This window comes from Globicephala melas, chromosome 12, assembly GCF_963455315.2.
Source record: "Globicephala melas chromosome 12, mGloMel1.2, whole genome shotgun sequence".
NCBI classification, from domain to species: Eukaryota; Metazoa; Chordata; class Mammalia; order Artiodactyla; family Delphinidae; genus Globicephala; species Globicephala melas.
In genome coordinates, this window is record NC_083325.1 from 13,778,138 (window position 1) to 13,918,626 (window position 140,489).

Below are 140,489 nucleotides of genomic sequence, written 5' to 3' on the forward strand. Positions count from 1 at the left end.
AGCTTTCACGACAATGTAATAATTTCCTGTGAAATTCCTCTGTAGGGCTGACTAGCTCCCTAATCTAACATAACTAAAAGCAACAGTCTTGTGTTGAATGAAAGGAAGGCTAAAATGCATTTCTAACCTGATCAAAAGGGGAAAGCTCCCGAAACAGTCTTGAACGCTAACAAATAACGTGTTTCCTTTTAAGGTACATCTTTGCTTCAGAGGGGAAAGGACACCAAAGACCTTCATTTGAAGGGCAGCACTTGCTCTGTGGTTGAATGCAGTCTTCAAACGGAGTAAAAAGACCAGTCCCGAGCTTCCCTGGTGGCGCAGTGGTTGAGAGTCCGCCTGCCGATGCAGGGGACACGGGTTCGTGCCCCGGTCCGGGAAGATCCCACATGCCGCGGTGCGGCTGGGCCCGTGAGCCATGGCCGCTGAGCCTGCGCGTCCGGAGCCTGTGCTCCGCAACGGGAGAGGCTACGACAGTGAGAGGCCCGCGTACCGCAAAAAAAAAAAAAAAAAAAAGACCAGTCCCAACGGGAGACTGGCATATCATTACACAACCCCCATAGTGTAGGGGACCAGTATAAGTAAGCAGAGTGTGGAGAAGTTAGAAACTCACCTAGAAACTGGGAACAATAGAAAGAAATGGGAATATCTTCTAGAATACCAGAGCAAGGAGTCCCATCGCTTTGAGAGACAAGAACGCTTCAATGCCTCTATATATTACAAAAGATTCTGGAGCACTGTGTGTGACAAAAGCATCACCTTGCTGCATTTTCATCACACTTCTCTCAGATCACCCTCACTGAGAGTAGAGACCAAGTCTGTCTTGTTCACCACTCTCCTCCCGGAACCTAGAGTGCTCAAGAGAAACTCACTCTCAGCTTCATTACCTACTGTACTGGCCTCCCAGGGTCTAAACTCCTCCTCTCCCCAACCACCTTTCAGACCACTGTGGCCAGAGTGGACCTTAAAGACACACAAATCAGGAAATTTCCTGGCGGTCCAGTGGTTAGGACTTCACGCTTTCACTGCCGAGGGCGCGGGTTCGATCCCTGGTTAGGGAACTAAGATTCCCGCAAGCTGCGGGGTGCAGCCAACGCCCCCCCCAACACACACATAAATCATTACATCTCTCCTTTCTCTTCTCTCCCATCATCCTCCAGTAGCTAGGTCACTGGTGGGAATTAACCTCACTACAGGGTCTTTGTACTTTTCTACTTTTCTGCACCTACCAGCAGTCCATAAGCTCCTGGAGGCCCAGGAACTTGCTTCCTCCCAGTGCCTGGCGCTTAAAAAACAAATTCCATGTTGAATGACTGAAGATGTCATTCCATGATATGTTAAATACTTTCTGCATTTAACAGGCACACAACTGCTTAAGTTACTAATGGATTCTATCGCACAAGCCAGTATTTAGCTTGAAGCACTTTGCACTTTTCTAAGCTGGAAGGAAGCATGGCTAAGGAGGTACAAAATTCCCTGACATACATGAGCCCTTGCTTAGGCAGTGCTTCTAATGTTCAGAATTATTACATTTGCTAGCGTGGAAGGCTCATGGGAGCGTAACACCCCGCTGCAAGGAAAAGGTTTTTGGAAAAAGAAAAAATACTTTCTATCATACATACTGACAGGAGATTTCAGTGAAGCTTTGTGACTGGATCATTACACTATCGTCCCTTAATGCAAGGCTGGCTGGCTTGCCTAACCACCCATCCATCTATCCATCCATCCATGCACGCACGCATCCATTCATGCCGGACCTCGCGGCTTCTTGGCCCTCAGGCTTGAAAGCGCAGAATCCTGACCACTGGACCGCCAGGGAATTCCCAATGCAAGGCTTTTTTAAACAGTGGATCCCGACCCCTTAGAGAGTCATGAAATCAATTGTTTTGACGAGCATTAACCAAATAATAAAAAATATCAGAGCGCACCACACATAAGCATTAAATATATAGTTCTGATGAGTCTCTCTCTCTGAGAAAATATACAGAAGCAGCACAAATAGATCCTTGGTCTCTACCACCTTAGTGTGTCACGGTGATGACGAGACCATTCGTCCTCTGTTCCTCCTCGGCAAAGCTGGGTGTTCACGCCCCACTCCACCAGCAGCCTGGGCAGAGCTGTTTCCGGGCCCCTCTTCCCCGTCACACGCTATTCACTCGGTCAGAGGGTCCCAGGCAACCACAGGATGAGTATGAGGGGCAGGAACCTGTAAACATTAACCCGATTCCCCCCTTAGAAACTGGGGACAGTGCCCAGCCTCCTCCTCTTCTCACACTGCCGGTGGCCCAGAAACAGGATGAGATGGTGACAAAGATATCTGCTCAAATTCTTTACACGCAGACCCTCAGCAAATACAGACAGCGATGTTCTCTTACCTCCATACTCCCTCCCTCCTACCTCTGGCACCTGTCACATTTATACAGACTGGTTCCACAAAACACTTTTCAAATGTGCATTTCTTTTTAATTTTTAAAAATATACACAGGAGAAGCCATGTGTTTTACATAGGAATACACACATTAACAAAGCATTTCTTATAGTTTTCCAAAACTCTATTATATCAGTCTGAAATTTATAAATTAAATATATCAGAACTTTTTAAGTTAAAATGATATCCCTGAAACTACTGGATATGCTAGACTTTTCTCAAGATCAAATGAACAGAGAATGTGAATATGGTTTGTGTTAAATAAGGTTTATTGTTAGCTTTATTGCCTATAGTCTATAAGATGCAACTTTATTGTGCCTTTGCAAACAGGATACATTTCTTAAAAAAACTGATCAAAATTTTCCATACATATAGCTCTATATGATAGATTACAGTGCAACACTATTGTTACATAATTATAGAAATACTATAGAACCCAAGAGCACAGGGTAAGCAAAAGAAATACAATCCTGAGCCATCTGAACAAGATGATTTGATGAATCCTTTTAGTATAAGTCTAGAAAACATGGAGGAGGGCAAAAAAATACATGCACACTGCAGTCAGGAGCAAAATACATTAAATACCTGTTCCTTGCTAGACACAGGTGGGGGTAATGGTGAATTTCAGACACATGCACACTCATTCACGCTCCCATTTTCTTCTCTTAGCTTCCCTCCCATCCCCGATACATTCACTCCCACCCCTTCCCCAAAGAAAAGATCAGGCACTAAGTCCTCGTGAGCCCCACATCTGCCTTGCTGGAGAACATTAAAATAAGAGTGTAGGTCATCACCCATAACGTGAAACAAAGCATGTGCTATAAGCCAGTTCCAGCTGCTTCTGCCTCTTTGGAAGTAAGTGAAGCATATGCTCACTACAGTATCAAACTGTAGAGGGAAATGTCTTGAAAACGAAACTGTTTTCTCTCCCTACGTCTTGAAGTAGAATCAACAGCGGAAAAACTCGCCCTAAAACTAATTGCCTCATCTGCTATTAAAATACATTTGTCATTCCATTTTTGGTATCTATTCAATTATCGTTAAGAACAGTTCATGAAGTTTGTACCTGCTTATGGTAAACACCACCGTGCTACATAAAACCTGCCACAGCTGGACAGGCTTACGAAGCACCAAACCTTCTGTTGTGTTCCTTGCTAACATCCCCCCAAGACCAGAGCATTCTAGTGTTACCAAAGACAATGTACGAAGAGTTAAGTAATTAAAGGTATTTGGTTTGTGTCTTCACCTTACACATCCTAGTGTTGAAATTAACCGAACATGCCTCCATGCCTTCCCTGAAAATAACCTGAGTCAGCTGACTAAGTAGACTGGCCAGCCTGACTGTCAATCCACTTAATCAGAGGTTGAGCTGGAAAACCAGAGGGCTAATGTCTACCAGCAGCTTGTCTTGTGCAGATAAACCAAAGTTCCTGGTTTTTGCAGTATCTACTGTCCCAAAGGCTGAAACCACCGAGGTGGAAAATAACTCACAGCGTAAAATATACTGAACTTAAACTGCATAACCTGTGGGACTACCTGGAGAGAAAAAAGGATCCTCGTTCCCCCACAAAATGTGGCGTGGGGTTTAGTGTCTCTGTATACATCAGCTGCTACACAAAAGTCAAAACAAAAGATTTACTTCATAATCTCCTTAGTTTCAATCAAAGGCTCATTCACCCACAAAATACTCACACACCCTATGAATATGAGGTGGCTCTTTTCTTCAAAATTTTAAAAATCAAGAGGCACCAATACCCGTTCATTTATGTATTAGAAGTATCTTATCATCACCACTAAAGCAACAGAAATGGCATTTGTGATGATCACACAAAGGAGAAGAAAAGATCAAAAGACAACCTTAGCCACTGCACTTCAGATGGTACTTGAAAGCACAGATGCTCTACATCAGAATCTAAGAATCTGATAAGGTTTTACTGGTTTAGCATAGTCCCATGGACTCTGTCCATGACTGGTAAATGGAAATGGTTTCCTAAAGAAATTTAAGAAACCACTCTGAAATTCTGTTTTCAATGGACGTAACTAGTCTGACTGTAAAAACCTTGGCTCTTTTTCACGACCTTTTGCAGGAGGAAGCAGAGAGCGACGAAGCGCATCCTCCCGCACTGCTGACTGACGGCCTCAGTAATGACATGGTCCTGACACCATTGGTGAAGGTGTTTCTAGAGCAGAAAGGACAGCACGTTGTATTTCAGCATCTTTGGTTAAGGTCTGGCCTCTTCAAATCCACCTCTCTCCTTCACATTTAGTCACCAGTGAATTTGAAGTCCATGCATTTAATTAAAGAAGGTTAGAAGACATCATTTGCACGTTAAATTGTCAGATCAATAGAGTTTCAAATTTTTGGCCCTAACCCTGCCCAGTGGGACCACAAGGACCTCGCACAGGAAGCTGTAAAATCCAATGCTTCCATTAAAGCATATTCTTTCTAAAGTTTCATGAGCTGCACAGAAAACTGTCAACAGGATTTCCAACACGGGGAGAGGGACAAAGCAGAGCTCTCTCCTGATTTTCTCCTTGAAACTGGCCTGAGCCAGCTGTGTGAAGTGTCTGGCCGCCAATAGACATTTACCACCAGCCTCTGGAGCAATGTCTGTATTGTCCCAACCTTATGTAAAGCCTAAATGTCGTGCAGGTATTTGAGGTGGAAAGGTGAGAGTAAGTTGTAACTAAAACTAAAACTACATCTGGCCTAGTGAGAAAAAGGTAAAAAAAAAAAAAAAAAGACACTCTGGGTTTCATTCAAAGGAAAAAATACATAATAAAGCAATTTTACATCCTCGGCCAGAGTGTCGCCTGGAGTTCTCTACCTTCTCCTGGAGTCCAGGGAGCTTCTCTCTGCTCCCTTCCTTCACTGTGTTAGTGGACAGAGGGTGCCAACAGGAAAGCCATGAGGCTGAGCCGGAGGCTGGGCACAGCGAGCGGCTCGGCAGGCCAATCGATCCCTGGCTAAGCCCCCCAGCACACAGTACCTCCTGCCATCAGCCTGATCACACACAGCAATCAAGCAGTACCCCTTTCCTTTACAAACAAATCCCCGTTCCCTCAGGTGAACGTTTCAGGATAAACCAGCCAGGCTAGGATACACTACAGCAAATGCTGCCCGTTTCCAATTAACTTAGCACCAAATCCGGGATCTCCCTCCCCCGCAAACGAAGTCAATCTGCAGTTTAAAATGTGAAGCGTCACGTTTCTCTTTGCTTCTGTGTTTTCTTCTTTCTTCATTTTCTCATGAAAGTTTTCCTCTATTGGTATTTGGTTCCATGTCAGACGACACAGAGTTGCAAAGTATTTGGTGATTTGACATCCTTCTCAAAATGAAGTAACTTCATGGGTTTAAGTCAGAATTATGTCCACAGAAGTCTTTTCCACGTAGTTCAGCATCCAGAGAAAGACTCTTACGCATGGCTATTTCTGGACAGTGCATTAAATGAAGATACCTCACAAGAGAAAAGATCATTATCTGTATCCATGAGAATAATATACAGATTCACAGTCAGTGAGATGATATGCTTTGCAGAAGAGAGGCATTGAACAGTATACTATTCAAATATAAAAACAGCAATGAACATATTCTGCACTACAGAAAATCTGTTAGCTTCTAAGTTTAAGGGTTGAAAGTGATGAGTCTGGTAACTGCATTTTAGGACCGGAACATGCTTCTTCCCCTCCAGATACACAATGTTTGATGCTGGTGCACATATATATATACACACACACATATATATATATATACATACACGCAACACTGTGCCTGCAATGATATACAAACGCAATATAAACAGCCAAGTCCTGAAAGCAGATTTGACAGAAGAGGGCTACCAAGACCAAGAGAGCAAATATCAACTTAAGAACACTTCTAACGTCACAATTTTGTTTTATTGAACACTCTTTTAAAACAAGCACCTCTTGGCAATAAAAGCAAAGAAACAATAGTACTGCTTCCACTCTGTTCTAGTGGAAGACTGCTCACACCAACCTGCTAATAAACTGGTGATGGAATTTTATAACAGGCAGCCTGCTGGGGCTACAAGCAGACCTCAGATGCAGGTCTGCTGACTACTTGGTGAGAGCTGGAGCAGAGGAAAACATCAAAAAGCAAATTTGGAATCTATCACAGCTCTCTTCCTTAAGCAAAATAACCCCTGCAAATTAGTTTCATAACCACAATTCAGTTTTTCAAACTTTTTCTGAAGAATTTTCATTTAATTATGTACACATAACAGGAAATAAAACTTTTTCACAAACATTCTCAAGGCTTACAGTTATCAGGAGAATGACAAAAGTAAAAGCAGGAGAGATATTAAACACATGGCAGGAAGGTAAATTTCTGTTTCTGCTCTTAAAAAGTAAAAAAATCACCATATAATTAAGTACAAAAACCTGCATTGAATGACAACTGCTGGTGTATTTACTTGATCAGAAATGAAGACCAAGAATATAATAAAGCCCTATGATAATATTCATCTGGAGCACTCCCCTCAGTGTGTACACACTAAAATGTTGGCAAAGTTTCCGGAGCATTAGCTTATATAAACATGGGAGTCCTTGGTTAGCTGCATTAAATGGAACGTTCTCTCGATTCAGTTTCACTTACAAATTGCAAACTAAAGTTATTTCTTCAGAAAAATATCTGTTTGGCATCCCCTGGACTTTGTTCCATTGGACAATATGGACATTTTAATCTAAAGACAAGAAAGAAAACATTAAATCAAGGAACAGGATCAGTACTGAGCATTCAATTTTTATCTAGTTATAGAGTCTTTAACAATTACACACACACACACACACACACACACACACACACACGTACGTCTGTGTTTTCTTTTGAGGATTAACTGTGCTTTCCCTTAATGTAACAGCCAAGCTTTGAAGGGTCACAAAGAAACACCATCCAAGCCAGACGCTAAACTCCAAGGCTCTTCTTCAGTGGAAATCAGTGAAAACTATTTTGAAAACAAAGACAACTGTTCTGAAAATTGCTTTCGGGGTTTCAGAAGTAAATCCAATTTTTCTTCTCCAAGGTTTAGCTCATACCTATCTCAAAATGACTTTCAGAGGTACTGGTGTCACAATCCACTCACATGCAGCAACCCTGATGCCAGCTGCTAAGCCTACAAGGCATGCAGCCTACCCAGAGCCGCCTATGTGCCCTGGCGTGGCACACAATACCCTGCAGTGGCACGTGAAACCAGCATGGTCTGAACCAAGACCAAGCTCTGGCTTCAAGTCACCACCTACCTGCACTCCCAGGGTTTCTGGGAAGAACATGAACTGCTCCAGGGCCTTCTCTTAAAAGAAAGACTTCACCATAATGGGTCTGAAATGAACTCCAATGAGAAATTTTCGAGCTGCCTTAGCTAGAAATAGGGTTTTGAGACTGTATTTTTAAGTTTGGGTTCATTATGTATAGAAATTATAAATGTATATACCTGTTGAATTACAATTCTACAAATTTATAAATCACATATAGATACGGTAATTCACTTTATAGTAACAAAAGTTAAATGTTCATCATCAGGGAGCCGGTTAAATAAATCATCACATTTCCATATGACAGAATAATCTACAGCTTTAAAAAAGAACGAGGGCTCTTTCTACACCAGAAAAAAATCTCCAAGATGTATCACTAAGTGAAAAAAAGCAAAGTTCAGAACAGTGTATAGTATGCTACCATTTGTGTAAAAGGGAGGGGAAGGGCTGGGATGACAATGTACCACCCACCCAAAAAGTTAAGAGTTAAAGATCACGGTTATAAATCTAATCAATAAATTCACGAACAAAGACTAATAAAGCCTGAGAAAAGATACCACCCACTAAACTAAATAAGTAGTTAAGAAATCTATTTCTTTCTAAATTCTAGCTACATTTATTTATCCTTGTTACTTATCTTCCCACTAAGTTCCAAAAGAGTATTTGTTTCTCTTTTGTTTTTTTTTTTTTACTGACACTGAAAAAGTCAGACACTTACTTGCTACCATTAAACATTTTATTCAGGGCATCTCTTGATATAATGTGACCACAGACCAATTTCATGGGTGGATTGTTATCTGTGGTTTGCTGACGAAGAATAGGACAGGCAAATATTGAGTGATACCAGCACTTTTTACCAAGGTCCACTTCAATCTGTTTTTAAAAAAAGGTAAAAGGCTCAAGTTATATTACAGAAAACCATCCACATGTCAGTATGTACTCTGCAGCAAAGAACATTTATCAAACCTACTCATCTGAAGGTAACTTTTTACAGCACTCTTCTAAACTAACCAAAGATGGACAGTCTTTGGGATTCAAAGTATTACCTCACAATTCTAAATTATTTTTAACACTACGTATCAAACCAAATTCTGCTGCCTGAGAGCAAGAGTCAAAGGCAAGGCAACACTCTAGAAGTCAAATGCTCTTGAAAATCCATCAGCAAATATCGAAGAGTAAACCCGCGAGACTCCTGACTGTTTTTACAGCACCCTTAGCTAGGTGATACAATTCAGCGTGATAATTCCTTTAAAGGCAGACTAAACATTGTTTACTGCTGTGTGGGCTTCAGATCCAGATCTTTTCCATGTTTTATGTGTAACTGTCCAGAGAAACTACCTGAAACAAGGGCTTTAAATTAAAGTTCAGCAGGAGAATTCACAACCCATCCATCTGAGCTCACAGCACTTGTATCAGCTCTCTCTCTCTTTGCAGTGAACAAAACAAAAGCTATGAAACCACCTTAGCATAGTGGTTAGCACAGCACAGAGGCTCCACAAACATGAGTTCTTACTGTTTTTTTCCTTTTAAACCTAAAATGGCTGTAGCAACATAATAGTCTATTGCTCAGATTCTTTCAAGAAAGGTGGCAAAGTGTAACAATAATCCTGAGAAAAAATGACCAGATCATCCCCCCCCACCGCCCTCCCCGCAACTGTTTTATCACCCTGACACACAGGCTTTGGGTGAATTCAGATTTCAGTGTGCTTTGCTCTAGTGCGCAAGTGTCAAAGATACTGACAATACACCTGGGAAACTGCCAGGTTCTTGCAGGCACCTGCCTCAGCAAAGCGAGTGAAGACTCAAGTTCGTTTCACTTGCTCAGATGAGCAGCAGCCATGCAGGGTCCTGCTCGTGTCCCGACCACGCTCAGGACTGGCAGTGCACCTGCGCCTTTAATCAGGACAGATCTCTGAGAAGCTGGGGCAACCAACCGACAGTTACCAGCTGGAAGAACAGGGTAATTGCAGATAAACCTGCGCACAGGGGTGGCAGAAAAAAAGCAAAAAGCCAAATGCATATTTTGGCCCTTTAGGATCTGTGACCAAGTCAAGACAGGAATGGTAATTCCCGTCAAAGTTTCAGTGCCTACTGTCAGAGGCCTGATGGAAACATACACACACGATGACCTTTGTTACTGCTCCATGTCATAACTACTACGGCAACAAAACCTGACTACCTACTATGTGTCCTATATTATTCTAAGCATCCCTCTGTTACCTCCAGCCTTTAATAGCCCCATAAAGAGAAGGACGGTCCCCATTTCAGAGACGGACAAACTACTGCTTTGAGAAGTTACAGAGCTGGCAAGTGACTGGAGCAGATATTTAAAACCATGGCCCAGTCCATGACAACGGTGGACACACAGCACGGGAGGGCCACTGATGACCGCAGATGTCACTGCGACGACCTTTAACAGCTATACACTTATTTTAATTGGTATTAGAAAAATATAACCAGCACAAGCCCATGATCTCATAAATATCAATGTTCCAGACAAAACTAAATCAAGTGGACTCCCTGCTTTCATATTTTAAAAAGCTCACAGTACGAGTGATTTAGCACCTGCACTTAGAACATACCACACGCTACAGTATATCCACCCTCCCCACTTCTGATGCTTTCCTTCATTAGCTGTCACTGCCACTCTAAGTCAAAATGGCAAGAAAGATCTTCTAGCGCCTCCAAAATGTACTAGCTCCCCACTTCTACTGTTTAGTCATGTCTACATACACATAAAAGATCCCCTGTCAAAAGGCTACAGTAATGTTCCCTGACTAAAAGGCAAGACAGGCATTTAAAATCCTTAACATCCACGTTCTTCTAATGACACGAGAGGTAATAACTAACAGAAAATGGCACTCACAGGTAATTCATCTTTCTGGTTCCAAACTCCAGTGCACTGCCTCTGTTCGATCACAGCTTTGATATTAATTAAAGCTGGCAGTGCCACACAACCTGCTGAGAAACTGGGAAGGCAGAAGAGGAAATGTTAATGCCAGGCCAGGTGTCAGAAAGCTTGGTCCTAGGAAACGTCAACTCCTCCAGACTCCGTGCTATGTGCAGAGGACCCTGGCCATTGGATTCAAAGCATTACAAAGCCCCCTATTTTGCGTGCGTGCACGCACACACACAGTCCTAGTTTACAAAACCACCAGATTTAATAAGCTCTGCCTACCAGTCATTAATGGCATTCTTTTTTTTTTAAATTATTTTATTTTATTTTATTTTTGGCTGCATTGGGTCTTTGTTGCTGTGCGTGGGCTTTCTCTAGTTGGGGCGAGCAGGGGCTACTCTTCATTGCAGTGGCTGGGCTTCTCACTGCAGTGGCTTCTCTTGTTGCGGAGCACGGGCTCTAGGCACGCAGGCTTCAGTAGTTGTGGCACGTGGGCTTCAGTAGTTGTGGCACGTGGGCTTCAGTAGTTGTGGCTCGCGAGCTCTAGAGTGCAGGCTCAGTAGTTGTGGTGCACAGGCTTAGTTGCTCCGCGGCGTGTGGCATTTTCCTGGACCAGGGCTTGAACCCATGTCCCCTGCGTTGGCAGGCGGATTCTCAACTACTGTGCCACCAGGGAAGTCCATTAATGGCATTCTTAACATTAATGACACTCTGAAACATTTTCTTTCACAGTTCCTTCCAGACCCAGATCACCCCTGTACAGGGCAGAAGCACCTTTCTCATCTAGAAGTTCTGGCGGTCAGCTCTCCACTGAGTCCCCTTCAGGACTGTCCTCATTTGGAGAAAGCGACCTGACCAGGGACACGTTCGATGACTGCTCCACCTGAGGATACAAAAGTTGCACCAATTTGGGACAACTCCACAGGCCACTGCAGCTCCAGAGCTCCGCAGGGGTGGACTGAGGCCTCTGGTGAGACTGGATCACAGTCCAGCTTCTCCCTCTGCCTGACCCTGCTGCTTTCATTCCCCACAGGAGCTGATCCCAGCACACTTCCTGCACGTGAGTCTCCGCTCATTTCAGAGTCTGTCCCAGAGAACCAGACCTGCAGCCCCACCACACCTTACACTTAACTGCACGAGTCTGTCTCCCCCGTTCAGGTGGAGCCCCTGTGGAATGCAGGCTGCGCCTTATTCATCTCTGTGTCCCACACAATGCCTGGCACGTAGCAGGGATTCAAAACACTGGAGGAGCCAAATAAATAGAAGAGCTAAAAAGGTTCTTTTTTTTTTTTTTGGTTGCACAGCAAGGCACATGTAGGATCTTAGCTCCCCGACCAGGGATCGAACCTGCGCCCCCTGCAGTGGAAGCAGAGTCCTAACCACTGGACCGCCAGGGAAGTCTCCAAAAAGTTATTTCTTAAAACTGGTTCTTAAGCCTTTTGGATCTCAGGACCCCTTTACCGGCTTAAACATTAAGGATCTCAAAGAGCATTTAATTTTGTGGGTTATACCTATCATTATTTATTGTATTAGAAATTAAAACTGAGAATTAAAATATTGATTAATTCACTTAAAAATAAAAAACATGTTATAACTAACAGTCTCACAAAAAATAACTGTATTTTCCAAACCAAAAATAAACCTGTGAGAAGAGCAGCATTGTTTTACGTTTTTACAAATCTTTCTAATGTCTGGCTTAACAGAAGACAGCTGGATTCTTACGACTTCCTCTGCATTCAATCTGTTGCAATGTATTCTTTTGGTTGAAGTAAGTGAAAGAAATCTAGCCTCGCACAGATGTGTAGCACTTACACCACCTTTTCAGGTAACCGTGGATAGTCTTCTTTAATGCCACACCAAAATTCAACAAATAGTAGTTTTGTTTTGTTTTGAATTTAGCTGCCCCGGGTCTTTGGTTGCAGCACGCGGGATCTTCAGTTGTAGCATGTGGAATCTTTAGTTGTGGCATGCGGGATCTAGTTCCCTGACCAGGGATTGAACCCAGCCCCCGCTCCCCCCGCTGCATTGGGAGCATGGAGTCTTAACCGCTGGACCACCACGGAAGTCCCAACAAGTACTAGTTTTTTTAAATGTTGGTTGGAAAGTGGAATGTGAATCCTTGCCATTGTACTTTTCGTACCCTGCTCCACTAAAACCCAATGGTCTCAGACTCTGAATGAATCTTTTACTCATGCATGATTTTGTGAGATCTTACTGATCTTCCAAGTGTTAGCACATTTCATTATGTAATATCAAAAAATTCAAATTCATTATTATTACCACCAATCTCATCAGAAATGTCTTTAAGCATTGGGGAACTGTCAAGCTTACAGTGGTCGGTTCAAGTTTTCCCAACTTTCTATTTTAGCTTACAATCTTGAATTTTACCACTGGAGCAAAAGATACCACCAGTTGCTTTCCCTGATGCGACAAGCTTACTTCATTCATCTGAATAAATATCTCCTAAAAACCTGAGTCTGAGTAACTACAGTCTGTCTTCTAAGATGTAAAAGTAAAAACTGTGTTCAAGTGAAAACTGTGTTCCAGGAAAAAAGCAACTAGTTTTTAGCTCATAACTCAAACATTATACAGATGCTTTTTCTTGAGACAATCATCATACTGTCTCATGATTTGGCATGAGCTGAAGTGCTTTATCTGAGCTTCCTATTTGGGCACACAGAATGTTAAAAAGATGTATATTCAAAGGTCGAAATTTAATAAAGTGAGTGACTTTTAACGTTTTGTCAAGAACAGTCTTAAGTAAAATTAAAATATCTGCAAGTGTGTGGTGGATGAGGAATACAGCCAGTCCTTGTGGGGTTTGGGACCACTGCCCCGATCTGTGCTAAGGCTGGAGCAGTTTACCCCACAACGTGAACACAGTGGAAAAGGCTCTCAGAGACCCCCCAAAGGATCACAGACCACACTTAGAACTAGGTCACTGCCAATTGTGACGATCTCTTGAAATACCAACTGTACTCTTCAGAAAGACACATGTTCTCTCAGCTTTAAACGTCAAGAACTAGACAACAAATTAAGCAGAACTAACCAATGCAACGCAGATTTCAGTAACAGGACAATTTCCATACCTGACACTGAGCGGGGACTCCACGGAGAGCCCCAGGAGGGCACAGGCATCCCGTGTAAAGATGTCACAGATGTCAGCCCACTGGTTTGCGTCAAGCAGGTGAACATATGGTGAGTTCTCAATCCCTTGTCTCAGGTACACGAGGCTTCCCATCAAAACCTGAATGTCTAAACAAAAGCAGAAGCAATTTGGAGGTGTGATGATCACACCTGAAACAGAGCTGTCAGGCAATACATTGAAAAAGGCAAGAATTCCCCCAGCTGACATGGCATAAAATAACTTACTGACAATGTCTTTTAAAATTCTGGTACTTAAGCTTGGTTTCTATTAAAGAAACAGCACAGAGAAAAAGAAGAAGAAAAGGGACGCACTAAATACTGAACTTATAATTTATACACAGCATAGTATAATTACCATTATCTACAGAAGTAATAATAATGTCATAAATGGGGTCATCACATATCTTTGGCTGTAAAACTAGTCAGTCCCTCTACACTGACACCTGGGAGTAACTGCTGCTGCCCTGTTGCACCTTCAGACACTCTGTCGTGGCCATAACAGCAGTACGGTGGGGGGATGCAAGGGCATACTTTACGTTTTCTCTGTCTCCTCTTAGGTTAATGTAGAATCCCCCAAAATGCAATGTCTCTCTCTGACTTTTCAACTAAGAGGCTTTAATGCTTTACTTTTGTTCTAGGGCCAGCCAAGAAGCTTTGTTTAGTAAGTGATTTATCATCTACAATTGTTTCAGTTTATTAGCAAATGTGTATTAGATCTAGTTAAGATAAACTTAAATTCCAGTGGCGGCCATGGTCCTGTTCCAACCATTAAAAACAGCTGACGCTAGACTCACCTTTTTGATGATTCAGGGCAAATGGCTGAAAATTTTTCGCATATTGTAATGCCTCTCGTTGATTTGTAGTTCCACCCATTAACAAGCTAATAAAATAGAGCCTGTGCAGCTTAAATTCCAAGGAGCTGTTCTGGGCTATGAGCATTTCTCGGTTTGATACCGCCCATCTAAAGAAAAAGCAAAAAAGATTTTTTTTTTTTCAAAAAAGATTTTTAACAGTAATTAAGAGCACGAGCATGTGTGTTAAAAATGGTTTCAAACACCTAACACCAAAAAATGGGTTTAGTCTGCCATCTCGTGGAAGTCAGTGGTAACATCAAGCCCTAGGCCCAGAGACTTTCGTAAAGAAAGTAAACAAACTATACCTAAAGATGCTTTGCAGCCAGTGAAAGAAAGAAAACATATTAAGTTAGATGACAATTACATATTTAATAAGGTTTAACACCAAGACAAGACTGTCTCTGACATATCTGGAACTGTACCAGGCCACACTATGAAGCAGGTGTCAGCCATGAGATTGACTACTGACTGCCTAGATCCACTACTCTTTTCCTGTTAAACTGGCATGTTATAAATGAAACACAAGATGCTGAAGGGGAACATCTATGTTTAAACTTTCACTGGTGCAAGATCTGGTGCCATACGTGCTTTGAGATTAAAAACAGTAATCATAAGTATTTACCCTCAAGATGCTTTCAGTCTAATCAGGCAGATAAAGCTGTGTAAATAACATACAGTGTCAACACACAGCACCAAAAAGATTTGTACAAACAGTGCTAATGAGGGAAAGAACAACATGCAGTTTTGAATCATCCAAAGTACAGTGACGCAGGCCTCTAGAGTACAAACAGTTGGGGCTTCCCTGGTGGCGCAGTGGTTGAGAGTCCGCCTGCCGATGCAGGGGACACGGGTTCGTGCCCCGGTCTGGGAAGATCCCACATGCCGCGGAGCGGCTGGGCCCGTGAGCCATGGCCGCTGAGCCTGCGCATGAAGAGCCTGTGCTCCGCAACGGGAGAGGCCACAGCAGTGAGAGGCCCGCGTACCGCAAAAAAAAAAAAAAATTAAAAAATAATAATAATAGAGTACAAACAGTTGGAATAACCTTGAGCTGGGACTACCAGTTAAAGGTGAGCACTAAAGCAGAAAAGCATTATCAGACAGCTGTTAAAATCAGATTTGCAAGCAAGTGGTAAGAAACACTGCTTCACTTCTTTAAACATATTAAGATGTAGAAGGTGTCAGTATCATTCTTCTTTAATCTGATCTTTAGTTGGACAAATATTCCCCACCTAACCCGATTCACTAAGGACCCTCAGAATCTGAACTACTGGGTACGAATATAAACACTGAGTTACTCCACAAACTACAAGAGTAAAATGCTTCGAGTTATTCATAATGAATCAGTTGACTGGGATTAGATTTCATGAAGCAGCACTTTCACTGGATCCTGTCCTTCCCAAAAAGGTCTGCACATGCATATGAATATTCGAATCAACTTGTTGATACATCCACGTCTTAGAGTCAAATCATGAAGCTTCTCTGACCTCAAAATCAATGTGATTTTTAAAAATAATAATCACTTGGGCCTTGGAAATATTTGCTTAAATTTATTTAAGTAAGTCTTGGATCCTTACGTGGCACTAAGATTAATGCAGTCTGGCTGCAACACCAAGTCTGGAGACTTGGTGACACCAACCAGGTACCTCCAGCAGCTCTCTTTTATGAATGCCCAACACCAGCCGCCAGTACCAAAAGTACTGTGCATCTGCCCGTCTCCAGTCTGTCAGGTACCTTCCCGACTTCCAGGTCCAAGCAAGCATATTTAAATCAGATCACTTACCAAAGTTTTTCCTACTCCATTCTAACTCATAAAAACATGAGTATGTTTTCCTACTACCAAGTAAAGAAAGGCAGTGAGCCTTTTCTTTTTTCAGTTTCTGATAATGAGGTATATATCCAAGCGTTTGCAAGAGTCAAAGAAGGGAACTAACAGAGAGTAACTACAAACTTTAGTAAACGATGAAGACCAACAGAAAAGGGCAAAGTCCTTAAGTGGGCAACTCACAAAGGAGGAAAAACTCTATTTTTATAGGCAAATGTTCATGATACAGTGTTAAAGGGGAGGAAAAGTTGTGATATATAGGAAAAAAAAAAATTCCACTCGCCAAAATTTTTAACAGGAATGACTCTAGGAAAGTTGGATTCACACATCAACTGCTACAGTGTGGATTATGACTCACTGGAATAGGGCACCAGCTATTAGAGCAGCACCAGGGGGCTAAAAACACCCAGGAGGACACAGCGATGAACAGCAGCTAATAGCAGTCCAGATGACAGTGATTTTTAAGATAGAAGAATTTGGGCTTCCCTGGTGGCGCAGTGGTTGAGAGTCCGCCTGCCGATGCAGAGGACACGGGTTCGTGCCCTGGTCCGGGAAGATCCCATGTGCCGCAGAGCGGCTGGGCCCGTGAGCCATGGCCGCTGAGCCTGCGCTCCGCAACGGGAGAGGCCCGCGTACCGCAAAAAAAAAAGGAGAGTTTTCTATAATGAACATATATTACTTATTTTTATACTTAACTTTTTTTAGCTAATGTAAAACTAAACAAAATTTCTTAACTTTCTTTTTTCATCAAAGAGCTAATGGTGATTGCAAATTACTTTTGTTAAAAGTAATTCAGGCTATGAATTAGAAATTCAAGCTTTTCAAGCTATAGATATATATACCTCATTTTTAAACTTGGAGAGGCATTTAGACAATGTAATTCCTAATTTACACCTTGAATTTATTTTGACACACTTTCAAATATTGCTATAGACAGGGCTACAAAATAATCAGGAAAAACTAGCATTGCTAATTGCTGTCCTCCTACAATATTCTTAGAAAAGTAGATACCGATTACAAAAAAGAGCTGCAGAGAGTGTAGGGAGAATGCAAAACCTAAATTCATAGAATACAAGTTTTCCCGTGTTTCTCAAGGGTCATGTTTCTTGTCATTCTATTCTGAAACACTGTATTATCTTCATTTAACTTCTGAATAGTATATTGAGCTTAAATCTCACAAGGCCAGGGATTAGAATAAACATTTCTAAATTCCTCCCTCTCTGGCAAAATGTCATTTTCTAAGCTAAGGCTGTTCTATCCCATTTTTAGCCCCGCAGACACGTAAAAGCACATTTAAGCGTTAGGGTGAAACGCTTGCTGATGCGGCCTCTCCCTCATCCCCAGGATTGTACCCGGGCCCCCATGTTTGTATTTTCTTGACCCTAATTCCTGGGCCACAGTTAACCAGCCAGGTGAGTATAGGTTTAACACTCTGTGTTGCCTCCTAACGAGAGAGTTCATCTATTTTGATATCCTTCATGATCACTTCGTGGTCCCACATCTCTAGTTGTGTAAGTTCTTGATGGGGTTGTCTCTCTGGACAACCATCGTTAACACCTGCCTTACCTAATCTTTGGAATCTGGGTACGAATTTCACAGCAGCTTTCTTATCCACGCTAGCAGCCTCCCTAGACAGTTTAACGTTAGTCGATTCACGATGATTTCTGAAATGCTGAAACCATCCTTTATTGACAGTAAAGTCCTTCCTCAATCTCCTTTTTAAACTGTTTTCTTTCAATGAGGCAACTAATAACTTAAGCACTTTGGCCTGAAAGTTAGCCAAACTGATGGGAGGTGTTTTGGTTTGTTTCGTTTGTTTGTACAAACAAAGTAGAAGTAAATGCGCCATCATTTAAATCACAAGCAGCTTTCTGTTCCCAGTGCGATTTAAATTAAAAGGTGTTGAAGCGACTTTAACCTTGGTTTTGACATTCATAGGACTTTTCAATATGCAGTGTACCATAGCTTCATGGAGGCCCAGGCCTTGTCCTAGCTTCACTTTGCTGTCATCATTTTCAAATCTTCCTCAAGGCATTCAGTTTCACTTCTAGCAATTCATCTTTGTGGACCAAGTCCCTCTTTCAATGATCCATTTCTGTAATGTGTCATGTGGGCTTATCAGCAGAGGCAAGGAAGCAATACAACCACACCTTTGCTGTCTGAGGGTGAAATGAATTGCACTGTGACCAATCACCAACAGACTGAAAAAGCAGTGAGGTGACCAGTCGTGATCACGATGCACATGTGTTATTATGTATCTGTGGACTGAAGAGCTGGCAGAGAAGTTTTCATTTTATGCAATTACTCACAATACTTCATGGTGACTGAAATCTGAACTCTGTTGTTGGGGAATTGGTGTTATTTAACTAAACTGTGGTAAATGAAATTTGGGCACACTGGAATCGTGCAGAGAGAACTGTCCATCGGTTCAACAGAGAAAAGAAATAGGAGAGGAAAAACATAAGGCTCTCAGAGGCAGGAGGTTACTTTATAAAGGCAAAGACAGCCCAGAGTGATACAATGGAGAAAGAAGCTTGGGAACGGGGCCTGTCATCACCGAGATCTCTGCCCCGCCACTCTTGTTTCTAAGAGGGAAGGCTGGAAAACCAAGAGGTGGATGCCGACAGGCAGCACAGGGAAGGTGAAGAACACGGTGGCTGGCCAACAGGGTAAATTAGAGGCATCTGCCATGTGGTATAAAGAATTAAAGGAGGGAAATAAGAGGCCTCTTCAGAACAGAATGGAGGCAGAGAGAGGTGCAGGCCAAGAAAAACATGCAAACAGATTCAGACAACCTGATGTAGCGATATGCAGCACCATCAACAGTGATGTGTCCAGGTGAATGAAAGCTGGTCCAGGTAGAGGACTTGTTCCTTCTATGAAATTAGAAGCCATGGTCCTATCTCCCAGTGCAGGTGCTAGTTACATTTTTACAATAGTACAATCAAACAAATTGAGTAGCTGAGAACGGAATTGAAAAATTCAAGGCCCAGGCTCAATGACCATATTTTCTACAAGTTCCCTACTCATCTCTCCATCCACAGAACTCGAGAGGTTCTTTATTTGAACCTCTCCCAGCTCTTCACACACAATCTACTTGGTAGGACAGTTTCTGGCCTCTTAAAGCAGGGGCTCTGCCTTGCTCAGCTCGGTGCCCCTTCTACTCTGCATGGGGTACAGTGATACAGGGCACAGGTTAATAGAGCCAAACATGCATGGCCCTTTAAATCCTGGCTCTGTGGGGTGAATCGGGGCAGTCTGTCACTTAATGCTCTCAAGTCTGTTTCCTTACTGTAAAGCGGGGGCAGCTCAGAGGGTTATGGGCATTAAATGAGGGCGCTCGTAGAAGCACTGAGCCGGGAGACTGGCACAGACAATAATAAGCTACTTAACATGAGTTTACTGAGGGGATAGGCTTAACGTTCTCCAAAGTCATTAGTAAGAAAATTACATTTAAAAGAGTTACTTGGGCATTTCCATGTAATACTCACTGCTGCTTTGATTTTTATAGAACCAACTCTGTGGGAATCAGCATGTACCAGTTAATCCCCTTCAAAATTTTTTGAAGTTGTCTTCGCTAGAAGTTCACACTGAATATTGGACTGTGTGATTCACTGAGCAGGAATAAGGGGTAGAACAGACCTTAATTAACCTGATAACAACAAATCCAAAACCAACAAAGCACACGAGACTGCAAAAGCGCAAAACTACAATCGGCACCAAAAACTGCATCCACTCGTCTACAAAGCACTAGAAGACATGTGACGGAAAGACAAAGAACAGTTAATAAGTGAACGGGGTGCTGTGTTCTGGCTAATGGCGTTCCTAGCAGAAAACTTTTGATTTTTAATTTTTAAAAAACGAACGATCACTATACTACAACCAGCAAGCTACATGTAAACATTCAGGTAAATTATTAGCTTTACTGTGGTTTCTAAAATAAATTCTGCTCCCACATCTCCAATGTGTGCCACAAGAGCAACGCCAGCTTTGGAACCATTCCTTGTTTAGAGAAACACCGGAGACCAGAACAATGACACCCAATAAGGTCACCATGTCACAATTCTCTCTGCTCACTGCCACTGCAGTGACTAGTAGAGAGAACTTCTGGGCCTCTTCCATTAAAAGACCCCAAAACAATCCTACTTACTTAGGTGATTAAGTCAGAAGCGACCCGTATCGACGCAATTATCCCACAGAAACATGAAGCATTAATTATCTTCAGCGTCAGGCCTCCGAAAAACTTGGCCCATTGTTAGCTCCATGTTTAGAATTTCCATATTAATCCAAAAATAATTAAAACAAGATTCTACCTTCAGAGCTAGCTGTTCTTTCCCAGAAACCTAACTGACAGCACTGGTCTGTTTATCTCTCCTCTCACCATTCTGCCAGCCTGGGCTGGGATCTGTTTCTGATAATAGTGAATAAAAATGCCTCTCTCCAGTTCCTACGGCACACTCCACTACAACCTTTCACAGCGTTTTAAAAAGGCTTACAAATACCTTCTTCTTCTAGTCTACCTTGGGGCTATCTTCTTGGGGGTACAGGCTGAAGCTCAGGGAAATGAGTGACATGCGTTTACTCCACAGGTGTGGACTGGCTGAATGTTACTGGTGACCGAATCAAGTGCTTAAAAAATCCAGAAACTGGAATTCAGCCAGAAAAGTGAAGAACCCTATCACTTTGCTTTAGGATAGCTAGCATTGGATTTCTGGGATATTTTCAAATGGCAATTCAGATATGAGTTGAGTCCATCGCTGGAACTACTAACGTTTTACTCATCTCAGAGTTGCTGTGGATCTCTGTCCTCCTTCCATGCTGTTTAAGAAACCACACGAACTACCGTGTTTCACGTTTGAATCATACCTTCAACTTTACATGAGGTTCTTAGTAACACAGGGCTTGGCGGCCATACCCAATAGCTACCTCTGACAAGTGGCCACTGCATTGCACAGCACAGTTCTATAGATTAGGGATTTTTTTTTTTTTCGGTGGTACACGGGCCTCTCACTGCTGTGGCCTCTCCTGTTGCGGAGCACAGGCTCCGGACGCGCAGGCTCAGCGGCCATGGCTCACGGGCCCAGGCGCTCCGCGGCATGTGGGATCTTCCCGGACCGGGGCACGAACCCGCGTCCCCCGCATCGGCAGGTGGACCCTCAACCACTGCGCCACCAGGGAAGCCCGTGATTTTTTAATAAAGTACTTAAATATGACTTTGCCTTATTTACTGCTAGTTTCCCACCACAAAACCAAGTTTTTGATAAGCTTAAATTAATAACCGTTCAGCATTTTATAAGAACAAATTCTAGAGTCCCTTTAGTTCCCCCTCCTGGCCTAGTTCAACTCCTTATTCTTTTAAACACTTAATCTCAGTGACAGTTTCTTTCAATTTTCCCTTTTTGTAAAAGAAGATTCTTAACCTCTCTATAGTCGTAGCTTGCCCACTCATCTCCAGTAATGCCCAGGTCCCTAGTGAGGAGGGATCCAGGTAAGAGATGGCCATGTCTCTTCTTCTTCCTGAGGAGTACCTACTGTCTTGGAACCTCATACAGACTTTTGCCAGCAACAAACAGAGAACAGACAACAGAAAATGATGTCCTCACCCCAGATATTTTTTCCCCTTTGGCCTTTATATTCCATTGTGCTTTTTTCTCTTCTGTGTTCTTGCCACTGGGCACCTCTTTCCATTTTCAATTAGCTTCTTTTTAATAGTCGCTCTCTCCACCAGACTTAGTGCATGGTCCCCGTGAATTAAAACAATACCCCTCAACTCAGCTCTTCTGCCCTTTCAGAATTAACAACCCCTGGGACACAACAAAACAAAAAAAGAAACAAGACAAAACAGAACCCCCTCAGACTGGGGGAGGGAAACCCAACTTGTTCAAACCTTGATTCCTCTTCTCCAAAAGTACATCTATCAGAGTCTTCATTCTGTGGTTCTATGTAGCTATTAAAAATGCCTGAATCAGCAAGACTGCCTGCCTACAGGAAGACAAAACTAACAACGAGAAAACAGACACCAGAAACAGCGTAATCCCGGTCACCCTCTTTGCCAGTGGCGGCCAAGGCTCTATGACCAGGCACCTTGGCTTGCTTCCTTCATTTTCACTTTCTAAAACCCTTCTCTGCTTATAAATTGTGTTTTATGCACTGATACCACAATTTCTCTAAGTCCAGCAACCATTTTCTTCTCCTCAGACGCACCGTTCACACACAGCACCAAGAAACCACAATGGCAAGCTCACCTCACATTCCTCTGTGGTTTTTATTTCTAGCCTCACCTAATCGCTAGGCTTAGAGATGGGATTCCTCTCATACTTCAACAGCTTGCCTGATACTGTTCATGGCCTGTCTAATTGAAAACTCTGCAGTGATCTAGACTAATGAAATAGTTTTTCTCTCTTCTTCTGTGAAAAATTCTATAACATCTCTCTCTTATAATCATTCAGTTAGTTTCTGTTCTCTTAATGGCATTCTACTGAGACTTTGCAAATAGAACTGCAAATTCCTCTAAACAAGTGCTATGAGGCCCCTGGGCCTGCTCTGGGTATTGAAAAAAAACAGGTTCCCAAGTCTGCAAGGTTGAGAGTCAGATTCTAGACTGCGGCAAATCCACCAAGGCAGGATTACTCTTTGAAACACCTTTAGGAAGGCAACCAAGCAGCTTCCCCTCGAGACAGCACTTTCAAAACGTCAGTAACTGGCACAGAGTTACAGACAGTTTCTATTTTTCTAATTTTCTCCATCTCCTCAGAGTAAGTTACTGTTATTCTTTTGTTGACACCAGTTATTTTTGGCTTTGCTTCTATCTGCCACATGAAGGAGGAGGTCATGTTTGTTCAAAGTTCTCCTTCAAATTATTCCATCTTTTATTGAGTGCCTGCTAAGAAATAAGCACTATGCTAGATGCCAAGAGGAACTCAAAAAACAGATAAAGTGATCTGGATGAGGAGAAAAATCTGTACACAAACTCAGAAATACAGGGGCAGGAACAAAAGAGTAGGCAGGGTCCTGACTAGATCTGTATATATAATTAGCTGTTCTTCTGCCGCTTCTCTCTGCCATGTCACCATTCCTTACTCACTTCTTTTCCACCGTCTTTTATTAGTTGCGATTAACAGGTAATGCTCACCAGACTTCCCTCTCATCTAGGCCTTCCATGACCTCTATCCACATTAATCTTTTTGGTTGGCCGCTGCCTCAACTGCCTAGGCTGCCTCGAGAACTGCTGCAGGCTTTCACCTTTTGCTTTCTCTCTCGGGTGGTTCCACGGTGGTTTCTGTACCCCCCAGCAGGTACAAAAGAAGATGCCACACATGAAATATGAAAGATTTTCCACTGTGTATCTGAACCAAAATCCCTGAAACTCATGTCCCACATTTTTAAATTTTTGGTACAAGTTGAGTACAGTGAATTGTCCATACCTTGCCCATAAAATATGTTGAATGAGTATTTGCTTTGCATCCACCAATAGGCAAGAATTGGAGAAGTCTGAGTTTCTGTAATGGAGATTTCTGTTAAACTAAGATTTTCCAAACTTATGTTCTACAGATCACCAATTTTGTGAGTTTTAATAGGTGTTAGGAGACAGGGAGTCTGGTTAAATACGCATGGGAAACACTGGGTTTTACAAAGTTAAATGAGTTTCTTTACCGTAGGACTGCTGATGGCCCCTCTAATATGCTAAAGTGAATCTCTCATTTCTCTTAATTAACTTGTACTGGAATATAGTTGCTTTACACTGTTGTGTTAGTATCTACTGTACAGCAAAGTGAACCAGCTCTATGTATAAATGTATCCCCTCTTTTTTGGATTTCCTTCCCATTTAGGTCACCACAGAGCACTGAGTAGAGTTCCCTGTGCTGTACAGCAGGTTCTCATTAGTTATCTATTTTACACATAGTATCAATAGCGTATACACGTCCATCCCAATCTCCCGATTCATCCCACCTCCCCCTTCCCCCCTTGGTGTCCATATGCTTGTTCTCTACATCTGTGTCTCTATTTCTGCTTTGCAACTAAGTTCATCTGTATCGTTTTTCTAGATTCCACATGTAAGCAATATTAATACGCTATTTGTTTTTCTCTTTCTCCCTTACTTCTAAAGTGACTCTCTTACAGGAGAATATTAGGGAATTCCATGTGAAGCTTTCCTCGACTGACCTTTTGACTCCATATCCTTTTTTTCATGGAGCAACTTCCAGGCTCAATTCCCCCTCTGTAAACCCAGTACTTACTTCACGGGGTTATTATGAGGATTGAATAAAATAATACAAATAAAATGCTTAGAACAATGCTAGGCATATAATAAGCACTCCTAAAGAGACAACTATAACTATGACTACATCCCCATATGCAGATATTTAACATGGCAATATTCCCAGAAAAGCGAAAGGAGAAAATTGCTACTGTACAGTTGGCCCTCCGAATCCACAGTTGCGGAACCTGCAGGTATGGAGGGCCTCTGCAGGTTCCGCAGCCGTGGATACGGAGAGGCAAGGCTACCAGACCGGTTTACATAAGGGACTTGAGCATCCATGAATCTTGGTATCCACAGGGGTCCCTAGAACCAATCCCCCACGGATACCGAGGGACTGCTGTACAGTAGTTTCCACTGTTAGTGCCAAGTGGATGGAATGAGTCCTCCCTTTGCCCGAGAGGCACTGCTTGAGGCTACAAATAACAGAAAACATTTACAGAAATCATTGATATATATGCCATAGTTACCAGTCAGAAACTTAGATCTTACAGAAAAAGCCCAAAGTTAAAAGGGTCTTATGAATTTTCTTCATTCCAAAAGGAACAAGCCTTGAGAATTTTGAGGGCTAAGGCAGTCCAAATACTCAGCACAGTCTCTGGTACATAAGCACTCAATAAAAGTTTGATGATGAACCTGAGAAATTAATGGATAAATGACTATTACCTCAAATAACAACTCATATGTTATTTCTAAATCACTATAAGACAACTGTGAAACCCATTACATTTTTATATTTAGGCTCCCTCACTCTCCTTTATAATTGTTTAATCATTTAGGTGGAATATAAAAAGTAGACAGAAGAATGGCTGCCATATTTTGTTTAAGAGGTGTTATTAGAGGTACTTGATTAAATTTAATCTCACAGGGATGTCACAATAAAATCTAAAAAAAATCAAACTATAAAGGTAATATGCATAGTACACAGTGGTGCTGCTTAAGTGACGTTTACATCTTTAAAGAATTAAAATAAATGAGGTGGCGCAGTGGTTAAGAATCCGCCTGCCAACACAGGGGACACGGGTTCGATCCCTGGTCCGGGAAGATCCCACATGCCGCAGAGCAACTAAGCCCATGCGCCACAACTACTGAGCCTGCGCTCTAGAGCCTGCGAGCCACAACTTCTGAGCCCGCATGCCATAACTACTGAAGTCTGTGTGGCCTAGAGCCCGCGGGCCACAGCTACTAAAGCCCATGCGCTCTAGGGCCCGCACTCTAGGGCTGCAACTACTGAGCTCGTGTGCTGCAGCTACTGAAGCCCACGCTCCGCAATGAGAAGCCACTGCACCACAACGAAGAGTAGCCCCTGCTCGCCGCAAATAGAGAAAATCCACATGCAGGAACGAAAATAAAATAAATGAGTCACCTCATAGTTACAATTTATACAGAAATTAGATATTTATAAATTTACACAGGACTCTATCTCTGCCTGTTCACCTAGGCTGGTTTTAGAACTCTGCAAAATTTTCTAAGAACTGAGAAATGATGAGAAACAGAAAACTAACCTATGAAAAATTAAATGGGTTAGTAGAAGGAAAAGGAAGTGTATTTTTTAAAACTCATGAAGGATCTTCCCAACTATTTTTTTTCCTGATAACAACGATATCAAATACTTCCAGTTTTAAAATCCCAGGATTCTAAGGCTATGACCTCAAAATAATATCACTGCTTCTATCACCCAGTTTCTTCCTTTTATTTTATAACTTTCCTTCCTTCCTCCTTCCCTTTCTTTCTTTTTAAAACAAATAACCTGATAATTCTCACATTAAAAAATTCTAGGACAGGGGTCAGCAAACTATGGCCACCGGCCAAACAGGACTTGCTGCCTGTTTTGTATGCCAGATGGTCAAGACAGTTTTTTTACATTGTTAAAGGGTTGTAAAATAAAATAAAGAAAAATATGTAACAGAGACCTTATGTGGCCTGCAAAGCCTAAAATATTTACTACCTGGCCCTTTATGAAAAACTCTGCTGACTCTGTACTAGGATAATATTTATCAGAGCTAACCCAGTAATTTCATATAATTCACATCAATGACCAGTTCACAGTGAATTATTTTATGACGGCAATTAGAGTAAAACTCCATAACAATATTTGTTCTCTTTACGTATACCACTTGGTTCCAATAACCAATTAAACTGCTTTTTTTTTTTTTTTTTTTTTTAGAATGCAAGCAGTGAACCCAGAACATTATGGAAGTTCAAATATCAAACTCAGACCATCTGAACAACAGTCCTTCAGTTATAAAGCTAGTCTAAAGCGGAGGTATAGCCTAGCTAGAGGAAACCCTCTTCTCTCATGGGAATTCAGACCAACTGATAAGTGAAATAAGCCCTAACCATTTTCTCATATTGCATATCCCCCAAACTCACTTCGCTAAAAGAAATAAAATAATTCTCCCTTGATGCCTCTGAAGTCTACCCCAGGTGAGATATATATATAATCTCAAAATCTCTAACGTGTTTTCTGATTCCATTTTCTTACAGAGTTCTCTCAAAGTACTTAAAAGAAAACAAACTCAGTAACTCACTCCAGAGCAGGTCTCAGAACTCGGACTTTTAACGCTTCTAATATTCGGTTTAACTCCACAAATGGTTCTTTCTGGCTCGGGTCTACAGAAAGACCAGATTCCTGAAAAAATTGAAAGAACTTTCATTAGCAGTAATCAGAATAAAGAGATATGGTACAAGCGTATTCTACATTATAAAATGTGAGGCAAATCACTAAAGATAATTTCTTTTTACCATGCATTTCTCTGGCAGAGACTGATGACTGAGCCCCAGCATCATTCTTCCTCCTTTTCTATAATAGTAAAACCCCAAATTTTAGCTGGGCACATAACCATACGGAATAAAGCTGGACATGGCTTTGCAAGATGTAAGTTCTGGCCAGTGAAACATAAGTATATACTCTTTGCCCCTTCCTGTAATACAAAATGTCTAGCTGGGGTTTGGGCTATCCTGGACCATGTGGACAAGGGACACCTTAGAAACAGCAGAGCTACAAGCAGCCGAGGTCCCTAAGAGCTTCACGGCACACGGCTACCACATATGCAGTGGATGGCTTACTACCTCCGATTTCTGTGTGAGAGAAATAAACTTCATTCTTGTTTAAGGCATTGGTATTTTGGGTCTCTGTTACTTGTAAACAAAACTTAATCCTAAATGACACAATTTATTTTAGGAAATTTATATGGACACGTACACAAAATCCCATAACATACAGAGAAAGACTTGAGTTATTGCTTATCTGAATTGTTTAACAGAAAAGGCTTACATTAGAGGTCTGGTTTACAGACTGGCTTTAAATTATTTAATCCTTACGGTCCTTCATTTTTCTAAATGGAAAATACAACAGTACAGAATGCAAGCCACAGAACAGAGTCTGAAGACACACGAATTGGAACTGAATCCAAGTTCCTCCACTAAGAACCTGTATGGCCTTGGGCTGGTTACTTCTCCAGACCTCAGATTCCACCTCTGTAGAATGGGAGCAGTCATTTCTTCCTCAACCATTTCTTCCTCACAGGGTTGCAGTGAGGAATAAGGCAGGGCTTGGAGGGTGGTAAATACTCCATACAGGGCAGCTGCTAATATTATGACTATGTGGTGTTGGTAAACTGTTCTGAGACCCCTAACTTCATGTCTAATGGAATAAAAGACAAATGCTGTTCACTTGAAGTAAATTTTAGCTTGAAATTCATTTGATAAACAAAGTTCTTTAAGCTGGGCTAGATGAGAAAAGCAAATATAAACCTCTTTGTCCTTTTCTCCTCTGCTATACTAACCTTCCCTCTTAAAAGAGATGTTTTATACATACTACTGTATATAGAAGATAACTAATAAGAACCTACTGTATAGCACAGGGAACTCTATTCAGTGCTCTGTAAGGACCTATATGGGAACGGAATCGAGAAGAAAGTGCGTATATGTGTATGTATGGCCGATTCACTTTGCTGTGCAGCAGAAACTATCACAACACTGTAAATCAACTATACTCCAATAAAAAAATTAATTAAAAAAATAAATTAAATGCCCTGGCTTATTCCCAAAAAACAAACAAACAACAACAACAAAAAAAAAACAAAAGAGGAGATGTTTGAAAAAGTAGCATCACTTCTGACCCTTGATTGATGACCTGGGACCAACATTCTGGGGCAGGAATAAGGAAATAATTTGAATAACAAGTTCTAGGACTATAATTTTCACCAACTTTAAAAAAAAAAACAACAAAAAAAACTTCCTAGTAAACTGAAGTCAGCCCAGATGATTAAAATGTAAAAACCTGCCTATGGCTGAGAAGACTTAAAAACTGCAAGGACTTCCCTTGTTTCCGGTTCATGCTCTTACAGGTGGCACACTGTTACCTGGCAGAGCTCCTCAGCTACATCCAGCATTCCTTGTCGAAAGAAGTGCTCCACCATCACCTCATTGAGAAGCCTTTGGCTGTCTGCCTGCCAGCAGCCATCTATTCCCACACTGCTAATGTCAGAATCAAAATTCTGAAAAACAAGAAAGCACGTCATGAATTGACCAGGATACATCACTTGGTATGTTTTCACCCCACCTAACTTAACAGAAACAATGGCCTTTGTTTCACTCTGAGACGCCTCAAATAAGTACCCAATTCCAATTCATCTGTAGCCTATGACAGGAAGTAGCTTTTCCATTGCTCTTTTCTAAAACTTGCCACTCTCACTCATTATCGCTGGGAGGGGTAAACAAGCACATTTTTTGAGGGTATTTTGGGGAAATACATAAATTTAACAATGACTTCTGTGAGTAAATTTAATTCTAGGCATTATACAATAGCAATATTTTCAGGTGTGCAGTGATCCCTGTAAAAGCATGTTCAATGCAGCACTGTCTAACAGAAAAAAAAAAAAAAGAAAACCCATTATGTCCAGCATAGGATTATTCAATAATCCGTGGCACATACCAACAACTGCCGTGCCAAGGTGGAGACTGGGGATAGGAGAACGGCCAGATAGTTCAAAGAACAGGCTCTGGGGCCAATCTACCCGGGTTTGAATCCTGGTTCTATCTTACTAGATGTGTGATCTTGGCCAAAATTACTCAAGGTCTGTGAACCTCAGTTTCCTTATCTTAAGCAGAGAAAAATACTTTTATGGGTTGAACTGCATCCTTTCACAATTCCTGTGTTGAAGTCCTAACTCCCAATACTTTATAAAGTTAAAATGAGGTCATTAAGGAGAGCCCTAATCCAACAGGACTGGTATCCTTATAAAAGGAGGAAATCAGGACACAGACAGGCATAGAGGGAAGACCATGTGTTACAGACCGAACGTCTGTGTCCCTCCCAAATTCCTACATGGAAGCCCCAGCAACCAGTGTGACTGTATCTGGAGACAGAGTCTGGGAGAAAGTGCTAAAGGTTAAATGAAGTCCTAAGGGTGGGGCCCTAATCCGGGAGGCCTGGTGCTCTTGTAAAGACAAGGAACAAACACCAGGGCTTAGCTCGCTTGCTAGCTCGCTCTCCACCACATGAGGACACAGCGAGAAGGTGGCCATCTGCAAGCCAGGAAGGAGGGTGTCTGCCTTCAACAGGCAATGAATTGGCCAGCACCTTGATCTTGGACTTCTCAGTCTCTAGAACTATGAGAAAACACGTTTCTGTTGTTTAAACCACCCAGTCTATGGAATTTTGTTATGGTAGCGCAAGCAGAGGAAGACATCACATGATGAAACAGGAAGAAGATGGCTATCTGCAAGTCAGGGAGAAAGGCCTCAGAAGATACCAACCCTGCCACACCTTGATACGGAACTTCCTGTCTCCAGAACTGTGGGAAAATAGACGTCTGTGTAAGCCACCCAGTCTGTGGTGCTTTGTTATGGCAGTCCTCATAAATTAATATACTTCCTTACTGGTTCAATGACATGGTAACTGCTACTATGCTAGTATTACTATTCATAATTAAAAAGTGAGGTTCATTGCTCTGTATCTACTAACATGGAAAAATGTCCATAACACCTTAAGTGAAAAAAAGCAACTTCTACAAAACTACAAAGTTATGACTCCATTTGTTAAAAAAAAAGAATCCTTAAAAACCCAACCTGTCTCTCCCACTGAATGCAGTTACAAAATCAGGACTGAAACAAAAAAGTGAATAGTAGTAAGTGGACTGGGGAGGAAGGCAAAGAGCTGGCAGTGAGTTTACTACTTTTCTCCCTCCAGTATCTCTTAGCCTGGATGCAATGCAGCCAGAACCCACAACTGGGCACCCGGGATGTAGACAGAGCGCTCCAGGAGAAGCCCTTTGGTGCTGGCATGGGGAACAGGAGTGTATTCTCCTACCACATAGAGAGCGGGGGGAAATCGTATGCTTTTTTCCCTCCCTTTTCTTGTACTGTAGCCAGGCAGTCTGTAGTTAAATCAGTTTCTATTTCTACCCTTCACAGCAGTACCTAGATTATGTTTGACTGAATAACCATGGGACAAGAATCTTGGGAGAACTTTAGAACTCTGTCTACCATAGCAGGAAGCCTAAAACTCTGAGGCACCTTTAGAAAGGGATCCTTCCTCTCCAGTCAGAGAAGCTATGGTCCCAAGAGCGAGGGGCAAAAACCCCTCTTGCATCTTTTCTCTCTGTCCTTCCACCTTGTAGCCCCAGATATAGGCAGAGTTATGGTAAATATACAGGAGAGCATGGTAGGTAAAGCCCCGGATTTCTGGCTGGGTGACTAAAAAGGCAGCCCCAGAGAACCATAAAGTAGCAGGGAGATCACAGAGAGGAAGGAACGCAGGAAAGTGATCCCCCCACCAAGTTGTTTAGGAACTCCTGGGCTCACCCTCAAGTTATACAGGCATGGGTCTGACCCTCAGCAGCATACCACAGACTTTGAAAACTGAACTAAGAGACAGCCCTAGTTTCCAGGTCCCAGGATGGCCACTGGTCGGCACACAAACAGAACATATCTGAATAGCTCTGTAATGGCTTTGGAAACGAAGCTGACATTGAAACTATTTTAAAACTCAGAGAAGACTGAGGAGCCCGAACCCAACCAGGTCAAGTCCGCTAAAACAAAAACATCAATATTCTCCACAGAACTTAAATAAGACCCAGAGGCTCAAAACATAATATTAAAAATGTCCAAAATACAATCCAAAATTATTTGTCATATGAAGACCTAGGAAAACCTAAATTCACATAAGATGTTCAACAGACAACAATGCAAAGATGACAGATGTTGGTATCATCAAAGACGTTAGAACAATTATAAAATTGCTTCAAGAAGGAAGGGCAAACACTTCTGAAAAGACAAAGTCTCAGCAAGAAACAAGACACAGTAATCAAAATTAAAAACTTGTTGCATGGACTCAACAGCAGAACAGAGGTGACAGAGCAAAAGTCAGTGAAGATCAATAGAAATGATCTAATCTGAATAACCAAAGATTGAGAAAAAACGAACAGAGCCTCAGGGCCCTGCATGACAATAACAAAAGATCTAACAGTCATGTCAATGGAGTGCTAGAACAACAGAAGAGGATAGTGTAGAAAAAAATGTTTTTAATATTTCCCAAACCTGGCAAAAGACATAAATCTAGAGATTCAAGAAGCTCAACAGACTCCTAAAAGGATAAATTCAAAGAAATCCACACTTAGACACTTCGTAATCAAACTGTTAAAAACTTAAGACAAAGAAAAAATCTTGAAATAGTTATCAAGAAAAGTGATGCACTACTTATAGGGGAACTATGATTCAAATGACTACAGATTTCTCAATAGAAACCATGGAGACCAGAAGAAAGTGGCACACTTTTCAAGTACTAAAAGAAAAGAACTGTCATCCCCAAATTTTGTACCAAGTGAAAATATCCTTCAGGAATGAAGGTGAAATAAAGACATTCTCAGATGAAGGAAAGCTGAATTTGTTGGCAGAAGACCTGCTCTAAAAGAATCGCTAAAAGTTCTCCTGATTGAAGGGAAATTATACTAGAAGAAGACAACTCGGAACATCAAGAGTGAAGGAAAAACAAAGCTACCTCTGAAAGCTTTCCCTGCTCAATTTTACTTCCACCGCCTTATCTTTCATAGGCAAACCTCTTGCATTTCTTTCTTTCTTTCTTTTTTTTTGAAGCACATGAATTTAATTAGACGAGATCATTTAGATTTACTGAAATTACAATCTCAGTCAATCATTGCTTAAATACAGTCCACACGACACAGGATTATTTTACAGTACATACACGAACAGGTAGTAATAGAACTGCAAACCACCTACCATTTACGATCACTCCAATGCAGGAGAGCTCTCCTCTCCAACAGTAAGCCCATTTTTCTTTAAAGAGCTATCTCTCCTTAGGTGTCAAGTCAGTAGCCTAAAACTAAATGTGCACATTAACATTTGCAATTACTCAGACAAAAACAAAAAGCAAAACTACTCTGAGTCTTCATTTTTCTTCATTTTCTTTTTATAGACCTCTTTCTTGGCCTGGTACTTAATCTAAAGAATGGAAATAATACAGGACATCTAGGTGCTACAGCAATAGTCTCCGTGCCCATACTGAACAGACTATCTAGCACTGAAGAAAAGCCAGAATTGTTTGGATAAGGTTCTCTAATTTCCCATCTGCTTATCAGATTCCGCCTGCTGAGAGAGGACTTCATAACAGTTCATCAATACTTTTAAGCAAATTATTATATCTTTATGCTGTCTATGACAACTAGAACACTAGAAGTGAAGATGGTGCTATGTTGTTCCTCTTCTGGACTAAGGTACAAGCCTAGAAGGGTGACTGATGTACACTCTCCCATATTTTATTTCCCCTGACAAATGGCCATTCAAATGACTAAAGGAATGGGTATCAGATGACAGAATTTATTATGAACTCAGAACTCTGCCTATAACTGTATAACTGTCTGAATGCACCTATAAGCAAGAATCACTGAGACTGATTAAGATTCCTCACTGATCTATCAGCCTCATTCACTCCAAATACAACCTTCAGATTTCTACGTATTCATTTAATGATTACTCCCCAACCGCATCAACCCCCAACAGATTTATCAGGTGTCTATTATTCTGCAGGAAAGAAAGAAAAAACTTTGGAAGACACAATGGTCAGCTCAAAGCACAGACCACATTAAAACAGACAATTCTTTTGGTAGTATATACTTAGTCAGGATTTGAATAGCTACCACCAGACAGTAACTGCTCCAATCAAACAAAACAATTCCTTTAAATCTTTCCTTAATATACATACCAAAGGTAAATGTTCATCTAGAAAACTTGATGACTTTAAAATGAAAGAGTCTAACATTTAAACAAATTTAGATGGTTTTACAATGATGCTCTTCATGTAACTTTATTCCTATAATGTGTACCATGGTCACTACTACACAGGTGGTAAGAAAAATTGAATACCCTTGTACTCAGGATACCTCTACTACATTCAAGTTCTAGAACTTATTTGCTAGTCTTGGAAAATACAACTAAGCATGAATAAGCAATGCATTCGATGAAAATTTCTGAGCTCCCTTCTACCGTTCTGATTTTCCAGTTTAAACCACTGAGGTCGATAAGTAAATTTTTTTCATAGCTTATTTTCTGCTCACATGCAGTAAAAATTAAAGCTAAAATTATATATATAAAAAAAAAGGTTGAGGAAATGCAATATAGTATAAGAACGCCTTTTGTTTTAACTGCACATTCTTACTGTTGCATCAGAGCAAGGATCAGTTCTAGCCCCTGTTGCTAGGTGAACAAACTCATTTGCATGGCTGCCCAGGAAATCAGCAGCACCGCAAACCAGCCAAGAAGTGGCTAGTGACGAGAAACATCTGTCTATTACCACTTCTGTTTCACTATACTTTTTCCTTTTATATTTTTAAAGGAAAAGAAAAAAAAAGTGGAAAGATGTTCTTAAATGTGAAGGCAGGATTCAAAGAAGAATCAAAAGCAGAAAAGCACACATTCAAGGGTGTGTCCGCCTAGAAAAGATATTATGGCTTAAAAAGAGAAATCAGGACACATAAATTCATATATCACCTCATGTACTTTTAGTATCATTCACATTTTTGATGGGTTAAAAGTTTTAAAATCTGGAAGCTAGGCAGAGGAGGAGTAAATGACTTTAACAGACCATCACTATGAAACCATGAAATCTAAAACCATCCTACCTCTCTGCCGTACCATGAACATGCTTACAAATTGGTTAGATTTAAGGACTGGCTTTCATTGCTCACCATCCATTTCTGAAACACATTTTATGAAATTATAATTATTGAGCAGGCAGTGATAACCATACACGATAAAACTCAGCATTTGTTTTAGTTCCTAAGTGCCAACTCTTGAATACTGTTCATTTTTTTTAAACTTCTCCATCTACTTTTGAAGAAAAATTGGCCTGTGACCCTAACTGTGTGCTACTGTTGTACACACCAGGAATCAACTTCCTTTCTAAGCACCCAGTTAATCTGATTTAGCAGTGAGAGGTGAACTGCAAAGCATATTTAAAAGAGAACAAAAAGACCTGGATTCTGGTTCCACGCAGGCTGGGAAAAGCTACCGACTTCACTACAACCCCCAAGAGATTAGTATCCAAAAGAGGTTTTTTTTAAAAAAAATTCCTACCAATCAATAAAAAAGACAACCCAGTAGAAAACAATGGACAAATAACCAAGAAATTCACAAAGGAGAAAATTCACATGGTCAAACATATGAAAAGATGCTCAACTTCAAAGATGATGAAGGAAATGCAAATTAATACAAATGGATACTATTTCACATCCATCTGATTGATTTAAATTTTTTAAAAGTCTGATAGGGCTTCCCTGGTGGCGCAGTGGCTGAGAGTCCGCCTGCCGATGCAGGGGACACGGGTTCGTGCCCCGGTCCGGGAAGATCCCACATGCTGTGGAGTGGCTGGGCCCGTGAGCCATTGGCCGCTGAGCCTGCGCGTCCGGAGCCTGTGCTCTGCAATGGGAGAGGCCACAACAGTGAGAGGGCCGTGTACCGCAAAAAACAAAAACAAAAAACAAAAGTCTGATAATACCAAGTGTAAGTAGGAATTGAGGAAACAGAAACTGTTATATATGTTCAGTAGGACTATAAATTGTTATAAACCCTTTAGGGAAAAATTGCTAAATTTTTACTAGTAAACTTAGTAAAGGTGATGATGAGGTATATGCCCTGTAATAAAATAATCCGTATGTAGGTATACATCAGACAGCAGTGCTTTGCCAACTATGGGTTGGAAAATAAATTTAGTAGTGTCTCATAATGAGCATTTATAAATGTTGCTCCTTTTAGACATTCCAGTCTCTCCTCTGCATGACATTCATACCTCTCCTTTAGTTTTCAAAGTTAAGAGATAGGTAGATTAGCCAGATCAAGAAAGGTGGGGGGGGGGTTAGGGGGTGCACACTGATAAGTTATTTCTTTATAAACAAAGAGGAGTCATGTGGCGTGGCCAGACATGTGTCAAACTACTCTGTTGGGCTTTTAAGATCCTTAAAATGCCCCACAATCTAACCACCTGTCACATTTACATCCCCGTCCTTCACAATTATTTTACATGTTATTTCACATACCTTTCTGCTCTGGTCAATCTGCTTCCCCAACTTCCTCCTTATCTGAACCAACTACAGAAATCTGAGTGACTATTTTACTAATTCTCCCAAAGAAGGCACACACCTCTTACCACTCTAGAAGCACAGGACAGAAATTCATACATACAGTGGGTGCCCTCAGGGCACCAGGAATTAATTCTTTCAAAGAACTCCAGCTGGGAAAGGCTCTTCAAAGTCTTAAAATCTGGGCTTTTATCCCAGCTCTTCCATTTGCTTTCTAGTTCTGTGATCTCAGGCAGGTTACTTAACCAAAGTCTTGGTTTTCACATCTGTGTATGCCGACCACAATCTCTACCTCACAAGGTGTTGCTAACGACTAAATTAAATAATGTACATGAAGATATCTACTATCAGTACCTAGCCCCTGGTAAGCCTTCAATAATACAGATGCTGAATCTGAGGGCCACGCCTTGCCACCAAATCTTCTGATTCTACATTTAAAAGAGCTTCATTTTAGAAAACATAAATAAAAATAAAAACACAAAAGCACTTTAACAGAGGCATTAATAATAAATTCATTAATTTAAAGTCACCTGAATACTATTACAGACTGGATTAGTTGGCACAGCGTAATAGGGATGGGGTCTGTTTCCCCTCTCAACCCAACCTAGCTTGGATGCTAGACCAAGCAAGCTGCTTCCTCTCGACGCAGGCAAAAGTGGGTTTGTGCCCCCTCCAGATCCAGTGGGGCTCTCTGATCCTGTATCCTAATCTGAGACTTGACTGCAAAGGTCCAGGCTTTCCTCTGTGGACTAGACTATAATTCAACAAATAATTATCATTACCAACTAAATAATGTAGTTTCATTCTGCTCAGAGCCTAAAACTAATAACGTAATGGGACACATGGCAGAGAAAGCGGAACTCAACTCCTCTTCTGAGAATGATCTCCAGACTGAAAAGGACAAAACCAATATCGTTTCACGGAAACTGAAGCCCAGTACAAGTGAAGAGACCCAGAGAGCAACTAGCTGCTTAAGTCAGGACTCTTGGTTCCTACAAACAGAAATCTCTTTTGCCCAAGCAAGTAGGATTTAAAAGGAGGCACAGGGGCTTCCCTGGTGGCGCAGTGGCTGGGAGTCTGCCTGCCAATGCAGGGGACACGGGTTCGTGCCCTGGTCCAGGAGGATCCCACATGCCGCGGAGTGGCTGGGCCCGTGAGCCACGGCCACTGAGCCTGCGCGTCCGGAGCCTGTGCTCCGCAACGGGAGAGGCCACAACAGTGAGAGGCCCGCGTACTGCCAAATAAAATAAAAAGAGGCATAGGTAACCAGGGGTAGACAGGAGGATAAACGGGTCTCAAAAGATTTCCCCTCCCTTATTCTCGCGACATGTAGGTTTTGCTTCCCACAAGAGACCAGATTCTTTCAAGGGCTACTAATCACTCCAGGGCTCACATATTTTCAGCCCTTCTTTCCATAAGGGCTCTAATGAGAAAGATCCTAGGGAAGGACGTTGAGGTACCCACCCTGGAGCAAACGAAGGTGGCCAAGCCTGGATGGCTCAGGCCCATCCTCACACCATGCAGCACTGTGGCCAAGGTGGACACGGTATCGAGAACACGGCTGCTCCTATTCAAACCACATAATTTAAAAAGAACAGCTTCCATCCTGACCCCAAAAATATGGGATTTTTATTAAATGCCTTGCTAGTAGTTGGTGGCGGGGGGCGGGGGGGGAAGGCGGTTAGTTTGACATGTTCTATTTTTAGGGAATTTGTTCCTAGCTTCTAATCACTGTTGTCTTTTTATGACTTTGTTCAACATTCCTTTTCAATAATTCTAAAAATTCCACCCAAAACATAAATCAAATTATCTGCCTATATTTCAGAACTCAAAACTTAGCTTTTTCATCTTAGACTAAATTTTCTAGCCTTTTTAATTGCCTTCATTTCCTTCCTTAATCTCCTTCCTTCGTTAACGTCTCTCTACCACAAGGATTTATCCATTACATAGTAAGAACTTTAGAGCCAACCTCACCCACTCAAACCAAATGACTTTTTAAGGCTGAAGCCCCCAAATTTTCTCCTGCCAGTATCTTTTTCTCCTCTCATACCCCAGTCATACCTACATAAAAGGCAGTTCCAAACGGCTCACCCAGAACTATCTTAAAATATTCTCGATTTCACTTTTTACAGCCTTACTCCATTTTTTTTAACAATCACCATGTTGCCTCACCAGTGCAGATGCTCCATCTAGTGGCAGAAGATTTTCCCCCTTAAAACATGACCAGCCCTGCAATGGCCTAACTGATTTCCTAGCACAGCACAGTGTTTAAGAACAAACGCTTGAGTGATACCTCTTCCCAAACATCAATTCACCACTTCCAAGCTGTACACCTGGGGTATGTTACTTAGTATTTCTGAATCTTCGTTTCCTCATATGTGAAATGGGAATAATGCACGTGCATCGTGGGCTATAAATGTACATAAAGCTCTCAGCTCAGTGTCTGGAACACGGTCAACACTCCATTAAGTGAGAGCTGTATTTTCCTACTCCTGACTTCTCCTTAGTCTAATTTCATCCTGTCTAACGAAGACAAGCAAATGCTCAAATGCTTTCATCGTTCCCTCCCTTTCCCCCTCATCTCCTTGGAACAAACCCTGATGCCTTCCATCACTGGCCTGTCCCCAGCCTGATCTTGTCCTAGTCCTGACAAGGGCAGCCACTCCAATCCAGTCAGTCCCTGAGAGTCTTTAACAGGAGTCAAGCATTTTCTCAGCTGTTCAGCTCCTTTCTTGGTGCCACAGAAGAACCACACCTCACTGCTCTGCTGCTCTAAATCTTACCCATTCTTCCAAATCAAATTTAAAATATCAACTCCAGAAACCTTTGATTTTTTTTTGCGGTACACGGGCCCCTCACTGCCGTGGCCTCTCCCGTTGCGGAGCACAGGCTCCAGACGTGCAGGCCCAGCGGCCATGGCTCACGGGACCAGCCGCTCTGCGGCATGTGGGATCCTCCTGGACCGGGGCACGAACCCGTGTCCCCTGCATCGGCAGGCGGACTCCCAACCGCTGCGCCACCAGGGAAGCCCTTCCCTTTCCCTTTTATAGTAAGCAGAGTCCATCCTATGCAAACTTACTTTATGTTGCCTCGGAATCTTTCCAGTTCTTTTACGTGTACAAAAAGCACCCTTACATGAACAAACTAGACCACAATCTTCTAAAGAACTGTACGTTTCATTCACTTTCCACTGTCCCACAGCAAATTTTAGACACTTTAAAATCTTAGCACTATTTCACACACACACACACACACACACACACACACACACGAGTCTAAAGCAATAATTGTTTTTATTGACTTTTCTTAGGAATTAAACTTTAAAAAAATCAAAAGACTAAGTAAAACACTAAAATACACTAAACAGGAGAGAATTCTAGATTTTCTTAAAATAGAGAAGGAATTTAAAAATTATAAAATAAATATTAAAAACACATTTAAAAAATTTTTACCACAAAACCCAATGGTTGTTGTTATCATATATTATAAACTATGATTATACTACAAGCATCTGGAGATAGTCAACACGTTAAAGCACAAATCTTCAATAACTTTTTATGTTGGCAATAATTAAAAGCCAGAAAATGTCTTGGTTAACATCATAAACTTCTCTTCTGTGTACATTTTCAGCGAAGTGATGACTAAAGAGCTTTAAAAGGAGCACTGAAACATTAAAGGAAAAAATAAATCATTTAAGCATGTGAAAAATTTACTGAAGTTCCTCACTCAACAACCAACCTGCTCATAAAGGAGTCACCGGCTTCTTTACTGTCCTCCTCTCAGCAGGGTGGGAACATGTGTCCATAACATGGTACTCACAGGCCGCTGGATGACATTCCAGTTTATTACTCAAGGCTGTCTGTTGTGTAAAGGCTTGAGCCACAATGGCTTCAGCTTCATCCTGTTTGTTTACCAGTCCACACAAGTCCACCCAGCCTTTATAGCAGGCGGCCCCGGAAGCTTGCACAAATTTACCAGGTGCAAACTAGAAGAGCCCGAAGACTTTACAAGGCAAAGGAGTCTTGACAACAACAGCCAACACAGAGTTCCTCATACGCATGGGAAGCTCATGTACAAGGTCTAGGTAGTTCTAGCAGGGTAACAGCTTCGTTTACAGCTGAGGCTAAGTAGATGCCCCCACCCCACCCCAAAAAAGGGGAGAGAATGCACTGGAAAATGTTAGCGAACTGGGCTAAGAGATCCAAGCTTTCTGCTGTGCCCCGGGACTATAATTCAACAAATATCACCACCATCAACTTAATGATCTTATTTCATATGATAGATCAGAAGAATCTAGAAGCCGGGTCACCTAGAACCTAAACTACTTTCACAGGAACATAAAACCTACCAAAAAAAAAAGAAATTACTTGAAAAAGCCCTTATAACTTCCAAGTACCTGAAAAATGTCTTCAAAAGAGAAATGAGTAAATTAAAATATTTAATTAGCAGCATTCACCTCAAACACATCCCCCCTAAAAAAGTCAGAATATAGATTACTCACTATGTATTCCCTTGTTATCCAATATCAAAAAGAGAACTTCCATTTCTAGCACCAAATACATTTAAATGCTTTGCCTCAAAGATTAGTCAGAACATGATAACCCTTGTGAATATCTATAAAGACTTGCCAGGTCGGGAGGAAGACATGTTTAGCAAGTCACCAGTAGCTGGGGGACAAGAGTGAAAGAGGGTTCTGATGATAATTATGACAGGACAAGACATAAGCTAGGAAATGAGGACATATGGTCACCCTACCAGTGGCAGAATGCAAAGCTCCTGAATTATTTGCCCAAATGTTCCAAATCTTGGTGGCCAGTAGTCCGCACACTTGAGGTGCGACTGCTGAGGCCGTTCCTACCTATTCCCAGAATCTGGGCTCTTTTCTCAGACGCTTTCTCTGATGGGCTGCTTTGGAAGCTTCAGCTATTCTCACTGTCATGGCATGTTCTGGTCCTGCTGCCCCCCAACACTGGCATAACTGCAGGCAGCCTGGTGGTCAATGCCTCCAGGAACCTCCTGGGGTCTGAACCATCATTAGAACGCCTTGGTCACTGTCAGCCACCAAAATCCGAAGCTTCCTAAACACCACCAGCAGTTACCTCACCCTAAAGAAACAGAGGGTTCCTCACCCACAGTGATTTAAGACCACCTCTAAAGTGCCCCCGTCACCATTCCAGGAGGTCTTTAAGCAGCACACGCCAACAATCACTTCACGCACCAGCTGACCGCATCCTGCACCACAGCCCCCAGAAGGCTGAGGCTGAAGCCACTTCCAAGCTGTGTTCGCTCCCCTGCAATTAACAAACAGGCATCACAACCTCAAAGCTATTTCGGAGCACACTTGCTGCCTTCCCAGCCCCTGCTGGCAACGGCCATCACTGACCCAAAAATGAGGCTGCTGCCGCCAACACCACTCCTCTGCCTCTGGCTGAGGTGAAGCCCACGGCGCTGTGGGAGTGGTGAGAGCTCTCCAAAGGGCACTAACACTTCCGAAGGCACAGCTACCCAAACAGTCCCCCGAGCCCCACCACTCACAGTCCTGTCACACCGTGCCTACCAGTTAACCACATCTCCTTACAAGCATCTAGTGCTCACTGAGGCTGCCTCGAGCCTAGCTTTTCAACACTGCTGCTCTGTAGGATTATTTCTAACAGACTTACCCACGAGTTACAGCCACTCTCTGGATTCCACGAGTTTCTACGTTACAGCTACTGTTCTCGTGTATACATATGGAGCCGCTCATTAAGACCGGTTTTACTACAAACAGCTCTCCCCAAAAGTTCCTCCTACCCTCCCGGAAGTTTACAATGTGTGAACAAAAATGTCCATAACCAGTCACAAACTCCCCAACGTTTGACTATTTCAAACTCCTCTGAAAGAGTCAGAGGTATCACACAGTAACCTTAGGCCACTTCTCTTAGTCGCCACTAGGACTATGAACTCCAAGGGCAAAATTGGCCCAGTGCTAAAAGTGAAAACTGCTTAAAAGCAAACCACCAAGTTAAAGATTTAAGAGATGTCGCAAGAGCAACTATATTCCAATAAAAATTAAAAAAGAAAAATCGCCCAATACAAGTGACAGGCTTTGCTAGCTAGCAACCAACCCACTCACACAGAAAGCAACACTGGAGAAAAGTGACTAGCATGCTCACAGGAAGACAACAAGAGTTAGAATGATGCAGGGGAGACAGATGCAAGCGTGTTATCCTAATCATCCCATAACAGAGGCAGAGTCATGGCCTGGGAATTACTCAGGAAGTAGGAAAAGTTACTTCTATAAACAAACTCCCTCATAGTAAGTGAAAATTTCTTGGAAATTTACTCATCGTGACACTAGGAGCGGTAATCATTTAAGCAAATGGGTAAAAAACAAGGCTGTAAAAAGGGAAGGTTTTTGGTTTGTTTTCTTTTTGTTTTTTAAATAACAGCAACAGGGAACTTGAATAACACGGTAAAACCAGATGTGCAAAAGTTTATGAAAAGCAAGGATAAAAGAAACAACATAAAATAATCTGAGACAGCTAATGTTATTGAAGCAGTGACAGGAGATGAAGGATGACGCTAAAGCACGCCAGACACTCCCCTCAACGCCATACCTTATCAATGGCTTTTCCAACCCGAGAAACACTGCTGTGGATGTCTTTGTGGTCTGAGGCCAATTTTTGAACAGTATCCTTTATTCTCTTACAGCACTGTGTCAAAACAAGTGAAAGCGTCCCTGATAATTCAGCATCTTGACCTATAAAAAAAGAAAGAAAGGAAGAAGACTGGTTATTCACAAAAGCAAATCCAAAGATGGCAAGTTACACATTGGCCCTTTGGAACATGAAAGATGGAAGTAAAGTGAAGAAAAATCAGTGTCTGCTTTGAACAGATGGTCACATTCATAGATAATATTTTTCAAGTGAATTCTAAGAAAGCTATCTTAATTTTTTATTGTTTGGAATAAATTTTAAAATTTTACCATGAAATAAATCACTTTTGTAATTACTAAAATCAGGAGACAATACTACTGTGAAGGCATTTTTCAGAAAATATGCCTACATGAATAAACTCACTTCTTCAATCCACTGAAACTGTCCAAGGCATTCCCACATTTTGATTATTACTAAATTTCCTAAAGAGAGGTAAATCTAAATGCTTTATGTTCTACATAAAGAAGAAAAAACAAACTTCTTTGGATACCATGATGAAAACAGTGAAAAGAGAAACAGGGCAGAAAAGAGTTAACATACCCCCACCTGTAAGCAAGAGTGAGCCACTCTGAACCAGTTAGGGGGTAGGAACCCTCCTGAAATCCAAGTTCCCAGATGCCAGCCGAGGGTCAACCTTGCAAGCAGGCCTGGAACCGGAGGGCTCCTACCACCCTAACTGGTTAAGAATGGCTCACTGTGCCTAAACTGTTTGTATAGTGTGGTTTGTGCTGAGCTACTTTTCTTCTTGGCATCCCTGGACTTTCGGTATCTGCTAGACAGAGGGGGCCTGTATGACTAGTACCCAGTAAACACCTGAATACGTGTCTCTAAATGAGCTTCCCTGGTAGGTAACACTTCACACTCGTTAGGATTTGATGTTAGAGGAATTAAGCGTGTCCTGTGTGACTCCACTGGGAGAGGACTCTTGGAAGCTTTCTTCTGGTTTCCTCTGGACTATGTCTCATGTCACTTTTCCCTTGGCTGATTTTTGCCTTGTGTCTTTTTGCTGTAATAAATGTTAGCCCAAAGTATGGGTGTGACTACCTGCTGAGTCCAGTGCATCCTCCTGGTAATCGCTAGAACCTAAAGGTAGTCTTGGGGACCCTGACACACACAACTAATCAACTGGAAGTTACTACCGTTTATATCCTCTTTCCCTGTGTTACTTCCTCAGGAAATAGGGAGGAGGAAGACAAAGAGAAGAACCAAGAGAGGACAAATTCAGTTATACTTGTCAATTACCTCATAGATCTACACATCCATACCTGTAAGCAACAGACCTGGCTCCTGAAATCCTGCTCATACCGGTGGTTCTTAAACTTTAATTTACATCAGGAATTTGGCTGCGCTAAGACCCAGCGCAGCCAAATTAAAAAAAAAAAAAAAAAAGCCTGACCGTACAGTAGCCTTAGGATGTTTATTCATTCCACAGCTATTTATTGGGCACTCGATTATGTGACAGGTACAGAAGTGTCCGGGCAAAAATCTCTGCCCTAAAACCTACCTTCTGGTGAGGAAGATAAACACAAAGTAAGTCAATTATACAGTACGACAAAAAAGGATACGTGCCACTGGCAGGGGTGGGGGGAAGCAGAGTGAAACAAATGGGGAGGGTATGTGGCTTGAGCAACTGTAGTCTTAAACAGGTGGACATCGTAGGCCTCACTGAGAAAATGACATCTGGGCAAAGACTTGAAAGAAGCGAGGGAATTAGCCATGTGGAGACCTCGCGGGGGGTGAAGGGTAGCAGAATACGCCACCCCAAAATCGCTTCTTTGGCGTAAGGATGATTTTGACCTGATTATTCTGAGAAACAGCAGACACAGAAGCTCTGAAAACAGAGTAGAAGTTACCCTTTGGTAAAAGAAACCTAAATTTATAAAATAAATCTCCATTTGTAAGGGTATCTCCCTCTCTGTACCAGGCAGAGAAGAATGGCTCTAAACCTCTAAAGAAATTTTTTATCATGACAACAGCTCAGACTTAGATCTGTATAACAAACCTTATTCTTGTTTATTGTGCTTTTCCTGGTAACCTCTCCATTACTGGCCTCCCCATACCAACCTTTCCTTTGTCTTTAGCTGAAGATGGTATTTAAGCCTGAATTCTAAGCCACCTCTTTGAGTTACTCATTTTTCCCTGAGAATCTCCCACACACACATGAGGTATACATGTTACAAACTGTTTTTCACTGGTTAATCTGTCTTTTAATATAGTATTCTCAGCCAAGAACTTGCAAGGGTAGAAAGGAAATTATTCTTCCTCCCCTACAGAGGAAAGCATTCCAGACTGAGGGGGACAAAGCCCTATTGCAGAAGTATACCTAGATTATTCAAGAAATAGCAAAGAGGCCAGTGTGGCTAAAGTAGATTTCTGGCAAAGGAAATCAGGAGGAGAGGAAGCCCAGGAGACCGGGGCGGGAGTCCCGATCTTGTAGGGCCTTTCTGGTACTGTAAAGTCTTTGCCTTGCACTTTCTTTGAGTGATAGGAATGCCCATTGCAAAGTTTTGAGCAGAACAGCTACATAAACTGACGTAACATTTTAATACAGTCATTCTGGCTGATGATAGGAGTACAAGACAGAAGCAGGGCGATGAGTCAGGAGGCTGTGGCAGCAATCCAGATGAGAACAGTGGCTCAGCCCAGGGTGTTAGGTGTGGAGGTGGTGAGAAGTGGTTGGATTCTGGACATATTCTGAGGGCAAAGCCAACAGGATTTTGACTGGGTATGAGGGAAGAAAAGGACTCACAGATGACTCCAAGGTTTTCACCCCAAGTCAACCAGAAAGACAAAGCTGTCTTCAATTCAGATGAAAAAGATGAAAGGCTGAGCAGTTATGAGGGGGAGGGAGACATAAAAGAGTTCAGTTTGGGGCTTGTGAAAGCTGAGATGTTGAGGAGTCACCCCAGTGCATATGTGTAAGAGTGAGTTGGATATATAAACCTGGAGTTCAAGAGTAAGGTCAAGGTTGGATACAAATTTGTGAGTTACTGGCATACATATGATACTAAGTGAAATCAACAAGAGAGAGTCGGGGCAGACACACAGAAGTGATAAAAGGAGGGAGTCCTGGGAACTCCAAGTTTATGAGACCAAGACAAAGTAGAACTGGAAAAGGGGACTAACAAAGACTACTGAAATACTAACTCTGGTGTGGGAGGAAAATCAAGGAAATATGGTGTTTGAAAAGCCAAGTGAAGAAAGTGTGCCAAGGAGGAGGGAGTAACCAACTGCGTCAAATGTGCTGCTATGTACCAAGTAAGATGTGGACTGAGAGCTGACCACTGACCTACAATACAGAAGTAATCAGTGACCATGACAAGAATAGTTTTTCCAGAGTTTTAAGAAAAGGAATCTTGAAGATTGTAGGGACTGTGAAGAGGGAATATAGTAAGTCTGACTCAATGACAACCACTGAGAGAAGTAAAAAGATAAGTAAACTGGAGATAGTGCCCATAAGGTACCCAATCCAATGTGGGGTGGCCAAAATAGAAACTACCCTCACTTCTAAATACAACTGCACAAAGTATATATCAGGTGCTTCCAATTTCTAATAACACAGTTTAGGCTAAGAGAATACTTGGTAATCCAGGAAAATTTTAAAATCTGTCTAAAAGGTGTCCCATACATACTTGGAGCCAAAAGAATCTAATTGCTTCAGTAAGCTCTGCTCTGACCATTTCTGGTCTTTCTGTATCTAAACCTTATCTAAGGTCAATGGCTTTATCTTCTCTATGAACTTCTCTGCCCACAGACTTACTCAGTCTTCTCAGTTCCTAATGAATTCTGTTCTCTCCACCACTCCTCTGGCACGGAATCATACACTATTTAACAATTTCATGTATATATGCCACCATCACTCTCAACTAGATGTAAGACCCAAAGGGAAGACAAGTTCTTATTGTAAACTGTATACTCCACAGTCTTATATGCCTTGCACATCTGCAGGCACTATTAATATAAGTATTTGGATTGATGGTAAATAAAGGGGGGAAAAAAGTTAAAAAGAAAGTCATATTGAACAAATGGTGCTGGGATAACGAGCTATCCATATGCAAAAGAATCATACCATAGAGAAAAATTAAATCAAAATAGAATGAAGACTGAAATGTAAGAGCTGAAACTATCGAATTCTTGGAAGAAAGTGGGTGCATTCTTGACCCTGGATTGGACAATGGTTTCTGAGATATGACACCAAAAGCAAAAGCAACCAAAGAAAAAATAATTAAATTGGACTTCATCAAAACTAAATTTTGGGGGCTTCCCTGGTGGCGCAGTGGTTGGGAGTCCGCCTGCCGATGCAGGGGACACGGGTTCGTGCCCCGGTCCGGGAAGATCCCACATGCCGCGGAGCGGCTGGGCCCGTGAGCCATAGCCGCTGAGCCTGCGCGTCCGGAGCCTGTGCTCCGCGACAGGAGAGGCCGCGGCGGTGAGAGGCCCGTGCACCGCAAAAAAAAAAAAAAAATGGGCAAAGAATCTGAATAGACATTTTTTCCAAATAAGATATACTGGGAATTCCCTGCTGGTCCAGCGGCTAGAACTCGGCGCTTTCACTGCCGTGGCCCGGGTTCAATCCCTGGTCAGGGAACTAACATCCCACAAGTTGTGTAGTGCAGTCAAAACAACAACAACAAAAAAAGATATACAAATAATCAATAAGCACAGGAAAAGGTGCTCAACATCTTTAATCAACAGGGAAATGCAAACCAAAACTACAGTGAGAGGGACTTCCCTGGTGGCACAGTGGTTAAGAATCCACCTGCCAATGCAGGGACACAGGTTCGATCCCTGGTCCGGGAAGATCCCACATGCTGCGGAGAACTAAGCCCGTGAGCCACAACTGAGGCCAAGTGCCATAAATACTGAAGCCTGCGTGCCTAGAACCCATGCTCCTCAACAAGAGAAGCCACCGCAATGAGAAGCTGGCACCCCAAGGAAGAGTAGTCCCCGCTCGCCACAACTAGAGAAAGCCTGTGCGCAGCAACGAAGACCCAACGCAGCCAAAAATAAATAAATAAATAAATAAAATTTATATTAAAAAAAAAAACTACAGTGAGAAACCAATTCACACCCACTGGGATAGCTATAACAAAAAAGATGGACAACAAGTGTTGGCAAGAATATAGAGACTCAGACCCACATCCATTCCTGATGGAACGTAAAATGGTGCAAAAGCGGTACAAAACATTCCTCAGAAAGTTAAACAAAGTTACCACATGACCCAAGAATTCCACTCCTAGGTATATACCCAAGAGAAATGAAAACGTATGTCCATACACGAACTTACATATGTTCATAGCAGCATTTAATAGCTCCAAAGTGGAAGCAATCCAAATGTCCAAATGATGAATCGATAAACAAAATGTGGCAAATCCATATGACAGAGTATTATTCAGCCATAAAAAGGAATGCTGATACATGCTACAACATGGAGGAGCCTCGAAAACAGTAAGTGAAATAAGCCAGACACAAAAGGCCACAAATTGTTTAATTCTACCTCTATGAAATGTCCAGAACAGGCAAGGAGATTAATGGTTGCCAGGGGGTGGGGGAAGGGTGGAATAGAGAGTGACTGTTAGTGATATGAGGTTTCTTCTGGGAGTGATGAAAATGTTCTGGAATTAGATAATGGTTATGGCTGCACAACTCTGAATGTACTAAGAGCTAGTGAAATACACACTTTAAAAGGGTGATTTTTATGGTATGAGAACTGTAACTCAATTTTTTAAAAAACCTAAAAAATGCAAACCATAACTCCTATCCATCCAGACATGTTTGTTTCTACAGTCAGTAGACAACAAAGTAAGCAAATGGTTAAGGAACAGAAAAGCAGAGCCCAAGCTGGAGAGAGGGCATTTGGAATTTACCAGCTGAACTTCTATGCCCCATCCCTGAAATCCATCGATATTTTCGAATCTTAGCAACTTAGTTTCTATAAATGATAGATACTAGTAATATAAGGTCAATTAATTAACACTGAGAGAGTCTTCAGTATGCCCCAAGGAAAAATAATTTCTACAAACTATTTGGAAGCCCAAGAAAAGTATAATGGAATAATCTGAAAGAGAACCCTGGGAAAGCCCTGCTCGGAGAGAAGGATTCCACTAATGCATTTTCAAATGGATTCAGTGGAAAGCAGCCAAAGGTAAAAACAGGTTTGAAAATCACTGTAATAACAAACTGACTGAGACCAAACTTCTAAGTCCTGAAGGGAGTGTCCTAATGTTCTTTTGATTTATTTGTCTGAAAACAAAACGTGCTTCAAGGAGAACCATTCTGTGAAAGAAATCTAACTGGATTCAGTTCCTAGGAGGAAAGCTGGGCAATTACTGTGACAGCCATCTTTACCATAACTAAACCAGCTATGAAGGTGAACGCTGGATTCCAGGTTTGCCACTGGAGTGGCCACTCTTTACCCAGGATGAAGTCCCGTGCCAACTGTGTCTGGCAATGCGATAGACCTCCCTGTACTCAGAACCCATACACAAACATGAAAGAAATCGTTCTGAGACAGTGCTCACCACTTAGTCACCACGAGTACTTTTTTTTTCTAATACTTTATTTTTTGAGAGCAGTTATAAAACTGGGAGAGAGCAGAGGAACAGCGAGCAGCTAAACGTGAAAGGTTGGCAGCTGAGAGGGCGTTGGTTCACGGTGTTGGTAGTGCCAGAGCCTCCAGTGCTGGGCTTGAAATTGAGACTGTGTAATACACTATCTGTTATTTTTCTGTTCATTCAGTAAATAGTTATTGAATGCCTGGTAAGTGCTGGTTGCCATGCTAAACGTTTACAACAAAATTGAGAGGAGGCACTGAGATTTCCCCTATATACGTTGCCCCTATACATGTACAGTTTAACGGCTCATTTCTTTTTATTTAGTCCACTGTCTGGACGTAAGTACACTTTGCTTATCCATACACCTACTGAAGGACATCTTGGTTGTTTCCAAGTTCTGGCAATTATGAATAAAGCTGCTATAAACATCCATGCGCAGGTTTTTGTGTGGACCTAAGTTTCAACTCCTTTGGGTAAATACCAAGGAGCCCTGATTGCCGCATCTCACGGTAAGAGTAATGTTTAGTTTTGTAAGAAACCACCAAACTGTCCTCCAAAGTGGCTGCACCAGAAAAGTACTTTTTTTTTTTAAGGTCACTTTTATTATTAGACTTGATTCAACAGGCAAAATAATTAGCATGTCAGTAAGAGATTTTAAATCCAAACAAAGAACCAACACACATGGTTGGTCTAAGTTAAAGATAATTTTTCTTTTAGTGCAATAGAGTAGTACCTTTTATAAACAAATTTTAAGCATGATATTCTCAGAAATTGGAATAGGCATGGTCTCCTCCAAAATCAGACATCTGCCAAACTAAATTAAACATATTTGAGTTAACTCCTAAATTGTTTTTATAGAGCCCAGCTAAGACTTCAAGCTCTGCCCCCCTTCAGCTTCACTGCCTAGCCATTTCAGGATTTGTGTCCATTAGTTTCACGGAAACTGTAAATTAGAAAAATATTTGTTTGCATAGCTTCCTGTACTTCTCTATCAGGGTTTCACACTACATTGTAAATATTTATTTGTCTATCACCCCCACGAAATTACTTGAAGGTAGAAAATATGAGTGTTTAATCTCCAGCGGTTAGCATGGCAACCAGCACATATCAGGCATTCAATAACTATTTACTGAATGAACAGAAAAATAACAGATCATGTATTACACAGTCTCAATTTCAAGCCCAGCACTGGAGACTCTGGCACTACCAACACCGTGAACCAACGCCCTCTCAGCTGCCAACCTTTCACGTTTAGCTGCTCGCTTTTCCTCTGCTCTCTCCCAGGATGCTTAAGCTGTACTACTCCCAAGAGCATTGCACCCTAAATTTCCCAAACACCAAATAAATACACCAATCAATACACACACCAATTTTCAAATAAAACACATTCACAAAGTAGAGTCCCCCCAGTTATAAGTTCCTTCTCTTTTCCAAATAACAACACTCCCCCAAAAATACCCTTAAACATGTAGGTGAAGACTTGGAATAAGAACTCACAGGCTTGTGTTTTGAGCCACAGTTTCCTTGTTTGTAAAAGCAAATTATCCCAAAGCTTGCCAAAGAAATGAAATACTTCTCAACTTTAGTACATAATGTGTTCCTATAAAAGTGTACCCAGGGGCTTCCCTGGTGGCACAGTGGTTGAGAGTCCGCCTGCCGATGCTGGGGACACGGGTTCGTGCCCCGGTCCGGGAAGATCCCACGTGCCGCGGAGGGGCTGGGCCCGTGAGCCATGGCCGCTGAGCCTGCACGTCCAGAGCCTGTGCTCCGCAATGGGAAAGGCCACAACAGTGAGAGGCCCGCGTACAGAAAGGAAAAAAAAAAAAAAAAAAAAAAGGGTATTTGGTTCCCACAAAGCAAAAAATTATAAAATTCCTAATTTAACTTGGTTTTACAAATAACTTTTAATACAGTTTGATTATTTTGCTCATATATTTGTTCCATTATTTTTCTTCATTACTAATCACATGGCTTAAAACAGCCATGTGAACAACTTTGTGACATGATTTACTCATCATTTTGGGCCACCTAATACAAGCAAGACAATGTTATCATTAAGACTGAAAACTAAGTTTGCATCCCTACTCAGCGTTTGCATTTTCAATTTTGTTTGCCACTTATTTTTATGGTAGCCCAGGGAAAAAACCACAAAAAATTACACCCACACAGTTAAGAAAGTGTTGTTAAAACTGAACAGCTGGTTGGTAGGTAGCTCTACAAATGCCATCAGTTGATATGTCTGCTCATCGGTAGATAATGAAAAGTTCTAATTTGGTCCATAAAAGGCAGTTTAGAGGTATCAACTACACCACAAAGTACATTGCTGCCTAAGAGTCAAACACGTGAGAGATGAGACTCATGATAATTGAGACCACTCTATAAAAGATGGTGAGGCACAACATAGAAAGGTGTTGCTATGATGACGATTATTAACGTTTCCCAAAAAGCTGAAAACCTCACCACCTAGGATTAGGACAGTTTGGTAGAAATAAATAAGACTCCCCAGAAATCACTAAGACTTTACTTAACGCTTTTATGAATATTGTGGAGGCAGGAAAAAATTTAAATATCCAAGTTTATAAATAAAACATATATGGCAATTGAGCTCTTCTGAGTTATTAAAAGTTAACTCCGCTTTCATAAAATGGACAGAGATTTTAAATTTGGAATTAAGGGGAAAGCAAAATGGCACACAAGTTTTAATCCAGATAAACAGAAAGAAATCCATTTACTAAACATAATCCTAACTGTACCTAAATGAAAACTCAGACCTCACAGAACTATACTCCAGAATTCATTCTAGATTCGTTCCTTTAAAAAATAATTAAAGAGGGGCTTCCCTGCCGGCGCAGTGGTTAAGAATCCGCCTGCCAATGCAGGGGACACAAGTTCGAGCCCTGGTCCGGGAAGATCCCACATGCCACGGAGCAATTAAGCCCGTGCGCCACAACTACTGAGCCTGTGCTCTAGCCCGTGAGCCACAACTACTGAGCCCGCGTTCCACAACTACTGAAGCCCGCACACCTAGGGCCCATGCTCCACAACAAGAGAAGCCACCACAATGAGAAGCACGTGCACTACAACGAAGAGTAGCCCCTGCTTGCCGCAACTTGAGAAAGCCTGTGCACAGCAACGAAGATCCAACACAGCCAAAAACAAATAAATTTATTTTTTTTTAAAAAGGGGAGGGACAAATCACAACATTAAGAGTCAATGAACATTTGAGTGCTAAATGTTGTCAGCAGCGTTGAGGGTATGGATTAAGTGTTCTATACAGATTAAGCAATTTAGGATAGGAAGGAATTCCCTGGCGGTCCAGTGGTTAGGACTCGGCACTTTCACTGCTGGGGCCCGGGTTCGATCCCTGGTCAGGGAACTAAGATCCCAAAAGCCCAAACCGAACCAAACCAAATTAAAATAAAATGAAATATTATCTCAGTAAGCATGACTAAAGACAAAAAAGCTTAAAAAGAAAAAAAGAAATTTAGGATGGGAATAAAAGGAGATAAAGGATAAGAGTCCAAGACTGATTCTAAAGAAGTTGTGGACAAGATGAACATGGATGTGCTTGCAAGATATTAAAACAGAAAAACTTGAAACTCTAAAAGGTAAGGCTGGTATTAAAAATAATAATAAAAGGGCTACTTCATACTGTGAGTAGCAAACCAAACTGTGGCCTATTGACGTTCTGAGCTTCTTATGAGCTACCTCAGCACCTAGAACACAGCAGCTGCTCATCAGAGATTTACTCAGAGGAAAAGGAAAAGGCACAAAGAGAAAACACTCATTTATTTTTTCTAGAGGCAGTACATTCTGAAGACAAAACAAACTTTTTGGTATATGTGATGTACAAATGTACTGGCAAATGTACCAAGTAAAGGATAGTATTTGTTGGTCAACCTCTGACCTTTCTGAACAGAAAGGCAGATTCACAGACAGGTGTTCTGATCCACTGCACCAAATCACAGCCTAGTGGGCTGCAAAACCAACCACGAGAGAAAACAAAAACACAAAAATTTATCTTTGAGAGCTAAGTGACGTGGTACAGACTAACAGCGCTCCTGGAGCAGAGAGCAAGTCCAACACGACGGGCACAAGTTTGAAAGGTGACGCTCTACAGTAGCCTGTGAGGCAAGAACTACCCAGAGAAGAGGAGGAAGATGCAGGCACACGTTTTTCAATGTCTGCAAGATATTTTTAGAGAGCCTGTTCGCTCCGTTCAAATTAGAAATATAGAGAATTAATCTCTAGACATCTATTTATCTCTGAAATGAATAGGTGAACCAGATAGGGCTTCTTTTAGCATTTGAATGTGAGTTTCACATTTAAAAATCAAACCCAAATTTCTACCTTCCCCTCTCCTAAACTTCCCATTTTCCTCCTGGTTCTATAATTGTCTACCTGTCATTCATGCTCAGACCTTAGATTAACCTTTGATTTTTCCAGCCCTTCTCTCCTACTCTGCACCAAGTCCTGGTAACTCCTTCCCTCAGGAGAGCCCACGCATGGGTCTCCATCCCTACCACCGCTACCCCAAAACAGGTGCCTATTTCATCAGATCGAGGTTGACAATAAACCTTAACTAGGCTTCTTGCCTCTAGTCAAACCTCACTCCCAACTCCGATCAACTTAAGTGCTAACTGGTCTCAGATCATGTCCCTGTCCCTTCCCTGTTCAAGATGCACCTCCCTCCCCTGCCCCAAGTCATTCAGTATCTTCCCAGTCTACCACCTTCCCTGATAGCCATGACCCTATAAAACCTGATTCCAATTTAATTTTCATTCTTTTTACTCTTATCTCCCCACTATGGTCCTTCACTGTTCCCAGGACACCTTTGTTCTCGCCAACCTCCTCTCCTGGCAGCCCGCCCTATATTCCCACTCTCCACATTCAGTCTGTTACTGAAACTTCCCACAGGTTAGAAGAGTCTGTCCCTGTCTCAAACCCTACCCTATTGTTGGTACCATTCAATCAGCATTTGGCCTATCCTCTACACATGGCCTTGCATTGTAAAAACATACTGGGCTCATCTCCCCAACTACTCAGGAAGTTCTTACAGCATGATGAGGACGATTGCTTGTCCTCTGTAACTTCCACAAGACTTAGCCTAGTTCCACATATACTTGGTGATTAATAACTACTGATCAAGTGCTCTACAGTTCAACTGAAATAGCCCACCTCCAAGCAGCTCCTTCTAAGGGGTCCTCTCTTCCCATTTCTCTGAATTGCTAGTATTTATACCAAGCAGAAACACTTATCTATTATAGCGTACTGTGCTATGGCCATGGTTTTTTCCCCTCTCAAATGTAAAAGTCTGGCCTCATTATCCAAATACAGCTCCTTGAAGACTCTGTTTTGTATAGCTTTTGAATATTCCTTATAGCAGCAGTCCCCAACCTTTTTGGCACCAGGGACCAGTTCCGTGGAAGACAATTTTTCCACGGACCGGGGGGTGGGGTTGGTTTCGGGATGATTCAAGCGCATTACATTTATCGTGCACTACATTTATTGTGCACTTTATTTCTGTTATTATTACTTTGTAATATATAATGAAATAATTATACGACTCACCATAATGCAGAATCAGTGGGACCCGTGAGCTTGTTTTCCTGCAACGAGATGGTCCCATCTGGGGGTGATGGAGACAGTGACACCTGAAGTGTGTTGCTTATGTCCAGTCTACTCCATAAGATGCACCTTAATTGTCACTTGCCACTCACTGATAGGGTTTTGATATGAGTCTGCAAGAAGTTGATTTATTATGGTCTCTGTGCAGTCAGATCTGTCTGCTAATGATAACCTGTATCTGCAGCCACTCCCCAGCGCTAGCATCAGCACCTCAGCCCCACCTCAGATCACCAGGCATTAGATTCTCATAAGGAGCGCGCAGCCTAGATCCCTCGCATGCACAGTTCACAGTAGGGTTTGAGCTGCTATGAGAATCTAATGCCTGATGATTGGACGTGGAGCTGAGGCGGTGATGTTAGTGATGGGGAGCGGCTGTAAATACGGATGAAGCTTCAATTGCTGGCCCGCCACTTACCTCCTGCTGTGCAGCCCAGTTCCTAACCGGCTACGTCCTGGCCCAGGGGTTGGGGACCTCTGCCTTACAGTGTTAAGCAGACCACTGGATATAGAATGGTAGTTAACAAACACCAGTAATAAAGATATCTAAATAGTCAGAGTGTCTCAATTAAAACACTGCTTAACACTGCTTAAAGGTACAGACCTTAAAAATAACAAGTAGGGGCTTCCCTGGTGGCGCAGTGGTTGAGAGTCCGCCTGCCGATGCAGGGGACACGGGTTCGTGCCCTGGTCCGGGAAGATCCCACATGCCGCGGAGCGGCTGGGCCCGTGAGCCATGGCCGCTGAGCCTGTGCATCCGGGGCCTGTGCTCCGCAACGGGAGAGGCCACAACAGGGAGAGGCCCGCGTACCGCAAAACAAACAAACAACAACAAAAAAACGAGTAAACCTTGTTTTACAGATTTCAAAGCCAGTTCATATCATCTATTTAATTCCCATAACTCCGTAATATAACTTACCAGTCTACTGAAGAGGAAAGAGGCTATGCAAGATTGTAGAACCAGTGAAGTGGCAGAACAAGGACTCAAATCCAGATCTCCTGAGCTCAAGGACAGACAAAGCTTTATGTTCTTCTCCACAAGCACAGACTCATCCTCTTACCTCCTGAACTAGCCTCCACCTTCCTGGAGGACTGAGGCCATGTATACAATGTTTCTTTTTAAAGAAGTCTCTCTTTATCTCCTCCCAAATGTCTTCATATACCAATACTAAGATATTAAATCTATATGGATTCCACAGATACAACAAACTCATCAAAGGTAACACACTGTGCCCAGGCCTCTTAAGTGGAGAAAGACTTGGCAACATAAGCCTTATGGACTCCCTGAACAATGTTCCCAAATAAGATGAAAGCTTATTTCTAACAGCCTCAAGTTCTGCCAGAGATCCTAGTCTCTGTTCTTTGAGGCATTAGACTGCACGGAATCTAAGAGGAAGGCCAGATGAAACGCCCTGTTGAGAGCATCACCTCCCTGGTGTCTATCAGCTTCTGGGAGTTACATGTACACAACTCAGGGCCAGGGCCCCCCCCCCAACAGTTCTCCCCTCAACTGCATTTTGGGGTCATTTTCAAAGATTTTACAGATCAAGAAGCAGGGCCCAAAATAAAAACAAGACAGTTTTAATATCCCAAGTGAATAGTAGTTTGCCTAAAACACCACTCTCACTACTCGAACTACTAAGATTAAGACATGAAAACAATGGAAATTTCTCTACTAACTCTAGTATGACAGTATCACAGAAGTGTTGGCAAGTTTCTCCCTTACCGATGTTATTATCCAGAGTCTGAAACTACTTAAGAGATAAGATAACCCTAGGAAAATTATACCAATCATTAAAGCAATTTCAAATAAGTTCCCAAAGGTAACATGAATTGAGTTGTATTCTCTAGTCTACAGATTAAGTCATACCAGCAACTCAGTATTTGAATTATATGAACATTACAGTTAGAAGCCAAGGCAAAAGCTAATAAAGAAACCATCTCAAAGAACACTGTTATCAAATGTAACTTGTAGCTGCTCAACTATCACAGACATCTATCACTTCTGTCTGGGTGTGCAAGTCTTCCTTTCTAGAACTCTCCCCTCTGAGCAACAGTGGATCACATGGCCATACATCTGACATTTGCTAAGCACAGCCCAAGGTGGCTAATGGACTCCACCCACCAGGCCCAGTTACTGATTCAGGAAAAGCTTATGACCTGAACCAAGACAATAAAGATATTCCCCGGTAATTTTGTTGCAAATACAGAAAACAGTCATGTTCCTGTATCTGGGATCACAAGCAGTACAAGGATGACATGAGTCCTCTGGCCATCTTTACTTCCATGTGGAAAAAGCTCTGCTGAGAATGAAGCCAACCATGGAAAGCACAGCTGAGAGAGGAAGAGACCAAAATCAGTCCTCACAACACCCTCTGTGCCCCTGGAGCCGCTAACCTAACCTCAGCCTTTTTAGTTATGAGTCAACAAATTCCATCTTAATTAAAACTATTCGGCCACTTGCAACCAAAAGGATCCTGAGTAATATACTAGTCTGAATGAGTATGGCGCCAAAGGACAAAGGAATATCTCCTAAATGAGCCTGAAAAGGAATGGGTGACAGTTAAATCTGCTTCTAAACCCAACTGAAAACACCAACACTAACCTATTATTATTATTCTCACCATATATAAAATAGGCCCAAGTAGCTTGGTGACTGGTCTATTCTCTTCCTTGAGTATTTGAACAATGGCTATTGTTTATCCATGCAAACTTTTCTGACCTACTTATCTGCTACCTTCCAGACTAGATGTTTAACGTAGATGTCAAATTTTATTCAATTCAGAACTTTAAAGGTATTATTCTCTCAGGAGTGTCTTGTCTAGCAAAAAGTTTGATTAACAAATGGAAGACCAAGCTACATAGTCTACTTGAAGTACACCAAAGAATAAAGGTGAATAAAAAGACAAAGCACCAGTCCACCAAACCCTGATCCTTTTACAATTCATTCAACACAGTACACTCAACACTGGTAGGCTCTGAAAAGCAGAGAATTTACATATATAAATAAACATACTTTTCAATATGTATGTAGTATATACAACCCAAATTCTAGAATGCAAAGGTATGCCTAACATGCAACCATGGACCTCTGGTTTTTGTCTACTGACACAATACCACAAAAATTAGTTTAAAACATGATCATCTATTTTGTTTTTTCTTTCATGTTTAATTGCCTACTTCTCATTTGTCACCCTCAAATTTAAAAAAAAAGGAAGCAATTCTGCAGATAGTAACTAAATTCTCTTTGATTCTCCAAAGAGTTAAATAAAGATAGAGGATCATACTTTAAAAGATTTTTTTTTTTTTTTTTTTGTGATACGCGGGCCTCTCACTGTTGTGGCCTCTCCCGTTGCGGAGCACAGGCTCGGGACGCGCAGGCTCAGTGGCCATGGCTCACGGGCCCAGCCGCTCTGCGGTATGTGGGATCTTCCGGGACCAGGGCACGAACCCGTGTCCCCTGCATCGGCAGGCGGACTCTCAACCACGGCACCACCAGGGAAGCCCTAAAACAGTTTTATTACTAAGCGTCAGACCACACACACACACACACACACACACACACACACACACACACACACACACACACACACACACACACACACACACACACACACACACACACACACACACACACACACACACACGGAGTTTGTTTTAGATGATAATATGTATTGATCACACCCACAAATGAAATTGTCTTTACAAACTTGCAAATTGAGATAATACTAAGCCTAAATCACAGTAAGTAGAACCACAGGTCCAATGCTTCAAAGAAAAAATAAAAAGTGATAAATTATCATTTCCCTGAATCCTCTTAAAATTTTTTCTGGAAACTAGCATCTCTGGCTGTGAAGTGGTCCAAGAATAAGAAAGACTGAGATGGAGATTTTTTTACTGGGTATCCTTTTTTATCATTCGAATTTATACCATTTACATGTATTATCTACTCAAAATAAATACAATTTTAAATTTAGAAAATTCCTTGAGAATCACTTTCAGAAACTATATGAGAACTCCCTTTAATAACAGCCTAAAAATAATAATTTTTTAAAATACTGTACATCCTTTACACTTACAAAGATTATAATTTTTTCAAGTATACCACATACATGTCATAAAGCCGTTACCCAATTGTTTCAGCCTAATTTTCTATCACGAAATATGAATTTAGAGTATCAGCAATACATGATATAGTTCTTTTATGTTCTCCCTTTCACCACAGAAGTACAATGAGAAACAAAATATAAATATACTTGCCAAAAAAAGATAATAAATCATCACAAGTCAAATCACCAAAATGTATCTATACCATTTATCTGTTAATCAAGGGCTGTCCAAAGTGTGGTTCCAATACCACTGATGTGAATGGTGACTTTAGTTGTATGTGAAGTAATATTTTAATAGTTACAAATTTATTTTTAATACATAATTGATTATACCTAACACATCAAATCTATGATTTCACAAATATCACCGCCTAAAATGAGGATAAATCTACTTAGGTGAAATTGTGAATCCATTTGAAAAATAAGAGTGCACATGCGTGAGGGAAGTTTGAGAAGAACCAGCACAGCATCCACGTGAGATCAAGGGCACTCTGTGAACAATCGCCGAACAGCATCAACGGCGTCAACTATACTGATTCTTAAATTAGACTGAACTTCACACTCACAGGGAAACTCTCATTGAAGAGCTGATACAACTAAATGACAACAGTGCTCTCTTCTTCCCTCAGAGTTGAGGAAATGCCACATGGGGCAATTTAGAGCAAATGAGAGATCTTAGGGCAGGCCAGGCAAGCACCCTTTGGGCAGTGTTTTCGATCTGGAATCAGAGTGGTGAGAGTGGACCTGGGTTGTCAATGGGCTTACAAATTAAACTCCACTGATGTTTGATCAGTTTCCACCACAAACCATCCTAACTGTCCTCACTTGGTATAGCTGTCCACTCACAACTTTAGAAAAAAGAAATTTAAACATAAGAAAGTGTAATTCAACCTCCAAAACTGACCTGATCCCCTGACCCTCGTTAATGGACACTTCTAAATCAGGCAGTCACTCACCAACAGTATGATGCAAACTAGGGGATCTATGAAGTCCAAGATTCTACTTTATTCACACCACATTCTTACAAGAATATCACCACAAATGAGCCCAGAGAATGAGATCCCAAGCCCTAATGGAGGGTCCCAATTGGAGCCCCTCCCTCAGGTCACCAGAGGCCACCAGATCACTTGCCCAGACAGGTACATTCAGAGCCTTGCAAACTTCCCTTTAAACTTGAAAATGGAGTTCCAAATTCAGATTTCAGTCGATATGACTTTGAGAAGGGTATATCTAAGATTCAATGTAATACCCTGCAAAGAACTTTAGAAATTACCTGCTTTGAAAAATACCATAACCCAGATAGCAAAGCATGATGTCTGTTGTTTTTATATGTAAGAACACCATAAGAAAGTAGACTTTATTTTGAAAACTAGACCTGGCACTTGTGGTACTTATTTTTCTTTCATGTTTTATAGCTGCCTTTAGTCACTTAATCCTATTACTAAAGAATTTTTTAAAAATCAAAGAGATTATTAATTTAAGACTGCAATTTGGTAGACAAGAAGGTTAAAAAATAGGAGGCTGAAGAGGGAACACACACAATTCACCACATCAGACTGAATAGCACAGCAAACTCTGTGGCTAATACCCCGTTGACCGTTAAGTTCCTTGAAAAGTTCCCAAGCAAAGAGGTCTAAAACACATTCCTGCTTCAGCAAGTTCTCAAAATTATTTTACCCATCTGGGATGGGCCCCAAATCCCCTAAAATGAGGCTCACAATCACATTTCCCTACAATTAATATGCCCTCTGTCTTCTCATGGAAGAAAGGGATTTTACTTTCCATCTTCTGCCTCTCAAGCTCTGCCTATCCAAGCCCTCAATCTCTGACCTGGTCCCCAAAAATGAAATGTTCCTTCCACCGCTCCAAGTCTGCACCCTGCACCCACTCCTTCCCTTTCTGTCTTTAACAAAACAAAGATCTCCTCTCCAGTTTAAGGCAGAGGGGGCACACCTTCAGCCCCATTACTTAAGCAGCCCCTCACCCCTCAATCTGCATTATTTTTCTTAACTCCCAGTCACCTAGTTTATTTTAACAATTCTATGAAACTGCAAGCAAAGAGGGTCACTGACTCCCAATAGCAAATACGAGTTGACCAACCTCTCTTTTTCTAAGCCTGTCCTTTCTGTTTCCGGGGGCACCTCCTGGCCCTCCGCTCTTCAACAGGAGTTCAAGCCTGTGGTTAGATCCTAGAGTCGTTCTTCCCTGCAGCCTAAGTAATCTCCTTCACTCTCCTCTGTAGGAATGACACCAGGAAACCATCTTAAACCTTACTTTCCTCCTAAACTCCATCTATACATCTTCAGCCACCAGTAGACATTATGCCCTTGGCTATCTTCATTGGCCTTTCAAGGCCAACTTTGTCCAAAACCAAGTTCACCAGAGCCTTGCCAGGAGTCCCACCCCACTCCACCTCTCCTTCCCCATCACAGGCAGCCGTCTAGGTCTGCTCATTTTTCCATATTCATATTCCAAGTCGTACCCCCACTATGGTCTCTGGTTTGCTTCTTCCCCGGAGTTCAAACGTGACTGCCAGTGTCCACGATGAGATGTTGCTGTTAAGACTCCCTCACCATGGATGAGCACTAACTCTCAACTGAAAGCAGTCTGGGAAAGGAAGGTGTACAAGAAGGAAGGAGAGGTGGAGAGAAGCTCGGCTATTGCCACTGTCCTCAATCGCTCCTACCACAGTATCGACATCACCCCAGCTACCAAACCTCCCTTGTCAGAAACTTCTGTTCAGCCTCTGAGTTGAGACCTCCCAACCTCTTCAATAAATCCATTAAATAAAGTCCTTTATTTCTTGCTCCCATCTGGGATGGGATTTGGGGCCCATCCCAGATGGATAAAACACTATGGATATTTTAATCTAAGGATACCAGACCTTTAACAAAACCAAAACCCAAAACCCTTCCCAACCAGCTTCCACAAGTTAACTCTGGCAACGTATCTGCCCCCAGGGCCCAGGGCAATAATATAGGGGAAACCCCTTCTAGAGAAAATCTGTTTTCTGAAAGGAAATCAAGTAAAAACTTGACCAGGTAACGCAACTAACTAACAACTTATGTTACAATGTGTTTCCGGAGAGTTGCCTCTGTCTCTTCGCAGGCTAGGAGAGCTGAACAGTTTGATTTAGCCAGTTTCCTAGGAATCGTGTCGGTGCCGCTGCGGAGTTGAAGAAAAGCTACTTCTACACAGAGTCAAATCATGGACTTGCAGGAGCGGCTGTTCCGTTAATCCACAGCTAAGAATAACACTCGAGTTTCTAATTTAAGAAAAAGAAAGAAAAAAAAGAGAAGAAAGGCGAGGAAAGTCCCCGGGCTAAGTGTTCGGAGCAGGGGAGGAGGGGGGCTCGCTGCACTGACCCTCTCATGGCCCAGATCCTTGGGCCCAAGGCAATTGACGAGGAGCGCCCACCCCGGGAGTGTAGCAGTTTGCAGGTGCGAAGGACCGGCCCCCAACCCCGTTTAACCCGGGCTGGAGCCCGTGACTCCGGAATGGGTTTCCGGGTGGGTTCGCGCTGACTCGTAATTAACAACGAGGACGGGGCAGGTTCGAGACAAATCGGGCGAGAGAAGGAGAAAAAGTCACAGGGGCCTGGTGGGTCTCCGCGCCCCGGGGAAGGCGGGACCGGGCACCCTCCTAGCCCGCCGGGGCCTGAGAGACGCGGGCGGGTGGGCCCGGCCCCGCGCGCCCACCCGGGCCGCCCTACCGTGGCTCTGCAGGATCTCGTGCTTGAGGCCGCCCGTGTAGTCGATGAGCTCCTCCAGGCCGCGCTCGCACAGCTGCCCGTAGCCTGAGAACTTGTGCAGCACCTTCTCCAGCTCGCGCTCCACCGTCACGCACTGATCCATCCCGGAGGCGGCGGCGGCGGCGTTCGGCTCCCCGGTGCCCGGGTGTCCGCAGCCGTTCGGCCCGGGCCCGGCCGAGGCCGCGTCCTGCTCCTCGTCCCCCAGGCGGGCGGCGCGGGCGGCCGAGGCGGCGGACGCGCTAGCCCCGGCGCCGGGGGACCCCGGCGAAGCCCGTGCCCGCCTCCCCCATGGCGCCCCGACCCCGGCGCGTCGCCGCTGCTCCCGCTCGCTGGTCCCACCCGGCCCCGCGCCCCCGATCCCCGCGTTCGGCTGCCAGCCTAGGCGCCGCCGATTGTTTTTGTTTTCACGGGAACCGACCGATGACCTGGTTCTCCCGGGCGGCACCAAGCGCCACCGACCCGAGGGGGAGGCAACCACCCCAGCTAGAGAAGGAGGAGGCGCGGGCCGTACCAAGCGCACCCTCGAGGGGGGGACAACCCGGCGAGCGCGGGCGGAGGAACGCGAAGAGCGTCCGCTTGCGCCGCCGCTCTAAAGCTGTGGGCCGTACCACACGGGAGGCGTGCAAGGGAGCGGGAGAGGGTGGAGCAAGGACCCAATTGGTCCGAAGAGCTAAATAGGGAACTTCGGAGACAGCCCCAGAGATTTGAGAGCGCTACAACTACGCGCTCCGTAAACAAGAGGGTGGAAACCGTCCCGAACCACTCCGCCCAGAAACGGGGAAAACGAACCAATGGGCGCCGGGAATACGTAAGGAACAAACATCCTCCAATCCCTGGCCGAGGCGTAACCCTTCAGCCAATCCGAGACTAGGGGCCAAACCAATAGGCTCGCTGTTGGAGGGGGTGACTTGGAGAGCATCCCGGGAAGCAAGTCGTTTCTAGAACGCCAAGAGGGAAAACAAGGCAGAAATAAAAAGGTCTATTTCCCGTAGGACTTCGCTCTAGCCCTGAGTTATTTCATCCCCCATCACTCCTGGGGGTACTGTCGTTCCGAAGTTCTGGAAGACCGACTTTCCACCCCGGAGGAAAAATCAAGCCTGGCCAGGAGTGGTGGGTGGTGCTGCAGGCGAGGGTCGCTAAAGAGAATGGAAGGCGGGGGTGATTCTGGGGCGGGAGAGGGGGGCTGCCTGCTGGCCGGGCGCGGTCCGCGGTGCTGTCTCGACTCTTGCGACACTTGGAAGGTCACACGCCTCACACCTCCACCCCCGCAGGCCTCGGCCCTTTGGCCCCTAGGCCTGGAGCCTCTCCTGACCGGTTGCCTCACCCCGCGTCTAATGCGGGCAGCTTAGCGGAATGCAAATTCGCGTCGGAGATCCTGACGGCCTGGCCCCTGCCTCTTCGGCGCCTTACTCCTTTGAATCGGATGGAGTAACCCCCTTTGCGTAAATCCTTTCCTTGACTTGCCGTGGCGCCTCCAACCTTGGCCTATACCTGCTTGCCCACTGAGCTGCACCTGCACGAGGAGCCAAGCTGGTTCTTGCTTCAGGGCCTCTGTCCTTAGCTTTTCTTTGGCCTTGGAAATCTCTTCCACCTTGTCATCCACCTTGTCATTAGCACACTTGTCCCACAGAGGGTCCTCCCCTGACCACACTAATGTATCTTCTACCCTCCCGCACTCCCTCCTCCATTGGATGTAATAAACTATATCATTTATTATAATACCTATTATACTACCAGTTTTATTCTTTTCGCTCTATTTATTAAAATCTGAAATGATCGGATTAAATTATTCGTTTACTTTTCTGTTTGCACCTCTTCAATAAAGTTCCACGAAGGCAGCCCCCTTGCCCGTCTTTTCTGTGCGTGGAACAGTGTCTGGCAACATAGTATGAAATCTTCTTTTTTTTTTTTAATTAAGGTAAAATCTCTTTGAGCCTCAATTTCCTTTTTTTATAATTTGGAAATAATCAGAATTAATAACACTTCACGTCATTGTTAGGAAAAGTAAGTGAGATAATTTGTGTAAACACCCAGAAGCACGTGATAACCACACGATAAATAGTGATGGTGGTTGTTACTGTTGTTGTCAGTTCCCAGGAGTAAATCTGAGATGGCAGTTTAAAGTCATGGAATCATGTTGGTCTAGCACCCAATCCTGTAATTTATTTCTTGGTAATTCTCAAGGGCAGCCCCAACGGTTGCTGTTACATATCTTCTTTCTCTTCCCCACCTAACCTGATTTCCTTTCTCCTTTCTTGGCAGGTGGCCCTGATTCCGGCTTCACTGAGAAAGTGAAAAACATCCAACTCCAGCACCCTCTGCCACTCTTCTCAAAGTATGTCTACCTGTAGCATCCATTTTGTTAACTGTTGTCAAATACCTAAAGGAAGAAGTGTCCCTTCTCCCTTCCTAAGCTGCCAGCTGACCTGGGGACATGGGGGAAACCTTCATGTAACCCTCCTCAAGCTGTTTCCCTTTTCCTCTCAGTCCTTCCATGGCCAAACTGCCCAAACAAATCCTCTGCACTTGTTCCTCCTGTTTCTCCAAGGATTTCCTTGATAAACTCAGTCACCCTTTTCTCACTCTTTTTTTCCTTGACCTCCGGAATGGGTTTCCGGGTGGGTTCACACCATCACTATTTATCATGCAACACATGAAAATTGTGCCTAACCTTCACTTTTAAAATTCTTCCTTCACCGTCAAGGCATTGCCATGGTATGGTTCCGTCACCCCTTCTCCCTTCCTGGCTCTTCTTTCTCGTTTAGTCACCTATGTGGATGAGCATTCGTCCCAGCTTCTATCCTCAACCTTCTCTTTTCCCTTTACCTGCTCTACTGTGAGAACACATTAAACTTGCCCCTCTCCAGCCTTGATGTGTCTCATAAACCAGCTTCACATTCCCCCCAACTAGCAAGGCATCATCATCCAGAGGACTCGTTACCTCCAGTCAACATGTCAGGAACAGAATCCGTATCTCCCTTCTACAACAGACTTTCCTCCTCTTGACTCCTCAGTTTTTGTCAGCATTACCTTAACTCTCCCATGTTCCTCTGCCACTTCACCATCCTCATCATTAACTTACCTCTAGGATTCTTGAAAACCTTTTCCCCATCAGATTTCTTGACTCCACTAACCTGTTTCCATTGCCAACTACATCCTTCTCAAGATCTGTCTACTAAGTCAGCTGCTTTCAGTCACCCCAGAATTATTGGTGCTTCCCAGGATTTTGTCCTCATCAGTATCCCTAAGGATAAAGATTGTCTCACTCCCTTTTCCATTCACCCTCCACATGTTCTGTTGAGTCTAACTTCCTAATGTCTTAAATGAGGCTTTTTAGTTTCTACATCCTTCACCTTCCTTAGTACTTTTGACATGTTTCCAAGGTTATAATTGCTTCTCTTACCTGCCTTTATCTCTTACCTCTACAGTCCCACCAGGTGACTCTTCATTCCCCTCAAAAGGTTGTTATAAGAATTAAATCAGACAATCCATGTAAGGCACTCAATATAATAATGCCTGCCATATGGTAAGAGCTATTATTATCCACTGAACAGAAGTAATCACGACTCCCCATTACTTGCAGCTTCAAATCCTAATTCTCAGCTGCATGGTCTGCCCAGCATAGTGACACATCACAATCCCCCATCCAAACACTGGGCACTTTCATACTTTCAAGGTGAGCTGAGTACAGCTTCTTCATGCTTTTTCTTCTTCTAGAATGCTTTTCTTTATTCTCAGCTACTCAGATCCTCCCCTTTCTTCAAGTAACAGGACAATTCCTATTACTATTGATACCTTTCACTATTGATACCTTTTTCCAGATCTTGGTCTACCACTCCCCAATATGGTAGTCATCAGCCATATGTAGCTATTTAAAATTTTAATTAAAAAATTTTTAAATTCATTTTCTCAATTGTACTAACCACATTTCAACTACTCAGTAACCACACATGGCTAGTAGCTACTGTCTTAATCAGCACAGTATGAACATTTTCATTGCTGTAGAAAGTTCAGTTGAACAGTACTGATCTAGACCATGACCATAGTAAAGTTACCAGCCACTCCTTTAACTGCTGGAGGACTTCACTGTTCAGTCATTTAATGCTTAAATGCATACTGCCCCTGTATTTTTAGTTAACTTTTCCAATGTGTACCTTGTTTTCTCAACTAGATTGTTAGCACCTAGGTCAGGGCTGACTTTTCTTTCCTCTCCTATGATTTAATCAACACAGAAAAAGTGCTCTAGGTATTTGTTAAAGGAAAGAAAATAAACAAGAGGAGAAGAGGCCTCAAATTTAACCGAGGAGAGAAAAATAGTAATTTTAAGGGCAGAGATCTTTACGTCCTCTCCTTACTTTGTACTGGCCCTTCCTACCCAGTGCACAATTGCTTTAAGCCTAAACCTTGATTTCTCAGAGAAGGGTCTGTAGAAGCAACAACCGAAAAAGTCCATTTTCAGAACAACTGCAAATTATTTTTCTATGATTGCATTTTTACCACACAACAAAAAATAATTCACTCACACACGAACACCAACCAGCCAACAAACAAAAACCCCATCCAGTATCAAATGGACTCCTGCCCCATATTTTGTTCAGTCTAGAGAACCTTTCATTTGCAATTATTCTGGTCTTTGCATTGGTCCTCCCCTCCACTCCAGATTCCTTTCTCTGTAACATTTAAGAAAACAATCCAAAGAAAGAACGAAGAGGGGAAAAACCCCTTTGTCTTATGACCAAAATACATGTTCATTGTAAGAAAATCAGAAAATACAAATAGGTGAACAGAAATAATCAACCCGTGAAATCCCAAGACCCAGAAAAAAAAAATCAGTTTTAACATCTGGGGTGAATGTCCAGAGTTTTTCCTGCATATACACATAGACCCATATGTGAAGGGTAGCCCTCGTTATATGTAACTATTTTGTAAACCACTTTTACTGTCCACTTAACATTTCTCTAACAAAAAGAAGTTTTTAGAACTGCTCATGCCATCTTTTTGAAATGTTTAATAGTTAACTATAACTTAGCATTCACCCTTATTCTCATATGTATTCTTTTCATTTTGACTTATTCTTAGCTTGAAACTAGACAGAGACAAGACAGAAAAAGTCAAAATTTCATCTTTCAGATTTGAGAATCTGTTAAAAAACTGCTTTAAAAATATGCTTTTATGCAAAATGCACTTTCAGATATGAGTAAGAAAGACTATGTTTATAATTATAAAAAAACAGACCTTGTTTAAGAGACCTTGCTCATTTACTGACTGTTCTAGCTGACAGCCAATATGAAAGTAAGGTTAAATTGACAAAATGCATTATTATGAAATGCTGGATTACAAAAAATAACATTCCTTTTCATCGTTTCTTTAAAAATCAATTTTTATCATTTTTAAGCCAAAAAAATAATCTCCACATGGACATTTCTGGAAATTGCTACTAAGAATAATTTAAGAAATGGGTGGACTTCCCTGGTAGCGCAGTGGTTAAGAATATGCCTGCCAATGCAGGGGACACGGGTTTGATCCCTGGTCTGGGAAGATCCCACATGCCCCGGAGCAACTAAGCCCGTGCGCCACAACTACTGAGCCTGTGCTCTAGAGCCCACAAGCCACAATTACTGAAGCCCGTGTGTTTAAAGCCTGTGCACCGCAACAAGAGAAGCCACAGCAATGAGAAGCCCGCGCACCTCAACGAAGAGTAGCCCCAACTCACCTCAACTGGAGAAAGCTCGCGAGCAGCAACGAAAACCCAACGCAGTCAAAAATAAAATTAAAAAAAAGAAATGGGTGAAAGCATAACTACTAGCAAAAAATATTGATCTGAATGTTTTTCACTTCTTTTATATCTCCTCTGTGGTTCGGGGCATATTGCCACTTACATGCCTGTTTGCCGACATGGATGATACTTGCCTACCATAATGACCTGCTGTTAGGGATTGGACAGGCAGTGTTGACAGTAATGCCTTTCCTTCTGTATCCATTACCACCTTCTTTCCGCATCACTAATGTTTGTAGGAGACAGCCTCTCTCACCAGCAAAGCCCACCCCAATGTAGCCTTCACCCCTTCTGTAAGCCACTCACTGGTTGCCTTCTAGTTTAGATACCCCCTTATGGATCTCTACAAGGATGATATGTAGGCATTGCCCTCGTATATGACGTCCCGTAGGGAGGTATTTACACCTTTTGGACCTGCTCCCTCAAGTTGTATTGGTCTGAATCTTTTTCTTTTTGGAATCCTGGTGTCTTTTTTTACTTTGTTTCCTGCTCACTCTTTTGTGTGGTTTACCAGGTCAGGTGTAACCAGAAGGGTGTTAGCACTGTAACCCTGAAGTAATTCATTCAACCCCTCTCAGGCTCAGTTTCCTTATATGTAAAATGAGAAGCTTGAAATAGATGACCTTTAAGTCCCTTCCAGTTCTAGAATTACAGAGATGTCAGTGTTTATTAAGCAACATGTGAGGTGCTACACAGCCGAACAGGAATGGGTAGATGCACCCTCCCTGCTTTTGAAATCTTTGATTCTGAATCATTACTTCCTCATTATGGAAATGCAATGGGTTCCCCCCAACCCCGGCTTTGTTTGTTTATCCTAGTAATAATAATAGCTGTCATTTATTGAGTGCTTACAATATGCCAGGCACTTTGCTTTAAATGTGTGATTATCCAAAGCAATCTTTTGAAGTAAATATTATTTTTATCCGTATTTTACAGATGAAGAAACTGAGGCAGAGAGGAATTAAGTAATTTCTCAAAGATTACACAGCTAATACACAGTGGAGCTGGAGTTTGAATTTGAGTCTGTCTGACTCCAAAACCCATAAGCAGTGTACCTCAAAAAAGCAAAATTATGCTCCATGATTACTTGTTAACATGGGGTTTCTAATAAAACAAAAGATCATTTATCCTAAGTAGTGTGGTTAGGTAATAGGAGTCTAGGGCTAAAATTCACAAAAATTGTAACATTTCTACTTAAGATTCTTTGATAAGAATCTTAACCAAACAGCCTTTATTTTTTTTTTAAATAACAGTATCTACTTCACCCACCTTGCAACATCTCTGAGTTCTATATATTTATTTATAAAGTAATGTAAATATGTTTTCAATAGTAAATGCATACATGTAATTAGTAAATGTATAAGAATATATATGTATATGTAGATATATAGAGAGTACTCTGTAAACCATGAAGCCCTATAAAAATTGGGAGTGCTGTTATTTCCTCTTATTATGTATGCATTTGATTCATCTGTTTATGTATCTTACTATGCCTCTCTTCAGGGCAGAGTCTAGGTTGTAAAGATTCATGACTTTTGACAACCTGGGGGAGACCCCAGATAGTAAACTAAGCAAGTGCTTAAAAATGGCCTTTTGAGACTTCCAGTTCCACAAACGTGAAGTAATCCCATTCCTCCAGGCTGTTCCTAAAAAACTCTGGACATAGCACAGAAAACAAACATAGGAATGTTTTGAAAGGTAGGAAGAACATACATAGGAACAAACATAGGAATGTTTTGAAAGGTAGGAAGAAGTTGGGCTGCATAGGGGTCTTGGCACTTGAGAAATGCCATGGTGGTAAATTCACAGGTTTCCTCTCATATCTCAGATGGGGCACTGCAGAAGCCTTCAACCCAGCACCACAAACAGGCACAGACAAAAGCTCCAAGAAAAGCCCTCACCAACGAATGGAAAAAAGAATGGCCTAACAATGAAAACTTTGTTGGCAATATCCGTCCTACTCCAGCCAAACACACAAAAAATTGTATCCTCTCCCCCTAGCATGGTATCAGCAGAGCTGAGCAGGGACTTAATTTCCACTCAACCCCTTCAATCCATGGACGTAGAGGCAGCACTCCAATTCCTCTGCAGGATGGTTTTGGCAGGGCTGAGTCAGGAAGCTGATCTTCCATCTCCTGCCTGGCAAAAGCAGGTGGTGCTCCAATTCCCCCAGCAAGTGGTATCAAACACGTTGAGCAGGGAGCTGAACTTACAGCCCCATTAAGAGGCAACAAGACAGTGGGAGTTGGCGCCCCGAGTGCACTGGGAAGTTGTCAGTGGAGCAAGGGGAGTGCTGAACTTCCACCCCACCTATTTGCGACAAGGCAGCATGAGTCAGTGCTCCACTTTTGCCGAGGTGGTGTTGGCAGGGCTTAGAGAGAAACTAAACATACATACCCAGCCGCCCATATGCTAAATCTCAACAGGGGACTGCCTGCTAAAGAATAAGGAAAAAGAAGACGAAAATGAAGTGTGATCCAGAGCTTTGTTAATATGCTATCAAGAATGTCCACTATCCAATTTTTCTAAAAAATTACTCATCCAACAACCAGGAAAATCACAACATGAATGAGAAAAGACAATCAATAGATGCCAACAATGAGATGAATCAAATGTTGGAATTATCTGATAATTATGTTAAAGCTATCAAAAAAATACTTCAATCATTTACAGACTTTCTTGAAACTGAAGACAAATAATTCAGCAAAGATATAGAAATTATTTAAAAAAATGAAATGGAAATGATAGAACTGAAAAATACATAAGTAAAATTAAAAACTTGCTGTTGGGCTTCCCTGGTGGTGCAGTGGTTGGGAGTCCGCTTGCCAATGCAGGGGACACAGGTTCGTGCCCCGGTCCGGGAAGATCCCACATGCCGCGGAGCGGCTGGGCCCGTGAACCATGGCTGCTGGGCCTGCGTGTACGGAGCCTGTGCTCCGCAACGGGAGAGGCTGCAACAGTGAGAGGCCTGCGTACCGCAAAAAAAAAAAAAAAAAAAAAATTGCTGTTTGGGCTCAATAATAGAGTGAAGATAGCAGAGGATAGAATCAGTGAACTTGAGGAACAGACCAGTAGAACTTACGCACTCTGAAAAACAGAGAGAAAATAGTCTGGAATAAAATGGACAGAGTCTCAGTGACTGTGGGGTGTTTTGTTTTTTAAAGTAACAATCATATCACTGTAGTCACAGAAGGAGAGGAGAATGAGAGGAAGACTTAAAAAGTATTCAAAGAAATAATAGCTGAAAACTTCCCTAACTTGGCAAAAGATATAAACCTACGAATTCAAGTTGAACAAATACCAAATACTGTTAGATAAACCCAAAGAGTTCTACTCCAAGACGTATGACAGTTAAACTTCTGAAAAATAAAAAGAAAATATCTTGAAAACAGCCAGAAAGAAATGACACCATTTTGTATAGGGGAAAACCAAAACAAATTGCAACAGATTTCTCACCTGAACCACAGAGGCCAGGAGGAAGTGGCACATTTTTCTTTTTTATTTTGAATTTTAGAATTTTTTAATTTTTTTACACAGCAGGTTCTTATTAGTTATCCATTTCATACATATTAGTGTGTATGTGTCAATCCCAATCTCCCAATTCATCACACCACCACCACCACTCCCCCTGACACTTTCCCCCCTTGGTGTCCATACGTTTGTTCCCTATATCTGTGTCTCTATTTCTGCCCTGCAAACCGGTTCATCTGTACCATTTTTCTAGGTTCCACATATATTCATTAATATGATATTTGTTTTTCTAACTTATTTCACTGTGTATGACATAGATCCAGCCACATCTCTACATTTCATTCCTTTTTGTGGGTGAGTAATATTCCATTGTATATACGTACCACTTCTTCTTTATCCATTCGTCTGTCAGTGGTCATTTAGGTTGCTTCCATGACCTGGCTATTGTAAATAGTGCTGCAATGAACATTGGCTTGCATGTGTCTTTCTGAATTATGGTTTTCCCTGAGTATATGCCCGGTAGTGGGATTGCTGGGTCACATGGTAATTCTATTTTTAGTTTTTTAAGAAACCTCCATACTGTTCTCCATAGTGGCTGTATCAATTTACATTCCCACCAACAGTATAAGAGGGTTCCCTTTTCTCCACACCCTCTCCAGCATTTGTTGTTTGTAGATTTTCTGATGATACGCATTCTAACCGATGTGAGGTAATACCTCATTGTAGTTTTGATTTGCATTTTTCTAATAATTAGTGATGTTGAGCAGCTTTTCATGTGCTTATTGGCCATCTGTACGTCTTCTTTGGAGAAAAGTCTATTTAGATCTTCAGCCCATTTTTTGATTGGGTTCTTTGTTTTTTTAATATTGAGCTACATGAGATGTTTATATATTTTGGAGATTAATCCTTTGTCTGTTGATTTGTTTGCAAATATTTTCTCCCATTCTGAGGGTTGTCTTTTTGTCTTGTTTATGGTTTCCTTTGCTGTGCAAAAGCTTTTAAGTTTCATTAGGTCCCATTTGTTTATTTTTTGTTTTTATTTCCATTACTCTGGGAGGTGGGTCAAAAAGGATCTTGCTGTGATTTATGTCAAAGAGTGTTCTTCCTATGTTTTCCGCTAAGAGTTTTATAGTGTCCGGTCTTACACTTAGGTCTTTAATCCATTTTGAATTCATTTTGTGTATGGTGTTAGGGAGTGTTCTAATTTCATGCTTTTACATGTAGCTGTCCAGTTTTCCCAGCACCACTTATTGAAGAGACTGTCCTTTCTCCATTGTATATCCTTGCCTCCTTTTTCGTAGATTAGTTGACCATAGGTGTGTGGGTTTATCTCTGGGCTTTCTATCCTGTTCCATTGATCTATATTTCTGTTTTTCTGCCAGTACTATATTGTCTTGCTTACTGTAGCTTTGTAGTCTGAGGTCAGGAAGTCTGATTCCTCCAGCTCCGTTTTTTTTCCTCAAGACTGCTTTGGCTGTTCGGGGTCTTTTGTGTCTCCATATAAATTTTAAGATTTTTTGTTCTAGTTCTGTAAAGAATGCCACTGGTAATTTGATAGGGATTGCATTGAATCTGTAGATTGCTTTGGGTAATATAGTCATTTTCACAATGTTGGTTCTTCCAATCCAAGAACATGGTATATCTCTCCATCTGTTGGTATCATCTTTAATTTCTTTCATCAGTGTCTTATAGTTTTCTGCATACAGGTCTTTTGTCTCCCTAGGTAGGTTTATTCCTAGGTATTTTATTCTTTTTGTTGCAGTGGTAAATGGGCGTGTTTCCTTAATTTCTCTTTCATATTTTTCATCATTAGTGTATAGGAATGCAAGAGATTTCTGTGCATTAATTCTGTATCCTGCAACTTTACCAGATGCATTGATTAGCTCTAGTAGTTTTCTGGTGGCACCTTTAGGATTCTCTATGTTTAGTATCATGTCACCTGCAAACAGTGAAAGTTTTACTTCTTCTTTTCCAATTTGGATTCCTTTTATTTCTTTTTCTTCTCTGATTACTGTGGCTAGCACTTCCAAAACTATGTTGAATAATAGTGGCAAGAGTGGACACCCTTATCTTGTTCCTGATCTTAGAGGAACTGCTTTCAGTTTTTCACCATTAAGAATAATGTTTGCTGTGGGTTTGTCATATATGGCCTTTATTAAGTTGAGGTAGGTTCCCTCTATGCCCACTTTCTGGAGAGTTTTTATCATAAATGGGTGTTGAATTTTGTCAAAAGCTTTTTCTGCATCTGTTGAGATGATCATATGGTTTTAATTCTTCAATTTGTTAATATGGTGTATCACATTGATTGATTTGCATATATTGAAGAATCCTTGCATCCCTGGGATAAATCCCACTTGATCATGGTATATGATCCTTTTAATGTGTGTTGGATTCTGTTTGCTAGTATTTTGTTGAGGATTTTTGCATCTATATTCATCAGTGATATTGCTCTGTCATTTTCTTTTTTTGTACTGTCTTTGTCTGTTTTGGTATCAGGGTGATGGTGGCCTCATAGAATGAGTTTGGGAGTGTTCCATCATCTGCAGTTTTTTGGAATAGTTTGAGAAGGATGGGTGTTAGCTCTTCTCTAAATGTTTGATAGAATTCACCTGTGAAGCCATCTGGTCCTGGACTTTTTTGTTGGAAGATTTTTAATCACAGTTTCAATTTCATTACTTGTGATTGGTCTGTTCATATTTTCTGTTTCTTCCTGGTTCAGTCTTAGAAGGTTATCCCTTTCTAAGAATTTGTCCAGGACTTCCCTGGTGGTGCAGTGGTTAAGAATCCACCTGCCAATGCAGGGGACACAGGTTCGAGCCCTGGTCCGGGAAGATCCCACGTGCCGCAGAGCAACTAAGCCCGTGCGCTGCAACTACTGAGCCTGTGCTCTAGAGCCCGTGCTCTGCAACGTGAGAAGCCACCGCAATGAGAAGCCCACACACTGCAAAGAAGAGTAGCCCCTGCTCTCTGCAACTAGAGAAAGCCCAGTCGCAGCAATGAAGACCCAACGCAGCCAAAAATAAATAAAATACATTTATTAAAAAAAAAAAAAAAAAAAAAAGAATTTGTCCATTTCTTCCAGGTTGTCCATTTTATTGGCGTAGAGTTGCTTGTAGTAGTCTCTTAGGGTGCTTTGTATTTCTGTGGTGTCTGTTGTAACTTCTCCTTTTTCATTTCTAATTTTATTGATTTGAGTCCTCCCTCTTTTTCTTGATGAGTCTGACTAATGGTTTATCAATTTTGTTTACCTTCTGAAAGAACCAGCTTTTAGTTTTATGGATCTTTGCTATTGTTTTCTTTGTTTCTATTTCATTTATTTCTACTCTGATCTTTATGATTTCTTTTCTTCTCCTCCCTTTGGGTTTTGTTTGCTCTTCTCTCTCTAGCTCCTTTAGGTGTAAGGTTAGATTACTTCTTTGAGATTTTTCTTGTTTCTTGAGGTAGGTTGTACTGCTATAAACTTCCCTCTTAGAACTGCTTTTGCTGCATCCCATAGGTTTTGGATCATCATGTTTTCATTGTCATTTGTCTCTAGGTATTTTTTGATTTCCTCTTTGATTTCTTCAGTGATCTCTCGGTTATTTAGTAATGTATTGTTTAGCCTCCACGTGTTTGTGTTTTTAAAATTTTTCCCTGTAATTGATTTCTAATCTCATAGTGTTGTGGTCAGAAAAGATGCTTGATATTATTTCAGTTTTCTTAAATTTACTGAGGTTTGATTTGTGACCCAAGATGTGATCTATCCTGGAGATGATCCATGTGCACTTGAGAAGAAAGTGTAATCTGCTCTTTTTGGATGGAATGTCCTATAAATATCAATTAAATCTATCTGGTCTATTGTGTCATTTAAAGCTTGTGTTGCCTTATTAATTTTCTGTCTAGATGATCTGTCCATTGGTGTAAGTGAGGTGTTAAGGTCCCCCACTATTATTGTGTTACTGTTGGTTTCCTCTTTTATAGCTGTTAACAGTTGCCTTATGTATTGAGGTGCTCCAGTGTTGGCTGCATATATATTTATAATTGTTATATCTTTTTCTTGGAGTGATCCCTTGATCATTATGTAGTGTCCTTCCTTGTCTCTTGTAAAATTCTTTATTTTAAAATCTATTTTATCTGATATGAGTATTGCTACTCCAGCTTTCTTTTGAATTCCATTTACATGGAATATCTTTTTCCATCCCCTCACTTTCAGTCTGTATGAGTCCCTAGGTCTGAAGTGGGTCTCTTGTAGACAGCATGTATATGGGTCTTGTTTTTGTATCCATTCAGCCAGCCTGTGTCTTTTGGTTGGAGCATTTAATCCATTCATGTTTAAGATATTTATCGATATGTATGTTCCTGTTACCATTTTCTTAATTGTTATGGGTTTGTTTTTGTAGGTCCTTTTCTTCTCTTGTGTTTCCCACTTAAAGAAGGTCCTTTAGCATTTGTTGTAGAGCTGGTTTGGTGGTGCTGAATTCTCTTAGCTTCTGCTTGTCTTCAAAGCTTTTGATTTCTCTGTCGAATCTGAATGGGAGCTTTGCCAGGTAGAGTAATCTTAGTTGTAGGTTCTCCTCTTTGATCACTTTAAATATATCATGCCACTCCCTTCTGGCTTGTAGAGCTTCTACTGAGAAATCAGTTGTTAACCTTATGGGAGTTCCCTTGTATGTTGTTTGTCATTTTTCCCTTGTTGCTTTCAATAATTTTTCTTTGTCTTTAATTTTTGTCAATTTGATTACTATGTGTCTCAACGTGTTTCTCCTTGGGTTTATCCTGCTTGGGACTCTCTGTGCTTCCTGGACTTGGGTGGCTGTTTCCTTTCCTATGTTAGGGAAGTTTTTGACTATAATCTCTTCAAATATTTTCTTGGGTCCTTTCTCTCTCTCTTCTCCTTCTGGGACCCCTATAATGCGAATGTTGTTGCGTTTAATGTTGTCCCAGAGGTCTCTTAGGCTGTCTTCATTTCTTTTCATTCTTATTTCTTTATTCTGTTCTGCAGCAGTGAATTCTACCATTCTGTCTTCCAGGTCACTTATTCATTCTTCTGCCTCAATTATTCTGTTATTGATTCCTTCTAGTGTATTTTTCATTGCAGTTATTGTATTGTTCATCTGTTTGTTTGTTCTTTAATTCTTCTAGGTGTTTGTTCTTTAATTCTTCTACGTCTTTGTTAAACATTTCTTGCAACTTCTCGATCTTTGCCTGTTTTCTTTTTCTGCGGTCCTGGATCATCTTCACTATAATTATTCGGAATTCTTTTTCTGGAGGTTTCCTACCTCTACTTCATTTAGTTGTTTTTCTGGGGTTTTATCTTGTTCCTTCATCTGGTACATAGTGCTCTGCCTTTTCATCTTGTCTGTCTTTCTGTGAATGAATTTTTTGTTCCACAGGCAGGATTGTAGTTCTTCTTGCTTCTGCTGTCTGCCCTCTGGTGGATGAGGCTATCTAAGAGGCTTGTGCAAGTTTCCTGATGGGAGGGACTGGTGGTGGGTAGAGCTGGGTGTTGTTCTGGTGGGCAGAGCTCAGTAAAACTTTAATCCACTTGTCTGCTGATGGGTGGGGCTGGGTTCCCTCCCTGTTAGTTGTTTGGCCTGAGGCGACCCAACACTGGAGCGTACCTGGCCCTTTGGTGGGGTTAATGGTGACTCTGGGAGAGCTCCTGCCAAGGAGTACTTCCCAGAACTTCTGCTGTCAGTGACCTTGTCCTCACATTGAGCCACCGCCACCCCCTGCCTCTGCAGGAGACCTTCCAACACTAGCAGGTAGGTCTGGTTCAGTCTCCTATGGGGTCACTGCTCCTTTCCCTGGGTCCCGATGCGCACACTACTTTGTGTGTGCCCTCCAAGAGTGGAGTCTCTGTTTCCCCCAGTCCTGTTGGAGTCCTGCAATCAAATCCCTCTAGCCTTCAAAGTCAGATTCTCTAGGAATCCCTCCTCCCATTGCCAGACCCCCAGGTTGGAAAGCCTGACATGGGGCTCAGAACCCTCACTCCAGTGGTGGACTTCTGTGGTATAAGTGTTTTCCAGTTTGTGAGTCACCCACCCACCAGTTATGGGATTTGATTTTATTGTGATTGCGCCCCTCCTACCATCTCACTGTGGCTTCTGCTTTGTCTTTGGATGTGGGGTGTCTTTTCTGGTGAGTTCCAGTGTCTTCCTGTCGATGACCGTTCAGCAGTTAGTTGTGATTCCAGTGCTCTCCCAAGAGGGACTGAGCACACGTCCTTCTATTCCACCATCTTGAACCAATCTTGGCACAACATTTTTCAGGTACTAAAAGGAAAGGATTGTCAATGCAGAATTCTATGTCCAGTGAAAATATTTTTCAGTAATGAAAGGGAAATCTTGGCATTCTTGTTGAAGGAAAATGAGGAGAATTTGTCACCCGCAGACATACCAAAAAGAATATTTTCCAAACAAAGAAAACAAAAAAGAAAATTGGAACATCAGAAAGAAAGAAGGAACATAATAAGCAAAAATACTGGTATGTACTGTAGACTTTGCTTCTCTTCTTGGGTTTTCTAAATTTCTAAATTTACAGTGCAAGCAAAAATTATAATACTGTTTGATGTGGTTCTAAATGTATGTAGAGTAAGTGTTTAAGACAATTATATTAAGAGGGAGGGCAACACATAAAGGGAGATAAGCTTTCTATACTTAACTTGAATTGGTAAAAGGACACTAGTAGACTGTGATAAGTGTGTATAGTGTTATACCTAGAGCAACCACTAAAAAAAAAATTTGCAAAGAGTAAAATTAAAAATACTATAGATAAGGGGAAAATGGGGAGTTACTGCTTAAGGGGTACGGAGTTTCTGTTTGGGATGATGAAAAAGTTACTGAAATGAATAGTGGTGATGGCTGTACGACACAGTGTACTGAGTTGCATATTTAAAATGATTAAATATGGGAAATTTTATGTTATGTATATTTTGCCAAAATTTTAAGCATAGGTAATTAAAATAGCTAATTAAAAAAAACATAGCAGTGGTAATCATTTTGCAATATATAAGTGTATCAAATCAACATGTTGTACATCTTAAACTTACAGAATGTTATATATCAATTATATCTTTGTAAAGTTGGGGAAAAACACTATAGATAAATCAAAATGTAATTCTTCCAAAATGTTCAAGTAGGAACTTCCCTGGTGGCACAGTGGTTAACAATCTGCCTGCCAGTGCAGGGGACACAGGTTTGAGCCCTGGTCAGGGAAGATCTCACATGCCGCAGAGCAACTAAACCCATACACAACTACTGAGCCTGTGCTCTAGAGCCCATGAGCCACACCTACTGAGCCCACATTCCACAACTGCTGAAGCCCACGCACCTAGAGCCCATGCTCCACAACAAGATAAGCCACCACAATGAGAAGCCTGCGCACTGCAACGAAGAGTAGCCCCCACTAGCCACAACTAGAGAAAAGCCCACACACAGCAACAAAGACCCAACGCAGCCATAAATAAATAAATAAATGTATTAAAAAAAAAAAGTTCAAGTAATCCACAGTATGTCTGGGAAAAAGAAACCAGAGAAATAGAAAACAAAGAGAAGACACAGAAAGCAAAAAATAGAATGGCAGACTTAAGCTCTAACATATCATTAATTACATTAAATGTAAATGATCTAAGTACACCAATTAGAGGACAAGATTGGCAGAGTGGATTAAAAAACATGACCTAACTATATTATGTCTATAATAAGCTCATGTCAAATATAATCATATAAGTAGACTGAATGTAAAAGAATTTTAAAAGATATCATATAAACATTAATCAAAAGAAAGTAGGAGTAGCTATGTTAATATCACATAAAGACAACTTCAGAGCAAAGAAAACTACCAGAGATAGAGGTGGCCATTATGTCATAATGAAAGGGTCAATTCACCAAGAAGACATACGAATTAAAAATATGTATGCACCAGACAACAGAGCTGCAAATTATGTGGAACAAAAACTGACAGAGCTAGAAGAAATAGGCAAATTCACAATAATAGTTGGAGGCTTCAACACCCTTCTTTCAATAGTTGATAGAACAGCTAGACAGAAAATCAAGATATAAAAGAACTTAACATCACCAACAACCAGTAAGATCTCATCAACATCTATAGATACCAACCCAATAACAGCAAAATATGCATTCTTTTCTTTTTAAAATTTATTATTTATTTATTTATTTTGGCTGCACTGGGGTTAGTTGTGGCACACAGGATCTTTGTTGCGGCATGCGGGATCTTTTTTAGTTGCGGCGCGCAAACTTCTTAGTTGTGGCATGCGGGCTTCTTAGTTGCAGCATGCAAACTCTTAGTTGCGGCATGCATGCAGGATCTAGTTCCCTGACCAGGGATCGAACCTGAGCCCTCTGCATTGGGAGCTCAGAGCCTTACCCACTGGACCACCAGGGAAGTTCCAAAATATGCATTCTTATGAGGTGTCCATGGAATATATATCAAGACAGATCATATGCTGGGCCATAAAACAATTCTCAGTAAATTTAAAAGAATTTGAAATCATACTGCGTATGTTATCCAAACACAGTGGAATCAAACTAAAAATGAATAACAGAACAATAACAGGAAAATCTCCAAACACTTGGAAACTAAACAACACACTTCTGAAAAATACATGGGTCAAAGAAAAGTCTCACCTCAAGAAACTAGGAAAAGAAGTGCAAGATAAACTGAAAGCAAGGAGAAGGAAGAAAATAATAAATATAAAGAGAGATATGAATAAAATTGAAAATAGGAAAACAATAGAGAAAATCAGTGAAAGAAAATTAACAAACCTCCGGCAAGACTGACAGTGAATAAAAGAAGACACTAATTATCAATATCAGAAATTAAACGGAATATCACTACAGACTCTGCAGACATCAAAAAGATAAGGAAATACTACAACTCTATACATATAAATTTAACAACTTAGATGAAATGAGCCAGTTACTCAGAAACACAGACTACCACAACTTGCTCAATATGAAACAGATCATTTGTATTTTTTTGTTGTGTTTTGTTTTGTTTTGTTTTTTTGGTCACGTACGGCTTGTGGGATCTTAGTTCCCCAATCAGGAATTGAACCTGGGCTTGGCAGTGAAAGTGTGGAGTCCTAACCACTGAACCACCAGAGAATTCCCTGAAACAGATCATTTGAATAGCCCTACAGCTGTTAAGGAACTTGAGTGCATAACTTTTTAACTCTCAAAAAAGAAATCTCTAGGCTTACATGGTGTCTCTGGAGAATTCTGCCAAAAGAAGATTTAACACCAATTCTATACAGTCTCTACAGAGAATACCTAATTCATTCTATGAAGCTAGTATTACCCTGGTACCAAGACCAGATAAAGACAGCAAGCCAAAAGAAAACTATAAACCAATATATCTCATGAACTTAGGTGCAGTAATACCCATGAAATAGTAAATTCATTCCAGCAATGTGTAAAAAGATTTATATACCATAATACAAGGAATACAAGGCTGGTTCAGTGTTCAAGTATCAACTCATAAATCCACCAAATCAACAGACTGAAGAAGAAAAAGCATATAATCATATCAATTGATGCAGAAAAGGCATTTGACAACATCCAACATCTGTTTGTGATAAAAAGACTCAGTAATGGGAATTCCCTGGCAATCCAGTGGTTAGGTATTGGTGCTTTCACTGCCAGGACGGGTTCAGTCCCTGATCGGGGAACTAAGATCCTGCAAGCCAAGTGGTGTGGCCAAAAAAAAAAAAAAAAAGGCCTCAGTAAGCTAGGAATAAAGGGGAACCTTCTCAACTTGTTAAAGAACATCTACAGAAACGTACAGCTAACATAGTTACTGGCGTAAGGCTGAATGCTTTCCCCCTAAGATGTCCTTGGATGTCCACTTTCACCACTATAGTGAAGTGGCTAGAAGTTCTAGCCAGTTCAATAAAGCAAGAAAAAGAAATTAAAAGACATGACATACATATTAGAAAGGAGGAAATAATACTGTCCCTATCGCCAATGATGTTAGTGTCGACATAGAAAATTCCAAAGAATTTACACACACATGCACACACACACACACACACACACACACACACAATCCCAGAACTATTTAGTGAGTTCAGCAAGATCTCAAGATACAAGGTCGATGCACAAAACCCAATTGCATTTCTATGTATTGACATTAACAACATGTGGAAACTGAAATTAAAACCACAATGCCATTTACAATTGCTCCAGAGAAAAATACTTACATATAAATCTAATAAAACATATACAACATCTGTATTCTGAAAATTACAAAATGCTGATGAAAGAAATAAGAGAAGACCTAAACAAATGGATAAACACACTGTGTTCATACATTACTCAGTATAGTAAAGATATGAATTCTCCCCAAATTGATTGCTATAGATTTAATGCAATTCTGGTCAAAATCTCAGCAAGGTATTTTATAACATAGACAAGCTTGCTGTGAAATTTATAGGTAAAGGTGCAGGACCTAGAATAGTTATAATAATTTTGAAAAAAAAAGAATGAAGTAGGAGGAATCACTCTATCCAATGTTAAATCTTAATATATAGCTACAGTAACCAAGACTGTATGATACTGGCACACGGATAGACTGATAGATCAATGGAATAGAATAGAGAACACAGAAATAGGCCCACACAAATATGGCCAACTGATTTTTAGCAAAGGTTCAGGAGAAATTCAATAGAGGAAGGATAGCCTTTTCAGCAAATAGGGCTGGAGTTATTGGGCATTCATAAGCCAAACAGAAGTGAACCTCAACCTAAGTCAAACACTTTTTACAAAAATTATCTCAAAATGAATTAAGAACTTAAATGTAAAACTTAAAAAAAAAAACAAAACATTGGCCAAACATCTTTGGTGCCTAGGGATAAACAAAGAATTTTTGTATATGACACCAAATACAGTATCTATAAAATGAAAAAATTGTTCATGAACCTCATCAAAATTAAAACCTTTTGCTCTGTGAAAGATCCTGTGAAGAGGATGAAAAAGACAAACTATAGACTGAGAGTATAATTGCAAACCACATATCTGACAAAGAACTTATTTCTAGAATACATAAAGAACTCTCAAAACTGAACAGTTAAAAAAAAAACAGTCCAATTAGAAAACGGGCAAAGGGGACTTCCCTGGTGGTGCAGTGGTTAATCCGCCAACCAGTGCAGGGGACATGGGTTCGAGCCCTGGTCCGGGAAGATCCCACATGCCGAGGAGCAACTAAGCTTGTGCGCCACAACTACTGAGCCTGCACTCTAGCGCCTGCGAGCCACAACTACCGAGACCGCATGCCACAACTACCAAAGCCTGCCCAACTAGAGCCCGTGCTCCGCAACAAGAGAAGCCATCTCAATAAGAAGCCCGCACACCGCAACGAAGAGCAGCCCCCGCTCACCTCAAGCAGAGAAAGCCCATGCACAGCAACAAAGACCCAATGCAGCCAGAAATAAATAAATTATTTTTAAAAAACACAGGAAAGAAAACGGAGAAGGACGTGAACATGTGTAGCACTGAAGAGGATTTACAGATGGCAAATAAGCACATAAAAAGCTGTTCAAAAGTAAATAGCAATTATACATATACATGTATCTATTCTTTTTCAAATTCTTTTCCCATTTAGGTTATTACAGAGCACTGAGCACTTTGCTGTACACCTGGAACTAACACAACATTGTTAGTAATCAACTATACTCCAAAATAAAATAAAAATTTTTTAAAAACAAGAAAAAGGCAAAAAATTAGCAATTAGCAAAATACAAACTTAAACCACAATGAGATATCACTATATACGTATCAGGATGGCTAAAATAAAATGTAGCAGTATGCCAAATGAGGGTGAGGATGCAGAGAAACTAGATCACTCACACATTGCAGATGGGAATGTAAAAAGATACAGCCATTCTGGAGAAGAGTATGGCAGTTTCTTACAAAACTAAACTTGCGCTTACCATGTAACCCAGCAGTTGTTTGCAAAAGTTTTATTTGTGATAACTCCCAGCAGGAAACAACCCAAATGCCCTGCAACAGGTGACTGGTTAAACAAACTGTGGTACACCCATACCGTGGACTATTACTCAGCAGTTAAGAGGAGTGAACTGTTGATACACATGACAGCATGGATAAATCTCAGGGAATTATGCTGAGTGAAAAAAAGCCAATCTCAGAAGGTATTTTTATATAGCATTCTTGAATGACAAAATTATAGCGATAGAGAACATATTGGAGTCTGTCAGGGATTGGGGATAGTAGGAGGGGCAGGGGTGGCTGTGGCTACATAAAAGTAATGAGGGATGTTTGTGATGGAGCTCTTCTGCATCTTGATTCTGATGGCCACACGATTCTACCTATGTGATAAAATTGCATAGAAGTAAGCTTCAGCATACACACACACACACACACACATACACGTGCATGTAAAATAAATAAATTTGATGGGTTGTACCAGTGTTAGTATCCTGGTTGTGATATAGGCCTATGTAGGATCTCTCTGCATTATTCTAACTGTGTAGGAATCTACAATTAACTCAAAAAATTTTTTTTACCTGACCTTTTGAGAATAATTATGATAATGAAGGGGAAAGGTAACCACTCTTTATGTCCCTACTTATTATATCTACATCCTCTTCTCTTTGTTTTTAGGTTTACCTGGTTCCTTTTTTCAGTGATTAATTCTGAGTTATGTTTAATCCCCCTTCTTCTATCTTCTCCAATTTTCCTGTCAAATAATCAATAGGTTTTTGGGGTCTGATGCAAGATTATTTAAAGTTATATTTAAATATAGAAACTATGATCATAGTTCTCAAACTTTTGACTCATTTTCCTTACTGTCCCAAGGGCGATAAGGAGAGCGTTATGCTCTCTAGTGGACAGCACGTGAGAAGTATGTAAACAGTGAGCTTCTGTTGCTACCAAAGAAATGCCTCCATTACGAATCCTCTAAATCGTCTTGTGTGTTGAAACAAGTGAGGGGATTTTTTTCTGCTCAACTCATACTGAGCTCCTGCCTTTACCCTTGGTTGAGAATCAGGCATTACTTTTTTTGGAAAAGAGTAACAGTTTACTAGAATTCCAAGAGGGTAATGTTTACCAGTAGAAATAAAGGTCAGGATATAAGGAAGACCACATAACTGATTTCAAACATTTGAAAGGAATAGTAACATGTCCTTGGCAAGTACGGCGTAGTTTTGTTCCCCCATACCTCAGCATATGCTATTCTATCTTCCTGGAATGCCTTCCTTCCGTCTTTCCAATCTTGCTTAGGTGTCTGACTCCTTCTGACCCCTTTCTTTATCCTACAGATATAATAATTCCATATGCTGTACTACTCCTACAAAGAATACATACTTATATTGTGACATATAAAATGGAAAGAAGCAGTGCAACACAGTGATTAAGAACTTGAACTCGACACCAAACTGAGTTTGAATCTCAGTTCCACTATCTGTATGACCATGACCAAGTTATTTAACTTCTTCTTGCCTAAATTTCCTCATCTATAAAATGGTGATAGTAATAATATTTACCTCATAGAGTTGTTATAAGATGAAATTAATCAATATATATAAAATCCTTAGAAAAGTACCTGGCATGTAGTAAGCACTATATTAAGTGTTAGCTATTGTCTTTATGTATATATTTATTTCACTTAATCAGACCATAAGCTACTTGAGGGGAGTGTAAGTTATCTATTGCCATATTCAAATTACTCTAAAACTTAACGATTAAAACAACAAACATTATCTCATGGTTTTGTGGATCAGAAATCTGGGAACACTTAGGTGGGTCCTCTGGTGCAGGTTTTCTCACAAGGCTGCAGTCAAGGCGTTAGCTAGGTTGGCAGTTATCTGAAGGCTCAACTAGGGGAGGATCATGTGGTTTTTGGCAGGATTAAATTCCTCATGGATTGTTTGACCGAGTTCTCAGTTCCTCACTACCTGTTGGCCACCCTCGGTTCCTTTCAACTGGGCAGCTCACAACGTGGCAGCTGGCTTCCATTGAACAAACAAGCAAGAGAGTCTGAGCAAGAGATGTCACCCTAATTTTATACCCTAATCTCAGAAGTGACATCCCTCACCTTTCCTGCATTCTATTTGTGAGAAGCACGTTACTAGGTCCAGCCCACATTCAAGGTGAGGGAATTACACAAGAGCAAGAATAAGAGGAGGCAGGGCTCCCGGGAACCCATCTTAGGGGCTGCCTCCCTCCTCCCACGTGCAAATTACACTCATTGCCTCCCAAAGTCCCCCAAAGTCTCATTTCATTATAGGCAGGAACTGTAACTACAGCTACCTTTTCTTATGGATTTGAACAAAGGGAAAACAGTAACATTCTTCTTTGTTTTGAAGGAAAAATATAGAATCTCTTGTCACAAAAACTTAAGCTATGTGAACAAAATTCTATAAATAAAAATGTATTAAAGAACAAGATTTTTTTTAGCCGTTATTTTTTTTTTAATTTTTATTTGAGTATATTTGATTTACCCTTCGCACTTATTTTGAATGCCCTGAAATCTTTTGGAGAATTTAATAACTACACAAATTTTAAACATTCATCATTTGATTTCACTTCCATGTTTGGTTTGAGTGTGAGGATATTCCAAGAGATCAGGAGGTAAAACTTAATTTTACATCTTAAATTTCAATAAGCTCATCCGTGTCGTATTTATCTTGTCTATTTATAGTTGGATTCATAATGCCAAGGAACGTGGATAATTTAAACTCCTTTTTCCAAAACAACTCCTCATCATGGTTGTCCAAGAAGGTACAACCAACTAAAACACAGCATTGTATTCAAATAGAACTCTTCTCATCTAGCCATCTCCAGGACATTTCTCCAATCTCTAGCTATAGGTGCATTCATTCAACTGTGATATGAAAGGGACACAGAGTAGGTATATGACATACGTTGCTTTCTATCCATGAGACATATTTTCCCGAGGCATAAGCAAAAGCCATCTGCTTTGCCATGGAGCCTCTGGTGGATGTATAATAGCTGTTGGAGAGGGCGTTTGGAGAAAGGGCAGAGGGAAGGGGATTTCTCCTTGTGAAGAGCTGAGTTCAGTGCCGTGAGACAAACCAGAGGAGTTTGGAGCCGACAGGTCTCCTCAAGGGGTATGTATTGATGGCGCAATAATTAAAATCGATTTTTCTTGTTCCCGGTCCAGAAAACTTTTTTTTCTGTTTTAACACTTTGGGATTTTTAAGACAAACTTAAGGTTTTAGATTTAAATTATCAATATAAAGGGAGATTTTCAAGCTACTTCATCTATCAGGGCTAAAAACCTGTAGGGATCTTCAGGATAGTAGTTTTATTTTTCCTGAGAAGCTACGAAGGATATAATTCATAAAAAATCAAATGGTGTATTATAAATAGTAAATAGTTCTGTCTGTGGACCGCCAATCTCCTGAAATAGCACTTCTAGGAATCTCTGAGCAATGCCTGCTTACTAAATCCAGTAACCTTCCTGTCCTGCTTTTGCTACTGACCCATTTGTTTTCGAAACTTCTTCCCGGCATGAACCTTCAGTTCTGATCTAAATCAATCTCCTCATTTTCTCTGCTCACACTGTCCTTGCTTCTGTCCACACCCCTCTGCTAATGTAATGCCCTTTTCTCAAGCCTCTGAACTCTGATCCTATCCCTCAGAGCCCAGCTTATGTTACAGTTTTTCCTTGAAGCCTCCCCACACCATGGGAGCCCTCCTGGATCTCTGCCTCCTGTGGATTACTCTTGCAGATAAAATTTGTCACTGCTTATTTTGGTTCTTAACCAAATATTCTTTTTTTAGTCATCATATAACCTTTTCATGAGTGAGTGTCCATCATAAAGCTGTCATGGCATGGTATTTGTTTTCAATTTTCAAAGACCTGTGGAGGGACTTCTCTGGTGGTCCAGTGGGTAAGACTCCACCCTCGCAATGCAGCGGGCCTGGGTTCGATCCCTGGTCGGAGAACTAGATCCCACATGCATGCCGCAACTAAGAGTCCACATGCCGCAACTAAAGATCCCACATTGCTACAACTAAAGATCCCGCATGCCACAACTAAGACCCAGCACAGCCTAAATAAATATATACTAAAAAAAAAGAAAAAGACCTGTGGAGATTAATAGGTTGTAAAGTGGGAGTTTGTCCTGCAGATGCTGTACAACACTACCAGGTGGTGGTGAACAGTGCTGCATATTCTTGAGATGGAAGGGTGCAGAAACAGAAGAATGTGTCTTTCCTGAATTAAATGGTGGGTTTCTGCCTGAAATATTAAAATTAGACTTCCAAATCACAGTACAGAAATAAACTAAAACAACTTCAAATTAAACACGTAAAGCTGGTATTTCTTTAGAGTATCTTACTAAAAATATTATATGGTGTATCTGCATGTGCACACATTTGCAAGTCTGTATTCTATGATACATGTGGATTCCTTTCCTCGTGGTTACTTAATTATTTCTGAAACTATAATTTTCAAATTTTCCTGAATTTTTACTTAAACTAAGTCCTTTTGTGGGCAGTTTGTTACTACCTTTTCTGGCAAGACTTTTATTGTGACTGCTGCTGGGCTCAGAAGTAAAACATCTACAAACTTCTGAACTAAATTGTAATAATGGTGACAGGTTCTATTCACCCTCCTTGGGTAGCTTCTCACAGAGTTTTCCAACCTGTCTCTCACTTGCTCTCCAGTCATTTCTCAGTACAAAATACACAGGACACTGTTTTATAGTCAGCAGCCAAAAATTCTTATATATTTTCCACCAAACAGAAGATAATACTCAGCCACTTAGGAAAATTCATCTAATTTTACCCTCTCTCATGGCCGTCTCAGGCAGGGAGTCCTTTAGGCATTTTTTATTTACTAACCTAAGTTACCAATTTAACAACTTTTTCCCTTGACAAATTATAGTGTGTGTGTGTGTGTGTGTGTGTGTGTGATTTCAGTGGTTTCTTCATATTACATTTAAAGTGACAGTATCCCTTTTGGGAGACAGAAAAATAGCTGGTTTCATCATACTCCATAACTAAATTACAGGATTTTTTAAAATAAATTTATTTATTTATTATATTTTTGGCTGCATTGGGTCTTTGTTGCTGCGCACGGGCTTTTCTATAGTTGCGAGCGGGGGCTACTCTTTGTTGCGGTGCGCGGTCTTCTCACTGTGGTGGCTTCTCTTGTTGCAGAGCACGGGCTCTAGGCACGCGGGCTTCAGGAGTTGTGGCACATAGGCTCAGCACTTGTGGCTCACAGGCTCTAGAGCGCAGGCTCAGTAGTTGTGGCGCACGGGCTGCATTGCTCTGTGGCATGTGAGATCTTCCCGGACCAGGGCTCGAACCTGTGTCCCCTGCATTGGCAGGCGGATTCTTAACCACTGTGCCACCAGGGAAGTCCCTATAGGTTTTTTAAAAATTTTCTCTTTTCTGCACCTCTCCCAACTTAGCGCAAGTGTTTAAGTAGTATAGTACGTAGTCCTAAATTAAAATTCTATTTAAAATTCAAAAATTAAAATATGTCAGGGTACTAACTGCTACAAAAAGTTCTAGACCTCCTCCCCTACCATTAATATTACCACAATATTATAAATTTCATTTGTTGGAAATGAAATTTTAAGTTTAAGACTAATAAATAATTAGCAATTTAACAAATTACATTTAATATTTGTTGATGAGAGCTTATGACAGTGAAGCTGCTTAATTTCTCAACATGTTGCCCTTATACACACACAAAAAGTGAAAAGTGCTCTCCATAAGAGACTCCATGTTGTCGCTGTGATCAGAGTCCTGGTTCTCTCTTTAGAATTAAGGGAGCATCTAAAATTCAAGATTCAATACTGTTGGAAAAGAAGTGATAAAGCCTTGATCCAACAACTCCCAAGAATGAAAATTCTGGAACAATTTCCTGGGCTGGTCTTCTTCTCCTGTTACCCAGCCTCTGGACCCAGAAGGAGTTGAGAGGAAATACGATAGAGTTGCTCTATTAGTTATCTCTTGCTACATAACAAATGATTCCCAAACTTAAGAGCTTAAAACAACAAACATTAATTGCCTCACTTAATTTCTGAGGTTCAGGAATCCAGGAGTGGCTTAGCTGGGTGGTTCTAGCTTAGGGTCTTAAAAATAGATGACTCATTTATATATACATGTGTATATATATGTATATGTATATTTATATATAAATGAGTCATCTATTTTTATAAATTTATATAATTTTATATATAAAATTGCAAAAAAGTGAGCACATTTTATTTTACATGAACATTACATTTAATTAAAATGTATCATGTGTTTCATTATCATTTCAATTAACTTATGATTTTTTTTTTTGCCTCTTTGATCAGGTCTTTATTCAAAATTAGCTGTCCAAAATGATTTGACCTTTACCGAATAAACAAATTTAAGTTTATACAGCAGGTGGTGGGTTTCTTTTCTGTGGGCTTCTTTTTAGCAGGCTTTTCAGCTGCTGGTTTCTTGGTCACAAGAAATGCTGTAAAAACTTTTTCAGACAGCACAGGTTTGCTCCTCTCAGAGAAATGCAGCAACATAGCAAATAATTAATAAATGGGAAAAAAGACTAATGAAAGCATCAGTGTCAAATCATGGGGCAGATTAAGCAGAGAGCCATTAAAGTGAAATTGACAGCCCATAGTAGAAAGAGAAAGATGATGAAGTACAAAGGGCATGGAACATGGAATCAAAAGTTTGGTGTTCCAGCCCAGTTTTTCCAGTTGTTTGGCCTTAGGTAGGACACTTACTTCTCTGTGACTTTGTTTCCTGAACTATAAATTGAGGAGATTAGAAGATCATGGTACCAGAAATCTCTTCTTAAAATGATGTAGGTCTGTGTGTCTAAGCTCTAATTGGCAAGACATAGAAGTATACAAGACAATAAAGAAAAGGCAGACAAAATACACACTTAAGGAAATAACTGAAGAAAAAATTTCTGAATCAAACAAACAAACAACTTAAAGGTCAAGAAAGTTCAAGCTGCCTCCAAAGAATAATGATCAAAGAAAAACTCATTCCCGCCATTCTCCCACCCCGAGTCAAGCATATTTGAAAGAATAATCGATCATAAATGAAGCAATAAATGAAAGTCTAATTATAATAAAAGATATGAACTCTGCATTTTCAAAAGATTATAATAAAGAAATTTAACAAAGATACAGTAGATTTGAACAATACAATGAATAAAATGTAGCTGATAGAAAAAATCTATAAAGGTACTTCCTTTCAGATGAAAAGATTCAAATGAATCTTTTATAGGAACTACACGATAAGCATAAAGAGTATCAATTCTATAAATGACTTTATACAGTTTCAAGTAATTTTTTTAAGTAACCATAAGGGAAAATAGTAAAACATTATTTTTACAAAAGTCCTCTTCAAAGAAGAAATACAGGGGCTTCCCTGGTGGTGCAGTGGCTAAGAATCGGCCTGCCAATGCAGGGGACATGGGTTCGATCCCTGGTCCGGGAAAATCCCACATGCCATGGAGCAGCTAAGCCCGTGTGCCACAACTACCAAGCCTGCGCTCTAGAGCTTGCGAGCCACAACTGCTGAGCCCACATGCCTAGAACCTGTGCTCTGCAACAAGACAAGCCCCTGCAATGAGAAGCCCGTGCACTGCAACAGAGTAGCCCCCGCTCGCCGCAACTAGAGAAAGCCTGCCCGCAGCAACGAAGATCCAATACAGCCAAAAATAAATAAATAAAACAAATAAATTTTTTTAAAAACTCATAAAAAAGAAGAAATACAGACTATAATAATGGAATTTTAAATTAGCTGTATTGAGGTATAGTTAACATACAATAAACTGCATGTATTTAATGTGTACAATTTGACAAGTTTTGAGATATGTATACACCCATGAAAACATCACCACAATCCACACCATGAGCACACCCATCACCCCAAAAATGTTCCTTGTGCCCCTCCGTAATCTCTCCTGCACTGCCCTGCCTCCTGCCCATCCACATGATCTACTTCCTGTCACTATAAATTACTTCACATTTTCTAGAGTTTTATATGGATGGAATTATACAGTATGTACTCTTTTTGCCTGGCCTCTTACTCAGCATAATTATCTTGAGATTCATCCATGTTATAACTTGTATGATCAATTCATTCATTTTTATTGCTCAGTAGTTTTCTATTGTATGGATATACCACAATTTGTTTATCCATTCACCTTTGATGGACATTTGAGTTGTTTCCAGTTTGAGGCTATTACAAATAAAGCTGGTACGAATATTTGTGCACCAGTCATTGTATGGACATACACTTTAATTTCTCTTAGGTAAATGCCTAGGAATTGAATGACTAGGTTATATAGTAAGTGTATGCTTAAGTTTTAAGAAACTGACAAAGTGTTTTTCAAAGTGCTAGTCCCATATTTCATTCCTACCAGCAGAATGTAGGAGGTATAGCTCCTCCACATCCTTGCCAACACTTGGTATGGACAGTCTTTTAAATTAGACATTCTAATTGAGGCATAGCAATATCTCGTGATTTTAAATTTGCATTTCCCTAATGCTAATGATTTTTAAGCATCTTTTCATAGGCTTATTTGCCATCTGTGTATCTTCTTTAGTGACGTATCTTCTTTTGCCCATTTTTTATCAGTTGTCAGGTTTTTAAAAGAATTCTAGTAATCTTGAGAGTATTTTTATATCCTGGACACAAGTCCTTTATCAGATATGTAACTTACAAATGCTTCTCCAAGACTGTGCCTTGTCTTTTCACTCTCTTATCACTGTTTTCCAAAGTGCAGAAGTTCTTGATTTTGGTAAAATCAATTTTTTTTTCTTTTATGGATTGTGCTTTTGGTGTTGTTTCCATGAAATCTTTGCCTAACCCCAAATCACAAGAGTTTCTTCCATATATTCTTCTAGAAGATTTATAGTTTTAGGTTCTGCATTTAGTTCTATGAACTAGCATCAATTAATTTTTCTGCGTAGTGTGAGGTATGGATCAAAGTTCTTTTCTTTCTTTCTTTCTTTCTTTTTTTGGCATATGGTTATCCAATTGTTCCAGCAGAATTTGTTGAAAAGAAATGTAATTTCTTTGGATGTTTGTGAAAAATCAGTTGTCTATGTATGTGTGGGTCTATTTTGGGCCTCTATGTTCTTTCCATTCATCTGTTTGTCTATCTTTTTTTTAAAAGTATTTTAAAAATTTTATTTTATCTATTTTTGGCTGCATTGGGTCTTCATTGCTGCATGCGGGCTTTCTCTAGTTGCAGTGAGCAGGGGCTACTCTTCTTTGTGGTGCATGGGCTTCTCATTGCAGTGGCTTGTTGCAGAGCACAAGCTCTAGGCGCATGGGCTTCAGTAGGTGTGGCGCACGGGCTTCAGTAGTTGTGGCTCACGGGCTCTAGAGTGCAGGCTCAGTAGTTGTGTTGCATGGGCTTAATTGCTCCGCGGCAATGGGGGATCTTCCCAGACCAGGTCTCGAACCCGTGTCCCCTGCATTGGCAGGCGGATTCTTAACCACTGTGCCACCAGGGAAGCCCCTGTTTGTCTGTCTTGATACCAGTTCCATATTGTCTAGATTACTGTAGTTTTACAATGTCTTGAATTCAAGTAGTGGAAGTTCTTCAACTTTGTTCTCCTTTCACAGAGTTGTTTGTCTTTCTAGGTACTTTGTATTTCCATATGAATTTTATAATGAACTTGTCAATGTTTACAGAAAAAGCCTATTGGGATTTTGGTTGAGATTGCATTTAATATATAAATCAATTTGGGGACCGTTGGCATCTTAACAATATTGAATCTTCCAACCCATGAACAAGGTGTGTCTCTTCCTTTATTTAGATCTTTTTAAATCTTTCTCAGCAATATTTTGTAATTTTCAGAATACAGCTGTTATACATCTCTTTTTCAGGTTAATCACTAAGTATTTCATATTCTTTATGCAAATATAAGTGGTCTTTTAAAAGTTTTTTGTTTCCAATTGTTCTTTGACCATGTATGGAAATAGAATTGAATTTTGTATATTGACTTTATATCCTACAACCTTGCTAAACTCACTTCTAATCAATGATCACTTCTAATACCTCTTTTGCAAACTCCGTTGGATTTCCTAAATGATCATGTCTGCAAATAACAATAGTTTTACTCTTTTCTTTTCAATCTGGATTCATTTTATTTCTTTTTCTTGCCTGATTTCATTGGCTGTACTTTCCAGTACCAAGTTGAATAACAGTGGTGAGAATGCACATCCTTGTCTGTTCCTGATCTTAGGGAGAAAGTATTCAGGCTTTCACCACTAAGTATGACAGCAGCTGTAGATTTTTTTTAGATGCCCTTTATCAGGTTGAAGAAATTCCCTCATGCTTTTGTAATTATTGATATAGTTAGGTTTAAGGCTATCATTCTGACACGTCTTTTCTAATTGCCCTATATGTACCTTGTTCTCCTTTTCTTCATTTTCTTTGTATTGAGGATTTTTTGATTCCTTTTTATATCTTGAGTTGGGTATTGGCTATTACTTTTTCTGTTGTTCAATGGTTGATTTAATGTTTATAGTATATTTTCCTTGATGAATCACAGTCTACCTTGAAGTGATATTATGCCACTTCATGTATAGTATACAAACCTTAAAATAGTATACTTCTACTTCTTAGCTCCTGGCTTTTATGCTACTGTTGTCATGTATTAGAGTTAACACGTGTATCAGAAACCCCACAATGCATTGTTCTTATGTTTTCTTAAACAGTTATCTTTTAAAGATATTTAAATAAGAAAAAAGGGCAAATATTTACCCATATAGTTACCATTTCCAGTGTTTTTCATTCCTTTACATAGATTTATATTTCCACCTGATACATTTTTCCTCTGTTTGAAGGACTTCCTTTAACATTTATTTCAGTCTTGGTCTGCTGGTGATTAATCCTTTCATTTCCTATATATTTCAAAAAGTCTTTATATTGCCTGGGTTTTTTGTTTTCTGGGTTTTTTTTTTTTTTTTTTTTGACTGTACGGCATGTGGGATCTTAGTTCCCCAACCAGGGATTGAACCATTACCCTCTACATTGGAAGGTGAAGTCTTAACCACTGGACCACCAGGGAAGTCCCTAGGCTGACAGATTTTTTTTTTTTCTTTTAGTATATTAAACATGCTACTCTCTGCCATCTAACTTGCATTGTTTCCAGAGAGAAATCTGATGCTTCTTTGTGTCTTTCTACGTAACTTGTATCTTTTCTTTGGTTGCTTTTATCAGTTTTTTTTTGTGAACTGATAATGATGTACCTTGGTGTAGTTTTTGTTATATTTCTTGTGTTTGAGATTTGTCAAGCTACTTGAATCTTTGAATTTATAATTCTCATCAAATATGAAAAAAAAAGTTTGACCATTGCTTCTTCAAATATTTTGCAGATCCCCACCCTGTCTCCATTGAGGACTCCAATTACATTTATATTAGGCTACTTGAAGTTGCCCCAAAGATCACTGATTTTCTGTTCCTTTTTTCTTGAATTATTTTTTAAATCTATGCTTCAGTTTGGATAGTTTCTATTGCTATGCCTTGATGTTCACTAATCTTCTTTATGTCAATTTATAATCTGCCATTAATGACATCCAGTGTATTTTTCACCTTAGATACTATAGTACTCATCTCTACATATTCAATTAGGTATTTTTTTTAATATATCTTATGTTTCTACTTAAGTTTTTGACCATATGGAACACAGTTATAATAACTCTTTTTTTAACATCTTTATTGGAGTATAATTGCTTTACAATGGTATGTTTGTTTCTGCTTTATAACAAAGTAAATGAGCTATACATATATCCCCATATCTCCTATAATAACTCTTTTAATGTCATTGGCTGCTAATCTAACAGCTGTGTAAGTTCTAGTTTAGTTTTGTTTTATTGATTCAATCCTCATCAAGGGCCATATTTTCCTGCTTCTTTGTATGTCTAGTAATCCTTGACTGGATGCCAAACATTGTGAATTTTGCCTTGTTGGGAGGTGGCTATTTTTATTCCTGTGAATATTCTTGAACTTTGTTCTGAAATGCACTTAAGATAATTGGAAACACTTTGATCCTTTCAGGTCTTTCTTTTACAATTGTTAGGTGAGACCAGGGCCATGTTTAGTAAAAGGTTAGTTATTTTTTACTAGTGAGGTAAGATCCTTTTGAGTACTCTACCCAACGTGCCATAAATTATGAGACTATTCAGTTTGGCTAATGGGAACAGGTCCTATTCCCGGCCCTCTGTGAGTTTCTCTAATCCTTTTGGATGGTTAATTCCCAAGCCTTGAGTAATTTCCTTATACATATGCACTGATTAGCACTCTGCTCAATATTCAAGAGGGACATTCTAAAGATCTTCAGGGTTCTCTTTTTCTATCTCTCTGGTACTCTGTCCTGTGATGTATAGCCATCTTGGTCTCTCCAGACTCTCAGCTTCATTTCCTCCATTCAGGGAGTCCAGTGAATCCCCTTTCTATGCTCTAGACTGGAAACTCTCTAAAGGTAAAAAGCCGGGACAATTACAGGGCCTAACTCATTTGTTTCTTATCTCTCAGGAATCACCTTCTTTCATTGCCAGTGTGCAATATTGAAAATTATTGTTTCAAATATTTTGTCTGGTTCTGCTGTTGTTGCTTCAGGTGGGAGGGTAAATCCATTTCCCATTACTCCATGTTGGCCAAAAGCTCAAGTCCATTAGTCTTTCATAAGAACTATACAATAATCTTAAATAAGCTTAAATTCTACAGAGAATTATGTGTGTGTGTGTGTGTGTGTGTGTGTGTGTGTGTGTATAAAATTTTATACATATACCAAATTATGTGAGTAAATGACAAAAATTTGTTAAAAGTAAATATTCTCTTCAGAAAGTCCAGAAATAATAATGGCATATTTTTAAACAATGGAAATCCTAGATAAAACATTTTAAAATCACTGGAATAGAGCCAAAAACAATATGTTTCCTTCAGATGCTTACACTGACAAAAAGAGAGAAAAGAGAAACCCAATTAGTCAAATTATATTTTAGAAAAATAGAAAAGGAAACTAGGAAAGGTATAGTAATAAATTTAAAAGTAGAAATATAGTATTGGAAAATGATAACTTAGTATGAAGGATAAATAAAACTTAAAATTAGCTCTTTGAAGAATAAAATACAGGTAAACTATCAGCCCAACTAATTTTTTTAGAGCACAGAAAGTACACAAATTAAGAATGCCCAAAATGAGGATGAAGATATTGCAACCAATAAATACACGTATAGGGAAATGATGTAAGCCAAAATGCAGTAGTCTCCCCTTAATTTCTGTTTTGCTTTCCCCAGTTTTCAGTGACCAGCAATCAACCACAGTTTGAAAATACCTACAATACAATAAGATATTTTGAGAGAGAGAGAGACCATATTCATATAACTTTTATGACAGTGTATTGTTCTATTATATTAGTAATATTGTTGTTAATCTGAGGTTGCCCAATTTATAAGTTAAACTTTATCATATGTATGGATAGGAAAGAATGTAGTATTCATAGGGTTTGGTACTATCCGAGATTTCAGGCATCCACTGGGGTTCTTGGAATGTATCCCCCTTGGATAAGGGGGGACTACTGTATTACTTACTAGTTATCATTGGGAGCTGGGGTTACATATAACTTTTATTTATCTCTTTCTCTGTTGTGTGTATGTGTGTGTTTTACATTTTCTGCAAAGAACATATGATACTTTGTAATAAAAAAGGTATTTGGAAAAAAGTTTATGCAACAAGATTTAGAAAACTTAAAGGAAATAAGAAGGAAAGAAAGAAAAACATTTATCCAGTTGATTTACAGAAGGAAAAATTGGAGTGGCCAAGAAAAGATTAAAGAGATGTTCACCCTTACTAGTAATCAGAGAAGCACAAAATAAAACAATGTGAGAACATTCCACATCTTTGAGTTTGCATAAGTTAGTAAGTCTGATAATGCCGCGTGCTGGCAAGGATGTAAGACCCAGGAGCTCTTATATTCTGCTAGCAATAGTGTAAACTTATAATGTTGCACTTTGGTTCTCTGGGAAACAGGCTCTGAGACAGAGATCTGTGTACGGAAGATATTGGAGAGTGTGCTTGGGAGCAATACCTGTAAGGAGGGAGAGAAGTAACATTCAGCAAAAAGAGAAGTTGAGCACTCCTTACTCCTCTTCCCCAAGACCCTGGCAACCATGAATAGGCTTTCTATCTTTATGAATTTTATTTCATATGAATGTAATCATATGACATATGTCCTTTTGTGAATGGCTTCTTTTACTCAGTATGTTTTGAACAACTCTGTGCCCACAAATTTGATAACTTGAATGAAATGGACCAATTTCTTGAAATACACAATCTACCAAAACTCACAGAAGGAGGAATAGGCAATATGAGTAGTCCTAAATCTATTTAAAATATTCAATCAATAATTAATGAACTTTCAAAACAGAATGCACCAGGTCTAGATTGTTTCCCTGGTGAATTTTACCAAATATCTAAGGAAGAAATTATACCAATTCTCTATAATCTCTTCCAGAAAATAGAAATAGAGGGAATACTTCCTAACTCATTCTGTGAGGCCAGCATTACCCTAACCAATTACCAAAACCAGTGAAATATATTACAAGAAGGAAAAAAAAAAAACTACACGGTGATATCTCTCATGAATAATGGTGCAAAAATTCTCAATAAAATGTTAACAAATAGAATCCAAAACTGTATTTTTAAAATGTATACACTATGGCCAATTGGGATTTATTACTCCAGGTTTGCAGAGCTTGCTCAATATTTGAAAATCAGTCAATATAATCTACCACATCAGCACACTAAAGAAGAAACATCATATGATCAAATGCAGAAAGAACACTCAACAAAATCCAACACCCATTTATAATAAAAACTCAGCAAACTAGGAATAGAGAGGAACTTCCTAAGCTTGATGAAGAATATGTATAATAAACCTGTAGCTAACATCATACTTACTGGTGGAAAGCTAGACTCTTTCCCTCTAAGATCAGGAACTAAGCAACTGTGTCTCCTCTCACCACTCCTATTCAAATTGTACTAAAAGTCCTTGTTAAAGCAATAAGGCAAGAAGAGTAAAGAAAAAGCATACAGGCCAAGAAGGAAGAAATAAAACTTTGTTCGTGCAGATGACATGACTATCTATGCAGAAAATCTCAAAGAATTGACACGGTAGCAACAACAACAACAAAATCCAAAATCCCTGGAATTAATAATAGATTATAGCAAAGTTGCCAAACATAAGGTTAACATACAAAAGTCAGTTGCTTTGCACAGCAAAGGAAACCATTAACAAAACAAAACAAAAAAATCACCTATAGATAGGGATTGCAAACGATGTGACTGACAAAGGGTTAATATCCAAAGGGTTAATATCCAAAATATACAAACAGCTCATACAACTCAATATTGCAAAAACAAACAACTTAATTAAAAAATGGGCAGAAGACCTAAATAGGCATTTCTCCAAAGAAAACATACAGATGGCCAAAAAGCACTTGAAAATGTGCTTTCAATATCGCTAATTATTTAAGAAATGAAAATCAAAAGCACAATGTGGTATCACCTCACACTGGTCAGAATGGCTTTCACCAAAAAGTGTATAAATAATAAATGCTGGAGAGGGTGTGGAGTAAAGGGAGCCCTCCTACATTGTTAGTGGGAATGTAAATTGGTGCAGCCACTATGGAAGACAGTATGGAAGTTCCTTAAAAAACCAAAAGTAGAGTTACCGTATGATCCAGCAATCCCACTCCTGAGTATATTTCCAGAAAAACATAAAACAAAAACTGTAATTCAAAAAGATACTTGCACCCCAATGTTCATAGCAGCACTATTTACAATAGCCAAGACATGGAAGCACCCTAAATGTCCATCAACAGATGAATGGATAAAGAAGATGTGGTATGTATATGTGTGTATATATATATTTATATATATACACACATGTACATACATATATATTTATATACATATGTGTGTGTATATATATGTGTATATATATATATATATATATATATATATATACACACACATGGAATATTACTCAGCCATAAAAAGAATGAAATATTTCCATTTGCAGCAACATAGATGGACCTAGAGAATATTATATTTAGTGACGTAAGTCAGACAGAGAAAGATAAATACTATATGATATTACTTATATGCTGAATCTAAAAAATGATACAAATGAATCTATATGCGAAACAGACTCAGAGACATAGAAAACAGACTTATGGTTACCAAAATGGAGAGGAAGGGAGGGAGGGACAAATTAGGAGTATGGAATTAACATACAAACTACTATACATAAAACAGATAAGCAATAAGGATTCACTGTATAACACAGGGAATTATATTCAATATCTTGTAATAACCTGTGATGGAATAGAATCTGAAAAAATATATGTAACTGAATCACTTTGCTGTACACCTGAAACTAACACAATATTGTAAATCAGCTACACTTCCAAAAAACAGTCAATTGCTTTGGTATGTGCCAGCAATAACCAATTGGAATTTTAAAATTTAAAAATTACACCATTTACATTAGCACCCTCCCCCCTCAGAAGGACATACTTAGGTATAAATCTAACAGAATATGAACAGAGCTATTTAAAGAAAACTACAAAACTCTTATAAAAGAATTGTGGAAAGGAGATCAATATTATTAAGATGTCAGTTTTTCATACTTGAGATCAATGCAATCACAATCAAAATCCCAAGTTATTTTATGGATGTTGACAGGCAGATTCTAATGTTTAGAGAGACAAAAGACTCAGAATAGCCAACACAATATTGAAAAGAAGAACAGGGAGTTCCCTGGTGGTCCAGTGGTTAGGATTTGGCACTTTCACTGTAGGGGCCTGGGTTCAACCCCTGGTTGGGGAACTAAGATCCTGCAAGCTGCATGTGGCCAAAAAAAAAAAGAACAAAGTTGGAAAACTGACACTACAAAACTTTAAGACTTATGGTAAAGCTACAGTAATCAAGACAGTATGATATTTGGCAAAAGAAGAGATAAATAGGTCAATGTAAAGAAATAGAGAGCCCAGAAATAGAATCACACAATATAGTCAACTGATCTTTGACAAAGGAGCAAAGACAATTCAATGGAAAAAGGATAGTCTTTTAAACAAATAATGCTGGAACAACTGGACATCCACATGGAAAAAAAAGGATCTGAGCATATACCTTACGTCTTTCACAAAAATTAACTCAAAAAGGATCCTAAGTCTAAAGGTAAAATGCAAACTATAAAACTTCTAGAAGATAACAAAAGAAAAAATCAGCACAATCCATGAAAGAAAAAAGTGTGAAGTTGAACTTCAAAAAAATTAAAAACTTCTGGTCAGAGAAAGACACTAAGTGAATGAAAAGACAAGTCAAAGACTAGGGGAAAATATTTTCAAGACACATACTTGATAAATGACATGTATCCAAAATATACAATGAACTCTTAAAACTCAACAATAAGAAGACAACCCAATTGTAAAATGGGCAAAAGATCGAGCAGAGGGCTTCCCTGGTGGCACAGTGGTTGGGAATCCGCCTGCCAACGTGGGAGACACGGGTTCGAGCCCTGGTCTGGGAGGATCCCACAGGCCGCGGAGCGACTGGGCCCCTGTGCTGCAGCTGCTGAGCCTGCACTCTGGAGCCCGCAAGCCACAACTACTAAGCCCACGTGCCGCAACTGCTGGGGCCTGCACGCCTGGAGCCCGTGCTCTGCAACAAGAGAGGCCACTGCTGTGAGAGGCCTGTGCACTGTGGCAAAGGGTGGCCCCCGCTCGGTGCAACTGGGGGGGCCTGTGTGCAGCAGTGGGGACCCAACACAGCCAAAAAATATAATAAAAAATTTTAAAAAAGATCAAGCAGACACATCACCAAAAAGACATACAGATATCAAATAAGCATATGAAAATATGCTCACCATTATATGTCATAAGGAAATTGCAAATTAAAACCAATGAGATACCACTACACACCCATTAGATTGGCTAAAATCAAAACATTGACAACACCAAATGCTGACGAAGTTGTAGAACAACAGGAACGCATTGGGGGTGGGAGTACAAAATGGTACAGTCACTTTGTAGGGTTTTTGTTTTGCTTTGGTTTTGTTTGCTTTTTCCTAGTAAAAAATAGTATTTACTTAGAAGCATTCAGAATGTCAACAAAAGAGCTGCAACTTTTTTTCTTTCTTTTGCAATTACCGAGTGGTATTCAGTTAACAGAACAATTATTTCATATAAGCTGCATCAGAGACAACTGAAGATGAAAAAACTACCATCCCCATATATAACTAATTTGTGCTGTGCACCAACAAGAACCTGCTTTAAATTTCCTTGCCAATTTACAACCCCCATACCGTACCAGGCAAGGTTAGTGGCTGTGGAAAGTACCACCAGGACACAGCTATCTAAATACACATTCAGTAGTGTGTTAACTGTACAAAAAAAGGCACTGTACAGTTCAAAAACAAATCATACACAGCCTTACCTTTCAATTTTTTTCTTTAAAAGGGGTGAGTTTTGTACAGGGGGGTTAAATACTTCATGGACAAGAAAAAAAACTGCACTAGAACCAACTTATTCATCATCTTCTTCTTCCTCTTCATCCTCATCTTCCTCTTCTTCCTTCTTTTTCTTTCTTTTTTCAGCCTTGACAATTCCCTTTGTTGCTGCATCAGGCTTCCCTTTAGCTCCTTATGCAGCAATATACTTTCTGTACTCTTCCTTCAGCTTAGGAACCTTCTCATAAAGCTGCTTTTCATCTGCAGCAGTGTTACTCCACATCTCTCCCAGTTTTTTTGCAACATCACCAATGGATAGGCCAGGATGGTCTCCTTTGATTTTTGGACGATACTCAGGACAAAACAAGAAAAAGACTGAAGGAGACCTCTTAGGTGCATTGGGATCCTTGAACTTCTTTTGTGTTTCCCTTTAGGAGGGATAGAAGTTTTCATTTTTCTTTCATAACAGGCCTTGTCTGCCTTTACCATGTCATTGAATTTTCCTTTCTCTTTAGCAGACATGGTCTCCCACCTTTCTGAGCACTTGCTAGAAAACTCTGAGAAGTTAACTAAAACATCTGAGTGCTTTTCTTGTGCTCCTCCTAGCAAGTTTTCCAAAGAATGCATATGATGACATTTGGCCTCTCGGCTTCTTAGGGTCTCCTTTGCCCCTGTTTAAGTATTTTTCCTCAGTGAGGCACAGAGTTGCCCAGTTTCCGTCCGGCTCTCACTTGCCCGGGCACTGTCTCTATGGAGCTCAATGACTGTATAGCCACTCTGGAAGACAGTTCAGCAGTTTCTTACAAAACAAAACATACTCTTACCATACAATTCAGCAGTTGCACTCCTTGATATTTACCTAATGAGTTAAAAACAAATTCACATCAAAACTTGTGCACGTGTTTATAGCAAGCTTATTCATACCTGCAAACACTTGGAAGTAACCCAGATGTCCTTCAGTAGGTATATATATAAACAAACTGTGGTATATTTATACAATAGAGTATTTTTCATCATAAAAAGCAATGAGCTATGAAGCCATGAAAAGACATGGAGTAACCTTAAATGCATATTTCTAAGTGGAAGAAGCCAGTCTGAAAAGCCTGCATACTGTATGATCCCAACTATACAGCATTCTAGAAAAGGAAGAATAGAGACAGTAAAAAATCAGGATTCTCGAGAAAAGAGGGAAGGACGAACAGGAGGAGCACAGAGAATCGTCAGGACGGTGAAACTACTCTGTATGATACTGTAATGGATACATTTCATTATACATTTTTCAAAACACATAGAATCATACAACACAAAGAATGAACCCTAATGTAAACTATGGCCTTAGTTAATAATAATGTATCAATATTCATGTATCAATTGTTAACAAATGCATCACACTAATGCAAGATGTTAGTAATAAAACTGGGGAGGAGGGGGTTGGATAAAGAAGATATATGTTTCTCTAAACCTAAAACTGTTCTAAAAATAAAGTCTATCAATTATTTTTTTATAACTCTATCTCTATAGTTAATTTAAAAAGGGTAAAAACTTTTCAACAGGATTTTCTAACCTATTTACAAGTTTCTAAAGCACTCTAGTGGGTTTTGAACACATTTATTTAAAATGTAAATGTAGCATATTCCGATTAGCTTGCAGGAACAATTGATTGTCATTAGGGAAGATGAAAATTGACTAGCCAAATGTCAACATAGATTTTTGCATAATTGGCTGAGATTGAAATATAAATCACTTGGAATTGATTATTTTTGTGAGGTGTCTTTTACAGCTATTTTAGATATTAAAACAAAACTTTAAATCCCTACAAAACAAAATGTCAAATCCAGATTTTAGCTAACATTTATTGTTACTGTGTACTAGACACAGCTCTGAGCACTTTACATGTATTAATGATGTATAGTATTCCAATAAAAATCCAACAGGTAGGTACCACTATTCATCCTATCATCCTGTTTTACAGATGAAGAAACAAGAAAGAGAGAAAGAGAGAGAGAGAAAGAAAGAAAAAGAAAGAGAAAGAAAGAAAGAAAAAGGGGAGGGAGGGAAGGAAGGAAGGGAAAAAGAAAAAGGGAAAAACGGTTAGGTAACATCATCAAGGTCATACAGACTTTAAGTGGACTAGCTGAGATTTGAACCCCAACAGTCTGTCTCTAAAACTTATGTAAATTATTTAAAATATAAATAGATTAAGTATTCCAATTAAAAGGCAGAGGCTATCAGATTGGATTTAAAAATCAAGATCTAATTAAATGCTGTTTACAACATACGTACTTCACATTTAAATACACACATAGGTTGAAAGTAAAAGGATGGATAAAATACACCATGCAAACATTAATCATAATAAATCTGAAATGGCAATGTTAATATCAGACAAAATAGACACAAAACAAAGAGTATGAATAGAAAATTAAAAGGGACATTTTCATGATAAAAGGGTCAATTCATCAATAAGACATGAACATTATAATATGTACTCACCTAATAAAAAAGTTTCAAAATACACTAAGCAAAAATTGCAGAACTAAATGAAGACATAGAAAAATCCACAATCATGTTTGAAGAGTTTAATATCTTTCAGTAGTTGATAGAACAAGCAGGCAAAAAGTCAGTAAAGACACAAGAGTTCAACAATACTGTTAAGTGACTTGATCTAATTGACATTAGTAAAACATTGCCTAACAAAACATAGGATACACACTATTTTCTTGTGGAAATCATCATCGTAAAGAAAATCTTGCACATGTTCATTTTTTGTAATAATGAAACACTTGAAACAAAACTAGAGAATTCATAAATAGTAGCATTTTATACAAAGAAAAATCATACAGCAGCTAAATAATCAGAGCTAATTTCATTCATATGGATCAAGATGGATAAATCTAAAACATCTAATAATGAGTAAAAGAAGCAAGTTACAGAATGATAAGTACAGTATGATAACAATTTATTAAAAGCCACAAAACAATGTTGTATTTTAGTTATGGATACGACATACTTAATGAAAATACATTACCTGTTTGGGAATGACATATTGCCACTTCAGGACAGTTGTTACCTCAAAGAAAAAGGGGAGGGAAATGAGATCAGGCATTCAAATGTATTAGTAATATATTTTTTTAAGAAAAAAGGAACTAATTAAAACTACTTTTGCCATTACTTAAAATATTGAAAAACTAGATATTATCATAGTGATCGACTGTAAGAGAATCCAACATTCCACCTACATCTATGTTGCTGAAAGCCTCTGGGGCAAACCACACAACCAAGCAAGATGGTGTCCTCTCAGATGGATGATTGACTGTTTGGGGGGAGAGAGTCTTAGTGCCCTTCCTTCAGTCTCAAAGGATGAGGTGGCTCTCTTCCTATCCAATCCGTCTATGTCTACCTATAATCTCCATCCCCCAGTCCCAACTCCAGGATCCTACTGCATCAGTTACTGCCTCCCTCTCATGCTTGTTCAATCTCTTGCTCTTGATAGCCTATGAACATGCTCAGATCTCTGGCAATTAAAAAAGAAAACTGACCTTGGCCTTGATAATGTCATCTTTCTTTTTACCTGCAACTGAATTTTTCAAGAGGAAAGTCTAATTACTGCCATCCATTTTCCAAACTCGCAGCAATCTGGCACCCACTCCTATCATTCCTTTGAAACGGCTGTGGCAAGCTCACCAATGATCTAGTTTCCAAATCCAGAAGTTATTATGCAGTCCTTATCTCACCTACCTCTCTGAGACACTCTCTTTCTGAAATTTTTAACCCCTGGACGGTAAGAGCCACAGCTTTCCCATTTACCTTGGTCCTCTCTTCTTCAGGCTTCTTCTTTGGCTTCTCATTGCCCACCCCTCCACCTCAATGACTATTCTAACTAACCTTATCTACCTTACCTCTTCTTCTACCTATGTGCTGGTGATCTCCCAAATCTCCGCCTCTACCAGGACCACTTCCAGACTTCTAGACTTACGTGTCCAATTGACAAATAGTCCTCTCCACCTGGACATTCCACAAATATCTCAAATTCAACAAATACAAAATAAACTCATTATCTTTCCTATGGTTCTATCTCCTCCTGCTTCCCATCTGCATTCCTTGTCTTAGTCAATGCATCTACTGCCACCCTAGTTACCCAGCAGTTAGATCTTCCTAATTCCTCATCCCTCAAATATCAACACACACTAAGTTTTGTTGCTCCTGTGTTAGTTCAGGCCCAGCTCATTTCTCACCTGTGCTATTGCCATAGTCTTCTGCCTAGAAATCTACCTTCAGGGTTTTCCTCAAACCATCCGTTCTCCTCCCTACTGCCAAAGTCATTTTTCTAAAATGCAAGTTTGATAAGTTCCCTCTCTTGCTTCAAATCCCTCAGTGACTTCCCTCTGTCCATGCCACAAAGTTCAAGTTCCTCAGCATGTCTTACAAGGTCCTTCATAATCTAGCCCCTGCTCACTCATTCAGACTCATCTCTAGTCCCTCCTCTGTTATACTCCAATAGTAATTGAAGAAATTAGTATTGAAACACTTCTAAAGTATCAACACACAACTATTGAACTATTAAAATAAGTGAAAAAAAGTTTAAAAAACTTTATTTAATAGCACCAAACTGAAATTACTGAAATGTCCACCAAAGGAAGAATGGATAAGGAAATTGTGGCATCCTCAAGGGATAATATTACCAATAAAAAAGAATGAGCCACTGCCATACACAACAAGAGCATGGATGAATTTCACAGACATAATAATGAGCAAAAGAAGGCAGACATAGGAGAATACAATCTGCATGGTTCTATTTATATGAAGTGCAAGAGTAGATGGAAAGAGTGATGGAAACCAGAATAGTGGTTACTTCTGGCAGTGGTATTGACTGGAAAGGAGCACAAGAGAAATAGCTGGGGAGCCAGAAACATTCCAATTCTTCATCTGGGGGTGACTACATGGATTCTCTCTCTGTCTATCTACCTCTCTCTCTCTCTCTCTGTAAATATTAATCAAGACATATAGTTAAGATTTGCATACTTTGCTGTATATATGTTACATCTTCATTTAAAAATTGCTGGGAATTCCCTGGCAGTCCACTGGTTAGGACTCAGCGCTTTCACTGCCATGGCCCAGGTTCAATCCCTGGTTGGGGAACTAAGATTCCACAAGCCACGCAACACAGCCAAAAAATTAAAAATAAACAAAAATTGCTAAATTTTTAGAAAGTTTGATAACTGGGTATGGAGAGACAGATATATTGCTGGCTGCACTGTAAATTGATAACAGTCTTTTGGAAAGCAGTCAGGCAGTATGTAATGAGAATTAATACTTGACATCATTTCACCCACCAATTCCACTTTTGGTAAAAAAAATTTCCTAAGAAAATAACAGGGAAAAAAATTAGAGAGCACTTGTAAAAACATGTTTAGAACAGTATTATCCACAAAAATGGAAAGTACAAACCAAATGTCCAATTACTGGGAAAAGTTTAAGTAAACTGTGGTAAGGGAATACAATAGAATTGCGTATAACCATTTTAAATTGTCTTGCAACTTGGTCAAATACATAAAAAATTATATCAAAATAATAATTCCAAAATTAGAATGCAAATATAATATACCAAATTATATCAGTTATCTATTATGCCCTACAAACTACCTATAATTTAGTGGCTTTTTTTTTTCCTTTTGGCCACACCATGCAGCTCGTGGGATCTTAGTTCCCCAGCCAGGGATTGAACCCACTCCCTCAACAAGTGAAAGTGCAGTCCTAACCACTGGACTGCCAGGGAATTCCCTAAAATTTAGTGGCGTAAAACAGCCATTTTATTTGCTCACACTTCTGTGGGTTAGCAATTTGGTCTGAATTTAGCTGCATGGTGTTTTAGCTGGCCTGACCTGGGGTCACTCTTGTAATTGCAGTCATCTGGCAGCTCGACTGGGGCTGGATGGTCTTAGACGGCTTCATTCACCTGGCTGGAGTTTGGTGCTGGCCGAAAGGTAGGCCTTTCTCTCTACATACTCTCTCATAGCAAGGAGACTAGGTCAAGCTTCTTCACAGGATGGTGGCAGCATTGCAAGGGGGCAAGAGCAGAAACTGCAATCTCTTGATCAAAGCCAGTCACAAGCCAGCAGAAATTCAAGAGGGGAGGCAATAGACTCTATACCTTGATGAGAAGAACATCTAGGTCACGTTGCAAAGGGTGTTATGAGAAGGGATGGTGGAGTATGTGGTCATTAAACAACTTACACACCAATGATTCACAGCCAATCCCACAAGGAACATATTAATCATGTGTAGTACACTAATAAGGATTGAAGAAAGATCCAAAAAGCTGTAGCAAGTTGTTTTATACATATGATTTCTTTTCTGTAAAATTGTTTGCAATTTGTTTTTAAAACTAAGAAAAGAAATTTACATACCAAAATATATTCATTTGACCACGTTAAAAGAGAACACAGACGACTGTTTTGTGCATAAGCAGTGCTCATAAAAGGTATCAGATAAGTAACTCCAGCGTTTCAGCTTCTATATTTACTGACAGAGCAGATATGGCAGGGACCGAATCAGTTTTCCAGGAAGCTTCAAACAAAGATTTTCTGAAAGATTCCCCACAGTTTGTGACAGAAGAAAATGCTACATACCTGCTTATGAGCAAAGTTTTTATTTCACCTAGAACTTCTTAGTAGCACTGGCCTACACTACCAAAACAGGTTCCTCACTCATTATTTCAGATTTCTTCCACTCACTGAACATGTGTCCTCATATTCTTATTTCTAAAAACTTTGTACTTTACATCCATACTCATTTGCTACCCATTATTGTATTTATTTTACCATTTTGTCCTGATTTCTTCTTGCTTAGATGCCTAAGATTTCTCCTAGATATAAGGACGTACAGCCCCTAAAACTTAGTGTGACTAAACTGAACTCGTGTCCCGCCAAACCTGCTGCTCTTTCTGCCCCCCTGGGTTAGTGGCATCTTCATCATTTTAGGCACATCCAGGCTCAAAACTCTGGAGTCACCTCCATTCCCTCCCTCTCCCTCTTCAGCTAGCATCCTGTTGGCTTCCTCAGCCAGCTGAGTTGACCTTTGAAAAGCCTCTTCTGACTGCTTCCATTCTAATCCTCAAGGAACCCCAATTCAGGACCTTATCAACTCTTGCCTAATTACAGCTGCCTCTATCTCTTCATGATTTTTTTTCCATGCCTCATGCTGACACCTGCATTATCCTTATAAAATAGACCAGTCCAGGTACCCTGATCAGGAAATTCAAGTACCACTTGTCTTCTAGGTTATGGACAGAAGGGGATATTTACCTCCTTCCCTGCCCTTAACAGCTGAGGTTTTGTGACATAAAAGATTGGACACCAAGCTTGAACTCTTGGAGAGTCAGGAGGGGAGTCTGAGGGTTGAAGATGAGGTACATCTAAGGTTATGGGGTAATGCTTTGTGGATCAAAATGTCATCTACAGACCAACAGAACCAGTAGCAGGTGCGAGTTTGCAAAAATGCAGAATTTCAAGAGCTACCCCAGACCTACCCCAGAGTCAAAATCTGCATCTTAGCACTATCCATGTGATTGACGTGCACACTAAAGTTTGGGAAGCATTCTAAGGGGCACCGTTTGTGCACTACTTTAATCCTGTTGGCCTCAGATCTTACTCCAGTGGAGACTCCGGGAGCTCAGTTTCTCAAAGTAGCGTAACCCACGTGAGATTGCCTGCCCTCAGGGCAGGGCCAGCTTCATTCGTCTGAGATGGGTCTGTGCACTCACACACAGAAGGGCCCCGCACTGGGTCTAATGCTCTGCTGTCGCCGCCTTGAAATTGTCAACGGTTTTTGAACAAGGGGCTCTGTATTTTCATTTTGCACTGAGTCCCGCAAATTATGTAGCTGGTCCTGCTCCAGGATAGGGAGAAACAGCAAAGTCTGGGTCACAGGCTGAGTGATTTCTCTTTGGGACATCCATAAGCTCCCAGACTCTTCTATGATCCTAATGGAATTGGGAGGGTGGGGAGAACTCCTCCCCAACACCTTCATCTGCAACGAAACTGGGTTTTTGCAACTCTGACAAATGGGGGAATGAAGCAAATTTGATTTGATTTTGGAACACAAAAGAGTATAATAGTACTTGCATTTCAGGTTACAGAGCAAATTCTTACCCCTTCCATGAAGGCTTTATTATGTCAGGCGTATATTTAAAATTCTGTGGTGCCTTTCCATTACCCAGAAACTAAAGTACAAATCTTGTAGTAAAACATTCGAGGTTTTGTTTGATCTAATGCCACCCTAGTCTACTGCCCACTTAATTCTCTCTTGAACCTTAAAGATGAGGGATAGGGGTGGAGGGAGTCAAGTCTTCCCTCCACCCCTATCCCCCATCAACCCAGACCACATACTTGACTCCAAATAGCCAACCCTGATATTAGGTTCTTATGAGTACACAGAACCTTTAAGCATTTATACAAATAAATAATATGCACTTTGTTTCCTTTCCTTATACAAAAGGTAGCATGCTGTATTCACTGTTCTCTCCATTCTTTTACTTATGCTACTGTCCTTAGCTTGGGATATTTTTCTATATCATCTTCATTACTATGTCAAGCAATCCTTCAACACTCATTGCAAACCCCCTGAGCATTCCCAAATCCCACTAGTTGCAATTTAAGATTATGTTCCTGGGAAATTAAATAGGAACTGTATAACTGAACTGTAATTAGCTGTTCAATATCTCAGAAAGTGTCTTAATTTTGACTTAAAAATGGCATTTCATATGGGTAATCAGATAGATTTAAATTTAAATAGACTTTTCCCTCCCTTCTTTAGATTGCTATAGGATTCTTTTCTTACTCAGAAGCATAGCATTTAGTGACCTATATTCTTTTATTCCAACACTTCTCATCGATAATATTAACCTTGTATGAATCTAAGTCTTTCTAGGTTCGTAATTGTCTTTTTTTTTTTTTGGCTGCATTGGGTATTCGTTGCTGGGCACGGGTTTTCTCTGGTTGAGGCGAGCGGGGCTACTCTTCGTTGTGGTGCACGGGCTTCTCATTGCGGTGGTTTCTCTTGTTGCGAAGCACGGGCTCTAGGTGCGCAGGCTTCAGTAGTTGTGGCACGTGGGCTCAGTGGCTGTGGCACACGGGCTTCGTTGCTCCGCGGCATGTGGGATCTTCCCGGACCAGGGTTCGAACCCGTGTCCCCTGCACTGGCAGGCGGATTCTTAACCACTGTGCCACCAGGGAAGGCCTTCATAATTGTCTTTTATGCCTGCGTCACACATGGCTCTTACTCAAGAGTACTGACTCTTACTGCCCCCACCATCCTTATGACCAGCACAACCTGCACACGTTGCCATCAACTTTACAACCCACTGCTTAGTAAGCAAAGCATGAAGTCACTCAGGCATTGCAGCTGGTATTGCTTCCAACTATGTGGGTTTTCTGGGGTTTTTTTTTCTTTCTACTCTGCTTGCTGGTTCTAAATGAAATCATAACAACAGCAGTTGGCACATCACACAGATCATGTTCTCTAATTAATCAATAACATCATCACTAATTCATGTTAGGAAAACTTGTGCTGAAGACCTCCTCTTGCAGATGGACTCTCCATGCCCAGCACGTATGCCCTCCAACAGCTCTGGGCCCACAGCCAAAAAATTCAGTGACCGAAAGGGAAGCAAAGAAGACCAGTCCTGTTAGAAAATGTTTGGATAAGGATTCTGATTGTCCTGGCTGGGGTCCTATGCCCATCCCTGGACCAGTCACTGTGTGAAGAGAGATGGAATAATATTATTGTTCACTGCTATAACAAGGACCATGTTATTAACAGAAGAAGCTGGGGAGGCAAAGGTATCCTGAATAGATAAGAACACTAATTTCTACTCCACGTTGAATTGAAACAGATTCCCTGACCTTCACCTTCAGGTGGGTTCTGTTTTGTTTGTTTGTAGGCCATGCAGCATGTGGAATCTTAGTTCCCCGACCAGGGATCAAACCCATGCCCCCTGCATTGGAAGTGTGGAGTCTTAACCACTGGACTGCCAGGGAAGTCCCACCAGGTGGGTTTTAATTTACCGCTTGTGTTATGTACAGGCATACCTTGCTTTACTGTGCTTCACTTTATCGTGCTTCACAGATATTGTGCTTTTTACAAGTTGAAGGTTTGTGGCAAAACATTAAGCAAGTCTATTGGAACCATTTTTCCAAAATCATTTACTCACTTCGTGTCTCTGTGTCACATTTTGGTAATTCTCACAATATTCCAAACTTTTTCATTATGATTGTATTTGTTATAGTGACCTATGATCTTTTATGTTACTATTGTCGTTGTTTTGGAGTGCCGTGAACCATGCCCATATAGGATGGTGACCTTAATAAATGTGTGTGTTCTGGCTTCTCCACTGAATGGCCATTCCCCTGTCCCTCTCCCTCTCTTCGGGCCTCCCTATTCCATGAGACAGAACAATATGAAATTAGGCCAGTCAATAACCCTACAATTGCCTGTTGGTGTTCAAGTGAAAGGAAGAGTCACAAGTCTCTCACTTTAAATCAAAAGCTGGAAATGATGAAGCTTAGTGAGGAAGGGATGTCAAAGCCAAGACAGGTGGAAAGCTAGGCCTCTTGCGCCAAACAGCCAAGTTGTGAATGCAGAGATAAGGTTCTTGAAGGAAATTAAAAGCGCTACTCCAGTGAGCACATGAATGATGAGAAAGCAAAACAGCCTTATTGCAAATATGGAGAAAGTTTTGGTGGCCTGGATGGAAGGTCAAACCAGCCACAATGTTCCCTTAAACCAAAGCCTAATCCAGAGCAAGGCCCTAACTCTCTTCAGTTCTGTGAAGTCTGAGAGAGGTGAGGAAGTTGCAGAAGAACGGTCTGAAGCCGGCAGAGGCTGGTTCATGAAGTTTAAGGAAAGAAGCCGTCTCCGTAACATAAAAGTGCAAGGCGAAGCGGCAAGCGCTGATGTAGAAGCTGCAGCAAGTTACCCAGAAGCTCTAGCTCAGATCATTGATGGAGGTGGCTACACTAAACAGCAGATTTTCAGTGTAGATGAACCAGCCTTCTACTGGAAAAAGATGCCATCTAGAACTTTCATACGTAAAGAGGAGAAGTCAATGCCTGGCTTCAAGGCTTCAAAGGACAGGCTGACTTTCCGTTAGGGGCTAATGCAGCTGGTGACTTTAAGTTGAAGCTAGTGTTCATACACCATTTTGAAAATCCTAGGGCCTTTAAGAATTACACTAAATCTACTCTGCTTGTGCTCTATAAACGGAAGAACAAAGCCTGGATGACAGCACATGTGTTTACAACATGGTTTACTGAATATTTTAAGCCCACTGTTGCAACCTATTGCTCAGAAAAGAAAGAGTCCTTTCAAAATATTACTGCCTGTTGACAATGCACCTGGTCACCCAAGAGCTCAGAAGGAGAAGCATGACAACATTAAAGTTGTTTTCATGCCTGCTAACAATCTCCATTCTGCAGCCTGTAGATCAGAGTAATTTTGACTTTTAAGTCTTATTATGTAAGAAATAGATTTTTAAGGCTATAGCTACTGTAGACAGTGATTCCTCTGATGGATCTAAGCAAAGTAAATTGAAAACCTTCTGGAAAGGATTCACCATTCTAAATGCCATCAAGAACATTTGTGATTCATTGGAAGTCAAAAGACCAACATTAACAGGAATTTGGAAGAAGTTGACTTTGAGGAGTTCAAGACTTCTGTGGAGGAAGTAACTGCAGATATGGTGGAAATAGCAAGAGAACGAGAATTAGAAGTAGAGCCTGAAGATGTGACTGAATTGCTGCAGTTGCATGGGAAAACTTTAACGAATGAGAAACGGCTTCTTATTGGATGAGCGAAGAAAGTGGTTTCGTGAGATGGAAACCACTCCTGGTGGAGATCTATGAATATTATTGAAATGAAAACAAACAATTTAGAATATTACATAAAAGTAGTTGATAAAGCAGCACAGGGTTTGAGAGGATTGACTCTCTCAAAATTTTGAAAGAAGTTTTACTGGGGGTAAAATGCTATCAGACAGCATCGCATGCTACAGAGAAATCGTTCTTGAAAGGAAGAGTCAATTGATGTGGCAAACTTCACTGCTGTCTTATTTTAAGAAACTGCCGCAGCCATCCCAACCTTCAGCTACCACCACCCTGATCAGTCAGCAGCCACCAACATTGAGGCAGAGACCCTCCGCCAGCAAAAATATTATGAGTCGCTGAAGGCTCAGATGATCGCATTTTTTTAATCAATAAAGTATTTTTAATTAAGGTATGTACATTGTTTTTTAGACATAATGCTATTGCACACTCAATAGACTACAGTATAGTGTAAACATAACTGTTATATGCGCTGGGAAACCAAAATATTCACGTGACTGGCTTTATTGCAATATTTGCTTTATTGCTGTGATCTGGAACCGAACCCACAATATCTCCGAGGATGCCTGTAAATAATTGTCACATACTTGTTATATGAATAAATTTAATCTCTTTTCCACCAGAAAACCTTCAAATATGTTAACAGCTTATTTGTCCTCCCTGTTTCTTCCCTTCTCCAGCCAGTAACCCCACTGCTGGTTTCCTCTTAGGTCTGGCTGTTCCTTCTTTTTCTCCTTCTCTGGCCCTTCTTCCCTGAGCCTTTCCCTACCCCACGATGTGGTCTTTTGTGGGTTTTTACCTTGACCCTTTTCACTTCTTCACCGTCTACATTCTCCCTGGGTCAGTTAGCCATTGCCTGCTGCTCTGTCACTAGCACACCACACCAGCACTTCCTATGCTTTCAGACCTTTCTGACTCTATGCTTTTTCTGACAGTGTTTACCTTGTCACAGTTAAATAAAATCATGCAACACCTCCACTTAGGAATTGTATACATTATTTATTTTATTTTATTTTATTGAATAACTTCGCCTTACAATGTTGTAATTTCCGCTGTACAGCAAAGTGATTCAGTTATACATTTATATATTCTTTTTCCTATTCTTTTCCATTATGGTTTATCACAGGATATTGACTATAGTTCCCTGTGCTATACAGTAGGACCTTGTTGTTTATCCATCCTATATATACTAGTTTGAGAATTTTATAAATTACTTAATCATTTGTATAAGTTAGGATTGTATTTGCTTGCACATAAAAGATAGATGGTGGGACTTCCCTGGTGGCGCAGTGGTTAAGAATCCACCTGCCAGTGCAGAGGACGCAGGTTTGATCCCTGGTCCAGGAGGATCCCACATGCCACGGAGCGCTGGGCCCATGTGTCACAACTACTGAGCTCGAGCGCCACAACTACTGAAGCCCAAGCGCCTAGAGCCCGTGCTCCGCAACAAGAGAAACCACCACAATAAATATAAGTTTATATATATATATATATATATATATATATATATAAAAATTTGAGTCAGGTGCTATTATTAGCCCATATGGTAGACAAGTGTAAGTGGCCAGCCCAACATTTCTCTCCCCCATTCCTAACAACACTCTGGAAAATGGGGAGAAGGAGAGAATCTACTTCATAGGATACTGTTGTGAGTTTTAGATGAGTGAATACATGACTATTGCAAATAAAGCCACTATACACATTCATGTAAATCTTTGTATGGATATATGCTTTCTTTTCTCTTGGGAAAATAGCTAAGAGTGGAATGGCTGGGTCATAGGGTTGGTATATGTTTAACTTAAAAAAAAAAGCCAAATGGTTTTTCCAAAGTGGACATACCATTTTATATTCTCATCAGCAGTGTGTGAGAGTTCTAGCTCTTCTACATCATGGCCAACACTTGGAACGGTGAATTTTAAATTTTAGCCATTCTAGTGAGTGTATAATGGTATCTCATTATGGTTTTAATTTATGTTTTCCTAATGGCTCAAGATATTGAACACTTTTGCAGATGTTTATTTGCCAGCTATGTATCTTATGTATGTTTTCTTTAATTGTCTATTCAAATCTTTTGCCAACTTTTGCCGACTTTTGTTGTTTTGCTTATAACTGACTTTTGAGAGTTTTTATATGTTCTGGATCCAAGACTTCTATAAGACACATGATTTTTAAATATTTTTCTTTCAATCTATGGCTACTCCTTTCACTCTCTTAACAGTACCTTTAAAGAATAGAAATATTAACTTTAAGTCCAATTTATTAGTTTTTGTGGATTGTACTTTTGATAGCATATCTAAGAAATCTTTATCTAAACCAAGGTCACAAAGATTATCTCCCATGTTTTCTTCTAAAAATTTAATACTTTCAGACCAAAGATCTATTTTGAGTAAATTTTTGTATATGACACACGATATGGACTGAAATACAGTGTGTTTGGGTTTTTTTTCATATGGATAGCCAATCGTTCCAACACCATTTAATGATACGACTATCTTTTCTTGCTAAATTGTCCTGCACATTTGTAAAAAATAAGTTGTCCATATATGTATAGGTTTATTGCTGAACTCTCTATTCTGTTCCACTAATATATTTTCCTAATTTTGTGCCAGTACTACACAATCTTGATTACTGTAGTTTTATAATAATTTTTGAAATCAGATAATATAAGTTCTCTACCTTTGTTCTACTTTTCAATGATGTTTTCACTTTTTCAGGTCCCTGCATTTCCATATGAATTTTAGAATCAGCTTGCATTTCTACCATAAAAAAGTCTGATAGGATTTTGATTAAGATTGCATTAAATCTATATATCAATTTGTGGGTAAATGACATCTTAACAATATTGAGTCTTCTGACCCATGAACTCTCTGTCCTTTAATTTCTTTAGTTTCTCTCAACAATGTTTCGTAGTTTTCAGTGTGCATGTCTTTCATATCTTTTGTCAGAATTATCTCTTTCAATTTTTTATGTTGTTGTAAATGGAAACTTTTATTTCAATTTCCAGTTGTTTGTTGCTAATATGTAGGACAATTGATTTTCGTCTATTGCTCCTGTATTCTACAAACTTGCTAAATTCACTTATTCTAAACCCACAACGGAATAGGGATATTGTATTGGATTTCCTACATGTGATCTATCATATCATCTCAAATTAAAACAGTTTTGCTTCTTCTTGCCCAATCAGGATGCCTTTTATTTCTTTTTATGGCCTGATTGCACTGCGTAGAATCTCCAGCATGATGTTAAATAGAAAGGAAAAGCATTCCGTTTTCACCAGAGTGTGATGGTATTGTAGGAATTTGTATTTGCCCTTTATCAGAATGAGGAAGTTCCCTTCTATTCCTCATTTGCTGAGAATTTTTATCAGGAATGAATGTTAGATTGTGACAAATACTTCTCCTGCATCTATTGAGACAGTCATATGACTTTTCTTTTTGAGTTTATTGTCATGGCAAATTACAGTGACTAATTTTCAAATGTTAAACCAACCTGGAATTCCTGGGATAAACCCCACTTACTTACAATGTATTATCTTTTTTATTTATTGTTGGCTTGATTCACTAAGATTTTGTTTAGAATTTTTGCAGGTACGTTTATAAAGGATATTGTTTTGTAGTTTTCTTCTATAATGTCTTTCTTTGGTTTTGATATCAAAGAAGAATTTGTATAATACTGATATTATTTGTTTCTTAAATTTGGTAGAATTCACCAGTGAAATTATTGGGGCCTGGAGTTTTCTTTGTGGGAAGGTTTTTAACTACAAATTCAGTTTCTTTAATAAATATAAGGCTAGTCAGTCCATCTGTTTCTTCTGCATAAACTTTAGTAGTTTGTGTCATTCAAGGCATTTGACCATTGTTTCTAAGTTATTGAATTTATTGGCATAAAGATGTTTATAATGTTCCTTTATTATCCTTTTAATATCTGTAGAATATGTTGTGATTTCACCTCCCACTCTTTATGCTATCATTGTCATATTTATTTTACTTATATGTGTTATAAACCCCATAATGCATTTTTATTATTATTTCATCATTTTCATTTAAAAAGCAGTCATCTTTTAAAGAGATTTAAATTTTAAAAAGTTGTATATTTACCATATAGCTATCATTTACAGTGCTCTTCATTCCCTTGTGTAGATCTATATTTCCATCTGGTATCACTTTCCTTCTGTTCATAAGATTTTCTTTAACATTTTTTGGAATGTAGTTTGGCTCATGATAAATTCTTTCATCTCTTGTATGTCTAAAAATGTCTATGATTTTTTTAAATTTAGATGTAATTCAGATATCATAAAATTCACTCTTTAAAGGTGTATAATTCAGTAGCTTTTAGTATATTCACAAAGTTGTGCAACTATCACCACTATTTAACTCCAGAATATTTCATCAGTCCCCATAAATCCATACCTGTTAATAGTCACTCCTCATTCTTCCCTCCCCCCAGACCCTGATAACCATTAATCTACTTTCTGTCTCTATGTCCTTAATTTTTGAAAGATATTTTTATTGAGTAAAATATTCTAGGTTGACAGGTTTTTGGTTTTGTTTTTTTACATTTCTTTAAAGATATTTTCCCACTGTCATCTCATATTATTTTCGACAAGAAAACTAAAGTTTTCCTTATATGTGCCCCTCTGTGAGGTAGCTTTTTCCCTGGCTGCTTTTAAGATTTTTCTCTTTGTTATTGTTTTTGAGCAATTTGATTATGATGTGTTTTGGTGTATTTTTCGTCATAGTTCTTGTTTTGAAGGTCCATTGAGCATCTTGGATCTGTGGGTTTATGGTTTTCACGAAATTTGAAAAAATTTTGGCCATTGTTTCTTCAAACATTGTTGAGCTCCCCTTGTTCCCCTTCTACCTCATCTGGGTCTCCAATTGCATGTGTATTAGGCTTGAAGTTGCCTTATAGCTCTTTATTTTTTCTTTTTCAAATTCACTTTTTTCTCTGTATTTCATTAGAGACTTTCTAGTGTTGGGTCTTCACTAATCATTTTCTTTTTTCTTTTTTTTTTTTTTTTTTTTTTTTTGCAGTATGCGGGCCTCTCACTGTTGTGGCCTCTCCCGTTGCGGAGCACAGGCTCTGGACGCGCAGGCTCAGTGGCCATGGCTCACGGGCCCAGCCGTTCCGCGGCACGTGGGATCTTCCCGAACCGGGGCACGAACCCATATCCCCTGCATCGGCAGGCGGACTCTCAACCACTGCGCCACCAGGGGAGCCCTTCACGAATCATTTTCTAAGTAATGTCTAATCTACAACAAATCACATCCAGTGTGTTTTTCATCCTGGACATTGTAGTTTTCATCTCCGTAAGTTCAGTTTGGATGTTCAGTTTGGATCCTCATGTCTCTACTTGACTTTCTGAACATATGGAATACAGTTATAATAGCTGTTTTAATTTAGTTGACTGCTTATTCTAACAGCTGTGTCAGTTCTGGTTCATTTTTGATTGATTTTTCTCCTCATTATGGGACATATTTTCCTGCTGCTTTGCATGTCTGGCAATCTATGGGTGCCAGGCATTGTTAATTTCACCTTGTTGGGAGGTGGATTTTTTAAAAAATCAATGTTTTAAGGCAGTTGTAAGTTTACAACAAAACTGAGAGAGAGAGGCTTCTCACATATTCCCCTGTCCCCATACATGCATAGCTTCTCCCATTTTCAACATCACTCACCAAAATCGTACACTTACCAAGGATGAACCTACATTGACACATCATGATAACCCAAAGTCCAAAGTTTACCTTAGGGTACACTCTTTTTAAAAAATATTTATTTATTTATTTATTTATTCTAGCTGCACCAGGTCTTAGTTGCGGCACACAGGATCTTTCGTCCGGCATGAGGACTTCTTAGTTGTAGCATGCAGACTCAGTTGCGGCATGCGGGATCTAGTTCTCCGACCAGGGATCGAACCCTGGCACCCTGCATTGGGAGCAATGGAGTCTTACCCACTGGACCACCAGGGAAGTCCCAGGGTTCACTCTTGATGTTGAACGTTCTATGGGTTTGGATAAAAGTATAATGGCATTATATCAGGCATTATAATGTCAGGCAGAGTATTTTCACTGCCCAACAAATCCTCTGTGCTCTGCTTATTCAACTCCCTCCCCAACCCCTTCCCACAGGTGGACATTTTTTTTTTTTTTTTTTTTTTTTTTTGCGGTACGCGGGCCTCTCACTGTTGTGGCCTCCCCCATTGCGGAGCACTGTCTCTGGACGCGCAGGCTCAGGGGCCATGGCTCACGAGCCCAGCCGCTCCGCGGCATGTGGGATCTTCCCGGACCGGGGCACGAACCCGTGTCCCCTGCATCGGCAGGCGGACTCTCAACCACTGCGCCACCAGGGAAGCCCCACAGGTGGACATTTTTGATCCTTACAGATATTCTTGAGATTTGTTCTGGAATGCAGTTACGTTACTTGGAAACAATCAATACTTTTGGGTTTTGCTTTCATGACTTGTCAGGTAGGACCAGACCAGTGCTCAGTCTGGAGTTAATTATTCCCCTCTTGAGGCAACACACTTCTCTGCAAGCTCCCCAGTGACCTGGCAGTCTTCCAGCCTGTGTGAATGCCAGTCACTCTTACCTCTAACCTTTATGGGTGATTCTCTACCTAGCTTTGCATAGTTTCCTCACACACATGTGCTGATCAGTACTCAAAGGGCGCACTCTAAAAATCTTCAGAGCGGTCTCTCTGTGAAGCTCTCCCTCCTTGATACTCTGTCCTGCAAACTCTATCCTCTTTGGTCTTCAGTGCTTTGAGCCTGATCTCCTCAATGCAGGGAGATCACTGGTCTCTGCCTGGGCTCCTCCTCCCTGTGTCATTGCCTTGAAACTCTCTGTACACAGCAAATTGAGACAAGGAGTAGTCCATACACATACAAATGTATTACTAAATGTTTAAGCATATATGGGTGGTTCAGAGGTATGGACTTAGCCTAGGATGGAGGTTGAGGAAGGGGATTGTCAGCATGGGCTTAGGCAGCTGCTTGTGGCTTAATGGATGACACTGGGCTTCAGCTAGTCTCAGTAGAGGAATATGCTCAGTAGAGCATATTCCAGGACAGGGAGCAGCTTCCAAAGAGATTTTTCTCCTAAAGTGAGTGCTATCAGTAGCCAACATGCCAGAGGCAGGAGAATTAGCAAGACATGGATCTGAGGTTGCTTCCTGGAGAGGGAAAGAGCTGCAGATTTAAGAATGTTCTGAATTGGACAGATAGAGAACAGAGGAAAGGTATTTCAAGGAATGTTTGAAGAAATTCTGAAGTGTAAGGAAAAGTAAAGGTGAGTGGAAAGAGGAGGTCAGCTATGGGAGACATTCCACAGAAGGCTCTGTGGAATATGGATGTTGCATTTGGCATGGCCCATGAAAGAGAAAGAAAAGCCAATGATGACTCTGATATTCAGAATTTTGTTCACCCCTGGGGAAGCCTTTGGGGATAGCTCTCCATGGCTCTCTAGTTTAGGACACTGCTGACCACCTGTGGTAGCTAAGCAAAGAGCAGGCATAGTAGGGACGGGACACACTCAGTTCACAAAGGGCTGACTTGCAAACCTATACCTTAAAATGACTGTAAACACTAGCCATATATCCCCATTTGAGAATATCCCCCCGCAAAAGACATCTCAGAGTCGCATGCATATGTGACCAATGCTAACAATCCCCAGGTTATTAAATTTGGGTGAAAAAATTCCCCATCGTCTTTGTCTTTGACTTCATCAGTGCCAATTGTCTACGTGGAGCACCTCTAGATCCTTCTCTCTTTTGTTTGCTTGCAGTAGAATAGCATATAACATCCAGCTGAAAGTTTGGGGAAGAAAATAAAGATGTTTCATACTGAGATGGATTCTTCTCAGAGCTAGGGACAAGTTGGGTTTTCCATATACACTTGGAAGCTCCCTTTTTCTTCAACAACAGCAATAGCTGGAATTCATAGTACGCTTGCTGTGTAGCAGACAGTCCCCTACATGCTTTTCATAGATTATTAATTTACATTCATACAAACCTTGTGAAATTGACACAAATGTTCCCTATGTTACAGATGATGACCTGAGGCACAGAGAGATTAAGTAATCTGTGCTTCCCCAGAAGCAAAGCCCAAGACAAACACTTTGGGGTGAGTAGTTTAATTGGGAAAATGATCCTGGGGGCAGGAGTGAGGGAGGAAGGGAGTGAAATGGGAAGGAAAGGAAACCAACACAAGGATGTGTATTGAGTTGACCAGCATTGCAGAGACTGGTTGCTTGATTCCATGGGATCTTCTGAGAATTTTCCAGCCAAGGAAGACAGAAGACAACTTTGCACATCAGCTACCTCCAGCCCCATTCCATTAGTCAGCATTTGCCCCCATAGTACATAAAGTGCTGTACTTCCAAGCTGCACATGAGTGAGAGCTGAGAGGAGTCCTGTAGCCATACCACGAGGCGTGTCAGAAAAGCCCCGGGACTGAAATCAAGAGGCATGTAGCTTAGATGCTATCAGGCTACACCATCTAGACTTGCGTAGAACTGGTCATTTCATCAATGACCAGAATAAGAGGTGAGGCTGAGAGCTTCTGAAACGCACAAGAGGTATTTTGCTCAAGGTTCCACCACTAGTGTTTGGTGGAACATGGCAGAGCTGAGACATGAATGCAAGGCCCTCTGAGAGCTCTTGCCAGGAACATGGCATCCTTGGTATGTTTCACTCTTGCTGTTGCTGGGGAGACTGAGGGCGGGAGAGGATAGGGGAAGAGGTGGGCAGTGGTGTGGCTTTAATTATTTTGTAATGTAGTACATCTTATAGTCCCTGCTAGGCATTGCACCTTGAGTTGTCATAGTAGCAAAATTTGCAAGACTCACACAAATCTACTGCAGGACCCAGAGTCCCCTGGGAGAGGGTCAGACACCCGCACCTGCAAAACCGCCTGGAGTGGGAGGCCGGACAGCAAGCGACGAGGTAGTGTGGGGACTTTTACTGTGACAGATGACTTTTTCCCACACACCCTTCATGGTTAGGCTGCTCCCCATTTGGTCCTTTTAATACACAGGAGTTTTCTAAGTAAGCCCAGGGTCCCATGCTGTCTTCCACTTCAATTGTTCATGAACCATTACATGATTTCCTGTAAAATATTCTTCTGGCTTCCCGTTGATCATTATCTCCTGTTATCTATTTTGTTTTAAATAGTTGTAACTTTTTACAGCAGCATGGCTTTGAACTCGGATAGATGTCGGTTTGAATCCCAGCTCCACGGCTTACTAGCTTTGTGACTCTGGCAAGTTACTTCCCTGATCATCAAGTAAAAGCACATCTTGTTTTAAAACCTGAAAAGAGCCCCAGGCTTTGCTGGCTGTCAAAGTTCTTATCAAAGCACAGATTATACTCGGTTCATAGGATTTGGCTCTGCTAAACACAAGGAAGTTTCTGGAGCAAATAATGCAGAATCGTTACTCTCTTACATTTATTCAACAAGGGTCTGAACCAGGCATCATTCTAGGTATTGGAGATAGAGCAGTGAACAAGTCAGGCAACAGCCTTACCCTTAAGGAGTTTACATTCTAGTTGTGGGATGTCAGACAACACACGAGTAAATGATTAATTAAAGTAAGCTCTATGGAAAAAAGAAAACAGGACACTATATTAGAAAGTGACTTTGGGAAGAGACAGGGCAGGAAGAAAGTTACTTTAGCCAGGCTAGTTAGGAAAGGCTTCTCTGAGGAGGTGACACTTGAGCTAAGCCATGAAGAATGAGTCTGAGCCAGCCATATGTAGTCACTTATTGCTGCATAAGAAATTACCTCAAAACTTAGCAACAACAAACATTTATTACTTCATGGTTTCTGTGGGTCAGTGATCCAGGCATGGCTTGGCTGGATGTCTCTGGCTCAGGGTCTCCCACAGGTTAAAATCCAGGTATTAGCTGGGCCTGCAGTCAACTCAAGGTTCTTCTGGGGGAGGATCAGATTACAACCTGACCCACGTGGTTGTTGGAAGGCCTCCTTGCTGTCTGTTGGCCTGAGACATCAGTTCCTCACCATGAGGGCCTTTCCACAGTGTACCACACAGTAGGCAGATGACTTCCCTCAACGTGAGCCAGAGAATGAGAGACAGCGAGTGTACCCCAAATGAGGACCACCTTCCTTTTGTAAGCCATCACCTGTACCCCATTTTATTTGCTAAAAGCATGTCACTAAATCCAAACCATGTTCTAGAGGAGGGGATAACACAAAGGTGTGAATATCAAGAGGCAGGGATGATTGGGGCCATCTTAGAGGTTTCCTGCCATACCATGCAAAGAGCTGGGAAAGTGTTCAAGGAGAAGAAAGAAAATGCAAAGGTCCTGAGTGCGAGAAACCCTAATTATGTTTCAGGAAGCGAGAGGAAGCTGAGGGAGGTAGAATGTACTGAATAGAGTTAAAAAGCGACGGTAGGAGATGAGATAGTCAGAAGGCAGACCATGCAGGGTCCAAAAAGAAGCTTTGATTTTATTCTAAGTACAGTGGGGATCCAATGAAGGGTTTTTAAGCAAGGGAGTCAAGGATGTAATCCAAGCACTTGACGTTTTCCAGAGCTCTATGATGGATGGAGTCCCACCGGGACTTGATAGAGCAAGTGTGGTGGGTGAAAGAAAATAACTTCTGGGCTCAAAAAATCTTAATGGCGCCCAAATGCTTATTCATCTAAGTATAAAGACCTCAGAGTCCTATAAAATATTCCCCTTATCTCCCACCACTCCCCTAACCTGCAGTCAAAGTGAAGTTCCCCAAGCATGTACTATATTTTCTTGTCTCTGAGCTTATGCTGTTTCCTCTGCTTGAAGGACCATCCCACCATCTCCACCTGTCAAACTTGAACACTTCTTTCAAGACCCTTCTTAAGTCCCACCTCCTATGTGAAGCCGTTCTCAATTCTCCCCTTCCTTGAACCCTTCTTTTTCTTTGTCTAATCTACTTTTTGATTTTACCTTGTCTTTCCTAGTATCAGTAGTTCATATCTAGATTGTAAGTTCCTTGAGATCAGGCACTCTACTTTCCTTATTTTTGGAACTTTATTTTTGGACTTGAGCATATATAATCCCTGTTCAACAAATATTTGTCAACTTGAATTAAACTGGAACTATCAATAGATGATTACAGCAACTTTGGTTGGCTGTGAGGGTTTCCTGAGAAATAATAGTTTCCCTTTGATTGACACTAAGCTATAATTTTCCTACCACAATTCACAAGCTATAAACATTATGTTCTTTGACCATAATGGAATTAAATTAGATATTAATAACAGAATATTCTCAGAAAAGTCTCCAAATATTTGGAAACTAAAAAAACACACTTCTAAATAATACATGGGTGAAAAAATAAATTAAAAGGGTAATTAAAACTTATTTTGAACTGATAAAAATAAAACAAATCAGAATTTGTAGGATACTCCTAAGGCAATTTTGAGGGAGAAATTTGTAACATCAGACACCTATATTAGAAGAATTCAAATCAATGATCTTAACACTCTAGAAAAGTAAAAGCAAATTAAACCCAAAATAAGCAAAGGAAGCAAATAAGAAAGATCAAAGTATAAATCAATAAAATAGAAACAGGAAAACAATAGAGAAATCAATGAAAGCAAAAGATGCCTCTCTGAGAAAATCAATAAGTTGACAAAATTCTTGCCAGACTTATTCAGGAAAAAAGAATATATAAATGAAAAATATTAAGAATGAGAGAGGTGTTATCACTTCAGATTCTACATATATATTCTTTATATATTTATTTATTTCATTTATTTATTTGTTTATTTATCGGCTGCGTTGTGTCTTCTTTGCTGCACGCAGGCTTTCTCTAGTTGTGGCGAAAGAGTGCATTTTTTAAAATTAATTAATTATTTATTTTTAGCTGTGTTGGGTGTTCGTTGCTGTGCGCGGGCTTTTCTCTAGTTGCCGCGACAGGAGGCTACTCTTTGTTGCCATGCGCGGGCTTCTCATTATGATGGCTTCTCTTGTTGTGGAGCACAGGCTCTAGGCGCGCAGGCTTCAGTAGTGTGGCTTGCGGGCTCTAGAGCGCAGGCTCAGTAGTTGTGGCACATGAGCTTAGTTGCTCCACGGCATGTGGGATCTTCCTGGACCAGGGCTCAAACCCGTGTCCCCTGCACTGGCAGGTGGATTCTTAACCACTGCACCACCAGGGAAGCCTCAGATTCTACATATATTTAAAAGACAATTAGGAATTATTATGAACAACTTTATGCTAATAAATATGACAACTTAGATGAAATAGACAATTTCCTTTAAAAACACAAATTACCAAAGCTCACTCAAGAAGAAATAAATAATCTAAAGAGCAATATATCTATTTAGGAAAGTGGCATAATTCAAAACTCTCCTCCAAAGAAACTCTAGGCTGAGATGACTTCATGGGTGAATTCTATTAGACATTTAAAGAAGAAATAATACCAATTCTATACAAACACTTCCAAAAATATCAAAGAAGAGAACAGCTCTCAGCCCATTCTAAGAGGTCAGGATTATCTTTAAAATGAAACAAGACAAAGGCATTACACTATAGACCAAAATCCCTCATGAACAAAAATTCTATACAAAACGTTAGCAAATTGAATTCAATAATACATTAAAAGTATAAAACATCATATTGGTATGATCAAATGAGGTATATCCTGGAACCAAGACTTAGAAGGTCCATTTAACATTTAAAAATCAATCAATATTATCAGTACTGCAACAGGACTTCCCTGGTGATCCAGTGGCTAAGACTCCAGGCTCCCAATGCAGGGGGCACAGGTTCCATCCCTGGTGGGGGAAGATCCTGCATGCTGCATGGCTCAGCTAAAAAAAAAAAAAAGTCAAGGGGCTTCCCTGGTGGCACAGTGGTAGAGAGTCCGCCTGCCGATGCAGGGGACACAGGTTCGTGCCCCGGTCCGGAAAGGTCCCACGTGCTGCGGAGTGGCTGGGCCCGTGAGCCATGGCCGCTGAGCCTGCGCGTCCGGAGCCTGTGCTCCGCAACGGGAGAGGCCACAACAGTGAGAGGCCTGCGTACCACAAAAAAAAAAAAAAAAAAAGTCAAAAAATATATATACTTCAACATACAAACTAAATATAAAAATCATAAGCTTATCTAAACAAAACCCAACATTCATTTCTGATAAATACTCTCAGTAAGCTAAAATTAGAAGGGAACTTCCTCAGTTTCATAAAGGTCATCTAAAGAAGCCTACAGCTACCATTATACTTAATGATGAAAACCTAAATACTTCCCTCTTAAGGTCAGGAACCAGGTAAGAATGTCTGCTGTTATCACTTTAATTCAAAACTTGGAGTAGTTCTAGCCAGTGCAATCAGACAAGAAAGAGAAATAAAAGGTACGCAAATTGAAAAGGAGGAATTCAAACTGTTTTTTTTTTCAGATGACATAATCACCTATGTACAAAATATGGTGGAATCTTTTTTTAAAGCTATTAGAACTAATAATTGAGACCAGTAAGGTTGCAGGATACAAGTTCAATTATACAAAAATCAATTGTAGTTCTCTGTAGTAGCAACAAATAATCAGAAATTTGAATATAAAAACATTACTATATACAATAACATAAAAGAGCAATACTTAGTGATAAACTTAACAAAAGAAGTAAAAGATCTGTACACTAAAACTACAAAATATTGCTGAAAGAAATTAAAGAAGACCTAAATAAATGGAAATATATACCTTGTTCATGGATCTGAAGACTCAGTATCATAAAGATGTCAACTGTCCTTGAATTAATCTATAAACTCAATGCAATTAAAATCAAACTCCCAGCAGAATTTTTTGTAGAAATTGACAGGCTGATGCTAAAACTTTTATGGAACTGCAAAGAATCTAGAATAGCCAAGCCACTCTGAAAAAGACATACAAATTTCAAGGTATATCACTGCCTGATTTCAGTAATTATTATAAAGCTACACTAATGAAGACAGTGTGGTATTAGCATAAAGATAGAAAAATAAATCAATGGAACAAAATAGTAAGTCCAGAAATAAACTCATACATATATCTGGACAACTGGTTTTTGACAAAGGCACAATGCAGTGGAGAATAAATAGTCTTTTCAACAAATTCTGCTTGAACAATTGTATATACATATAAAAAAAAAGAACTTAGATCCATAACTCACACCCATATGCAAAATTTAACTCAAAATAGGTCATAGACCTAAATGTAAAAGCATAGATCTGGGCTTCCCTGGTGGCGCAGTGGTTGAGAGTCCGCCTGCCAATGCAGGGGACACGTGTTCGTGCCCCGGTCCGGGAAGATCCCACATGCCGTGGAGTGGCTAGGCCCGTGAGCCATGGCCGCTGAGCCTGCGCATCCAGAGCCTGTGCTCCACAACGGGAAAGGCCACAACAGTGAGAGGCCCGCGTACCGCAAAAAAAAAAAAGCATAGATCTATAAAACTATTAGAAGAAAACAGGAGTAAATCTTTTTGACCTTGGGTTAGACAAGGGTTTCTCAGATAAAACATCAAAAACACAATTCATAAAAGAACAAGTTGATTAATTGGGCTTAGTTAAAATTTAAAATTTCTACTCTTTAAAAGACACTCTTAAGAAAATGAAAAGACAAGACACACACTGTGAAAAATCTTTGCAAAATATATATCTGATTGCAGAATATATACTCTCAAAATACAAAAATAAGATAACAAACAAACCAATAAAAACTGACTAAAAGATTTGAACAGACAAGTTAAGGTACAGAGATGGCAAATAAACATAAGAAAAGATGTTCAACATCATTGTCATTAGGAAATGCGAATTAAAACCACAATGATGGGGGGAAGTGGTAGGGGGCGGGTGGTGGTGGTGGGATGGATTGGGAGATTGGGACTGACATATATACACTAATAGGTATAAAATAGATAACTATTAAGAACCTGCTGTACAAAAAATAAATAAATAAAATAAAATTTTAAAATTCAAAAAAAAAAAATCCCACAATGAGATGACACTACTTAGCTATTAGAATAAATAAAATTAAAAAGACTTGTCATACCAAGTGTTGATGAAGATGTGGAGAAACTAAAACTCTTGTGAACTTATGGTGACAATGTCAATATTACAACCAAGCAATTTGGCAGTTTCTTAAGATGTTGAACATACAATGACCATATGATCCACCCAATTCACTCCTAAGTATTTACTCAAGAGAAAAATTAATTTGTGACCATATAAAGACTTGTACACAAATGTTTACAGAAGCTTTATTTGTAATAGCCCCAAACTGGAAACACCTCAATGGTCCATCAGCAGGTAAATGGATAAACAGACCATGGCATATCCATAGAATGGATTACTACTCAGCAATAAAAAGGACTGAACCACTGCTACATATAATGACATGGATGAATCTTAAAATTATCATGCAGAGTGAAAGAAGCCAGCCAAAAAAGAGTACATACTATATGATTAAAGTGTGGAAAATTCAAAACTAATCTATAGTGACAGAAAGGAGATTGATGACTGCTTGGAGATAGGGGACAAGGAGGTGTGGGAGGGAGCGATTAGAAAAGCACAAGTGAAAACTTTTAGAGGTGACAGATATCTTCACTATCTTGATTGTAGTGATGATTACACATGTAAAAATGGTACACTTTAAACATATGTAGTTTATTATAAACTTTATATATAAACTTTAGTAAACTTTATTACATATAAACTTAATCTCTATAATTGACATACAGTAAACTATATATAAAACTTTTTTTAACTTGGGCCCAGAAGTGAAAATGTCACTTCCTGTCATATTTCATTGGCCAGTGAAAGTCATATGACCTCACCTAACTCCAAGGGGTCAGAAAAGAACATTCTTACCACATGCCTGAAAGGAGAGAGAATATTTGTGTATAATTCTAAAAAGTACCATACTCAGCAGTAAGCATGCTGATTGTTTATAAATGGAACACTTGTCCCAGTTGTTATATAATAGAATTCACATTCATTATAATTCATTCACATTCAACCACCAAACAACAGTGGACTTAGCAGCTCTTACTCAGAAGACCTGCAAAGATACAGCTATTCTGCTTACAATGGTGAAGAACATACAAAGTCAAATTAGCCATGTAACCCAGAATCCTTCCTACTAATTTTGAAATTAGTGCTTCCTAGAATCTAGGAAAATGTGAACAACCACTTGGTCTAGCTTCTGTCTCCTAGCCAATTAAGTTTAAGGTGGATCATAGAAGAGAGATGGTGGGTCAGAGATTCCATAATGACAAATTCCTTCTCCTGCATTTATTCTCTTCATCGTCAGGAAATTGTTCATATCCAACTAAAAGAAAGTTTTTTAAATTTAAACTAATTTCCTTTTGTTTTCTTCTTTTCAGTCAAAAATATTAAAACAAAAGCTCTATGTCATAGAAAAAGGTTAGCACCTTAATATACAAAAACATTTGCATATCAGTATTTAACTTTTTTTTAGCAACATGGCAGATTGTATTAATACAGCCCCCATCTCACACCTAACAGGCTTTCTTTCTGAAAAACACATAGAAATACTGTCTGCTATATTATTTTCTGTACGTTTTAAATGCATTTTAAAGTATTTCTGATTATTTAAAAGAAAAACAGGGAATTCCCTGGCAGTACAGTGGTTAGGACTCCACGCTTTCACTGCCGAAGGCTCATATTTAATCCCTGGTCAGGGAAGTAAGATCCTGCATGCAGCGTGGCACGGCCAAAAAAATACACATACACACACACAAATATATATATGAGCAATAAACTTACAAGATGAGAAAGAAGTAATTTATTATTCCAAGAAGCAATTTAAATCAAAACAGCAATGAGATGCCATTTCAGATGTAAAATTGGCAAATATTTTTAAAAATGAAAATGCCCAATATGTTCAAACCTGTATTTACAGTAGGATAATCAACTGGTACAAACTTGTTCGTTGTGTGAGAATAGTGGGATTGTGCATAGTTTAGATTTTCTTCTTTTTGATAATACCTGTTTTCTATAATAAATATGTACTACTTTTATAACAAAATACTCACTTTTTTTTTTTTTTTTTTTTTTTTTTTTTGCGGTACGCGGGCCTCTCAATGTTGTGGCCTCTCCCGTTGTGGAGCACAGGCTCTGGACGCGCAGGCTCAGCGGCCATGGCTCACGGGCCCAGCCGCTCCGCGGCATGTGGGATCTTCCCGGACCGGGGCACGATCCCGCGTCCCCTGCATCGGCAGGCGGACCCTCAACCACTGCGCCACCAGGGAAGCCCCCAAAATACTCACTTTTAATTGAAAGCAATATTGCTATTTTAAAGTTCTCTCTTATCCTTCTCTTCTCCATGCTCTCCAGCTCCAACTTCTTTCATCTTTCCTATTTTCATTCTGAAATCAGATTTACCAAGGTTTTCAGGATGTTCTTCATTTTCTCTATGTCCTTAATTCAGTTGCACTTAGTTTTTGAGTTATCCCATCAAAACAGGTTTGAGTTTTTGAAAAAGGCTTTTCTGCTTTCTTCTTTAAATAATCAACTTATATTCGCATTGCATTTCACCTAAAGCATTCATTAGCCAGATTGACATTTTAAAAATGTTCCTATTATCCATGTTCTTTGTCCAAAAAATAGATTTATTACATACCTTCTACGTACTCTGGTACCATCCCTGTGTGTCATAGCAGAGATGTATGGGTATCATGTACATGGGTAAATACATATCTGTATGTACGTCCATTTGTACATAACATATTCCAGTCACTGGGCTTAGTGCCATATCAGCTTTACTTCATTAAACCCTCATAACAATCTCATGAGATCATTGTTTTATTTCTGTTTTAGGAATAAGGCTTAGAGAGGGGCTGTAATATGCCAGAGAATAGCTGATAAGGGTAGGAGCTAAGCCTTGCAGACGGTGTCCAGGAAGGTTTACGTACAGAAGTAAAACCATCTATAGCAGACTATGCATGCCACAAATGTGATAAAAAATAAAGAATTTTCTGGACCTTCACTGATTTCAATAATTCTATCGCACACAGCTGGCTTCATGGGTGTGTCAACAAAGTAGATGCTCAAGACCCCAGGTTCAGAGGGATCCTGCGGCTGCTTGGAGTTTGATGCTCTGCAGTTGCCATCTTGAAATTCTAAATAATCTTTTCTTTGGCTTTGTGTTTTATAAGTGAGGTCTGATGAACACTGGAGCATGTGCCGAGGCGTTGGAGCCTTCAGCTACGTGCAGTCTGCCTGCGGTCAGCTCCCCGCCTCCTGGCAGCTGGCCCTCCATTGCCTGGTGCCCAGGGCCCCTGCCCAGTCTCTCCGTCTCCACGAGTGCCCTTCCCACTGGGGGGCATTTCCATGTTCTGCTGCCTCCCTCAGTGGGGCCCTGGGCTCAGGTCTGCAGAGGGTCGGGGGACAAGTCGCTGAGATCATGCCTCTTGCCCACCCCTAATCCAGGTATGAGCATGTCCTGGTGCTGAGTTGCAGTCCTTTCAGGACCCACCATCTGCTGCTGGTGGCGGCGGGGAAGGGGGGGGTGGAGTCTGCCAATGGAGGCGGGTGTCCAGAGGAGGTCCAAATGCCTGTGAGGACCTGCACTTACCCTGTGAATGTCCCCTGCCCAAGGGAGAGTTACATTAAATTGCAAATTAGAAACCACTGTAATAGGTCAAGAGAGCGAGGGGGAAAGAAAGGAAAAGCTTTATATAGTACCCCTCATGGCACTTTTTTCCTGCTTTTTGAACAAAGGGCTTGCATTTTCATTTTGTCCTGGGTGGGAAAACTCTGCAGCAATGCCAGCTGTCCCATGGTCTGACCACGTGTCATTGTAGCTTCAGGTGATCAGAGAAGGGAACAGTTTACTCCAGGAGGAAAGGTGACTTATTATTTGCTTATTCCACACTTATTTACCTTTGTCGTCAAAGTGTTTGTACAGAGTCCTCCTGCTTGCTGTTCCTGGTGTTGGAAGATGAGGGCACCAGTGACTGCTGGCCGCTGGCTGGCCCGGGGAGAAGGGCTGTGTATTAAATGGACAGCAGCATGCAAAGCAGAGCTGCCCTGCCAGGGTGCATTCCTCTCAGCTTTGTTGAAAGTCATGTTCTGTAGGTATGTCTCTGGTGAAAAGAGCTTCCTCCTTTTTTTTTTTTTTTTTTTTGCGGTACGTGGGCCTCTCACTGCTGTGGCCTCTCCCGTTGCGGAGCACAGGCTCCGGACGCGCAGGCTCAGCGGCCATGGCTCACGAGCCCAGCCGCTCCGCGGCATGTGGGAGCTTCCCAGACCGGGGCACGAACCCGTGTCCCCTGCATCGGCAGACGGACTCTCAACCACTGCGCCACCAGGGAAGCCCGAGGTTCCTCCTTTTGAAGATTCCGGCTTGAGTGCCAAACAAGTCTCTGCATATCGCTTCAGGACGTTGCTTATTCCTGCAGATAAGGGCCTAGTGCACTGGAAAACGCAACGCGGTATGAACGCTATGGTCATAGTCAGTCAACAGGGTCCTCTCCACAGAGAAAGGACTGGACGGGCAGTTCTCACAATCACAGCAGGGACTGTTCCTGGAGAAGGCACTCAGGCAAGTCTGATTTTCTCACAGGAAAAAAATTAAAATGTAATTAGGTAGCTCCATGCCTAGGGCTTGATCTTAACTCTTCTCTCTCTCTCATTTTTTTAAAATTAATTAATTAATTTATTTTTGGCTGCGTTGGGTCTTTGTTGCTGCACACGGACTTTCTCTAGTTGTGGCGAGCGGAGGCTACTCTTCGTTGTGGCGCACAGGCTTCTCATTGCAGTGGCTTCTCTTGTTGCGGAGCATGGGCTCTAGGCACGTGGGCTTCAGTAGTTGTGGCACATGGGCTCAGTAGTTGTGGCTCGCGGGCTCTAGAGCACAGGCTCAGTAGCTGTGGCGCACAGGCTTATTTGCTTCACGGCATGTGGGATCTTCCGGACCAGGGCTCGAACCTGTCTCTCCTGCATTGGAGATGGATTCTTAACCACTGCGCCACCAGGGAGGTCCCAACTGTTCTCTTTTAATGATCATAAATGTCATATTCAGATCAGCTATAAATACATCATTGTACACTGTCCAATAGTAAGCTTTCAAAATGCAAACCTATTAGTCTGGTAATAAGGAAATAGATCCTATAAATTTTAAGTTAAATTTGTTTAATTGTTTAGAAGATTCCTTAGGTAGGGGGCTTGTGCAGGGATGGGAAGTATGGGAGGAGAGGGTCCAGAAAGGGCAGAGGATCTATGGGAAGAGAGGGGAGAAGCCAGGGGGACAGTAGGTTTCAGGGGGTGGATGTATGCACTGCCTGGCATCACCTCACAACAGTGTGTATCTGGCAAAGTGATCCCAGGAGAAATTGCTGGAGGGTGAGCTGCTCTACCCATATCATCCTTTTTATTATTAGTTACTCATGAAGTGAACATTTATGTCCCTGAAATAAGAAATCTCAAATACATTTACGCACAGGAGATAGACTTAAAATTGCCCCCTTACCTGCCTCAAATCTGTGCTTAGCTGGGTATATCAACCAGACATACGATGATAAACACCCAGTCTATCTACTCAATCTACCCATAGCACTTAGATTTCTAGCCTTCTTTTTTTAACCATTTCTAGCCATTTTTACCATTTTTTTTTTTTACCAAAATGTGTTCTCGATAATGGAGTTAGAGAACAAAGTGAGGAAAATGGGGTTATTTCCTTTGTCTTTATCTCTCCTTGCCCCCCACCAGCAGGCAAAGTAGCAAATGTTGGGATTCGTTTTCCCATGCTCCCTGTCTACCATTCTGAGGTCCCTGCCAGCCCCAGTTTTGTTCCTCTGGCTTGTGGAATTGATTGTGTCTTGGAGGCAGAGAGCTCTATGGGCAAAAAAGAGAGGCAGAAGAGAAGAACAAATCCCAGGGGCCCCAAGGTAAAGGTCTCAGGCTGTTCTCTGGGCCCACCCCTCTCCCTGGCCACCCAATCTAGAGAGGGCTCAAGGCTGTTTATGAGGGCCAGGTCTAGAAGGGGTGCACATCACTTCCTCTTGACTCCCACTGGCCAGAATTCAGTCACTTACCCAATCTACCTGCAAGAAAGACTGCAAGCTGGTCTGCCTAGACTCCTTGAAAGAGGCGGTGGTGCGGTGGATCTGTGGTACCACCTCTGCCATGTTAAACAGCTGGTGCCAGAGAACCCAGGAAAAGTCCAGAAATTGGAAACACAGCACTTTGGAAGCCCAGGGTGTTGGGCGGGGCTGAAAACTAGAGGATTTGCTAAAAGTTTCATAAGATATAGTTGAACCTGGTGCAACCAGGCACTTTCCCCGCTCCCAGCCCAGAGGAAGATGTGACATTTACCTTCTGAAGTGAACAAAGAGGCTCTGGACTTGAAAACATGGACATAGCTCTGTGAGGGAGGTAAGGAACGTCATGGGAAACTGTAGTATGAAGTTCAAGCCTAATGGCTGAGACTTGGTATTCCCCAGCCTCCTCCCACCCAGTCCCTTGATGCTGACAGTGAAACCTGTACTTTCCAGGCAGGATTCCTCTCTGACAAAAACAAACAGCCCAAGAAAAAAGACTTACACATCCTTCTAGTGAAATGGCCGGGCCCCGATCTTGATTCACCCGAAGTGAGCCCCAGTCACTCTCAGAGAACTTCCAATGAGCTTTTTAGTACCTCACATTTATGAACTTACGAACAAGGAGAGAGTCAAGAATTACCAAGTAGTTAAGGTGAGCTTCTAACGTGAAAGATGAAGTCCAAAACAAACAAATAGAAAATGAACCCTGACCCAAAGAGCAAAAGAAACCTTAGGGGGGAAGCCACTATCTTCAGAGAGATACGAGAATGTATTGCATACACAAAACAAAAAGCACAGGGTGCTACAGAAAAGGCACATCCCTGTGACAAGAAAGAGCCTTTGAAAATTAAAAAAATGATATACAAAGTTAAGAATTCACTAGAAGGGGTGAAAGATAAATTTGAAGAAATCTCTGGAAAAGTAGAACAAAAAGCAAAGAGAGGAAAATTGGAGAAAGAAGAGAAAAAATTATAGGATTGATTTAGGAGTTTCAATATCTCACTAGTAGGAGATCCACAAAAGTGAGAAAATGGACAGAGAAATTATTGAAAAGTTTCCCAGCTGAAGGTCACGAGTTGCCATATTGAAACTGAGCACTGAACACAATGAAGGAAAGGAGACCTGCACTAAAACACATCATCATAAAAGTTCAGAACACCAAGGATGAAAAGAAGAGTCAAATTACAGAGAGAACGGTCCAGTCACAACAGAAGCCGTAAGACAGTGGTTCAATGCCTTCAAAATTCTGAGGGGAAATGATTTCCAATTTAGAAGTCTCTACTTGGCCAGACTATCATTCAAATAGGAAGAGTAACTGCAACTAACTCCTAAGTGGTTTAAGAAAAAATATACACATATTCAAAATAAAGACATGATGAAGCAAGTACAGCAAAAATGTTAACAACTGGTGAAGGGTATTAAGGAGGTTTTGGTAATAGACTTCCAAGTCTTTTAAGTTTGGGGGAAAAAAAAAGAATAAGAGTAGAATAAAGGAATTTTTAGGTGTGTAAGGTCTCCAAAGTTCACTTTCTTACTAAATCACTGTAGTTGTGTTCCATGCAAACAAGGGAGTGAAATAACAAAGTGTAACCAGGATCAAAAAAACAGAATCGGGCTTCCCTGGTGGCGCAGTGGTTGAGAGTCCGCCTGCTGATGCAGGGGACGCGGGTTCGTGCCCTGGTCCGGGAAGATCCCACATGCCGCGGAGCGCCTGGGCCCGTGAGCCATGGCCGCTGAGCCTGCGCGTCCGGAGCTTGTGCTCTGCAACGGGAGAGGCCACAACAGCGAGAGGCCCGCATACCGCAAAAAAAAAAAAAAAAAAAAACAGGATCCAACATGGAAGAGAAGTGAAGGGTAGTCCTGGAATGACTACATAGCTATTACAATAGCTATGTAATTGGTCTGCAGGGTAACAAGTCTAGCCTAGAGCAGGAGGACCAAGGACAGGTTTATTTCCAAAAAAACATGGAATTGATAGATTAGCCATCTGAGTAATTTGATAGTTCAGACAGAGAGTTTGGGAATGAATAAGTGGACAGCGCCCTAGAAAATAGAACAAACCAAAATTTGAGTTAATTATTAACTCCAGGAAAAATGAACAATTGCACAAGAAAGGAAATATAAATGATGTGGTTCAGTCATGAACAAGATTTATATGGACACATTAATATAAAAGTGAATATGTAATATAATCGCATTGGGAACGAGGGCGAGAAATGGTGTGTGAATGAAGGGTGTCAAAGAGATCATTCCTCATCTTCCATGGTAAGAAATCAATAGATAATGTATAAAATGGAAAAATCAAGAAGAGCAGTAAAAACCTATTATTAAGAAATACAGAAGTAAACATGAGAAAAATACTTAATAGAATTGAAGGCAGTTGCCTCTGAGGAATGGGAATCAGAGTGGGTAGGGACAAGCAGAGGATCTGTTTTTTATAAGTAGGGTTTGTCTGGGACAGTCCCAATTTATCCTAGATAGTCTGGCATAATTTTGTTACCGTTGCCCCTTCCACTCTCAAAATTGTCCCAATTTTGAAGCCTTGGAGTGTTACTTGATATGAGTAAATACTTTAATAAAAATAAGAAGGGAGGGCTCTTTGGACCCTAAGTTAAATAACCTTGTTTCATCCAGCTCAACCAAAGGCATTGACTTTCTTTTCCTCTAAAATTAATTCTTTATTTTAAATTAAATACAAGCAGTATGTTTGTTTCAAAGCACTTTTTACATTCACTACCTCATTTAATCTTTACAACAGCTTCATGAGGTAAGCAGCCTTTCCCATTTTATAGGTGATAAAAATGAGGTTCACAGCGGTCTTGTGACTTCTTAACAAGGTGACACAGCTAGTAGATACTAGTCTACACTGGACCAGCCCCTCCAATTATGGGTCCCATGCTCTTGCCACAATATCAAATGATAAGGCATTTAAATCATCCCACAAATGAACAGAATCTGAGATTCTGAACCCAGATTAGCAGCCTAGCTGTTAGAAAAACAGATTATGAAAAACGATAAATATTTCAAACATCCTTTTGTCATCCTGGTCTTGGAACAGAAATTCTAATTAATCTGCCCAGTTAGGCATAGTGGAAACTGAAATCATCCTCATGGGAGGACAGCCCACACCTCCCTTAGAGTCCTGGAGGATGAATCCCTGCTGCTAAACCTCAAGACGAGGGCAGCAGTTCTAGTGGGGGTTTTTTTGTTGTTGTTTGTTTTTTAATATTTATTTACTTATTTATTTTGGCTGTACTGGGTCTTAGCTGCTGCACGTGGGATCTTTAGTTGCAGCATGCTGACTCTTAGTTGTGGCATGCATGGGGGATCTAGTTCCCCGACCAGGGATCAAACCTGGGCCCCCTGCATTGGGAGCACGGAGTCTTACCCACTGGACCACCAGGGAAGTCCCTGTTTTATGTTTTAAAACACAATTTTAAATTACAAAAATAATGTATGATTACTTCAGAAAAAGAATAGAGATAAAGCACAAGAGAAAAAAATTAAATCATCTAAATCCCATCACATAAAGATGCATACAGTTATCTTTCTTTTTAGTAGCTGCCTAATAGTTCACCTGGGTTTTCCCTTTTTTTCTCTCTTTTTCTATTATTAACTTTACAATAATAACAAAACTCTGCACGTGCATCTTTGTGCACACATTCTATCCTTTCCTCAGGATAAGTTCCCTGAAGTGAGATCACTGTGCCAAAGAGCATATATTTCAGGGGGCCTTCTAACTCGCGCTGTAAATTGCTCTCCTGAAAGGTTGTACATTCCCATCAATAGAGGATGTAAATGTCCATATCCCTATTTCCCACCAACCCTGCGTGTTCCTTTATCAGTGCTGTAATCTTTCCTAAGTGTTTTAACCTTGAGGAACAAATCCAGGGTGTTGAGGATGGGAGGCAGTTAAGACAAACAAGAAATGTCCAAAGTGTTCTTTAGTAACTCCTTTCCAGTCCCTTCTATAATATTTTTCCAATTTGAAACTCTGGCCTGGCTGGTTCCATCCTCAGCCACCCCAATTTTCCCCACCTGCCCCTCTTGCACTCTTTCCTCTCCAGTGAGTACATTTCTTTGCGGTGAAGGACATCACTTTATATGTCAAGGTTTGAACAGCAATATCACCCAGTAACAGCATCACTGTGACATGCCCAAGGATTCTGAAATTTCAGAACCAAGCGTTTTAGAATGTTTAATACAGCCTCCCACGTTGATCTGCCAGCCCTGGAAACAAAGCCACATTGACGCTAGTTAAGACACACACGCAGAGGCCAAGAGCCGGTTGTACATTCCTACACCTCCTCCTCTGATTCTTTCTCCCTCGTCCCTGGGCCCATCCCCGCTAAATAATCCTCCACTAGCTGGACACTGAAATGCCTTTGTTTGCTTTATTCTAAAAGGGTACCACTCTGAGGCTACATTCTCACGGTCCATTCTTTGCTTTCCATTCCTCATTTGTTCCAAGCGTGAGGATCACACCCATTTTCTCGCTACAACTTTCACCCCTAGTTCAGGACATTTGACAGCTTTGCACAATGGCTAACGTTTCTCTTGTAATTTCTGGGTCTTCTTCTTCCTCATCAAGGGGTCTGGTAGAAGCCAGCCTTGTTTATTTTATGTATGCAATCCCCTTCTCCTTCAAGATTGGCACAGAGATCGACAGGAAGAGTATGCTCTACCGGGGTTAAATAAATACAGAACCGCGTACTGCGTGCTCACCCACGTTACTCAATTTATGTAAGTTCCTCTTGCTGGCGGTGCCCCACTCAGCGAGGGTAATGAAAGAAAACGCACGGAAAATTTGCACTGGGACATATCCACACTCAACAACCTTTGCCCTGGG

The 140,489-nt window shown here is 40.5% G+C and overlaps 1 protein-coding gene, 1 long non-coding RNA gene and 1 pseudogene across 4 annotated transcripts; 1 reads left to right on the forward strand and 2 right to left on the reverse strand.

Moving 5' to 3' along the window:
- Window positions 1–2,438: 2,438 nt before the first annotated feature.
- Window positions 2,439–63,239, reverse strand: RMND5A (required for meiotic nuclear division 5 homolog A). 2 transcript variants are annotated; one of them, XM_030837433.3, is made up of 9 exons: window positions 62,965–63,239; window positions 42,866–43,008; window positions 29,040–29,174; window positions 27,204–27,304; window positions 14,534–14,700; window positions 13,682–13,847; window positions 10,563–10,665; window positions 8,415–8,569; window positions 2,439–7,128 (listed from the first exon to the last, which is right to left on the reverse strand). In XM_030837433.3, the coding sequence occupies exons 1-9, from the start codon at window positions 63,104–63,106 to the stop codon at window positions 7,065–7,067; spliced, it is 1,176 nt and encodes a 391-aa protein (XP_030693293.1). In that variant the 5' UTR covers window positions 63,107–63,239; the 3' UTR covers window positions 2,439–7,064. The 2 variants fall into 2 exon arrangements, with proteins under 2 accessions (XP_030693293.1, XP_060165121.1); XM_060309138.2 differs by lacking the exon at window positions 62,965–63,239 and adding an exon at window positions 55,090–55,210.
- A 690-nt stretch (window positions 63,240–63,929) lies between these two features.
- On the forward strand, window positions 63,930–120,184 carry LOC132598255 (uncharacterized). 2 transcript variants are annotated; one of them, XR_009566276.1, is made up of 4 exons: window positions 63,930–64,113; window positions 65,266–65,338; window positions 112,672–112,779; window positions 119,644–120,184. It is a non-coding gene; the product is annotated as an uncharacterized lncRNA (long non-coding RNA). The 2 variants fall into 2 exon arrangements; XR_009566277.1 differs by lacking the exons at window positions 112,672–112,779; window positions 119,644–120,184 and adding an exon at window positions 108,638–108,709.
- Window positions 102,808–103,336, reverse strand: LOC115842544 (high mobility group protein B1 pseudogene; annotated as a pseudogene).
- Window positions 120,185–140,489: the final 20,305 nt, after the last annotated feature.

Excerpts from the sequence above, each read along its gene's own strand:
- RMND5A (XM_030837433.3), bottom strand. The coding sequence starts at position 63,106 with ATGGATCAGTGCGTGACGGTGGAGCGCGAGCTGGAGAAGGTGCTGCAC. Across the intron at positions 29,175-42,865 it reads TTGGAAAAGCCATTGATAAG|AATTTTGATTCTGACATTAG; the intron begins GTATGGCGTTGA and ends CTTGTTTTTCAG. Across the intron at positions 13,848-14,533 it reads TGCCCTGAATCATCAAAAAG|ACATTCAGGTTTTGATGGGA; the intron begins GTGAGTCTAGCG and ends GCTTTTGTTTAG.